Source organism: Poecilia mexicana, unplaced genomic scaffold (genome assembly GCF_051168715.1).
Source record: "Poecilia mexicana isolate PSO_F unplaced genomic scaffold, ASM5116871v1 scaffold_21, whole genome shotgun sequence".
In the NCBI taxonomy this organism is placed as follows: Eukaryota; Metazoa; Chordata; class Actinopteri; order Cyprinodontiformes; family Poeciliidae; genus Poecilia; species Poecilia mexicana.
Genome location: NW_028263390.1, coordinates 22578070 through 22722248, shown reverse-complemented (window position 1 = coordinate 22722248; position 144179 = coordinate 22578070). Strand labels below are relative to the sequence as shown.

Sequence of the window (144179 nt, the reverse complement as noted above, 5' to 3'; positions counted from 1 at the left end):
TAACCAGCAGTCAGTAACTGCCTAGAGCCTGATATCAAACCCAGTGGAGTGAATAAAGTTCAGAAAGGCTGCAGAGGAGCGCTTCAGATTCTTACTCAGGTTTACTTTCTGTTTGTTCAGAGCTGCTGGAGGATCGAGGCTCTGCAACCGGCAGACCAAACTCTGCGGCGCAAAATCGGTTCTGGTAAACGAGCAAATCAATCAGCGGTTTCACGGTCAGTGAGGTTAGATTCAAAAGTCTGAGCAGCTCAGAGAAGTCTCCTGCTGCTGTGAAAAGCATAAACAAAACTAGAAAAAAGATGTTAAAACAATAAAACCACCAGCATTTTACCAGGATGTTCTACGATCTGTTAATGGAAGCCAGAGGGAGGCAAACCACATGCAAGCATTTACTGGTTTGATGTTCGTCTTGAGCCAATTTGAAATTTAAGTCCTGAGATGTTTCAGAGTCGCTTGTTTGTGACGTTCCAGCTTCAGTTGTAAAAACTCAGACTAATATTATTCATGTCTGCTGCCACATCTGTAACAATACCAGCATTTTCCTCAGTGTGCGAGTCAAAACACAAACCGGTGTCCTGCCTGAGACGGGACATCAGATTTCATGCTGAAAGCTGGTAGTTTATTGTTTCCCTGCTCCGGGCCATGAGTCATGCTTTATGGATGCAAACACAACATTTTTTCCATTTCACATCTTGAGATGTTCCTGTCTCCCCTCCTGGCAGCAGTTCAGTCCGCTGAGCAGCCGTCAGCAACGCGGCTTCCTCTCCTATAATTTCCTTTAGTGTTCTGCAGCCTTTATGTGCTTCCATAAACATTCATGCTTTATGCAGCAAGTCAAGGAAATTTGCTTGTGTTGGTTCACATGTATGTCTGCAGAGTAAAAGAGGCAAATCCCAAGTTGAGCTCTGAAACGACGACTGACGATGTTTGGCTTAATTAGTTATGATTAATTGTTATGTTAATTTAGCAAATTATTAATATGTTAGAATTTCATTCGCCTAAAGACGTTCATTCTAGACTATTAATATGGACTATTATTATTATTACTATTAATAATAATAATTGAAGAAACTTTACACCTAAACTTCCAACATGCACTTAAACCACTGAAAACAAACTGATCAGATCAACCAACTAATAAATTATGATAATTGAATAATGGAAAAATATATAATTAACTAATTATTAACAGTCAAACTTTAGAAAAATAACAACAATGCAGCCATATTACAATTCATTATGAATGTTTAAACCTGAGAATAGAATAATCGAAGATGATTTTCATTCCTCCTCTCTCTCTGCATCCAGGAGGTTTCCTCTGTGTGGGGTCAAAGTTCAGGTATTATTTGAGCTTTTGAGATGCTAACTAACCGTTTCCAGCTGTAAAAGCAATACCTTGTTGCCATGGCTACACATTATAATTATCTAAAAGAAACCCCCCCCCGCCCCCCAAAAAATGAGGAGCAAATATTAAATGACAAATAAAAATCCAGAACCAATCAGAGCCAACGTAACAGAGATAATGACAACATGCTAATGACAACATGCTAATTCAGCCTGAGAATTCAACATTTTTGCCTCGCCCCCCAAAAAAACAAACAAACAAACAAACAAACAAACAAAACAAAACAAACAGACAAAAAGAAAAATCGCAGTTTGCAAGTAAATTCTACCAAATACTGAGAAAACAGATGAAAATGTATAAATTTCAAGGAAATAATTTAAATTTGAGCTGTTCTCATTCTGGCCGTTAGCAAACAGATTGATGATCTAAACGGACTGAAACAGGAAACGTTTAGTTTGTTGTTTGACGGCAAAGAAAACTGGTTCTGAAGTAGTTTAACGTTTCTTAGCTCTGCTGTAAATCTGTTACCTATAACAGACTCTGCTTGGCTCCACGGCATTCAGTGATATAAACAGGTGGATCAGCTGCTGATCCGTGTTTGGGCTGGCCAGAACCAGAATCCCCCGCAGCCCAGAGGATTAGGTAACATCTCAGCAGCTATCAGCATGAATAAATGTATTTACCAGAACTCTTCGTCGTGAAGCGGTTTTGTGTTTGCAGTAAAAAAAACAACAAGCCTGGAGGTTGACCTGTGCAAACTCAGGTTTCTTTGGACCTAACAGACGATGCCGAGTCCAACAGGAGGGCCAAGCTAAACTCCTTCCTGGCACATTTTGAAGCCTAAACGTCTCCAGCTTGAACACAGAGAAATACTGGAAGGATCCTGCAGCACAGAGGGGGCAGAGGCTCCAACCGGTCCAACAGCAACAGCCCCCGGTGGGCCGAAGAGGGCAGCTGACCACCAGGAGACCGGATGCTGCAGGAGTCAACTCACACTGACAGAGCCGTTCTACTGTTTAACTGCCATCATTAATCTGGGATTAAACCTTCTCTGTGGGCTTAAATGATGGCTAATATCTACTAATTACAGTGTTTTATAGGATTATTCTCAGAATAACATGTTTGAAATCTGTGAACTGGAGAAAAAATACTAAAGATTCACCTGCTGCATCACAACCAACTAATCTTTCCCTTACAAACTGAATATCAATTCAGGTTGGTCTCTATTTCTGTGGAGGAAGTTTATTTTTTACCTACAAAACATTGGAGATGGACGGAAGAGAGCTGGGTTTGGTTGGAGAACTTCAGAACCTTTTAACGTCTCCACTGATGTCCGCAGGCAGGAGGAAAAACTGGATTTAGGTTTAATTTGGTCCTCATGCAGACCAATGATTAAATTATAAAATAAATTTCAGGTAGAAAATGTCAGCAAAATCATTCAAAAGGGGAAAATTATAAGAACCCTCCCCCCCGCCAAAAAAACCAAAACCTAAATCAGATTATCAAACTTTAACAGCACCGTCTGGATTATTTAACCTGTCAGGGAAAAATATGGGACTTAATTTTTCAGTCATATTTTCACCATCTTATTTATTCAGTTTCAAGCTAAATTTTTAATTAGCAAACTAAATACTAGTTAGAAAACTAAATATTTAGCTCCAAAGCGAACATTATCTTGCAAACTAAATATTCAGTCTGGAGCTAAATATTAGCTTCATAATAAATATTTAGCTTACTAACTAAATATTTGACTCAACATTTAACTTCCTTATACACAGCATACTAACTGTTTAGTTTGAAATTTAGCTTGTAAGCTAAATATCCCCCTCATAAGCTATTTAATTTGGTTATATTTATGAATAAATAACAGAGACTTTTCTTTGACAACTAACACACATAACTGCTGTAACTTTTCAAATTTCTGCCCACAAAATATAATCTTTTAAAGTTTTGAATATGCGACCAATAAAATTATTTTTAATATTCATCTAATTATTAAACACAAACAAATCAACTTCAAATCGGATTTAGAACAAAAGGAGGATAAAGGCTGAAGATGACTCTATCTGCTAATAAAATATCAGGTGCCTTGGGTCTAGCATCCGTTTCTTGCAGAAAGGAGCGGATCCAGAACCGGGCCGGCTCTGCACAGACAGCAGGCAGGTTCTGCTCTGCTTTTTCTTACTCTCCTCCACATCTCGGATGGCAGACAGAGAGGAACACATTAATGTTTCAGATGCCTGCAGAGACAAGCATCTGAAACATTAAGTTGTACTAATTATTCTTTATTCAGGTCTTAAATTTGAAGACTCCAGACCTAAATGAGACTAGATGCAGTTAGGCTGGCCTGAATGTCAGGAAAGAACTAAATGAGACCTGATGTTGGGCCGTTTCAACATGTGTTCATCATATAAAGGCTTTTTATCCATTAACTCTGAATTAATCTAACAAATCTGACCCAGAATATGCAAATTAACTTAAATACACTGCTGCTTACTGGTTAAACTGGTTAAACTGGTTTGGCTGCATTTCAGCCAAACCAGTTTAATGAGGGAAACCTCCAGTCTCAGTATTCATCAATTTATAAATTAAATCATCCATTTAAAGGTTTTCAGAGATTTAAAGTATCTTGCAGAAAAACCTGGAATGTTCTTTGCACAGGTAATCTTGTTGAATAGATTTAGAGGTTTAAATACAAAGATGTTTGTCTGAAGTGTTGCCTTAAAATACATCCACAGGTGTGAATCAACCAATCAGAAGACTACAAAGCAGTGACATCATAATCTGGTCATTTAATTATTGTAGAATTAGAGAAGGTGAACATCTTTTTTACATGGTGAAAAACAATGTAAAATGTTAATACAGAATTTATTAATGTTTTCAATAATTGCATTTTGAATGTGATCAAAACAATCCTGGAATGGTGAAGATTAATTTATTTATCTTAAATGGTAAAAGAAAGAATAATAAAAAAATAGGAAGATGCACAACTAGATAACTTTTGTGCTGTTTTGCATCAGGTTGTTTTACAAAATAAAATAATATTTTATGATGTTAAAAGCTGTTTTTGACAGGAGCTTTAAAGCTTCCAGTCGGTCCAGCAGGTCAGGGAAACGATGAGCTGCAGAGGAAATGGATGCATGACGTTTTCTGCAGCTGTAAAAGAAACTTATGAAGCTGAAATCTGACGTCTCTTTGTCATGACAGACCAGGACGTTCAGGCAGGTGGTCAGAGATTTGTTAAATTTATGACTTCATTTTCTATTTTTACATCGTTATAACATTCAAACTAAACTGAATTAAAGTGGTTCTTGTGAGCTTTTAAGCATCATCAACAGAAGCACTGATATTCTGTATGCAGATTCCTCCTAACAGTCTGAGGTAAACCTAAACCAGGGAGTGGCAGCCAAACTCATAAACTCTAGATTACATACCTTCTCCTACCAATCTCTGGATTTAACAGCATCTATCACTTAGAAAGGATTCATGTGAAATGAGAAAGCTTTGAAAACTAATCCTGGGTCTTTGACTGAGCATGAGATGTACCAGCCTGAGGGGACGTTTTGTTTTCACCACTTACTCTTGCCGTCATAGCAGAACAAGGGTGCAAATTCAATTGTAAATCTAATTTAAAATTAAATTCTGCAGCGCACAAAGAGCTGCCTGTGATCCTTCATGTTTTACCGGCTGGGTTCACGCAGGGGCAGACAGGAACCTGCAGGTAGAGGGCCAGCAGCCCCAGGGTCAAACACATTCCAGGTTTTCCTGTGTGCAGACATGAACCCCCCGTGATGTTTTGCATTACATTCCTCAGGCATTATCCAGCAGGCAGGGAAAGTTTTCCTCACATATTTGGTTTCTTGAAGGCGTTACAAATGTCCTTCTGTCCTGCAGAGCTCATCAGTGCACACAACTGCAAAAAGCATCAATTTACCACAGGGAAATAAAGAATCCATAAATTACCTCTCTGACTGAATAACAGCACACAAACACCCCAAATTTGGGCTGGTCCCACCCTGAGTGATGCTTCTAATTATTATTATCCACCAAAGTCTGTGGATAAGTGTGAAACTGTCAAGGAAGGAGTGACTGCATGTTACCACAAGACAAAAATCTAATGTATTAACACCTTTCAGCCAAATCAGACCAGGCTTTTACACGTTTTTCACAGAAATCTCTTTAAAACACTCGCCTTCAGCTACAACCACTCAGACAAACCTGCCTCAGCTGTGGTGCAAATAAACAGATTCACTTTCTGGAACAAATGAGCAGAGTGTTGCTTTTATTTCACGTTTCACCATCAAACCCGAACGTGTTTTAATTAAAAAAGACAAACTGGGATTTTATCCAGGCTCAAAACTGACCATCAGATTGCAGTTAGCAGAAAAACGTATTTTCTGTCCACACCCAGATTTGATGCTTTCATCCCATTTATTACGTTTTCTCACCTTTGGTCGGTTCCAGCCCTTCAGATTACTCAGCTGCCATTATCCTGTCAAATTCCCTCATCCTCTGCAATGCAGCTGATGTTAAAGACGGGACTTCCAAGAGTAATTATAGAAGAAAAACATGCACTATGTGTCCTCAGTTACCCAGTGACACAGTCCTTTAACCTCATGAGATCACAGAGCTGGAGCTGCCTCACTGTAATGCTGTATGCAGTGAGAAGATGCATATTGAAGCAATTTTAAAGCAAAGTCCTCAGTTTGGTTGGAGACAGAACCTCACCCACATCAACAGTAAGACTAAATCATGAAGTTCAGAACGGGTCTTACCTTGAAACTGATGGATCAGCATCAGAGTCGTGGCGAGAAGCCAGAAGTGAGTGAAGTCCATGCTGCTCTGCAGCCTCCAGGTGAGAAACGAAAGAAGAAAACTCTTTAGTCTCCAACCGGTAAACCCTGCAGAAACGTGGCTGCTGTAGACCTGAACACCTGCGGGTCTGAATGTTAGCGTTGTGTTCGTACGTCCAGACGGATCCGCTCAGGTGGCGCTGAAGGAAAACCCCGGTATGGAGGGGCTCAGAGGCGTCTGCACGCTCCAGCAGCAGAGAGGATAATGAGCTGGGTGATAACAGGCGGAGAGGAAGGAGGAGGAGGAGGATGCAGAGGAGAAGCAGCTCCTGCAATGAGAACCATAAATTAAAGCCTCCTCTGGTTGACCTGTGTCACGCTCTCACTGTGGTCCGCTCTGCTCGGCTCTCCTCCGTAACCTGGAGTTCTCCAGGGATTCCCTCACAAAGCCATCCTCACACACCAAGCTGCCCTGTTTATTTTTAATCTACACACCCGTGAAGAAGGAAAAACATCCATGCTACCCTGTCTGCAATGGTGTGGAAACGTTTTTCCACTTCACAGATTCCTTCTGTTTTTCCTCACTAAGAGTTTCAATCTGGCCATCGGCTGTGATTAACCTCATTTTCTGACCTCATGTCCCTCCATGATCAGGATGAGAATCTCACTGCCTCAGTTAAGGTTTCTACTTCATGACTCAACAATAAGAGAGAGAGACTGGCCAAAAATGGGAGAATCACTTCTGACCCAAAAGAACACAGAGGTCCGATTCACATTTTCCAGAAAAAGTCTTGATGATCTCGAGGACTTTGGGGAAAAACGTCTGTGGACTGAAGAGACAAAGGAAAGCTTTTAGAAAGGTGTGTTTGATTTCACTGGCTGTAAAACTAACAGGATGCTCAGAACCAGAACATCAAAACTACTGTTCAACACGGTGGTGGTAGTATGATGCTCTGGGACCTGAACCATGCATTCAGCTCCATAGAAGGAGGAGAACATCCAGCTGTCCATGGATGGATGGATGGATGGATAAACAAAATGTATGATAGTTTAGATGGATGAGCAATGAATGGACAACAGGAAATGAAGGAATTGAAGGATGATGTATGGATGAACAGATGGATGATGGATGGATGGATGGATGGATGGATGGATGGATGAACAGATGGATGATGGATGGATGGATGGATGGATGGATGGATGAACAAAATGTATGATAGTATAGATGGATGAGCAATGAATGGACAACAGGAAATGAAGGAATTGAAGGATGATGGATGGATGAACAGATTATGGATGGATGGATGGATGGATGGATGGATGGATGGATGGATGGATGGATGGATGGATGGATGGATGGATGAACAGATGCATGAATAAACAGATTATGGATGGATGATGGATGGATGATGGATGGATGATGATGGATGGATGATGGATGGATGAACAGATGGATGAATAAACAGATTATGGATGGATGATGGATGGATGATGGATGGATGATGATGGATGGATGGATGATGGATGGATGAACAGATGGATGAATAAACAGATTATGGATGGATGATGGATGGATGATGGATGGGTGTCTCGTTGAGCTCATCCAGCTTCTCCTCCATTTTGGATCTGATCGCAGGACCCAGAGACACTGTCAGAGACCCAGAGACGCTGTCAGAGACCCAGAGACGCTGTCAGGGACCCAGAGACGCTGTCAGGGACCCAGAGACGCTGTCAGGGACCCAGAGACGCTGTCAGGGACCCAGAGACGCTGTCAGGGACCCAGAGACGCTGTCAGAGACCCAGAGACGCTGTCAGAGACCCAGAGACGCTGTCAGAGACCCAGAGACGCTGTCAGAGACCCAGAGACGCTGTCAGGGACCCAGAGACGCTGTCAGGGACCCAGAGACGCTGTCAGGGACCCAGAGACGCTGTCAGAGACCCAGAGACGCTGTCAGGGACCCAGAGACACTGTCAGGGACCCAGAGACACTGTCAGAGACCCAGAGACGCTGTCAGAGACCCAGAGACGCTGTCAGAGACCCAGAGACGCTGTCAGAGACCCAGAGACGCTGTCAGAGACCCAGAGACGCTGTCAGGGACCCAGAGACACTGTCAGGGACCCAGAGACGCTGTCAGAGACCCAGAGACGCTGTCAGAGACCCAGAGACGCTGTCAGAGACCCAGAGATGCTGTCAGAGACCCAGAGACGCTGTCAGAGACCCAGAGATGCTGTCAGAGACCCAGAGACGCTGTCAGAGACCCAGAGATGCTGTCAGGGACCCAGAGATGCTGTCAGGGACCCAGAGATGCTCTCCCTCCATTATCCGGGGTTCAGACGATCAGAAACACCTTCTGCTGAGTGACAGGCTGAGACTTTGGCCTTATGTTACCAACACATCGGCTTCACGGCTGTTCACCGTCCTCCAGGTGACACTGAGGGAGGGTGAGGTCTGTGTTCACTCATTCAGCCCAACAAGAACACTGATGGAGGATGTTACAAATCCTTTATCATCCATTCATCATTTCAGTCCCAAACGAGCCGTTTTCAGCTTCACTACTACTTTGGCAGATAATATTTCTGCATTTTTGTTAATGGGTCTCTTCCGAGGTCAGCTGGAAAAAAACACCCTCAAAAAGCAGCTCAGTGGCTGTTTTATCTTTTCGGGGGCCAGGTTTAGGGGAAGCTGTCTCGCTGACTTTCTGTCAGTCTAACCGAGGATAAACGTTGTGGTAAACCATCATAAGACGTTCACAGGGACAATCCAAACATCTGGGAAGCAGATCCTGTGGTGAATAGGACTCCAAACAGTCACTTGGTTGGGTTCCCCCAAAAACAGCTCCAAAAGACCTTGTAAACCCCATGAAATGAACAAGCTGTCCCAACATGTGTGATTCACCTCAATAAAAGAGGAAACATAAACAGGCAGGGTCTCATTAGTGGACAACAGAAATAAACCTAGATTCTTTTTTTTTTTTTGCTAAAACCTGAGAGTATCACATGACTTCCACACCGATTAAAGTAAACTGAGTCCACCTGTGTGTAATTTTATCTGGGTATTAAAGCAACTGTTCCGTGAAAATGTCAAAACGTTTACTGCGCACATCAGAGAACAACCAGGATCATGAAGACCGAGGAAACCCAGCAGGTCGAGGCGAATGTTGTGGACCAGTTTAGAGCTGCAGGTTTGGGTTCTGCAGCAACATCCAAAGCTTTGAGCATCTCTCACAGCGCTGATCCCTCCAACCGGACCGACTGCAGGCCTGCAAAGACCTTCACCTAAAATCAGATCAGATCTGTTGGACACTCAGATTCAAAGCACATTGAATTTTCCTTCCCATGAAAATCACAGTGTTAGTTCAACTGAACCAACACAGAGGTGACGGATTTGAATAAGATTATACCAATATTTCTAATACGTATCAAGTTTCCAAAAGCTGTTGCAAGAATTAAGAGCAACTGAACATTTATCAACTCCTAGCCGTTCTGCAGTTTGAGGTTTCAACGGACATTAGACGCAGAGAGCTCTCCATGGTAAAATGTGACGATGGAGAATCAATCAGAGCCAGCGAACAAACACTGGCCACAGCCAGAGAAAACCATCTGGAAGAAGAAACAAACCGCTGGGATACCAAGAAACAGACATCAAGCAGGTAGGCCGAGGAAAACATCAGCGGCTGACGACAGAAATGCGTTGTGAGAACTTTAAAGAAACAGATGTGAAGGAGATCAGCAGCTACTCGAGATTATGCAAATCAGATATTAGCAAAAAGGACAGAAGGATTAGAGTCAGATTTACCACTTTGTTCGCCTACAAACCTGGGCTCGCTTTGGTAAAGTGCACTTTGATATGTAAATGTCAAGCGGACAGGAGACTGCTCTAAATGCATGAAGTGGACGACAGCACAAGGCATTCTGGGTAAATACAAACGGGCTAGTCCAGCGCTAGCAGAAGAAATAGCTGCTTTTTCGCAGTTGTACAACTGCAAAAAAAAAAAAAACTGACACTACTCTAATTTTGTTTACACTTTTTTGTGAAGGAGGAAGTTGTACTTATGTTTTCTTCATTTTTTGTGTTGTTTCCTTCTGTGGTTCTTGGTGCAGCGCCCCCACAGGCGAGGAGGTGAACAGGCTTTTCAATTAGTTTGGTTTTTTTGACAGTCCATATTTTTATGGACCAGGACTGTAGAAATGTGAAGCTGACTCTCTTCCTCACCACTTTACACTCACTCCAGTTGATGGTGGAGGTCACGGTCTGAAGAAGCCAAGAGAACAAAAGTATCTGCAAAAAGCAACGATGCCGTCCCAGGTTTCCAAACCAGACACCGTGATCTCCATCAGATGCTGTTCATGAACAAGATCCACTTATACCAAGAACGTTGACAAGGTTAGGTCCTTAAAAGCCACCTAGATGCCCCAGAGTCCCACAGCACATATCTGTCCTGCTAAATAGCTAATGTGTTATTAAACCAAATAATCAGCCATGAGTCCCTCAGTAGGAGATTACTGCATCTGTCCAGCCCCTTGGATTTTATTTCATCTTGCAGACTCATTTGTGAGTTTTAGCATCGGATTTTTCCCAAAGAAAATGTTTTTTATGTTCACTTTAGAGATAATGTCTGCTCATGGGAACTGTGGCAATGTACATTTTAGGGAGGGATTGTGGTTTTGTCAAATAAACGGTCTGTAGAGTCTGGGTCGGAACCTGAAATGTTTGGTAATCCCTTAACACCTCCAGCTCAAACAGGCCGCTTTGACTTATTCTGTTGGTTTTGTCGTAAAAATGAGCAATGACTTAATGTTTTTCCAGGATTACATAAGAGGTCATCTCATGTGTTAATAATGAACACTATCTTTTAAGTATTGTAAAAACACAGGGGTGCATATTTGGATTTTACAGTTTTAACTTCTTCTTCATGTTCAAAACGACTTTCCCCTAGAATAAAAACCATAGGAATCCCAATTAAAGTAATTTTTTTATGCACCTCTAAATGGTTATTAAATCACACTTTAGCAAATAAATGAAGCAGTTAAACTCTCAAATGAAACTTTGCTATTAAAATGTCTTTATACTACAGAAGAGTCAAATTCTCAATGTCATTAAAATGCCGCAGGAGGCAAAAATACCACAAAACAATATGATAAACTGCCAACATTACACAGAATATTACTGCGAAAAATTGTTTTTTCTGAAAATATGACAGTAGTCAAAGTTATTTTACCTCATGAAAATAGTGACAAATATTTTTCTCAAATCCTGAAATAAAAACTTTTTTAGTGAAATTATATGTTTGCTGATTCGATTTATGAAGCGTTTTATGCAGAGATCAGCATGGTTTCATAAAAATGATTCAAATTCAACGGCCTTGATGGAAATATTTAATGAAATATGTTCCTGAAAAGACAAAATACATTATTTTGTAGATATATTTGTAGATTTAAAAAAGCTTTGGATACCATTGGTCAGTGTGCTGCTGGAAAGTTGAGTAAATATGTTAAATGTTATTTTATAACATATAAAACCGAATTGAAAACTGTTTGAAGAGAAATATTATGCTAGATATGACTTATCTAAAATGTTTTAATATCTCATTGATCTTCTCTCCTGGCAAACGACGCCATGAAAGAGTTAAATTCCTGTTTTACTCTGGATATAAACTGGAAACGATTTTATTTGTATATAAAGTAAAAGACTCACTGAATGATGAAGCATTGTTGATGCAAATTCACCTGTTTCATATTTGACACATTTTGAAGAAGTTTGTGAAAATGTTTGAAAAGCTTTTAACAATTAGAGAGAGAGAGAGAGAGAGAGAGAGAGAGAGAGAGAGAGAGAGAGAGAGAGAGAGAGAGAGAGAGAGAGAGAGAGGAAACTTTTAAAACTGCAATCAATGGGAAAAAGTCAGAAGTAAATAAAAGCAAAATTTTATCCAGCTGTAATTTATGTTTCAGAATAAGAAAGATTAATGATTGTTTTCATGGGTAAAACCAACCAGACAACAACAAAAATGATTGTTAACAGAAGAAAACACAAAATAGAAACATTAATGGAGGGACAGCAGACAGACTCGTGTTTTTTGGAAGACGATCCTGTGAAATACTTCAAAAACCTCTCTGGTAATCTCTGCTTTCACGACAGCATCATAAAATGCTCTGAGCCACATTCCTTTAACCTTTTCTGTTGTTTTTTCATGTCTTCATAGACCCATAAAGAGCAGCAGTGTTGCATTTCAAGACTCGGTGGATTTAGTGAAAGTTGCACAAACTGCTGTGGGACGGTCACGGCTCTGAAACGGGCTGCAGCTTTTCCAAAAGAAAGAACTCAAATGACCTGGCTGGAAGTTTGTCTTCATTAAATCTCAATAATCTTTTAAGTACATCTTAGATTTTATTTTATATTCTACTACTTCAGAAGTTTTGAAAAAAGATTTTAGAAAGATAAGAAAAGTGCAGATGATGATGCTGTGGTTCTTTGAGCTGTTTTACAGATTTTCATTTCAAAGCAGCACATCAAACACGTTGACATGATGGAAAAATCAAAAGAAGCCAGCAGAGACTGCAGAGCTCCTCCAGTCAGGTTCATACATGTTTCTGATTCCCGAGCGCCTGGAGGTGGCATCTGGACCGACTCAAACTGAAAACAGTTCAGGAAGGAGACGGGTCAGAGTCCAGTAGATGGGCAGGTTCAGAGTTAAATATGTGAATAAACTCCAGAACAAAATCAGAAAATGTTAAGTTGATAAGAGAGCATCAGCACCAACATGACTCAAACTCAAAGGATATGTTCCTTTATCGGTCCAAGAGGAACATAAAAAGCCTCATTTCAGTTTGACGTGTCCTGTGGTCAGTGAGGAACTTCCTGTCCTGCAGGGGCAGCTGCTCACTTTCATGAAACAGACCAGAAGGGACTGAAATGGATTTTTACTGAAGTCACCAGAAATTCAAGATGAAAAACTTTTGTTGTAATGCAAAATGAAACCTGCGACAGAACCAGGCCGCCTCCTTTCCTACCTTCACTAAAATCCCACAAATGTTAACATCTGTTTCCCGGTGTGTGGAAGTCACTCAGCACCTGCGGAAAAGCTGTGGAAACTCCCTACTGGGAGTACTGGGAGTGCTGGGGAGGTTGATAAATTCTCTGTACTGATGGCAGCTGGAAAGGGAGAGAAATATGGAGGTTAGGAAGACGAATCCTACAAAGACAACACAAACTGATCTTTGTGTTGTCTTGGCTCTGTGTAGGCACCAGATTTCAAATCCAAACTGAATGATTCTCAGCTGCTTTGGGTTCTTTATCCAGCTGAGCTTCAGACCATCAGGTTTGTCTGAAGGAGGAACCTGTTAGTATTTAATCAGCCAGATTGTTGGAGAAGTCTTCAAGGATTCCAGACATGCCTTCAAATAATGAATTTGCTTCTTAATCAGCAGCGACCAGAAGCTGTGTGACCTGAATGTGAGCTTTTAATCCCAGCCTGCTTGGAAGAAATAACTGAACCAGATGGATCTCATTTCGAAGGTTATTTACAGATTTCTGGAACATCTTAATATGCTTAAAAATTAATAGAAGAAGAAGAAAGCAGAAAAAGGCCCTCAGGGTGCTGCTAAATTAAATTATGCTTTTTAAAACGCGTAGCGACAAAGTCCTTGATCCCTGCCAAACAGAAATGAAGCAGAACGGATGAACTGCTGCGGCTCCTTTACCTCCCAGAGAAATGTTCCCAAACCAGAGACCCAGACTGCAGACGCAGCCACCAGGCTGCAGCTCCAGACCTTTAACCCGCTTCACCAGAGTCCGGCAACGCTGTCGAAGGAAGACTACCTGTCTACGCTCTTCTCCTTCACTGTTGGATGCTTTGGTAACTGCCTGATCATTTCCTACAGCAGCTCCGTCAGATCGATTCATTTCTGCTCCAGTATGATCGGGTCCGGTCCAAGTCGGCCTGGTCGTCCTGGGACCTGATCTGTTTTTGTAAGTTCAGTTTTAATCTTAAGAGAAGGAGAAAGGAGAAGGCTTCAGCTAAGCAGCAGCTTCATAAAATAACAAACACTGTTGGCGAAAGAGAAATTTTTTAAACTTTTTCACAGGTCAAGACATTAATAGATTTATTGTTTTTTCTATGACTTGTTACCTGATTTATTCAACCTGGTCCTGAGTTAATGCTTGCTCTGTTTATTTGGTCCTCAAGGTTCCTGCATGTCATAATCTCTAATGCTAATAATTTTCCGGTAACGCTTTATTTGAAGGGGTTTGAATAAGACTGACATGAGACTGTCATGAACATGAAGAAGTCTTTATGAATGTCTGACTGATGTCATGAGGTAAATAATGACTCTTTTAATGCAAAGTTGCCCTAAAAGTCCATTAAAAGTGCCAACTTTGCATGATTTTGTAAATAATGAAAATTTAATGCAAAGTTGGCATTTTTAATGGACTTTCACATTCATAAAGACTTTGTTGAGTTTAAACCATTTTTAAAGTAAATTTGTCAAAAGTCCTGTGAGTCAGAAATTCACTGCTTCAAAAATAAACCGTACGCTAAGATGAGAATCAATATTTGCATTTGGCTGATGTAATTGTTCATAATTAGGATTAATTTCTGGGATCTTAAGTGAACCTTGTCAGTTTCTTGTGAAGGATTTAATTCAAAACCACGGAACAGAGGAAACATTTCACAAGGATCGATCATTGACGCTTATTTCCAATCAAGTCTGAGAATTTATTAACAAAATATCCCAACTTTACGCTGAATTATTCCATAAAAAACTTATTACTCTAACTACCGACATGTAATCTGGTTACTTATAGGAAGGACACAAAGAATACATAGGGAACGGTAAATGAAGGATAAAATCAAACCTCTGATAAAGTGAAATACTGAAAATCATTTCATCCTTAATCGAATCAGACAAATCTTCACTTTCTCCATATTTACCTAAAATGGTGAAAAAAATCCAGATTTTTCAGTAGGAACTTTGTATAATTATACAACATAAATAAAACAAATTTTAATTAAAACTGTTTTAAAATACTATTGTGTTCCCTTGTTTAAAAAACTGCATGATTTTCTGCTCTTCTACATAAAAATCTAAACACATTTTCAAATATAATTTTGCAGCCAATTCCTGAGACTTTAATGGAGAACTACATGTTGCTTCATAAATGGTATATTTGCTGACTTTAGTGTCATTTCAAGCCAAAAGAACCACAACAGGAATGCTACAATTCAACTTAAATTGAAAACTGGCTTGAATAACAGAAACTGAGGCTGCGAGGTTGAAGATTAAACGTGGCTTGTTGGCATTCATAAGTTAATGCAATCATAAAGTTTGATGGTCTAAAGAAAAGGAAAAGGCTGCTGGATGAACAGAAGAGCAGTCTGGGTATAAAAACAGACATTTGTACTCCTTTAAAAACACTTCTCAGGTTTATTTAGGACATGGATACATGCGTTGGCATGGCGACAGGTCACTGAATCAATTCTTCACTTCTCCTGAAACGTAAATCCATCAGAAGCAGAAATGTATCTGCATGCCTGGAGTACCAGAGGTATTTCCCTCTACAGATTTCTTCAGAGTTCGGAGGCTCAATAAGTAAAACATCATGTGTCTAAACCCAACATCTAACATCAAGAACAGATAAGAACAAAGTCACTGACATCTATCAGACGGTTACAAAGGCTAAATGTAGCACTGATTATGGATCTATAGATGTTATGTAAACTCAGACGGAACGACTACTGGAGCTAACATCAGAAATTATTAAGAAATAGAGGATAATGATTGTTTTTAGTGCCACATATCTGGAGAAATTAAAGGAAACACCACAAAAAATTAAACATACATAGAATAACCCATAAAATAAACAGGAATATGTGCAATACTGCAGCTAACTTTCAAAGTTAATGTGCACAAGGTTTGTTGAAAATGCAAAGAAGACACAAATCAGCAAAGTTACCAAATGACACACATTAAACAAAGACGGTCCATGATTTTATGTATCTGATTTCAGTATCTTTAAACTCCATAAGGTCACCTGGCCAGCATTAAAATTAACAGGACTAGTAAATTATTATCACTGCTAGTTAGAAACTTAACTAGACATTTTTCAATGGTTCTTGTGTTCACATAAATCAGACAAATACATGCAGTTATATTCACAAATGTGTATAATTTGAATATTCCTCACCAATAATTCAAGGTTTTTCACTGGTTTATGTGCCATATTAATATCTCACAGAATGCATTACCTGCCTGAGAGACATTTTCATTTATGATACCAACTTAAATTCAATAAGTTCTTAAAATGGTGAACTATGTTACCATCAGCTGCAAATGCAGCCCAAACCAGTTAGCATTAGCTACCAACACTAGCATGCTAAAACAAACAAACATTTTATTCACAACTCACCAATTGCATTCACAGTTCACTGCATGACAAACTTCATGGCCCAAGTCTCACTGGTAGTTCAGATCTAACTACCAGTTAGAGGAGTGAGCCTTACGGTGCAAAAGGAGCAGAAAGAAATGAAAGAAGAAGTTTGGCAGCACAAACCTGCAGCATCTTTAGCTCTCCCTGAGCTGACTGGGTAAAGCTGGAGCACCAAAACACTCCAACAGCTCCTGACTCACTCTGGAGGCTCCAGCATGCAAGGACCTGCAGGCCTCACGTCCTCAGTAAGGGTCAGAGGTCATGATTCAACAGTAATAAAGATGGGAGAGTTTTAACCAAAAGGTCACAAAGATCCGTCCCCTAAAAAATCTTCTTAATGAAAACTTTTGGAAAAATATTCTGTGAACGGATGAGACAAAAGTCTCTGAGAGAAAAGGAACATGATTCTGTACCTGAAGTCAAACAGGGTGGGGGGGGGGGTCTGATGTTGGACAAAATACATTAATTCTGCAGAAAACCATAAAATATTAAACAATCACCAGACACTCTGCTCTGTCCTTCCTCTTGTGCCTGTTCTCTGTCTCATTCAGTAGGGTAAGAAAGGAGGAGCGTGTTTAACCCTCTGTGGAAAATGCAACTCCAACTCCATCCCCTTTGGTGATGTTAGCGACTTTGACAATAGATTGGTTCCTTTATGGATGTCAGCTCTTCATCTGCTGACTACATGCTGAATGTCATGTCTTTTCTAAACGAAGAATTATGTCCCCAAGCACCAAAACCAGATTGTGAAACTGCTGACATCCCATAGTGAAAGTGACCGTTTCACTTTTAGGCCCTTAAACTGTGAACTGCTGCAGGAGAACAGAATAAAATCTGGATGTTGGAAAATGAAAAACAAGTGAGAAAATGTGTTTCTTTTCTGTGTTTTATCTCCATAAACTAAATCCGATCATCGCTGAGGCCGTTCATCTGATAACATCACATATTAAAGACATTAGGTAAAGTCTACAATAACATGCAGGGAGGCTTTGGCTATATTATGACACCTGAAACGCTGTTTGTTGAACTGAAGAACTGTTTGATTTAGCTTTGAGCTTTTATTGTGCAGTGATCAAAGTTCCCTACTGTAGCTCTTGTCCATTTATCACTTCATTTATCAGAGTCTAGATAAACTCTCCATGCTGTTTTCCCTTCAGGTTCCCATCTGTCCACAGCATGAAGGTATGTTATAAACTGCAGAGCACCGACTGAACGAGTCTGAAGCACGTCTTCAAACCTCAACAGGACCTATTTATGCTGCAGATTACAGTACATTTCTAAAATATTGCATATTTTTGCTCGTTGCAGCATAAATAAAGGCCATACTTTAACAATGTGCATTCTGTGGTTTTAACTGTGACCACTGAAAAGCAGCAGGAGGTTAACAGGAACAGGAGACATCAAATTCCTGCATCGCCAGAAGCTGGAAGCTCCAGAGAAAACCTCCCATTCCTGCATTGATGTTTGTTTTATTTTATGGTAGATATGGTTTATCGATGTGTCTGAGAACAAAAAATAATTGTGTAGTTCAGAAATAATCTAGTACTTTCAGTCAGTCAGTAAAAAGTGGGATCAGCATTTTATCAGAGAAACTTCTGTTTTTAGAGACGAGAAACTCAGTCCGACGCAGAGACGCAAATATGACTAATTGGAAAGTTTCCTGTTATCAGATCCTGGATGAGGTGAGGTAGCATACGTAGCGTTAGCATGCCGTAAGAAGACCTACATTTAAACCTTATGTAAATACTTCATGGTAGGTAGATGAACTTTTCTGTTTTTGTGATTTTTACTTCCTCCCCTCAGAGTTTGATCTGTTTCCTCTCATTTTTTTCTTTTACCATGAAAAATGCAAGCATATGGTCCAGATCAGGGGGAAGTATTGGAGGGATAAATTACTGCTAATTTTTCTTCTCTGATGGATGTCCTGTCTCCATGATGGACTACAGGGAGTTCTCCTTGGAGGCTCAAACAGATGGCTTACTTTGGAATAAAAATAAGTTGTTCTCAGCCACTGAACAGTTTGTGGCGCTCATAAATTCATTTGAATAATTGGAAACACATATTCCCGCGAAGAAACATGTGCCACTGAATGGATCTGTGGTTGTCTGGCCAGGTTGGCTGCTCCATTTTGACTCATAATTATCCCTCGGTGTTTTTTGCTTTGCTTCACTTCAGGAAGTGTTTTTGCATCTCAAACATGCACCGACAGCATTCTGCAGACACCACATCATACGCTCTGAGGGCTGGATGCAGACACTTCTGCTCCAGGGCCACTCTGCATACACATGTCCTGGCTCTGGGATGCCAAACAGCCACCAGCTCTGCAACCACAAGTTACCCAGAACCCCATCTGAAGTAACTCCCTGGGCAAACCGAGGATTAGCTTTAAAAAAGCCCAGCAGACTGCAAGATCATAGAAAATGTTTTAAAATCAGTTACAGTGAAACTCAACACTTCAAAAAGATGACTATAAATCAAGTAATGATTAAATAAACATCATGGCTGTTCCCAGAGAAGGAAGGCAAAAGTCCAGCAGCCTCAGTCGCCTCAACAGCTGGGCAAGAATAAAGATGAAAAATACATTAGAATAAATTCAGTGTAAACTCCATCAACCAAAAATCAAGCCATTCCCCCGAAGGACTTTCAACAAATGCATTAAACATGATGCAGTCGCTAAATAATGACTGTATTTCTTCCTTTATTTGAGATTCTTTGAAGCCTGTCATGCTGCAGAAAAATTGTTTTTTTTTCCCTGAGAGCAAAACATTTTGCAGTTTTCAAATAAGTGAACATCCCAGTAATTTCATCCAAGGATTAGAAAGTGCAAAGTTCAGATAAATGACAACAAATCTAAAACTTAAAGATGATTCAGTGGAACCTATGATGCAGACGATCATCAGAAACATTTTGATATTCACTTTCTAATACTTAGGAAGTGAATATCATTGGAAACACTTCATGCTCTTTCTGAGATCAAAATCTTTGATTAAACTTTGACCCGACTTTGGCCTAATTATAGGCAGAGAACAGATATTTGTTAATATGTTTTTATTTGCACAATGAGGCCGAGTCCATATGTAAAATGATGTAGTGAAGATATTCGTTTCCATAAAATAATCTCATCAACGCCTGATTGGCTTGAGAAAAGTTTTCATCCACACCAATCCACTGAATTACATTACTGAGTTTTGTTTTAAACATGCCAAACCAACAGGGGGCAGTGTAGCACTAAACTAACACCTCTCAGCCAATCACAATCCTTCAAAACAACCAAACTTCCTGTTAGGGATTAAACATGGCGCCAGGAGATTCGCTGTGTGGACAGACAGAGAAGTTGAATTAGTTTAAACGTAAATAAAACTCGAGCAGCTGGGCTTATAAAAAAAACAAGTAAAAAGTGTCTGAACAAACAGTCATCTTTCCTCCACCGCACGGCCGAATGGTAACTATGGTTACAGCCAAACAGTAACTATGGTTACGGCCAAACAGTAACTATGGTTACAGTAACTGTTCGTCAGCATTATTTGTTGCAGTCTGTCTTGCTTTCACCTCCAAATCTCCAGTTTCCAAACACAAACACAAAAAATGAGAATTTGCAAATCTCCACTTAGGCTGCAGTTTTCATTATGAATCATGTTAGTGATATTAAACGGAGGTTATGTGTGGATGAGGCCAGATCACCAGCTACATGCGGACAGTTTCTGCTGAGTGAAATGAATAAACCTCCCAGACGTCATCCAGGCTTTACTGACAGGAAGACAACATCTCATTCATGTTTCTGTAAATATTTCTCATGTTTCCTTCAGCTCTGGTTTCGCAGCATCACTGCAGTGACAGTAAAGACAGTTTTATTTTCAGCGGGATTCCTGCTGACTCCAGCTGTTCCAGGAAATGAACCACATGTATGTGTGCTGATAAAAAAATCCTGATCTCGTTTTGCTCCCATTTTCATGCTCATTCTTATTTTCTTGTGATAAAACAACAAGCAGCCGAACAAAAACAAGGCAAAGTCGTCCTGTAGTGATGGATGTCAATAAAGAAAAGGAATCAAAGCTCTGCAGAGCAAACCGAGCAGCTTCCTGTAAAACAGGGATGAAGGCAGAGAGGGAGGATGAAGAGGAGGATGAGGTTGACCAAGCGTCAGACCTCGTAAACTTATATATGCCCTTTATATAAAGTGTGGTCGGAAGAAAGGAGAGACGGTGGAGCTGGGGGTGGGTTTGGATGAACTCAGGTTAAAATTTAACCTCCGTTTCTTAAATGTAACAAATAATCCCAGTTGGAGAAGAAACAGGAAGCAGGAAACAGGAAGCAGGAACAGTTTAATGCTGAGAAATATTATTTTGAAATCTGCTTATAAGAAAATCCTTCAGAAATCTGAAAAAGGATTTGATGGAACAGAAAAGTCCTGTTTTTCTTTGAACAAACGTCATTTTTATGGATTCAGTTTAAACTGTATTTATGTCATTTCTCCTGATCGTGACCCCAACATGTTTCAGACCATCGCCTCTCTGCTTCTCTCAGCAACATTAACTGAATAAATAAACCAACACCTTTTCCTCCTGTGGTTCAACCAGCAGGTTTAGATTAATCCAGTTCTGCCACCTGGCCGTTCCCAGCAGATCAAAACCAAACTGGAAGCGAATTACCTGGAAACAGCGTCACGTCGGAGACGCATTATTAAGACATAAATTAAGTTTTTTAAGTCTTTTTCTGCTTCTCAGGCGAAGTAGTTCATTCTCTAGTAATCCCATGTCTCATAGAAATAGACAACAGATCATTCGTGTTTGAGAATTGTCCATTTGTGTCGTTGCATTTTAAGAGCATAAAGTTGATCCAGAAGTCCAGTTTGCTTTGATATTTTCATTCTAGTGTCAAAGGAAACCGGATCAGAGCCACTGATGCCACCAGCAGCAATGGTCATATTTCATTAAACATGATTTTCTTTCTGCTGGTTGCTATACATTAATGACTTTGCAACATCTGCATAGCGATTTCCTGATTGAAAACTCCAAACATTGGAAAATAAAACTTGGCAGGAAAGTGATGAGCAATAACATTGCTTCATGGAAGAAAACCAAATAAAAATCAGATTAACCCCGACCCTCTTCGTGGATCAACGCCCTGCTGTCCTGACAGAGCCGTCTCTTTGGGGATACATCCACTCTTATTTTCCGACTTTATGCTTCACTGTCTTGTCTCTTGGTTCTGCAGTCCTCCTGTGGATTAATCACAGTGAAACGTAGAGATGGATGTCTCAAATGCACCGAGAAGAACCCAGAACCAGAACTCGCAGGTGTGATCGAATACCTTTAAGACGGGATTTCTGGCTGTTGACTGCAGATTTCTTGATGTATAAATCACATCACTGCGCTGGGAAGGAAAGTTCACTTAGTTCGTTAAGATCTTGAAGGATTGATGCTGAGCTTCGGGGTCATGTTGTTGCCAGATAAAGGTTAGATCAGGCCTGATTTGGTGAACAAACTAGAAACTTTCTTTCTACAATAAAAGAATCCTCCACTGATTACTGATGGAAAATTCAGTTTTCTGGGAGACATTAAAGAGCAGGGAGGGAACTGAATGTTTTCTTCCTAAATCTCCAACACAGCCCAGTTCAATAGAGAATGGCATGTTGTTATAACTAAAAGACAGAAAGTTTCTGCTAACCTTGAACCTCTAATCATAATGTTCCTCTAATGGTGTTATACCAATTTATGCTAAAGTGCAAAAAGGCTAATTTCAACCATGTTTAAGATGCACTGTGTCAATGACATGATTTATATCTTGTATGTTTGCAAATTGTTCAATAAAATCACCTTTTTAAACTGAAACTTTTTTAAATGTGGCTCTAAGTACTGAGGAAATGGAGCATAAAACTTCAAAGTAAGAGCATGAATATTAAATGTCTAACTACTTGAAGAATATTTATCTAAAACTTCAATGCAAACATTATTCAACTAAAATGTATTGGAAGCTAAATGGGCTGAATGTTTTCAAAGTTAGCAGCAGAGCTAACCAAATTATTATCTCTGCTAATGCATTAGCAAGTTAGCAGAGCTGGATCCTAAAGTCAGGCTCAACAAAGATTCATCTGCCTGTTTTACTGCCTTTTCTTCATCCTGACGGATCAAAGTTTTGCTTTGTGTCGTTTCATGTGTTGAGCAGCTGCAGATCAACCTCCCAGTACTGGATTTTATTTTTAAGTCGTTTACGGTCCACAAGTTCAACTCACACAACTCACACAACTCACACACACGTCTCACAGTTTTTTCCCAAAGTAGAGAACAGTAAGTCTGAGTGGACCTCAGGTCACTCAGGTGGCAGTAATCCCTGCTGCTTGAACATAAAACAGATGGATTTATTTTGCAGCATATGAAGAATTTGAAGAATTTTATATTACTTTGACCTGGAGAGCAGACATTTATGCAACTGACAGCCTTTCCTTTTTACCTGTAAGTTATTATTGCACTATAATACATCTACCATCATAACCTTTAGAGTAAGGGTCTTATATCTTAGAGATTTCTGAAAATCCTCCTCCGACCTCAGAACAAGGCGGCTCGTCGTCTCCAAGCCACTCGCTGTAATCTGCATTCTGTGGCAGCAGAGTCTCTGTCAGCAGTGAGGAGAGTGAAACCAATGAAACCTGAGCGTTCCTGGGTTTGTTCTCGCTGAGTGTGTGTCAACCACCTCATCTCCATACACCAGATGATAAATGATCTCTGGGCTCTTGTGTTTTCTCTCCTTGGACTTCTGGCACATGGAGCAGTGACAGGGTTCGCACATTTTCTGCATTTGTGACCTGACCGCATGTTTGATAAATCCCAGCGCTGAGAGTTAGCAGAGAGGTGAACATGAGGTGGAGAGAAAACAGAAAATGTTACCGAACATTCGAGTCTGGGGATCAGTTTTTCACCCCTGGTTCGTGGTGCAGGACGAGTTTCTCTGCTGTGGATGGAGGAAAGAGGCTGCAGCTGATCAACCTGAGTAATAACTGACATTATTTACTCTTTTAAATCAGACTGAAGCATCTGGGACCTTTTAATGTTTTTTTTTTCCAAAAATTGCAGCATAAGTTGGTTGATTTTTGAAGATTGTGCCACAGAATATCCAGCTTAGGGTGTGATGATGTTTAATAATTTGCTCAGTTCAGGGACTTTTTTCAATGCCTTACAAGTTAAACAAATAGGTGGACATCGTTATAGCAACCAGTGACTCGGCATTTTATTACTCAGCAAAATCATGAAGAGTTTCAATTTCTTGACAGGAAAGAGGTTCCTATAAGCTGGACTTTGGGCAGAAGTTGCAATATTTGTTGAATCCTAAAAAAAAAAACTGTATCCATGAAACAGCAGAAAAAAAGAGAAGAAATATTTTTACAAACAGCTGTGAAACTGAAACACTGTATGGAACTTCATTAGTGCTAAAATGTAAATAAGAGTATTGTATGTTTGAAGAAATTTGATCTAATAACTATCATAAAAAAACTTTAAAAAGTTTTATATTTTAAGTATCTTTTAGGATTTAAGATTTTAGATTGCTTTATATAAATGTCTTTAAATTTTATGATGTAATCATGTGAACTGAGCTTCAAACATGCTCCTTGCTTACATCAACTGTTTTGTTCATTCTGAATATTAACATAAACCATCTGATTTAACAGCATTCAGCTTCTATGCAACACAAATCTGGAACAAACTACCAGAAAACTGCAAAACAGCCAAAACACTGACCTCCTTTAGAAAAACTCACCTGGTTAGAGCTGCTTTTGAACTTTAATATACAAAACATTGATGCTTGATGATGTTTGTGTTTTATGATGTAAAGCTCTTTGAGCTGCTTTGTTGCTAAAATGCGCATTATAAATAAACTTGATTGGTTGATAAACCATAAATAAAAATCCTCTTTGTGATTTTCGGATGCAGTCGGCTGAAGATGAGACACAAACTGCTTTTAGCTCTAAGAACACCACTTATGGTTTTCTAAACCCTATTTTTAAAAGATAATCAATAAAGTTTCCTTTAATACTCCTTTCTATTTTAAAATGGAAGGTAATATTTAAGTCTCACTTATTCATAATGAAGTGTTTTGGCCCAGTTTGGTTGTATTTTGGTCAACAAGAGAAAACGTATGATCATTTTTCCTCTAACAGGACGTCCGCTCTCCCAGCCTGAGTCTCTCTGGCTTTTATTTGGTGAGCTGATGAATAAATTCCTTCGCCATGCTGGGAAAAGGAAAGAAAGAGCGACCCGTGGTTTCTGGTGGTCGGTGAAATGCTTCCTTGACCACGCACTGGACCTCATGCTGAACTCTGCTGCTGCCAGAACCGGTGGGTCGAGATCCAAAAAGACGATTGTGTGGTTAACCACGGGAGACAAACGGTGTATTCAACAAAAAGTATTAAAAAAGTTCAATTCAGGTTAAATAAATGAGAGAAATAATGAGAACTCTGAGTCCAGACTGGTCAGACGTTGCCACAGAGGAACCGTCAACCGTCTAAACGGGTCACAGAAAGGTGGATTTTACCAAACCGAATCTGGAAATTTAACTGGAACGGAAGAGTCTTAAAAATATCATATCGAACATAAAACGCTGTAAATGCATCAAAGATTACACGTGGGTCCACCAGAGGATGGTGACACTTACAGTCCAAGATTTCTTTCAATTCAACTTACAGTTTTAACAGCGTCTGATTGTTTGAAGCTTCTTGGTTTCTGCCTGATGGAAAGATGGATGCTGTGGCCTCCAACAAGGGAAACACAAATCACCAGTGAGTCACAATCATCTTATTCTCTAGTTTGTTAACTCATAATTCTACTAATTAGTCGTACCATAATGCATGAATCTGCTCTAAAAATGTCTATAACTGCATATTTTAGCAGTTAAAATATGCACAGTGGAGCCTGTCAGCGTTACAGAGGATAATATCTATGGTCTTCATTGTAGCCAATGCAGCCAATCAGCACCAAGGAAAATAAATTAGACTTCTGGATTGGCTGGTTTTCAAATGCTGGTCAAGCATTGTGCTTAGCTATTTTATTTTTTAGAATATATTTTAAATGCTCTACAAAAAACATTCAGTAAACAGACAAAAAACCCGAACCTGAACTAGTCGGGGTCCACTGTAGCGTCATTAAATATCCAAAATCTTTATTTTTAATGTTGTTTTTGCAGCCAAAGCTGCAGGGGCGATGTTATCCTGTTTCCAGTTATCAGACTTCAGGAAAGGGTTTTCGATGTGAATATTTGGCTTATTTGGTGAAAGTCATAGAAAAGCAGAACATGACCCTTTAAAGGTACCACTAGCTTAAACCGGTGCCAACACACAGAGGGACCGGGATGGGATTTCACTTGTGCTGCTAAACCTTTTACAGTTTTCCCCAAAAACAATGTTCTTGGGTTTCCTCACTCTTCCAGTGGGAAATATCATAAAACTGGCTCACTGAGATGGGCGAAATGAACCTTTAATTCTAAGAGACTGTGGTCAATGTTTAAGCCAGACACAAAACAGGTTCCTGATTCTAAGATTGATTGAGTTTATTTATTCCTTCTGCTTCATAGACATTGAAAATTACAAGAAAATGAGTTTTTATGTGCAGCTCTGTGGAAAACTCCCCACTGATTCCTCATTTTTCATTCTTTTTGCAGAGACATCACTGTTTTTCACCCTAAAACATTTCTTTCCACGTTCAAGCTGCCAGATTTAAAACTAACCTGGCAGGAGAAGCAAAGACTGACTGAGCCTCCGTTTGCGTTTGGTCGGGCTTTCTTTTTGTATTTCTCAAATGTAAAATGAAGCAGCATAAAGGTGGAAAAAGTCTGCTTATGTAACAATAAAGTGTATTTATTTAATCTTCACCCAAACAGCTGCAGAGAGAAATCAAAGATCAGTTTCCTAACAACACAGAAGTCTAATCTGGACCAAGTCCGTTTGGTCTTTCCCGTCTCATCCGTTCTGCACTCGGAGCTTCACAACGATCCGGACTGCAGCTTCCTGCATCCACACACAGAATGAGGCACATCGAACAGAGAGATCACTATTTACAGAGGATATGGCTCCACAAACAAACATCACAGTATTAAAAAAGACAACAGAACATAACAGCCCATTTCTCTCCGGCTCTTTCCCTTTTTACAGTCCGGCGGTTACATGATACAGTAGGATCGCATCAGCGTCTCTGACCACCCTGGAGCTCCAAACTGAAGCACCTCGTCATCCTGGAGACGCGTGGATGTGGAAAACTGGGAGGTTTTATGGGTCGTTTCTAACTTAGGGTTTGTTCCTGTGACTTGACGTGTCTCAAACTGATTCCAGGAGGGTTTCTGTGCTCTGCAGAGTTTGCAAAAGATCATTTGGTTCTAGTGAACACTCAGGAAGCAAAATTCACCCAAAGTATTCTGTCTTTGGTGAGGCTGAAGCTACATCAGAGTGAAAACTGCTGCCATATTTTGCGCTTCTTAGCTTATTCTGTGTGTATAAACAGATTATTAAAGTGATGATTAACATTCCTCTCTTTGAGTTTAACTGGAAAAGGTTTTTGTCTGCATGAGCAGCGGAGCTTCAGTCCTGAATGAATCCAGGAGGCATCATGTGGTCACTGCCAGATGTTTCCATAACACTTAAAGACATACTTACTGCCAGAAAATAATTTATACAATACAGAAATATGTCACCATATTAACCACCATTTAGCTCTCAACCACTCAGGAAATACAGAAAAGATTTTTGTATTACAGCTGCAATAGTAAATAAAACACATGCAGTCAAAAATGACCAGCAGTAGTTTGGGTTATTTAGCCGGTAAATAATTTCATCATGTTATGCATTTATTTATAAATGTCACAGCTTCAAATCAAATACACTGAGCTACATATTCAGCTTAACAACTACATATTTAACTAAATATTTAGCTTACAGGTGGCTTCATGTTTAGCCGTCTAAAATCAAGCATTTACCTGGCTAACCAAATGCTTAGCTTGAAGCTAAATACTCAGCTTGCTGAACATTTTGTTTGGAGCTAAATATTTAGTTGGTTGACTAAATGTTAAATATTTAGTTTTAAGCAGTGAATAAATGACTGAACAACATGGTGAACCTGTGAGTGAAATAATGTTTTTCTCCAGTTTGGCTTTATAAACCAAACTGTTGCTGTTCAGTTTTGACAGTGTGACTTTACAAACGGCACCATAACACCATGTCGCCCACATTTACAGTATTGGTGGTTTGACGACTGTTTAAACGATTTATAGTCTTTTATTGAGCTGATTTTGTGTGGAATATATAAGAGAAGAAAGTCTAAACGTTCATGGCGAAATGAGGTCCAGATATTTATTTCTAATTCATGATCTCAGCCTCATCTCAGTTAGATTTATGTAAATATTTATTATAATGAAAGCCCACCAGGAAAGACCCTCCATGCAGAGAGCAGGAGCCCTCAGCTGTGGACTCCCACCAAGCATTTTGAAAAATAATTTTTTTGCTTCTCACGGTTTGCAGCTGTTATATTTTTAATAATTTATTTTGCAACAGCCAGTTGTTTCTCTGGCCAGGAGACACTTTGTTCATTTGGTCATCAGAAAATCTTCTGTGTTGCATTAAAGCTGGTTTGGGGAATTATTGATTCTGTCATAATTTATAGAAATCTTGAGGACAGGATTAGATTTTAATGTCACTGATTCTGTTTTAATGAGCTGAACTTGAACAAATTTCTCAATCTAAATGATTTCCACATTGTAAAACTCCTACTACTTATACAATACCAAACAAACACATATAACACAAGAAAACAATAAAATAAAACATGTTCCTTAAGATTGTAGGTGCGTAATAGGACGGCGGAAAGGCTGATCCATTTTCCCGGGCGGAAAAGGAAACGTTCCAGAAGACGTTCCCGGTCAGATCTGCAAAGATTCCCCAAGCTCCTTTAGATTCAGAACAATCTCCTCTGGCAACAACAGAGGAACCTTAAACGCCTGAAGATGTTCCAGAACGAGGTGCATCCCAGGCTGAAAGCGAGTCGTGAATATTTACAAAGAGAAAAGGTCTTCCAGAAGCTGGAGCTGCAGCTCTAGAGCCGGGTGCAGTTGGCGAAACTGTCGGACATGATGATGTTTTTGTAGAAGTTGTCGGTGCGCGTGGAGCAGTAATCTCTCACCTTGTCAATCATCTGACTGACAGGAAGGATGGAGGAGGAGGAGGAGGAGGAAGAGGAGCTAGGCTCCACATCCGAGGAGGAAGAGGATGAGGAGACACACTTGGGGCTGGTCTGGTTGGAGAAACATTTGTCTGCAGAGAAAGACGGAAACAAGAGTTAGGAAGCAAATGTAAAAGCAGGGCAACGAGAATCACAAACCTGAAATAATATAATAATATAATAATAATAATATAATTTAAAGACTTATTCCACTAAAAAAAACACATCACGGTCTAAATTATGATAAAATCTATGCTTTCAAAATCAACCAGCAGTAAAGAAAGATCAGGACTGTGACTGAGGTCAGGATGTGTGACAGAAACAGAACAGATGAGCAGAGATGCTGGGCTTCACCCATGAAGCAGGAAGTAACATTCCCACTGGGAACGTTTCCACTGTTATGCAAGAAAATATGAAAAACCGCAAATCAGATCATGGCTCTCATTTAGGAGTCGTCAGAAAGACAACCTCTGGTTCTCACGGGTTTCGTGTTTTTTGCCTGCTTTCTGATGCTGAGGGTCTCAGACTCATGCAATACCTCAGACCACCACCAGGTGAAGAAAGAAACCGAAGGGTAATGAAGAACCACAAGTTAGTCTAAAATACTTGTTTCTGGAAACTGTGATAACATGCTGACCTCTAAGAGAAACTCTGTGGATCAGACCAGGAGGCAGTGAACAAATGATCAGCAATATTAGATCTGCATGTTGAAAGTGAAATAATCAGTCAGTGGAACCAGTGCTTTTAATCCATTTGGCTAAAAACAAGCCCATGCATCTTGCTGAAAACATATTTAAGCTACTTTTGAGTCATTTAAGTATGCTAAGATATTTGCACTAAAAACTAAACCAAAATACTGCCATTTAAAAACTGGCCTAGTAAAAGCTGACTGCTTACCACAAACCAGTTTGGTTGTTGCCTTTCTTTTAGAAAAATTCCCTCCTAAATGTGGCTTGTTGGTTTGAAGCCTTTGTTCTTCCAGAAGGGTCCAGTCCTGGAAGGTTTTGGATCCAGCAGATGAAACAGCCGAGCCAAGGGAAGCAGGCCTGCGTCGTGTCAAAGCTCAACAACAGCAGCCATCCTCATATTTGCTTTTCATTTTCCAGCTCCCAGAGCCGGTGCATGTACGGAGACAGAGGGATTACACCTCAGCCCCTCCGGGCTGGATGGGAAGCAGGGGATGGGTGTACACCATCAACAAGGAGTGTCAGAGGAATAAATTCTCTCTGCTGAACAGTTCTGATCAAACCGCCAGTAAAAACACGAGGAAAATGTCTTGGAACAGACTCTTTAACTCTTGTGAAAACCTTAAGAGCTTCTTTTTGTCTGAAGGAATGTTCTCGGCTCCACACGACACAGCTGGGGTCAGAGTTCACGCATGAAGCTAACAGACCGTTTCTACCGTCAAACAGAAATGGAAATGATGTGCTGCTGAAGGTGTAGGGGGTTCGTCCGGTAACCAGGAGGTTGACATCTTGGTCACGTTGCTGATGTGTAATTGGGCAAAACGCTTCATGTGCTGTCTGAACCTTAACTGGAGTCATAATCATGACCAAGAGGACAGGATTTCAGACAGAAGACAGGTCAGGAAGCAGACTGGGTGCCGTCATTTGAGTTATTAGGGGTCATTTTTATGAGTCCAAAAACCCTCAATGCATCTTTTCTGGTCTGGGATTCCCTGGGATGAGTTACAGCATAACTCATTAGGTCACTGAATTAAACTAACCACCGAAAGAGTCAGACTCATCTATCGATTCTCATCTAGTTAGGAAATAAACTCTTTAATTTAAAATATGCCCCACGTTTTATTTGATTCAAACAAAATTAAAACTGGCTTAAGAAGAATTACATGAAACTGGAATTGACAAGTTTTTGCACACAAAACTTATTTTTAATCAGCAGAGTGTCTACAAGTTTTATTTTCACAGTAGAAAGGAATCAGGTTCTTAGATTGAGAAGTTGATTTTTTTGTTTTATTTTAATAAAAAAGCGTTTGTGGTTCTTCCCTGTCACGTGGCCTGACAGGCAACGTTTAGCTCTAAAGGATTTCACCGCAGTGAGATCGTCCGTATTAAGGGTTTATGTGCTTTTGTTCTTTAACTATTAGAACCGTATTAGAGGATCTAACAGTTGATAGATTTTAATAGTTCTTGTGGTCTGAGTCCATCGAAAACATCCTGTGAAGCCAATCAAGACATTTTGGTTGGATACATGCATAAACAGGAGACCAGGTGCCAAAGTCAACATGATTATTGGGTGAATTTCAGCAGAAAACTCATTAGCATTCTCCATCTGTTTGCGTCTGTCTGAATTCGTACTAATAATGCTAAGTGAATGCATACCGGATCAACACCAGCTGCCTTTTCAGGTTTACATTTCTTGGGAATTTGTTGTGCAACAGGTGCCAAAGCAGTCAAGCTTAACAGACGCATCTCCGGCCAAACCAAGCACATTTAGTGTTCGCTGGGCCTCCTCCACTGCCAGCGTGATGCTGTCATACAGGCAGGGACTCAGTCAGAATCCTGCTGTGCAGAGAAGGAGATCTGCTGAACAAAGTCTTTACATTTACCTCAGAGGCCCGAATGTCACAGCCAGTTCAACGGGTTAAAGGCCTGAATCAGAACATTTGTAGCAGTTTTTATTGGATTAGGAAATTGTGGCTTGTGAAAAAATGGTGTGATACTGGAAAAAAGCAGATTTTATGAAATTAGGAAGGTCTAATAAATACTGTTTATTTGCTGCAGTTTGCACAAACTGACCCAGATTACAAAATGTGACCAACAGGTTCAGCTTCAGCATCAGAATTTGACAAACATGAAAACGTGGATCCATGCTGGGACATTTCATCAGAACTCGTAAAAACTGAGCGATATTTAACAGCTCCAGCCATGTGAGCGTCGTTGTAGAAAACATCCATCCGTCTGTTCATCTGTTTCCCTTTAATGATCACAGCGTACCAGCGCTGCAGCGACATCAACATTTACTGGACTCTGATCAGCTGAAGCTCCTCAGATATAGCAGGGAAACGACATGTGTGCAGATCTGATCATGTAGCAGAACGTGTTTTTAATCAGAACCATCAGGACATCAGATCAGACTGTCCTTCCTGCCTCAAATGTGACAAACTGCACAAAGAAGGATAACCTGGTTCTGTTTTACTGTCGGATCAGCCAAAAAGCTGACATGAGAACAGGAAGGCAGCACGCTACAGAGTTTGATTAAAATGATTTGAAAAGCATTAAATGAGCAATGTTTTTCAGTCTGTGTCCCCGGACTGCTGATCTGCAAGACTTCTGGAGACATTTTTTCGTTCCCATCGCTGCCAACAAAACGACAGAGGCGGCGGTTGGAAAGTTTTTCTGGTCGTGCTTGGAAGTTAATCAGGTGTTACTTCCAAAATTGTTGAGTGCTATTCCAGTGTGCTCATCTGTGGTTTATGAGGTTTAATCTGCGAAGTGGCTGAACGTTGACAGGTCTCCCATCCATGTGGAAACGGTAACAGGCCTCTGTGAATGTCCGACCGTAGATCAGCCAACAGATCTATACGTTACAACTCTGGTCAAACGGGACGAGTGACTCCGTCATAAATGGGTTTTAATGTGAGTTTTTCCTCCCAGGCGACCCAAAATGAGACAAACAGCAGCTAATTTGGCTACAAGAGGAACTTCTTCCTCATGACATGGATTGATCCAGCCTTAGGATTCCCAACAAACTCATCCTCAGAGATGCAAAGGAGTTTTCAGAGCAGATTTGGTATCTGCTCTATTTGGAAAATTGTGGGAAAATGTCCAAAAACTGCATACCTGAACTATGGTAATGGTATTTACGTCAAAGTGCATTGAGAATCACATTAATACATCTTTTCAGGTTTGGAAACTCCTTTGGATCCCCTAGAATGAGCTGCAGCGTTTCGGTGGGAGAGGAAAGTCTGCAGAACCCAATCAGAGAAACGCAGAGCTGCAAATGAAGAACGAGGGGCAACGAGGGATGGGAAATGTAAAAATCTTGATCTCACTTATCGATTCTCATTGAGTTAGGAAATAAGCTCTTTAATTTGAAACATGGACAAAATCAAAGCAGGTTTAAAAAATGAGAATAAAATAAGAATTCCTCATAAACGGTTTTTGTGCAGACAGATTTGCATGTTTGTCTTTTCAGGGTGTCTCCACCTGTGGATAAAGTCCCTCTCTAATTGTATTTATTGTCATTTAGTTCACATTTCACCGTTTTTTTGTGGTTCTGGGTCTCAGCATTACACTTTTACCCAAAACCATTCAGGTACATTTAAAATGTAGGGAAGAGGAAACTGACTGCACACAAAAAACGGTGCATCCTGTTATTTACACGTCAGAACACAGTTAATACATGTAGTATTTTTGGTACGAATTGCTTGCCGTATAGTTTCTCGCCACCTGACACCCTCCAAGGATAACGGATTATTTAGTGAGGCGGAAACTTCAAGGTGTTCAGGTTCTTCCAAGTGAAAGTCATCAGGTTGATGGAGCTGCGGTGTGGAAATGAAGATGTTCCGCGCTGGAAGAGAAGCTTCCTGAGACACTGACTACGAGAAAACATCGCTTAGCTCCAGAGGACCAGGAAGGTGCTGACCCGGTCTCCATGTTCTCCTACTTCAACCCAACTGTGTATTTGTGGAATGTGTTGGACAAACAAGCCTCTTCCAGCCCACCTGGTGATAAAAATCAGAGGCTCGGGTGTTAATCTGTTATTTCTGACTGTTGTGTGGCGATGCAGTGAAAAGGAAGCCCACCGTGTGAGCTGCCAAACCAGCGGCGAGCCGAGCTGGACTCGCTTCCTGTGCTGTAAAAATGCCAAACTAAAGACAAAACAGGAATTAAATCCTTCCCAGCTGTACAAACCGAAGAATTGTTCAAAACTGTCAGAAATTAAATCTTCTTACTTCACTCACGTCCACGATTAGCCAATAAAAGTGTTCTGGAAAGGCACACAGAGCCAAACGAAGTTTAGTGAAATTTATCACTGATAAATTACACCCATTGTGGGTGAAACAAAAATTATATGTTCATTTACATGAGGAAGCTGTTTAGAGAAAATTAGATAATGATAAAAACTTAATGCAAAGAAATACAACCATCTGTGCTCACTTAAAGTCCAGCTGAACTCACAAGCGGCCGCGAATTTCAGCTGTCAGACATGAAGTGGGAAAGATTTTAGAAGAGGTTAGAAACTCATCCACAGGTTTAATGGTCTGTAAAAACAGATGGACACGTTTTGAAGTTAAAGCACACATTACTTTCTGCTTGAAACACTTTGCTCCTGTCAACTGAGTGGATTTGGTGATTATTCCTTAGGTTGTGCCAATAAAACCCAAAGTACAAAGAGGTGGTGCAAAGTGTACCAGAAAGGAACTCAAATAGCAAAAATAACCTCCATTAAATCAATAAATATCAGAAAATTAGGAAATTACACCGCTTGGTTTTGGTCCTACTAGTACCCCACAATATTTATCCCAAATTAAACATCCTCATTATCTAACTTTAAATTGACTGAAAGGTTTTAATAAACTCCCAAATCTCTGTTTGTCTTCAGTAAAACCAGGAAAGGCAGGCAGGCTGAATATGTGTAGGCAGCAACCAACGACTTAAAGAAGATTTTTGTTTTGTTCTCATTGTAAGAGAATCCGATTTGATGACTTCATGAAATCATTTCTACCAGCAAGATGTCAGTTAGAGCCTTATTTTGCAGTAATACATCATGTTTCATTACTGGTCCAAATGCAAACAAATAAAAGTGAACACAGTTTAATTAAAGTTTTATGATAATAACTTATGGATCATAATCTTCGTTTTAGGCTCGTTTGTCAGATTAACAGCAACTTTGGAAAATTCTCAGTTAAAAGAACTTTTGGGTCACAACAATTAAAATTAAACATTTTAATTTAAATAATGACAGATGTTTGTTAAAGAAATAAGTTGTGAATCATTTTAGAGTCAAAACACAAAATTGGTCCCAGATCTGTCCTTCTTAAAGAAATGTTTACAGTTTCCTATATTTTGTCGTGAGAAATGATTTGGTCTGTTCTGATGGACCCGTCTGGATGTTTGTCCTACTTTATGTAAAAATACTAAAGTACCAAAGACAAAAAAATTAATATTTATTGTAAAAAAGATTTTTTAACCTTTAAAGTTAGAATGAAGTCATCTGCAGCAACATTTCAGACTAAAGTTTAGTTGTTTATCTGCAGATTAAGCTGCGTTACGGTTTGGCGGCTCATGAAAGAATCGCAGAAATGATTGAAATGCTGCAGCTTTGGTGGAGTTTGGAGAACAGATGTTTCATGTGATTCCAGCCAATGAGAGCCAGATCAATTCACTCCCACTGGAGTTTATTTCATCCCAACATGTAAACAATGTTTGACGTCTTTCACATTTGGTGTTAATTCTAAACAGCAAACCCACATGATCAGTGACTGACTGATACGAAGCACATTAGGCTGTTATTAAGAATCCATAACAGCAAACTATTGAGAGAAAACCAAAGCACACCACACATGTTAGCAGAGATGCAGACTGGCAGTGGGCGTTTGTTTCTGCATCCCGGGACGCTCTGAGCGGGTGGAGTTTGGTTTTCAAACCCTTCAAAGCGTCTCGGGTTGGAAACAGTGTGACATCACAGCGAGCAGCCAATCACAACACACTCAGCGGGCGGCATTTTCCCAAAACGTCTGATTCAGGACTTTTCATCCTGTGTAAAGGTGAATCTGAGGATTTGCATAATTCAGATTCACTCAGAGGCGTTTTGGGAAACCTGAAGCGGATCACATGACATCATCTTTACCTCTGCAGGTGGTTTCCTCCTGTTAATGCTTTGATGAGCTTTCTACACACCAGACACAGACACACACACATGAGAACTTGCAACAAAATGAACAGAACAATGACTGTTTGCACACACAGTCTGGAAACAGGGACTCAGGCGGCCTGGTTCCGATTTGATTGTTCTTAACAATCATCTACTTACAAAGGAACAACTGCTGTGATTTTTCCACTAATTCTAGCGAGGTACAACGAACGAACTAGAGGAAATAAAAGGCTTAATTTATCATTAGCAAAGTTTACTAGTTAACAGCGTTAATGGACGTCCACAGAGGCTGTTTGTCTTAGAACAATGAGATGCGGGTGTTGGTATTCTGCCTCAGCAGACAAAAGACCTCTTATAGTTAGGACTTTCCAGATGGCACCTTAGAAACAGGAAAACGGCGAGGATTGATATTTACAGTGGAGAAACAAAAGGATGATGTGCTGGATCAGACTAAACTGGACTGAGAACAAGACTGTGTGGAAATGGTTTTAATCGGATTAATAATTCATTGCTAGGAGGATGGGGAGAATAAATGGGACTAATAGAGGGAAGCAGTGTGACGACTGCTGAGGAAGATGAGTGGGATGAAAACAGAGCCAAGAATAATGAAGAGGATGAGTGGGATAAAACAGATGAAGAATAGAAACCAGAAAACATTGGATGAAAGAGGGATTATATAAAATATGATGGGAGGGATGATTGGGATGAAACAGGTTGAAAAAACATTAAGGAATACGATCAAGTTGGGTCACAGAGGATAACAGAGGATGAGTGGGATGAAGCATTTTAAGGAGAAGAGAGAAAGGTGACATAAGGTGACAGAACGAATCTGAGTCCTTAAGGATGATGAAGAGGATGAGTGGGATGAAAAGAATGATGAGCGGGTCCAACATGCAAAGAACGGAAAGAAAAATCTGTCAATGACAAATATGACGATGATAAAAATGACAAGGAGGATAAAAGGGTTGAAAAATATGTTGTGATTAATGATGAGAAAAATGAGGTAAAGAATAATGAGGAATAATGAGGAGGATGAGTGGGATGATTCACTGCCGGAACTTATTCCCTGGCCTTTTTCCTTCTGATACAGTTTCTGATCGACTTTGGTTGAAGCCCCCATGCATCGTGTGTAAAATTATTTTTCTTACAAGGTTTAATTTTCTGTTTCTGACATTTTATTTTTGTAAAACTCGATCGGTTATAAAGACTAGACAGAAAAGCAGAAACGTCCCCCCAATAGGACTCTACAAAGGTTGGTAAACTATTGTTCACTGTAGCTTTAAAGACCAAAGTCCGACTGTGTGAACTTTGATTCCTTCCCTTGTTTCCAGACCTTAAGGTTGAAGGAAAAACTTTTATATCTGAGCTCATTTTCTCACAGCAAGACGTTCATTTAGTAAACTACTGTGTTCAGAGTTGTTCCAGGTTCTTACAGTCCTGTTTGATCTGTCAGGCATGAAAACACTTTCATGTGGGGTTCTCATTAGCCAGGCGTCTCACCTGTGTTCCTGTTTCGCTTGGAGAACGGTGTCAGTGTGGCTTTAGCCTTGGAGGTCCAGTTGATGGTGCTGGAGCCGAAGGAGCTGGAGGACAGCGACTTGGCCAGGTTGTCTGAGCTCACCTTCTTCGTGTTGTTGGTGGCCGTTTTACTCCAGTCTGCAGGAGCGAAACAGAACCAGTAAGCCACCATCACTTCCACATTAGTTCTCATCAGATGATTACCTGGAGTAGAAATTATTTTTCCAGGCACATGGAGCCAATTTATAGCATGATCAAGTAACTGTGTTACCTTCAGTTGTTCTAAAAGTGATATGTATGTCAAATATGACTTCCTGATTTCACAAATTGAAAGTGGGGCTCTGTCTCTTTAAAAACTCCAGGAAGTCATCACAACTTGGCTCCTCTATTTACCCTTTAGCAATGTTTTCACCAGCGTTTCACTGAGAATCAGCTCCTATAATGAGCTCAGTTCCACCTGGTGTTTGCTAATTGCTGCTGGCTAGTCTGAAGGAGCTGAGTGGGGAGGGCAGATGGACGCTGCAGCTCTGAGGAGGAGCTGCTGTGTCCACTCAGGCATTTTGGACAGGAATTAAGGTAAAACTTCAGGTATGTTGGTGATGAGTGAATTGATTTATAACATGATGTAAAGCTCAAAAAAGTAGATTTTTCACAATGCTGTCCCTTTAAGGGTGTTGACTTTGGGGTTGTGTGCAAAATGAAACATTTCTGTGTAAATGTGTCTGATTCTTGGACCGGTCCTCTTTCTCTGGTTACAGTACAGGTCGGTTGGCGTCTACGTCGTTCAGATCCCCGATCGACAAACACAACAAATATCGAGGCTCCGCCCACTTTAGTGGAAGCTTCAGTTCGTCTTTTGTTTCCAGATTTTTGTCAACCATCTAATTCTGTTGGTCTGCAGACTGAATGCTTCCTGACCACATTAATCATCAATTACCCTATTCAAACAGATCAATATCCAGGTGGTTAGGTACGGTGGGAGATGTGTGATGCTTTGGGTCTGTTTCTCCTCCAAAAGAGAGAACATTGTTACAGTCCATGAAACCTGCACACTGCAGCATATATTCAATAAAAACCAGACAGAATCTGAAATTTGAAGATAGAAACATAAGTCTCCAGACCCAAATCCTCAAAGAAAAGAGTGGAGAGAAGAGAAGAAGAGAGAGCAGGACTCTCCAGAGACGTCCTGAAGGAGTTTGTCCTGAAGTTGTTGGTTTGGTCCCGCTCCTTGGGCAAGGCGTTTCATCTGCACCGGCGGCGCCCGGCAGCCAGGCTTCTGTCAGGCAGCTGTAGCTACTATCCAGTAGCTCACCCCCAGCACCATGTGAATGAGACGTAGAGTGAAGTACTTTGGGGTCATGTTCAAGTACAGGCCGTTTACCGTTTACCATGATCAAAGATCAAAGATCCCTCTCTCTGTGTGCTCCAGTTTTGGACAAATTGAGTCAATGAGTGGAAAGTTTCGGTAATGTGGAAACAGCTTTTGTTTTACGTCCAGCTGAGACGCCCAACAGGTCGTTGTTAACTTCGCTGTGTTCATCCCACACACAGGCAGGACAGGAACACGACCGTGATCCTGGCTGAAGGAGGAATTCCTCATTTCTAAGGCGATGACACACAAAGTTCATAAGGAATTTTTTCAGTATGAAGTCAAACTTCATGTTGGATGTTCACAGTGTTGTTGAGTACAGCGTCCTCAGATTGACTGCACCTGGAGGACATTCCTCTCCCTGAGAGACGGCTGCGTTTTATCTGCTTTTATTAGCTGCAGAGCCGAGGTGACTTAGGTTTTATTAAACTGTCCTTCCTTTGTTTTTCTCACAGCTCTGTGAACCTGGCAGCAGCCAGGCAGACAAATCCGAAGGGCTTCCTGTGGGGAAGAGAGGCAGGTAGACGGACGGATACCTGAGTTTTCTGAGAGCCTGTAGGGGCCACAGCAGAGGTATCTTCTCCACTGCTTCTGCACGTTTTCCTTCAGAGCGCAGTGGAAGATAAATATGAAGAGACCTGAGAGGAAATGAGATCAGACAAGAACATTTCAGGTTGAAACTTTTACTGAAGCGACTTTTTATCATGTCTACTGAACATTAAGCAAATTTTAGCCTGAATAAATGAGGAGGAGCTGCAGTACAATCTGAACAACCAGATTATAAAAATAAGATATTTTTTCACATGAGACCAAAGAGCCAAAAGATATGGATGGATGGATGATGGATGGATGGATGATGGATGGATGGATGGATGATGGATGGATGGATGATGGATGGATGGATGGATGATGGATGGATGGATGGATGATGGATGGATGGATGGATGTATGGATGGATGGACGGATGGATGGATGGATGGATGATGGATGGATGGATGGATGATGGATGGATGGATGGATGATGGATGGATGGATGGATGATGGATGGATGGATGTATGGATGGATGGATGGATGGATGATGGATGGATGGATGATGGATGGATGGATGGATGATGGATGGATGGATGGATGATGGATGGATGGATGATGGATGGATGGATGGATGATGGATGGATGGATGGATGATGGATGGATGGATGGATGTATGGATGGATGGACGGATGGATGGATGGATGGATGATGGATGGATGGATGGATGATGGATGGATGGATGATGGATGGATGGATGGATGATGGATGGATGGATGGATGTATGGATGGATGGACGGATGGATGGATGGATGGATGATGGATGGATGGATGGATGATGGATGGATGGATGATGGATGGATGGATGGATGATGGATGGATGGATGATGGATGGATGGACGGATGGATGGATGGATGGATGGATGGATGGACGGATGGATGGATGGATGGATGATGGATGGATGGATGGATGATGGATGGATGGATGATGGATGGATGGATGGATGATGGATGGATGGATGATGGATGGATGGATGGATGATGGATGGATGGATGATGGATGGATGGATGGATGGATGGATGGATGGATGATCAAACTTGAGCCACTGAAATCCCCTCAGGTTAAAATAATTTTTTCCTCCCTCATTTGAACCCTGAATGTTTAGATGCTCTAAAGTCATGAGCCGTCGGTTCGGTTCGGTTCGGAAACGGCCGTCTGGACTCAGGACCTTGCAGGGAGTTGAAGATGGTGAACAGGTAGGTGAAGGTCAGGTAGACGGGTCCCCAGGCGAACAGAGCGAAGCCCCAGGTCATCCCGAGCAGGAAGGTGAGGCTCACCACGCTCCGCAGGTTCCGAAGAATCTGGACCACAGTGGAGGATTTAACAATTTAAACATTTCAAATGAAACCTTCAAACACATCCTGGACACATTAATCTCATCACCAAAAGCTGATTTGACTGAAAGATGTTCAGTTTTATGTATTGAGCACGGACCTCTTCTCGCAGAGTGCGGTTGCTGCGCTTGCCGTTGCGGCCGCAGATCTGCATCATCACCACGATGAACATGGCCACGTTGAGCAGGAACATCAGGCAGAAATAACCAACGCAGGTTGTGTAGAAAACGCTCTTCTCCTTGATCCAACACCTGAGAGGAAACATGCAGTACAGGAAACATCTGCTAAGTCTGTGGCTGCTGCAGTGAAGTCCCACCGTGGTTTACCTTCAGTAAAATTCAAGTTTAGAGGAAACAATAACTTCTACAGCAATAAAAACTTCATTTAAATGTTCATTTACAACACACTCTGGATTTTACCAGACAGGTTACAGCTCCAAATATGGTGGTCTTACATCATTGCTGAATCATCGGTGTGGTTATTCAAGACGCCGTAATAGTCTTTATTCGCCGTGACAACGATTCCCACCAGCACTGCAGGTAAACCTGGAAGAAAGCGCAGAGGAAAACTTTTACTGTTTAGGATCTCTGGATGCGTTTCTGACGCCGGCCTGATTGATGCATCGCCTCCATCCTAAACTCTGTTTTTCTTCCATCGTCTTCTGGATGTTTTTGGAGTAGCTCAAAGTGAACAAATCCTTCCTCCCTGATGTTTTGGTGAATGCAAATAACTCAGAGCCTAAAAGCTTTCAGTTGACATTTGGGCTCCTCCATCCACTCTGTGCTGGTCCATCCATCTATCTCTGCTTTTCAGCTTGCAGTGCATCCCATAAAAGGCCTTCCCCAGTTTCTAATGTTTCCAGTTGTTCTTCCAACTTTTAGACATTCCTGCATTGATGAGATGGAGCCATGAAAAGATCCAGGTGTCATTAGTCCCAATCTTCCTGCAAAACGTCTCAGCTGTCCAGCAGAACAGGTTCCTGTTGCAGATCAGATTCTGAACTCTGCAGTGCAGAAGACATCTCCTCTTCTTCGCTGTTGGAATGCCAGGTTTTAAACTCATATTTTTAGATTTATCAATTAATTTTTTAAATGCAAAGCAAAAGTTTTTCTATTTATGAATTTATAGGAGAAAATGGGAAATGAAAAACGCAGACGGATGTTTATCAGTGATGTCCAAAGTCGGTCCTCAGAGGCCGAAATCCTGCATGTTTCAGGTCTTTTCCTGATTCACCTGCAACAGGTGATGGTTCAGAAACAGGCCTGGAGGAACCAGGACTGGACCGGGGCACTCAGGGATCAGGTCAAAGCTGAACTGGCCTCTTCATCCAAGAGTTTAGAAACAGTTTAAATGGCACTGCAGCAAATGGAGTTTTGTGTTTTTCTTTGTTGAGACTTTCAGTGACAAATTTATACCTTTAACAGAAAATTTCAGGTTAGAAATAAATGTTTTTCTTTTATCAGCTTGTGATTTTTTGCTGTCATTTTAATGTCAGTAGAACAACACATCTTTACCAACTCTACTGAAAAACAGACAGTCACACTCAGTTAAATGGGATAAATATAGTTCACAGTTTTTAAGGCAGTTCTGGAAAGAAAACCACTAATAGCTGCGTTTCCATTAACCACATAGTTATACTAATATGAAATATAAAATACATTCGGTTAACAAAAATACATCAGTTTAGAAAACAAAGCAGTTTCTTGCTAAGTTTTTGCACTAGCATGAGGGGGACAAAAGGTTTGGACGTCATATAACTCCAAGAATCAGCACCGGTTGGTCATATCTCAACTTTCAATGAGTTGTAAATGAACCATAATCCTATAAAACACAAAGCGCTCACCCCATCCCACGATGCAGAACTTGAGGATGTATCTGCGTATGTAGGTGTTGAAGACTTTGACCAGAGCGATGTACATGTGCACCGACTCCAGGCCCATCCAGGTGAAGGACGTCAGCAGGAAGTAGTGCAACAGGACGGCTGCAGAGATGCACAGCCCCTCGCTGTAGACCATACTGGCGAGCCAACCGTCCAACAGGAACACGATGTTGAGGAACAACAGCGACGTGCTCAGGTTCATCAGGATCTTTGACGGATAATCCCGTCGCAGTTTCCTGGGAGGATGGAAAAAAGAACGTTTAGTTGATTCTCTGAATGGTGGATATAACTCCAACCACTGAATCACAGCGACTGGACTCACTCGAAGGCGATGTAGGTGAGCAGCGTGGCAGCCGAGCAGATGGCCGAGATGCCGCAGCCAATGTAGGACAGGAACGTCAGGACCTTCTTGTTCTCTGGATCGATTCTAAAGGAAGTCTGGGAAATGTCCTGCAGGGAATCAGAGACACAGAAAACTCTTCAGGATTTCTTTTCACTGCTGGTTTATTTTCCAGGCTCGACTTGGAACACAAACAGAACCTGATCTGCCTTTGTGAGTTTAGTTGTTTTGCTCATTATTTTTAGAAACATTTCTTAGCTAAATCACTTTCATGGTAGGTTTGGACATTGAGATGTTTTTCCACCTTTGCTTGAACCAAAACACTGAGTTTGAGACATTAAATGACCTCCAGAATCCACTTGAATGTTCTCAAACGTCATCACTGGCCAGGAAAATGAAAGATGTGATTTTGTTTTCAGAATGAAGTCTGAGGTTAGCCGAAGATAAGATTTATATGCTCACAACGTTAACTCTGACCTCTGGCTGCAGCATCCCAGCAGGACTTTTCTTTTTGTTTGTTATGTTCATGTTTGTTTGAGGAAACAGATGTGAATGTGAACAGCGACGTCTGATGGATCCCAGTCTGTGAGGCGTCTCACCATCAGGATGCCGAAGTGGGTCAGGTGGTTGCAGAGGCAGATGGTCCTGCTGGAGGTCGATTCTTTAGAAACGCTGCAGCCGCGGTTATTCCAGCCTCCATCGCCCCCTGGTGGCGGTCAAACAGATTAAAGCTGCTGATTAATTTATCATTATTAAATAAAATTATATACATATATTTGAATATTTCAGAACAACCTTGTGACCTGAAGCAGAAAAGAAACTGCAGGATAAAACTGAAGTGACTCACTGTTCATGCTGAAGTCCCAGAAAACACATTTCCTACGCGACGACCCCTGATAGGAAACAGGGAAGAAACAGCTCAAAAATAGAACAACATTTTCATTTATGCTCCAAACCTGAAGGGAAAAATATCTGAAAAACACACTGAGAGAGAATATTGATAAATAAAAAAAGAGTTGAATTTAAATTAAAAAAGAGAAAATCATAATTTTAAAAATTAGATGAGACATTAAAATCAAACCAAATAAATTACTGAAGAAATAAAAGAAAATATATTTTAGGAATTTAGCTTGAAAATATTCACAATGATTAAATCAATCACCTGAAATATAAAACTGAACAAAAAAATCCCAGTAAAATTATAAATTCTGATTGAATGAAATAAAAACCAAAACTGATCCATTATTAATTAAAATAAACAATTAGAGCATCAAATTAAAACTAGACAAAAAGAATACACATTCAGCTCTAATAACATAAATAAAGTGTAGAAAAGCAAAACAAACAAAAACAATATCTGAGAATAAAATAAAGGCAACTAGCATGAACATAATTAAAACACTAACAATGGAATAAAATACAAATTAAAATTAATTCTAATAACTCAAATTTTGTAGCCAACTGGTTCAGAATATAATATTTGTAAAAAAGAAAAAAAATCACAAGAAATATTTAAAATGATAAAAGTATAAACAGGGTAAAAAATAAAGAAGCATAAAAATAATTGCAGTAAGTAAATGACATTTAAATGCACCTGATCAGACAGATGTGCGATCTCGATCTTCACCGGATCCTGCAGGTCCGTGATGGAAATGTTCCCGACGCTGCTGGCCACCACGTAGCTGTTCAGAGACAAACCTTTCTGCTCTTTCTGGGGACGAAACACAGAGACACGTGACCTGCTGCTCCCCTCATCCTCACCGATGAAGCTCAGCCCTGCCATCCTACCATGAAGAGGCTGGGGCTGCTGAAGAACATGAAGTTGATCCTGGACAGAGACGAGCGGCTGAAAACGTCCGCAGAGACTCCGGAGAGCAGCGAGGCGGGAAGCGTGACCTGAGCCAACGGGTTGGCTGTCCGGTCGAACTCGATCTGACACAGGAAGGACTCAGTTCAGCTGATTGGTTTCATTTAAAAGGGACAGAAATACAATAAAAACAACATATAAACCTATTTTAAGAGGCTTTTCTCATTATGTTGGTTTAGAAGAAAGAAAACAAAACAGCACTTTGCTAATTAAAAAAAGAAATCAGCACTTTGGAAGAGGATTGATGAGGAGAAGGTGCTCTTCCTGCGGGGACTGGCCCAGTTACCTGGGGGTCGGTGGAGTTTGGAGGGAAGAAGGCGCTGAATGACGTCCCGTTGAACGATCTGGAGTCGAGCGCCAGGACGCCCAGAGCCAGGTTTTTAGAGTTGATGTGCACCGACGCACCATCAAACTCCACCTTCTTAGCCAGTTCGTCCACAGCTTTCAGAGCTCTGGAGGAGAAAAGGTCAAATCTGAGTTTCCTCAGCAGAGGCGTGTGGATCTGGTCCAGCAGCCCGGATGATACGATCAGGAAGACGTACATGTTGGACGCTTTCTCTGAGCTGACCATGACGTTAGAGATGATATGGACGACTGATTCGGCCACCGCCGTGTCGATCTTGGCGACGCTGACCAGTTCCTGGACCTTCGTCACGACCTGAGAGACCTGCAGCCCAAAAGGAAGGAAAACAAACAGCTGGTTGGGTTTATTCTCATTATGATCCTGATGAGTTTTCAGTCTGAATCCCACCTCCTCCGTGGACAGAGTGTTCTTGGTGAAGTTTGCCAGCTGCTCTGCCACGCCTGCTGCATTTTCTACAAAAACACACAGTAGGTTAAATTCATGGTCTTTAAGGGTTAATGTGGAAACTTATAAAAAATTAGGCAAACATGATTAAATCTAAACCTAAGTTTAATTTACAATCAGTTTAATTTAAGCTGCCAGATGAGACTTTTTTTGTTCAATTACTTTTAATATAAATTAAATGAATGTATAAATTAAGACTTAATACAATTTTGTATCAAAATCATTTTCTGGATTTTATTCTTCATTTAATCCTAAACTCTTCAGAAAATGTATTTATCCCACATTTTTTAAATTTGTGTAAATTTTAGATAAACTCAGCTAATGAAAGCTTTTATTAACTTTGGACAGTTACATTTTTATTTCTAAATGTGCTTTCAGCTGGTTTGTACCTGCAGTGACTGAGCAGTTGGTGAGGTTTGCAGTCGACCAGACAGACTGGAAGGTTTCTGGGTTTATCAAACTGGGAAAAGAGACAAAAACTGGTTAAATGTGTCAAAATATGTCCGACTCTGTCATAATCATTCAGCAGATGAACAAAACAAACATCTAATTCATATATATTTATTATATAATCTGCTATAACACAGGTTCTTTAAAGTGAACCAATAACAGAAAACAATTATAAGCAGAAGCAGAAATTAGATCAAGCGGTTATGTTTGTCTGCATTAATTACATACAAACACTATTAGCTGCATATTATCTCTGCATTAGAAACAATAATGAACAGAGTTTGTCGTCACCAGGAGTTTAATCACTAAGAGTCTATCTATATCGGCTCATGGCTTTTTAAGTGAATCTACTGATAATCAGAGCTGAGCGTCTTTGTTCAGCCAGCAGTGATTAATGAAACGTCTCAAAGTGAAGCTAATCAGATTTAAATGTTCTCCAGCGACCCGGTTCTGCTTAAACACCATTTAAAATTCAGCTTAAACTTCAGAGAAGATAAATTAATGAGATTAGGGTTCCTTAAGATTTACGAGGTTTCGTGCTTTCTTGTGAAGTTTCAGGGCGATTAGATAAACTGTGACCAACAGAAGCTAATCAGTGACAAATGGAGAAAACATGGCAGCACAGAAACGATACCAAGAACTGGACATCGCTCCAAAAGTGACTAAAAACTTCCAGAAGGAAAAACACAGCAGTGATAAAACTGAACATCTGACATCCGTTTATTTTATTCTTTATGTTTCTGGGCTTTTGTGTCAAGACAAAAGTTTTTTACTCTTTATATAAAGAAAAACATCAGAATTCGGCAAAATTGGGGGAAAAAAAAAAACGCGCTGATGAAGCTTCCTAATAGAATGTGAAACATGGGGGTGGTGGTATTATGCTGTGGGACTGTTCAACATTTCCAAATATCGGCTAATTTTAGATTACAACAAGCAGAAGGAGGTGAGATTTTTAAAAATCTGATCAGACGAAGGTTGAGCAAAGGAAATACCCCCAAAATACCACATGCTGAAACAAAGTTTGACTTTGGCCTAACTGCAGTATTTTTTGTTACCAGGTTCTGGAGGCGCTCTGGTCCTTGTTGGGGAAGCAGGGCAGGAAGTGAGTGACTCTGGGTTTGGTCTCAGGCCACAGGTAGTGGAGGTTGTTGTCCTCTGGGCAGTTCTCTGTGAGGAAGGAGGCAAACAGACCAACATGTTACAGACACAGACCGTTCATGACAAACAGAACAAAGAGAAGAGGACTGCAACGCCCAATTATGATGTAATAAAATAAGGCTTTAAATGGTAACATCATTAATCATTATTATATAATAATCTATAAAGAATGTAAGAAAATCCCTGAATGTATTTTGAACTCTTTGCCTTATTAAACATATGAGATTTAAAACTCAAATAAATGACCAAAATTTGGTATTTATTAACCAAGGTTTAAATTTAAATAATCTACATGATAGATTATAATTAAATGAACACAAACAGTTTAAGATTGTTTATTTCATAATGTGCCACATCAGTACATTATCATTTCTAATAAAAAAATGTGTTCCAGGATGTCATTACATTATTATATAATGTGGTTTAATGATGCTTTATTACGTTATTACATATTGTGGCGTTATAAGGAGTTCGATGAAGAAAACTAAAGTGATAATTCACAGAAGGAGAGAAGATAAGTTTTTATTTTTAGCAGCATTCTGGGTTTTTTTTCTACAAATATCTAAACTCAGAGTTTCCAGTTGGACAGATCTCTGCAGCTGAACTCGTTCCTGACCGATCTGGCGAACGTTGATGTTGGCAGCCTGGCCCAGCAGGCTGGTGCCGGCCGGGTTGTTGTTCAGCTGGTCCAACACGTCGGCTTCACCCAGGCTCTCGTTGGTGATCATCAGCAGCACCTGGCAGGTGAAACTGAGACCAAACAGCAGCTCAGATTTAAGCTGATCATCACCTGAAGCTCAGCTCTGAAGCTTAAAAACACTCACCTGTTCAAGGCTGCGTTCTGCTGAACTCTGGAAAACAGATACAAATAAAGAAACAGCAGAAACACATTACTTCAAGGAGACATGATAAAATGTAATAAAGTACAAATAAAAACATTTAGTCTTTTAGTAATAAACAGTGTTTGAATCTAAATTGTTTTACAATATTTCTCTTTCCAACATTTTTTGATTTTAGATTTTTTTTAAAGATCGTTCTATAATTATTCATTCTTTTGACGCTCAACTGTAGTTTTAGTGAACGTCCACTAGATGGCAGCAGTAGCAACAGACAGAGAATCCTGGCGCAATTAGAAACAGAAAAATAGAAACATTTTCCTTTTTATTATCCCTTTAGTTGGGATACTTAATAGTTTACTTCAAGCTGGTGAAGTATACAGTTTTATTTAAGGACACTGGATGTTACCATGGAGATGATAGTACACTTGTGAATAAAATGTTTTAAAACATCCTGAAGGCCTCATATATGATCTTTTTAACAGAATAAAATACAAAACTGCACCAATAAAATCAGCTTGTGTTGGATTGTAAGACAAAAAAAGTTTGCAGAATCACCTGATGTAATCCAAAGAATGGGTCCAGTTCTGAAAAGTTTGATTAATCTGCAAGAAGAAACACATTGATCACTCAGCAGCAGCCAGAGATTACAAACAGATGAGCACTGATGTTCAGAAGAGGAAAAAATAAAAAAATCTGACTTCAAACTTCTGAGGTCAAAAGTCACAATTCTGAGAAAAAAGACAGAATCCTGAAATTAAAGTCAGAATTAAAAGAAAAGCTAAAAATCTAAGCAAAAAAAATAAACTGAATTCTGAGAAATGTTAAAAATTGTGATTAAAGTTTGAATTCTGAGAAAAGAGTGTGAATTTTGCTTAAAGTGAAAATTTTGAGATAAAAGTCAGAATATTAAGAATAATGTCAGAATTCAGAGACTTTGAGAGGAAGTCATATTTTTTTAACGTTTGGCCCTAATCCTGTCCCGTACTGATGAAGCTTCAGATCAGCTCTTTCTGCTGTTTCCAGGGTCAACTGTGGGAACTTTTCTCCCATCTTACCCAAAGCGCTGTGGCTCGCTGCACCTCCTGCTGGCTGAGCTCAGACTCCACCGTGAAGGAAACCCGGTAGAACAAACCGTCTGCAAAAAAACCAGGAAAACGTCCCAGTCAGAGCTTTTCATTCAAGTTTCATTCTTCCTGTTTCTGCGCCTCACAGCAGGAGATGAATCAAGCACTCAGAGCCAGCAGAGGCACGTTAACCTCCAGTGAACTGCTGAGCAGGAAAAGTGCTGCTCAGCAGATAACAGCCAACAAAACAACAGGTTTCTTCTCTCTCAACTGCAACGTTTTCATCAGTGATGCTGCTAGATTCCTAAATCTTTTACAAGGTTTTCAACCTTTCAGCCCAATTTCCCCCAGTCTTGATCGTTTGCATTCAAACTGAGCATAAAATAGAGAATGTATTCAGCAACACGTGAATGGAGGGAGATTAGTTCATTTGGGTGAATAAACTCACATCACTGTGATGCAAATAACCTTCTGATTGCCTGAACGATTATCTAACCATCTGCGGAAAGCTAAAGATTTTTAACCAAAATCTGAGGTTTATCACTGCCCTTATTTTCATCTCTCTGGTAACACCAGTGGGATTTGACTGAGCTGCTGCAGCTGAGCCCAGATTTCCGGGTATGTACAGATAAAACCTGCAAATTTAGGCGAGAATCTGCTGATTGATGAGATGGAAAATAATCTGATCAGCTAATTTGTGCAGTTTTGTCGCTAGAGGGAAACGGGAAGTTGAGCAGATTAAGATGATGTTTTGCAGACAGACTGAATTACCAGCAGTAGATGGAGTTTGACAGTAACTCAATTGAGTTTAACTGAGGAGTAGAAGGAAAATCGTTCCCCAATCTAACATTTTTATTCAAAATAAATACCTAAAATGAGTTCTTTATTAATATTCTTCTGACAGGTTTGCACGTTTAGAAACTGAATAATTTTTTGCCACTTTTCTTTGGAACACAACTCAAGATGAATACATAAAAAAAAAAAAATCTAAATATGAATCCAAAAAGAGAATGTCCTTCAATAAAAGGTATTTTAGCAACAGTTACATTAGCTTTACTCTAAATATTTTTGCATATTTTTATCAGGAGTATTCCTGATTTGATGAACTGAAATAAATATTCAGAGATATTTCATCTTATTAACAGTATTTATCGTTTTCTCATGGCGTTGAGCCCCAGCGGGTTTAGTGCGTCGCTCCATCTCCTGCTATGCTTCACAGCAGCCACTAGGTGTCTCTCTTACATCTACAGTTGTTAGTTTGAGGCCCTAACAGAAGACATTGTTTCTGGTCGGAGAGCCTGCAAACTGCACAGGGATTTCTTTTTTTTTTTTTTTTTGCTTGTTCAAACATCTCAAGTAGATTTCTGATAAGGACTCAGAATCCGAGCAGCTGAGCAGGAAGGTCTCCCCCAGAGAGCAGGATGGACTTCGCTAAAAGTCGAGGACTGAAACTGTTGAGGAAAAGTGTCAGGAAATCAAAAAAACGTCGGATACCTGCATTTAAACTAGAACTACCAATACAGCAGGCTGATTGGACAGCTCAGGCCTTAGAATGGACCCAGAATCACACCAAAGCAATCAGCAAAACTCCAAACGGTGCCGTTTGTTACACAGTCAAAGATGAACAGCAGTAATTCAGATTATTTAGCTATAAGACAAAAACAAGTTGTTAATTTTTCAGTCATAATTTCACCATTTATAAACGTCAGTTTCAATATAAATAAAAAACAAACTCGGCTACAAACTGAATATTTATCTTTGAGGTAAATATTTTGTTACAAAGAAACTGTTTAACTCAAAATTAAATACTCCAAGCACACAAAATATCTAGTTCATAAACTAAATATTTAGTTTGAAAATATTTAGTCTAAAAACTAGATATGTAGCTAAATGTTAGAGCCAGCTAAATATTTAAGCTAAATGAATAGCTAAATAAACTAAATAATCAGCATGTTAATTATTTACTGAACTGAATACTGAGTCTGCTAATTAAATATTTAGTTTGAAACTGTGACATTTGTAAATGAATTAATGATGTTGAAAATATGGCTGTAAAATTGACGCCCATTTATTTTTTCATGATTTTGATTTTTGACTGTGTAACTTTACAAACAACACTCTGTATGATCAAGAAGATCGAACTGATTTACATGATTAAAGGTTCGTTGTTCTACAGAAAAGCCCAACCACCTTAAAAAGAAATCTAACGTATCCCTTGTATCACACTGAGCGAAAACTCCCAGATTTTAAGACTTAATACAATCAGAAGGAGGTTTCTACACGTGATTGTTTTCTCCGACGGTCTACAGCTACGGTTTGAACATACTGTTCCCTGATGACTCTCTGCACAGACACGGAAAGTCAAATGTCAGTTTGCAGTGGCAGGAACCAGCGCTCAGAGCGGGACGCAGCGTGGTCGGACTCGGGTCTCTGAGTGGAGCAGCTGAGGAGGAGGAAGTAGTTGTAGCTGCAGATGGTTTTAGGAAAACTCCGTGGTTCCACAGGTTCGGATCTGAAGCCGGGTTTGGCTTTGCAACAGCTGGTTCTTCTAAAACATTTGAATCTTCAGAAGCATTTTTGGGCCGTGTGGAGTTTGTCACTTCGGCTGGCTCCAGAGGGGCGTCTTTGAGCATCAGAATGATGTCTTTATTCATGATGGAGGTGTTTTTTGTGTCTGCGATAGCGGAAAGCTCTTTTAGCCCAGACATGACGTCTTGATTTGGGGCATGGATGGAAGAGCTGGTGGGGGACCTGGAAGCTGCTGGATTGGGGTCGGAAGATGGCAGGGGTGTTGGGGTAACAGCAGAAGTGATTTGCTGAGATGCATCCATCATGCTTGGATTGTTTGTGTGTTTAGAAGCAGCAATCAAACGACCTGTTGCAGCTTCCTGTAACCCGTCTCTCCTGCTCTCAGCCGTAGAACTCACTCCGACTTCAGAGACTCGCTCTTCAGCAGGAAGCATCTTCGGAGCGACATCTGCAAGATCAAATATGGAATCAATTCTGGAGGCGTCTGCTTTCAGGGAGCCGTTTGCAGGATGAGAGTCAACTTCATCACTGACAGCGTCTCTGGCAGGAAGCGAAGGCTGCGAGGGAATGGCTTCCCATTCATCTCCAGAGAGTGTGGAAGATTGTTTCCCAGAGAGGGAGAAAAAGAGCTCAAAAGGCTGCATGTCGGCTCGGTGTGGGGTCTGGAAGTGTTTGTTCAGGAACGCCGCTGCGGGTCGAGTGGGTGACAGAAAGCCAATTTCTGCTTCTGTCACGCTGACGGTTGCTAATGTCGCCCTGCTGGAGGCAAGAGTGGGGGGAGAGGGGAAGGATGCAGGGGGAGGAATGTGAGGAACAGAGGGAGAAAGAGGCTGATGTGTGTGTGCTAAGTTTGGAATCCGGTGTGAGTTATTTGGCAGAGGAGCCGGGATTCCCAGCTGTGCTCCGGCGGTTCTGAGATGTGTTGTCAGTGGAACGGCAGGCGAGGGTAAAGAAGACTGAATAAATGGGTGATCGCGATCCACCTGAGAGGGAGCTGCTGATGTTTGGGCCAGAAAAAGAGCAGGATTCCCTATGATTTGTTTTGAGTTCCCTACAGAAGGAGGAGACGTCTCAGACGACGTCCTCAGGCTGTCACTTAAGACAGGAGGGAAAATATCTGAAAGCGAAGAGGACAAGGAAGCAGGAAGCCGAGCTGGGGTGGATAGGTGACCCAGATGAGACTGATCTGGAAACAGATTTACATCCTTTAAATCTCTCAGATCAGGCTGGAGTAAGAACGGATGCAGTGACGGAGTGATTGGCCTCAAAACCTCAGACAAATTCTCCGAAGGTGAACTGGAAACTGGATTATTCGCTCTTAAGAATTTGTTCAATGGAGTTCCGTCTGAGACACTTAATGGGTCTGATTTAGAGTCAGTTACTGTTACACTGGATAGTCTTTCCTCAGAAGACAGGGAGGACTCAGGGAAGAGTGCACCAACACCAGAGGGGATCTGGGATTCAGAGATGGAATCAGAAAGGAGAGGATGTGATAACGCAGATGGATTTCTGGGGTCAAATCCCATCTGGAGGGTTGAGGTTGGAGACGGAAGCGGTACACCAGAAGGATGGGAGGTTCCTGACACCCAAGGAGAGGCATGAAGCTGGAGAAGAGGAGGGAAGCTGCTGGAGGAGACAGAGGGTGGCTCAGTGGGACCCAAAAGGGACGGTGGGGAAGATGGAGGATGAAGAGAGGCGGGGAAGAGAGAGAGAAAAACAGGGGAGGGATGAATTTCGGCAGATGAAGTTATTTGAAGATACCCAGTTTGTTCCACAGAAAGAGAGGAATCAGGAGTCCTGTTGGGTTTCTGCTGTGAGACAGAAACAGCAACAAGTTGTTTCAGGGGAACCTCCAGAGAAACACCAGGAGAGGGTGAGGCTGCAGTTTCAGTTAAAGACACCGACGGTTCATCAAACTCTGGTTCAATCAGACTCGTGTTATTTGGAGAGATTTCTTTAGCATCGCCTTCCTTCAGAGTGTCACTGACTCTTGTTACAGAGCTGGCAGGAAGTGCTTCCTGGGAGGAAACAGCATCGTACTCATACATGTCACCCAAATCATACATGAACATGTCAGACCCTGAAGAGTACTCCAGAGGATCCGTCCAGTTCCTCGTTAGGAAATCCCCACCGCTGACGCTCAGAGGGAACCAAGGGGGCGCTACAGGTTTGCTCTTTCTGTTACTCAGCCCTGACGATGATGACACCTCACCTTTATGTTGCCGTGGAGACGAGCCCCGTGATGGTATGGGTGCAAGAAGAGTTTCAGAGTCTCGACTGGTTGTGGGGGTCTTGACTGTTGTGGTATTATGGGTGGAAGATGAAGACTTTGCTGTGGAAATCAAACTGTTTAGCTGATTTCCCAACATGGGAGACGTGTTCCTAGAGGAAGGGCTGGCTGTCGACTTCAGTCCGGGTTTTAGAGGGGAAGGTTTTGTCACACGAACCTCCACCCTGCTGGGGGTTGCTCGGGTGGCAGCTGGTCGCCTTCCTCCGCTCGGCCTTTTCCTCAGGGGGGTTGAGATGAACCCCAGGGAGTGTTTGGGGCTGTGATAGAAAGCTGAACCCCGGAAGGCAGCGGGGGGTCGTGGGCGTGATGGATCCACTGGGGAGGCTGGACCTGTGGCTGAAGCAATAACTCTGGGCTGATGCTGTGACTTAGGAGGCCTGGAGTCTTGACCTGTAGGACTGAACTGACTGGACGTTAGAGAACGGGGGTTGGACGATAACGCACGCCGGGTTCTTCTGATCGATTGAAAAAGTCCAAAGTTTCTTCCAGGAGTTAATCCTCCAACTAGAGTTTTATGTTTGGGCCTTGGAGAATTGGGGTATGTTGCAGAAGTCCTCTCCACTGTTGGGTTGCAGCATCAAAGGAGGAAGCATTGCAGTGAAAAAGCAGGTTAGATTAAATAAATAAATGCATTTCCAAGCAAAAGAAATACCTGCAAAGTACATTAAAACCAATGACATAAACCAAGACCATCTGACACCAGAAATTCAGCCGATTGATCCACGAATCCCATGCATGATTTAAAGTTTATTAAATCTTAGAGCAATAAAGAACACAGAAGGTGTGAAGACTGGATAGAAATTCAGAACCTGAGGAGTTTAGATGCTAACAGGACATGCAGTTGGTTTGTTACCCAGAGAAGAAACATCGGCTTTGTTAGTCGACGGACGGTTGGTGGTTAGAAACGGCAGCTGGAGAGTCGTCCCTGGAAGAGGTTCAGGTGAAGAAACGAAGGAAGAAACTAGAGAAAAGAGGGTGGTTCAAAGATAAAGAAGAGCAGGAAGATGAAATTATTAAATATGTGATTGAAAATTAAGTCACTAAATTTACAGAAACTGGGCAACATGTCTGAAAAACACAAGGTTCCTATGACATCTGGAGGAATTTGAAAGATGCTTTAAGGTTTCAGTTACTATGTGTTTCTCAAATGAATCTTGATAAAATGATCAAAAATAAGTTTATAAAACATTGACATTTTATCTTGTGTGTTGATGAAAACAATTGAAAGTAGCTGCTTCACCCATCCATCTCTATAAGAATCTGCTGAGCAGGGAAAATGTAGGTATTTTAACAGGAAAACAGGAACTCATATTTAAAGAAAATATTTCATTACCTAACGCTAAATGTGTATTTGTTGGTTTGAATGATTAAATCTTGAATCAAAATAAGTAAAAATCAAGTTTGATGTCATTTTAGGTGTAATTAAGTCATGCACGTTGTTAGTGGAATCAAACAAGTTTTGCTAAAGTATTAAGAAGTAAAAATAACAAATGCATAAATGTTATTGTTTCCAATGCAAACTGGACACTAATCCATGCAAGTCTGTCCAATCTGCCCTGTTTAGCTTCATTAGATGTTACTTTTCCACCAAACCAGAGTTGGTGCTCAGGTTTGTGTAACTTCCTCCAGAATAAAAATGATTTCCTGTTCAATAAACAGAATAATGATGCATTTCAAAGCAGAGGGGGGACAGAGCCATTGTCCTGCAAGTCACACAGGTCTGAAATATTTCCAGGTCCCAAGAACAACCTGAGTCAAAATCTCCCCGCATCACTAAACTCTAGTATTTATTAGCACAGATGTTTTAGTGAGAGTAGAGACTGAAAAGTGTCTTTACAGGATGTGGAAACTTCTTTAGAAGCAACACCAGCCCTGTTCTGGTACCAGAACCGCCTTGGTGGAAAACACCAACCGTTTACAGCTCTCTACTGATTCTGTTTCTTTTGTCACACCTTCATGGTTCAGGTCAGACTAATCTTTATGTTAGACAGACTAAACACAAAATGCATTTATTGAAATGAAGTAATTGTCTATCTGGACCAACCTGGTCATGTGTGAAAAAGTAATTTTTGTTCTACAGTTGATGACCACAGCTGTCATCAAAAGATTTGGGAGCAGGAAAAGAGTTTGCTGCATCACTGTGCAAAGATTTTGGATTACATTTGAGGAATTCTGTCTCAGGACTTTGATTAGGCCACTTTTTAAACTACTGAGATGCATTTTGAATCATTGTAATAATGCAAAATATAAGTTTAATTTCACAACCTAACGATCAAAATTCATGATTCGATTAGTTACAAGCAGCAATTTATCCCCAGATCACCATGCTACTACCACCATGTTTTACTGTTAGCATGATCTTTATCGGGTAGATAAAATGTTAGTTTTCTGTTGTATTAAACCAGCTGCTGATGTTTTTGGTAAATGTGAGACGGGTTTCAGGTCTACCAACTGTGACGACTGCAGAAAACCCAAATGCAGCTCAGCATTTCCACAGACAGACTTTTCCCTCAAAGGCATTACAAAATGGAACAAACTCCCAGAAAGTCTAAAACTTTCCACTAACCTGAAAGACTTTTCTTGTAAAGTCAGGAAATGACCAGCAGAGTAATCGTGACATTAATGATTACAGAGCAGAAGTCTGGCATTTAGCACCATTTATAATGAAATTTTATGACCTTGTGATCGTATGTAGGGAATGTAGAGACTTAATGTATGTTTTATGGTATTTGACTGTTTTATTGACTCAACTGCTTGCTAAGCTAAATCTGGTGAAAAGCATATTTTATTCATGTTTTTTGCACATTGTCCCTGTTTTAAAGAAACTAATAAAATTAAAATAAAGTTCTGGCCTACTCTCTGCAGTCAGAAAGGTCATATTTTAGTGATTTCCGATCAGGTTGTGAAAATAGAAAACAATCAAATAGATTCTCTCATAGGTTCAGGTTGGCTTGGAAAATTTTAAATCCAAAAAACTGTTCATGTTATTGTGCATAATTTCTGCAGACAGTTTGGCGTTAATGTTGCTCTTACCAAGCGCTGTGCTGTTAGTGTCTGCATGGTTAGTGCTAGCAGATGAAACGGCTGCAGTGATGCTGGTTGTCTGTTCAGCTACAGGGAAGTAAAACCATCACAGCAGGTTAGTCTCCTTCACCCCACAGCTGCTATAAACTGTAAGAAAACAATCTGCTTGTTCATGTTAGTCAGGTTTTAATGGTTCTGTTTTCATGTTGCAGTCAGTCAGTGTGTTTTACTGATGGATGCTGCTGATGAGGCTATCTGCCTTACCATGTGTGCTGCTGGTTGAAGCAATGGGAGCAGTGGTGGATGGAGGCGAAGTAGTGGTGGTGTTGATGGAGGCAGAAGCTGATTAGCAACAATATGGCGGCATGTCAGTGACAGAAATCACAGAACCAGACTGGGTTAAAGCAACAGCCTGTTGGGTCAAAGCAGCAGGAGCCTTTCTGAACTCTGATGGAGTTTCACACCAGAAACCAATTAGTTCTTTTAGGTTTTGTACCAGGACATAAAATGATCTGATGTTTAGAAAGGACATTTTGAAATAAAACATACATTAAGTGAAAAGAAACTTGTATGTGTTTTGGTTTCCTCCAGGTCTTTCTCTACATCTCTGATGTTTTCTCATGAAATGTCACTATTTCAAAAAACGTGAATTCAGATGTGGCAACGCTCAGAGCCATGTTATCTACATTTTGATTTAGTTTCTATAGATACTTGGTATGGGGTGTAAAGTTACGAAGTCCAAAAATAAACTAATAATTTGGGTTATTTAGCCTGCAAAGAAAAAAATGTGGGTTCAAGTTTTACTAATTTTTTCACCACGTTGTTAATTTATTTATATAACAGTTTTGAATAAAGTTTCAAAAATATTTAATTAGCAAGCAAAACACTTAAATGTGAGTTGGTTAAATAAATGTTCAGTTAGTTTGAGGTTGAATATTTAGCCAGTAAGCTAAATATAAAATATATGTCTAGTCAGCTACATACATGAAGAAGAACATTAAGCTAAATATTCAGTTTGAAGTTGAGTATTTCACAGCAGGTTAGTATATTTAGCTAAATATTTATCTTCAACTAAATATATGAGTATGGTGATCTGAAGCTAGCAAGCTAACTCGTTTGAAGCTAAATATTTAGCAAGTTAAATATTTAGTTGGTAAACCAAATATTTTTCTTGCTAATTAAATGTTTAGTTTATAAATGAAACACGTTACATTTAAAACTGGATGAACAACATGGTAAGCAGAGTCATTTTTAACTGTGTAGCTTTACAAACGACTCCATAAATGAGAAGTAATAATCATGTCCTGATACAAAACATCCAATAAGCAAAGACTGTCCTGGCAAACAACGAGGCAGCAAAGCAGATGAAGGCTTACCAGAGGAAGAGGAGGAGCTGGAAGTGCTGCTGCTGCTAAAGCTGGTGCTGAAGGCTGAGGTTAGAGGCATGCTAGGGGCGGAGGTGGAGGGGATGGGAGGGGGGGAGGCTGGAGATGACAAATGATGCTGGTGTTAACATCCTCACTGTTCTCACTACAGGGTTAGAAAGGGACCGTTTCTCTGAACCAACTGAAGGAGAGCAACTCTAAAACATCAAGGATATAAAAAACCTGAGAACCAAGAATGAAAGGACAGGAATGGATGACTGGGAAGGCAGAATGAGGGAGGATGAGGTTTGCTTACCGTGGGAGATGGCGTTAATAGCATGGCTGGTGTTAGTGGAGTCAGTGGATGAGTTGGTGGGAGAGGAAGCAGCTGGTGGAAGTACAGATGTTTGGATAAAACAGAGAAAGATGCAGTGGATGATAAATATGATGCAAAAGGAGATAAACAACGTCCCAAAAACGGAGCAAGTCGTTACCGTCCTCAGAAGCCAAATCCTCCTGAAACTTACAAAAAGTTTCTTTAAATACGATTACTGCTCTTCTGTTTTTATGAAACTTTAGAAACCATAAGAAGACAGCAGAAAGAAAAGAGGAGCAGTCAGCAGCGTCATCCTGGGGGTTTTATTTTGGTGCTTGGAGGCACTGAAGGTGGCGCCGTTTCCCAACTGAAAACGTCAAAAATGCAACAACCAGAACTGCAAAGGTACAAAATGATGAAGAGGCAAAAATAACAAGCGACTGCAGTGAAAACAGCAGGAGAAAACTTAAATTATAGAACAAACAGATATAAACCCCTGCTGATGTCTGCATCACCCAAAACAACAAATCCATCCAGCCGTCAAACTTACAAACGGTTTTTCTGCCACAGTCAAACACTATCATCACGCCAGAAGCTCATTGGTTCCTGCAAAATGCTTGTTTTTGTAAAGCAAATATTGGAAGTGAAAGTACAGTTCAGCTCAAACCCCTTAATTCCTCCTGGTATTACGCTGATTTTAATATTTTTTGACAGACTTGTGATCCTTTTCCAATAAGAAACAAACTTCAGTATCAGCAGGGGTCTGAATATTTTGGGCTGAACTGCATTTCCTCCCACTCAGAGGAGCATGAATGCAGTTGTAAAGCTCAGAGGCCAGAAAAAGTTTGTGATTTGGGAAAAGCAGAAGCTCAACATGAAAGCTGAGGTTAGAAAGGTTCGTCCAGAATCCAGTCAGCAGCTTCCTGGATGATCACATTCCTGACAAAAAGGTTCATCTGAGGTTTATGTTTCACAGATTTCAGGCTGAGGGATTTTTCTCAGGCAGTGGAAAGTTCAACAATTTCAAGCTGCTTGGGTTGAGGGTTTGAATCCCTCAGATTCTCTTTGCAGATGAACATGGTACCAAAGACCATCTCAAAAATACAGGATGTTCTTGGAAAAATGTCAAGAGATCCACTTCCTGTATAATTCCCAAATATAAACACAGCTACAGTTGAATCTGAACAAACAGTGAACTCATAAAAACTTTAAAACTCCTTGAATATTAAGAAAAAAATGTGTCTTTCTAATAACCTGAAATTACAATGAAAACACATGTTGCACATGTGAAACAATGGAAACTCTTGGAAAACTTTCACATACACAGTGTTTGACGTTATTAGATGATGAAATTTTCACATGTGAGCCATAAAAATGTCAAATGAATACTGTTGACCATGATATTTATTAAATATTTGCCACATTAACTAATTTATCAAGCCATTTATTTATTTTTACTTCTTTTGGACAAGTTGGTTCATGTGAAACATGTGAGGAAAAAGTTTCCCATTAAGTCAGAATCTAGCAAACATTTTAATTAAACCCTTTTGATTAAACAAATGAAGGAATAAATAGTATAAAATATATTTCCCATGTAAAATAAAATTAGAAAAAATGTTATATAAAGATTTAAGATTCTTAATTCCAGCACAGGCATTGGAGGTGTGTTTACTTTTCCTACCTGAGCAGCCCAGTCCGCCCGAGTCGCAGCCTGTAGCCGGGTTGGAACCTGATGGGGACAAACGGCTCAGAATAAGTTGGTGACTGTTCCACACCTGAGCTGAAGTTAAAGAATGGATAAATAAAGTTGATATAAAAGTTTACAAAGCCCTGTCCGCCTTTAACTGTGCACCTCCACTGAAGAACAGACATCGCTAAGCTAACGCAAAATACAAATGACAAGCAAATAGAAATAAACCTTGGTTGTTCATATCAGCCCAGTTTCAGTTATTGGCCCAGTATGTTAGAAAAACTGTGATCAAATATCAGTACTGATTTTATCAAGCATCAGTCCCTCCTAGAGCTTTTTGTGGTGGCGTCAAGTTTATCTGAACATGCAGGAGGGCAGATCAGGGAATATCTGAGCAAATACTATGAAACTCTTCACCACTTTTAAAGTTTGTGGCAAAGAACAAACTCAAACTTTTTTCTTGTCTCACAGGAGCAGCATGGAGACCAAACTCTGGGCTCCTCTTGTTCTTTAGCTTTCTGAATTTTAATGAAGCTGCAGCCCACACATCGGGCACTACATCCACAGAAACCTCAGTAGGAGGACAGGCAGCCGCACAGAGTTGAGACTTTTTCAGAGGTAGACAGTTTCGTCATTGGATGGTTGTCAAAGCAAGTTGTTATGAGCACAAAACTATCCTGCCTGCTGATTTTTTAATAAAAAAAGAGAGACAAGACCTGTTTTCTTGGAATTACAGTTGTACATAAAATGATCCAACCCACAACCAATTATACCAGCCTTATATAAATCACATTTATATAAACTGTAAAACTGAGGCACATTTCAACAAATGAAATCCCATCCAATAAGCAGCTCTACAGTTTCTAATGTAAGAAAAAAAAAGTGAAAATCTATTAAAGGTTCTTATTCAGTTACTCTTTAGTTCCTGATTCTGGTCAAAACAAATCAGAGGAGACACTAAGGCTGTTTACACATGATGGTTCCATTGTGGTTCGTTTCGCTTTGCTCTGAGTCAAACCAACCAGGCTAGATCAAAAACCTGTTCACCTTCTCTCCTGTGGGGGCGCTGCACCAACAACCACTGAAGCAAACGACATGAAAACCTCTGAAGAAGACACACATGTAAACACAAATGGAGTAGTATCAGATTTTAGAGGCTGTAGGATTTCTCTTTTGTCTTTGGTAAAATATCACAATCCATTTCTCCTGCTAGTGCTAGACTCACACGTTTCTATTTACCCAGAATGCCCTGCGCTATAGTCTGCTTCCTGCTTTCTCCGGTCCACTTGGCGTTCACATGTGCATTCAGAGTTCACTTCAAACTGAACCGACACCTAGATTTATAGGCGGACCAGAGGTTGCTGTTTTGGTCCTCAAAGTTTGGTTACATATTCACACCCACAGCTTGGCTGCCTAGAATTCAAGTTCTAGGCAACTCTAGTTCTAGTCTAGATCTGCAACTAGAGTTGCGTAGAACTTGAATTAGAACTAAAGTTTGATTAAAGCAGACTAAACATATATAAACCTAAAACACACCTGGAACAAAATAAGATGAACGATAAGGATTTTAATGACTGTAATAAATGCCTACAGAGTCAAACTGCTTCCTACAGGCGTTTAAATTAAAACAGTTTTGACATTTTATGGTAAAATTTAAATATTGTTGCATTTCTGCATTTCAAGTGCCCATATAGACATGACTGGGGCATTTCATGAATTTTAGTGAAACTATTTGGATGTTATAATCCTGTAATTTTGGTGATGATATTAAATCTAAATTTATTTTAACGTTGCAGCAGATCCTCACATATTCATGTAGTTTTCTGTTGAAAATGATTTGCAGAACATTTACATCTTTGCAGATTCCTTTGGCTGACTTGCCAAAGCAACTTGATGCTATTGGCTGGCGTTTGGAAAGCAGCATCTTATGGTACCTTTTATTTTCCTTGGTGCTGATTGGCTGTAACCCCAAAGGAGGAGATAAGGGGGAATGTTGATATTAACATTAATGGCGTTGGTTTACACAGTGAGTATTAAAGCATATTAAAGTGTATTAAGTGTCTGAACTACTAAGAAAAGCAGTTTTAAATGTTTTCAGAGGGAGTATCAAGCATTTGCAGATGTTTGTGGTCCATAAACCCTGGTGTACTGGGGGCTGCTGTATTTCAATATAGATAATTGGGAGTACAATTAGATTTAAATGCACCATGAAGTTGAAACAACCATAAAAACCTGTGTAGAAGTGCAGGCAGGGAGGAAATGCATCTTTACAGGACCCCGCGTTCAACACAAGCCATGAAAATTGGTTCTGATTGGACCCGGCCATTTTTAATAAGCTCCACAGACCTGAACTGAAGGCCAAAAAAGCCAAGATTCCTCAACCATGAGACTGCAGCGGTCATGAAAAGTGGCATTTTGTGTTAAACTCAGAGGAATCACTCGAAATGTTAGTTATGCAGCGGTAATTAATAACAATAATTGATAAAACTTGTCACTGATCAACAGCATTTATCCTTGTTTTGTGTTAATATTGAGGTATGGCGGGTTTGAGGTTTGTTAGTGTAACAACAACATCAGCAAAGAGTCACAGCTGCTTTTATTTAATACAGTTGATGACCTCAGAGCTCAGAGTTGGAGAAAAACAGGAGGCCGGCCAGCAGCAGCAGCTATAAAACCTCCATCACAGCCAAACTGAAAATGACAGAGTTATAAAGTCTGACGCTGGGAGATTACCTGGCTAACACCACCAGCTTCAAAGCGGACCGTAACTCTCCGCTCTGATCCTGTCTGAGATGACCAAACAATCCATTTACAGGGACTCCAGATGAAAACAGAGGATCTGACTTTGATTTTCACAAACTCTCCTTGTCCAGGGAGCCGTTTCACAGCTCCGGGGTCTATGCAGGGGATGATTTACAACAGCTGAGAAATATCAGAGGAACAATAGCAGAGGCTTAAAAAAGGGGACAGAATGCAAGCAGGATGAAACTGCAATCATTTTGGGGATTTTAATCACATATACAAAGATAAAGTAACAGTATTTTTTTGTCAATGTTCTAATTATCAATTTATTTTATTTTCTAAGCATTTTAACAGCAGTAACAGCTGTTATCTGCTTTAGTTCAGGTCCGTCAGGATATGAACAAATATTCACATTCGTTAAATAACATTAAAATGCTAAACTCTTTTTAGAGGCTTTTCTTTCCTTTTTCATGTTCACATTATTCCATCTAGATCCTCAGTGTAGCTTAGACTTGCTTTATAAAACTAATAGTTAATTTTCTCATTTCACGCTTTAGCTAACTTTGAAAACATTAAGTGCCCCTAGCTTCCCTAATTAATTTCTCTGCTTACGTTCTAAAGTGCTAATTCACCTGGATGTTTTGTAAACTTTTAGTTGTGTTGAAGTTTTATCGACTGTTAAGAATTCTTCTAGAAGTTAGATGTTTATATCCATGCTTTTATTTTGAAAACGAAGCTCCATTTCCTCTCCTCATGTCTTGAAGTGAAATTGTTCAGGTAGGTGAGTAATGACAAATCTGTAGCACTTATTGCATTATTGATGTGGTTAAAGTTAGCGCTGTTAGTGCTTTAGAATTAGCTTCTGCTAAATACCGAGCTGGTTTAGCATTAGGGGAACTAATGTATATGATTAGTGCTTTAGGGTTAGCAGTGCTAACATTTTTTAGCAAATGTTTGCACAAAACTCCTATAATTTTGTCCCAGTGGTCACATTTTCAGGCCACGGGTTTCACTGTGAATTATGACTCTCCTACCACCTTTATTTACAAAAATAAATTAGTTTTACAAAATAAAATTGTCATAAATTAAACAATTATGATATTAATAAGTAAAAGATTATATAATCCAGAAATAATCAGTAAATCTTGAAATAAATGACGTTGAAAAAATAAGCTTCCCATTATATCTATTTTGCTTTTATTTCATGTGGACATTTATTAAATATTCATCAACAATTATTATTTTTTGAATAAAATGGCTCTCCATGCCAGTTACTCTAAGATTGTCTTATTAATTAGGATTTCTGCTCATCCTCTCATTATAGTTCTCTATAATAATGGAGGTTTTCATCTGAATTGTGTTCCAGTAAAACTCGGGATTTAAATGATTCAAGTCAGTCGAACGTCGATGGAAAGAAAGCAGAGAGTTCTCACTGCTGATGTGAACTAAAGCTGATTGTATCTTTGTAAAAAATCAAACAGTGAACTAGTTGCTCCTTCTGTGGCTACCTCATAAATATCCAATGAGCACAGCTCCACCTCTGCTCAGAGATGACCTTCAGATTTCCATCAGATATGGAGATCAGGAACCGTCTTGAAGGGCCTGACAGCAGCAGAGCGGCTGACTGGCAGCCTCCTGGTGCTGCCGTGACAACCGCAGGGTGGATGTACCGAGGCTGTGCGTCAGCCTGACGCTCTGACTGACACTGTAAACAGGGAGCTGCAGCAAACGCAGCCTGACAGGTGCTCGTCAAATCATCTGAAGCTGTTCAGAGGAGGCTTTTCTGCTGAGCCAGGCTAAAGGAGAGTCTGTATCAAAAAGGCAGAAAGTCCTCTGAAGACGCAGAGGCCTCTGACTGACTGTCCACAACCCGAGTAAACGGAAAAATCTGATTTAAGATGATAATCTGTCCTAAGCAACCTGGTGGTCCAAAGTGAAATGTTAAATTATGAATTATTACACATTAACCAGATCTGTCAGAAAACTTTCATCAGGCTTTCATCAACTCAAATTTAAGACTTTTTAAGTCCATCATGAGTAAAGACCAGAAACGAAGAACAGAATGTTTTACATTTTTTCAGGGGAACAAAACTGTCTGTGTTTCTGAGGAAGCAGGTTTGTGTTTCTCTACATTTTCCATCTCTACACTGCAAAAACACAAAATCTTACCAAGTGCTTTGGTCAAATATCTTATACTTGAAATAAGACAAATCTAACTCACAAGTAAACTATTCAGCAAAATATTGGATTTTGTTTTAAGCAAATAAATCCTTAATATTGACTTTAAAAAAGTAAGAATTTTACTGGAAGTTTATTTCACTAATAAGATATTTAAACATTTTCTCCATGTCTTTATTTTTTTACGAAGGTGGTAAATTCAGTCTGTACGTTTAATACAGAGACATGCAGACTCTCCAAAGCAATGGACCAGGGAATGAATAGTAACACATGCCACACTTTTCAGATTTGAAACAATATGTGAAAAACATTTAATTTTAATTATCATTCCACCTTCCCGTTATGTAGCAACTTGTGATGATCTATTAAATTAAACTCTGATACTAATTTTGTCCGTTTGTTCGCCTCTCAGTGATCCGGACCCGGCTTCATGTTCATATGGTTCTGGAACTGCTCTCAGTTTGACCTGGATGTGTTAAAGTAAAACTATTTTCCTGCATCTTAACGTCGTTTCCCCCCAGCAGCTCCAAGAAGAGTTTTATTAATTGCCATAATCTGAGACTCCCACAGCTAAAAGCGAAAGGTTTAATCTCAGCACATGATGTTAGTGAATGAGTTTTGTATTATTGCTGGTAACAAACATTTTCAGACTGACATTTTCAGGACTAAAATCACTGGTTCCTCCATTCTTCTCCATGCATTAAAGCTCTGTTAGCACAAGCTTTGCATATTAGAAGCGTGTTAGCAGCACTCACCACTAGTGGGCGCAGCAGCAGTTAAATGAATGCAATGAGGGTAGCAGACTGTGAAAAGAAGAAAAGGTTAGTGGGCATCAGGTAAAACAATCAACATCATAATAAATTCAATAATGAACCTCATTTAAAGAGTACTAATATTTATTTTCATTCTAAAACCAAAGCAGAACTTCACAGAATATCTATTTTTACTTGTTTTTCTAGAAAGTTATAGCAGCTACTTTTTTTTTTTTTTTACAGTAATCAAGTTTTTTTTAGATCTATGCTGGAAATAGCTGAAAAACCACCAGAACTGTGATCTAAACAAGACAACTGGGATCAAATTATCGTCCATTTCACCAGTTAGTTGATGGTGCAAAACCACAGGGTTGGATGTGTTGGTAGTGGTTGGTGTCATCAGTTAATCCTGCATCCAAAGCCTCATTAAGTCCTTAATAACTGGTGCAAAGATCATTTCATTTCAACCTGAAGGACCAGAACTTTGCTTAGGCAGCAGAACTGAAGGACCCGGTTCTGCTGCAGTCGTTTTAGGGACAAACCATGGAAAACATTTCACTCAGTTGCTGTAATTTATTTCTATAAGAAGAAAAATACTTTTACTTTGTTTCCTTTACAAATGTCCAGACCCAAAGACAGAAAATGACAATTTTCTGATATGGAATTAAAGATGTAAGAAAGAAAGGAAATAATGAAGAAAGCAGAGAAATAAGAAATAAAAAATGGGAAGAAATAAGGGAAACAAAGACAAAAGGTAAAAAAAATAGGCAATTACCTCAACAGGCAATGAGGCAAGAAAGAAATGTACAGAAGAAAGTTAGAAATGAGCAAAGTAGGAGAGAAATGAAGGAAGAAAGGAAACTAGCAAGAAAGGAGAGAAGCGAGCAGGGAAGGAAGGAAAACTAGAAAATGAAAAAAGTAAGCAAACAAGGAAGGAGGGAGGGAAAGAAGGAAACAATCAATCAGAACAACTGATTGTGGCAAATTTTAAGACCTGATACGACGTCTGGAGTCAAGATCAGAGGCGTGTCCGCAAGTAGAAAACATAAAAACTTGCCTGGACAACAACCTGTGCTCCCTATTAACTAACAGCATGGACAGGTCAAACATGAAGAGTTAAATCAGATGCTAGCAGAGCTTTAACAGCTCAAACAAGCTAGCTGGGTGGAGGGCACGAGGAAAACCAAAACAAGCAGAGGGTGATTTGGGAACCCCAGGAATGAAGCTCTGTCAGCACCTTGTGAAATTACAAACATGTGGAAGTTAGGAGAAAATTACCTTCAAGTTTGCTGGTATATTCTGGTGTTTTCCTGTATTTAAATGAAAGTTAAAGGGTGTGCAGGACAATGTAGAATCTCACGATGGAGACGTCCAGAACTGCTCCATAAACACGGAGCCCCGTTCTTTCCTGCATACACAGCTGGCTGGAGAAAAAGCCCGCTGAGGCTCCACACTCATTCACAGTTCTCTATAAACCCACACCTTGGCTTGTACAAGTGCTTCTCTGGATGTGTCTGTGTGCATAATGCATTTTACTGCTACTGTGGGTACAGAATACAGTGAAAGAGTGAATAAATCAGCACACCGTGTCCCCCTTGAACCGCTTCATGGTTCATGTTGGGAACTGTGGGAGAACTTCTCCAACTGAGCCAAACAAACCCAGACTCAAAGTGAAGTCTGGTCCTCAGCCAGCCAGCTTACTGGAAACCATTAACTCACCATCTGAAGGCAGAATGTAGCAGGATTTGGCAGAAATATCCAACAGCCTGAATAGTTTAACACTTTGAGTTCCTGTTTGATACAATCCAATGTTCTGCATTTGGACCTGGTGATTGACCTGATACCACATCGCTTTGGATCCTGCCTCAAGGTTGGACCATTACTTCCATGTTGTCTCCTGTTTGGCTCACAGTCCATTTTCTCTTGCTTATTATTCTATAAGACATTCTGCATGTAAAGGTCCACTGCTCCTCTCACTGCATTGGGGAGTCTTAAATACTGTGCTCCAGTTTCTCTGTGTTAAGAAAATCATCAAATGGAAGAAACTGTGAAAATATGTTGATAGACTATATGATTTTGTTTACAAGGCCTGATAATTTGTGCAGCTCCATGGCTCAGAGGAAGTTGGACTTTGCCTGAAGGAATTGGCATTTGACCCCTTCAGCCGTTTATTTTTGGTCAAGGAATCCAAACATAGTGCAAAAGTAGCTCTGGAGGACCAAACTTGGGCATCTATGTTCTGCATAAAAAAACAGCAGATGCACAAAAATATGGAGCCATTAGAAGGTTCTGCCACTCAAAGGTCAATATTGTTTTCAATACAACATAGTTTTTACAGAGCAACTCTCCATGTGGTGGGCTCCCCATCACCAGAGATGTTTGCAAGTCATTTCTCCAAAGTACAAGTTAACATACAATTATTTTAGGGCCCAGTTCAGATCGAGGTCAAATCAAGTCTTTTATTGCACAAGTCCACTTTAACAGTTTAGTTGTAGTTATACTGAGCAATCCCTACCAGCTATTGTTGATATTTATATTTAAAAATGAATGTGATTTACTTCAAACCTAACACACAGCTCTTGACATTCATCTTTAGCTACTTTTCAGCGTTGTCATGCCCACCATCCAAAACCAGATGAAGATTATAAAGTTTACTCACTGCAGCTAAGTGTGTTGTCAGTCTGAGCAAGAGAGGACGAGATGGTCCACTGGCTGTTGTCCCAGTCGATGACATTCCCCACCATGTCGCAGGTCAAGCTGCTCAGCTCCTGTACCGTCATGGCTCGGTTCCACAGGCGCAGGTTGTACACGTTCCCTTTGAAACTCTGCACCCCTAAGCCTGGACCGAATGCACACAGCTCAAAGTGAACATCATGTTTGCTTTACAACTTTCTACGTTTTTAAATGATCATCAGCCTGGATGGTTTTTACACCAAGAACTGTCAGAAAGTCTCCAAAATGAGAAGGAGAACATGGACCGGGTATGTGTTCACCCTAGTAAATAAAATATATTCAAAACAACATTAAAACTGCTTGTTTAAGAGCTGTGGCAGGAAATCTTTGTCTGCCCTACCATCACAAACATGGACATCAGGTTTTATATTAGAAACTCGTCCATTGTGGAAATTAAACCAAGATTAAGCTTTTCCTTAGCAACATTCAAGGAGTGAACCAAAGGATGAATAGACATTAAAGCACCTCATGCTTACATTGGAGAATCTGTCATGTGGCTGGTTTCTCTTCCTAAGGATCTAGTGACATCATTAACAGGACATAGCTGAAAATGGGCCATTTTTGGATCTTAGCAAAGCAATGAGCCAACAAATTACCACAAAAATGGTTCATTGACGCAAAGTTTGTGTGTAATTACCTACCCTATCTTCATGTGGGGAATTCAAACAATGCATGGAGCCAGTTTATCAGTCTTTTCTAATTGAATCATCTGGAATCTTTTACAAGGATTTTGATTTTATTAACTTTTTCATCAGATTTATCAAGTGTTACTACAGACTCTGTCATTTTGACCAAGAAGTCCACCATGCTAATTACTGCATAGAGACTGTTAGATTAACAAGTAAAGGCCCCTTACCTCCTAATTTGAAGACTCCTCCAGCTGGCACAGAGTGGCCACTAGATGGCGAGCAGGTCTTCCCATAGTAGCGCCTATTGAAGTAAACAGCCACACGACTGTTGGAGGACATCCAGAGGACACAGAAGAACTTCATGGAAGAGGTGAACTCAGCCACAGAGATGATCGACTCTACTGGGCAGACCACTCCGTCAATAACCATTTCCATGCCCGTCTGATTGTAGCCAAAGCTTAACGCCACGTTGTTGTTGATGTCATAGTAGGTGAAGAGCCATTCTTTCTGTTCAGGAACCAGAAGAACTGGGAGTAAGTTGAAAGCAACACAGGAATAAGACAGTTTAAAAGCACAACTTGACAAAGGTCTCCTTTCATGATGTCTTGCCCATTTAATCAGCTGTTGATGAATAATGATTCCCAAGAAAGAACCAGCTTAGGGATTCTGTAATATTACTGGAAGCCTTGGTTGTTATAACCACAGCAAATGGGAATTTTGAATAGACAAACCACTGGATACAAGATGTACCTCATGTCTCCTGAGCCACATCTGCCCTAAATGTCACTGACTTCATCTACCCATATGGCAGGAAATGATTGAGCAAAGGCTCTGCCTTACTTCATCTGAAGTGTCAGAATTGTCTTTCATTGATGTAGACACGACAAAAATTAGTTTCATCTTGGTAAAAGAGGAATTATATACATTTGTGCAATTCTTTGCAAAACATGTAGAGATGCTAAAAACGACTGGATGGAAATCATAAAGTTGTCGTCCAAGCAGGAGTCTGTCTGCAGAGGCATGGTGCTCTCTTTATGACATCTGGCTACAGCAGAGCAGGAGACACAGGGATGGAGGTTTGACGTTGATGTATCCCCACACACTTAAAACATCAAAATGGTGAAAATGCAGGAAAAAACCTTTAAACCAGCACCTGACTGGAGCCTGTTCTTTCCACCTCAAAGCATATGGTCAATTCATTGAGCGCCGGTATGGAAACGGAGTTGATGACCTCTGCGATTTGTCCGTTACCATTTGGGATTTTCACCTTTTGGTTCCTCAAAGCCACGGCGACTGGAGGGAGAGATGGAAGAAGCAGAGACAGAAAGCAAAGACAGTAAAATGCTGATTGTTTTAAACGTATTCAAACATGCATAAAAATGGGATCAATAAACAACTAAAGACTTAACACATCAACCTCAACAAAGTACATCATAATCTGGCTATATCAGTTGATGAACATTTTTATGTGGTTATCTGCCAGTCAACTCTTATGATAGTGTCTGAAAACAAACCTCCAATGAGGCATCTTAAAGAAATCAGCATATCAACCAATCCTACAGCTCCTGTCTGATGCATGAGGGGCTTTTCCACCTGGATTAGTTTGCAAGTCATAGCTAGAACCTACCGTGTTGGAAGCTAACCGTGAAGCCCTTCTTCTGTATGCTGAAGTCAGAGATGAAAGAAACCTCCATCACGTTCCTTGTTGAGTTTAGTGTCAAACCTCGGGCCGTCAGACCACAAAACTTTGACTCAGTGCTACCGGTGTTCACCACGACCCGGTCATACATGCAGTCCTGTGCCTCTTCCAATTCAAAGTCCAAGAAGGAGAGTTGGATGATGAAGCCGGTCGGCGCTTGCATGGTCCACTTACAGGTGTGAGAGTTGGGGTATTTCTGGGGGTAGCAGGGTGACGTGAAGTCGCCCTGGGCCTCAGTCAGCACCACGTTACAGTTTATGGAGCCGCAGCCCAGAACTGGAGCAGATGGTGGGATAAAGCCAGTGAGTCAAACCTCCAGTTACATGACTGATAACAATAGGACAGGACAAAGGAAGACGGGACGGAGAGGAGACCAGAACAACAACGAGAGACGAGGCAAACACCGACTTCAGTTAGGTAAAGTTATCAGGCTGGATCAGCAGCAAAGGGAGTGAATGAAGAAAAGTTTCCAAGAAGGACTTCATAGATCCATGCAACAAACGAAGGATTTTCTCAAGAGTTGAGCAAGAAACTCAAGAAAGATTGTTTAGAAGTTTTTTCCTAAAATCAGGAGAAAACGCGCCCACACTGGGAGATGTTGTTCTGTTAAAAAAAGTTCAGCAGCCAAAGAGAAGTTATATAATCAATCGATAGAAGATTGATTACACAGATCAACAGCCAAAAAATGTCTGGGGTTTTTCAACTGTTTTAGGGTAATTTTGATGAGCTGAATCCAAAAACCACATTGGTTTTCCTCCATCAGGTCAACTTTCTGAGCTATGGAGAAACATAAGCATCAAAATGCAGGACTTGTTCTCACGTTGGTTCAGTTTCCTGACAATCTGATCAATGAGTGACGAGCAGGAGGAGAGACTCCATCCGGACAGGAAAGAGACGGGGGATTTTCACAATGAAGTCGTAATGTTCAATTCACATGTACCAGTATCAGTGTTTATTATTCAATTTACAGAAATAACATTTAATTAATATAGTTTGCCAGAAAATATCTTTTTTCTCCTAAAACCTTTTTTGGATGAGAAATATTAACGGAAATGAACTGATAATACAAAAATGTAATAAATTTACTCAGAAGATTAGATTTCTCCAAATCAAATTAGAATAAAAACCTGACCTGACTGAAAAAATGGATGTCATTTTTGGATTCAGTGGTGCAAAATAGTCATAATACAGATAAAAAATAAAACATAGACAACTTCCAAAAATATTTGTTGTTCCCCAGTGTTATAATCTCTGAACAGAGAAGAGCAACAAAAATAATCCAGGGGGATTGGATTTGGGATAGAAGCAGAAGTCTTTGTTATTTCCATTTGCCATGACGCCACATATTTACTGCAGTTAATAGACATGCAGACGTTTCTCAACAGGGAAAAGACTGAGATGGTTTCCACTGTGTGAATAAAGGCAAATTATAAAGGCAAAACTAACTATTTAGATAATATACAAATTCACATGTCAATAAATGGAAGAGGACAACCAAGACAGAAACTGGTGAGGAGTCTCTCTGGTCAGACAGGATTTCTCAGCAGCTGCACTTTAATGAAGCTCACAGGTTCATCTGGTAACTTGGATTATGTCAAAGCAACAGCCAACCATTTTAAGACTTTTTCACTCACAAATGGAGCTAATAGTGAAAGTTCAAGCTAGAAGACTCCGCCCCCTCCGTTCGCCCATCGGCGCCAAAGAACTGTTACTCATTCCTGTCGTTAAATCTTTTAATTGTTCCTTTTTCTCCGTCTGAGTCTTTCCAGATTGAAATGTCTGCAGTCTTTATTAATCAACAAATCCTGATCAACAACATGTTCAATGTAAATATAATGATGTTTATTCTAACCATCCGTCCGTTGGCTACACCCACCAATCCGTCATTAATTAAAGAAAATTAATCCAGTTAGTTTAGTTTTATAGTGTCCAATGTTAATTTATTGAAGCGAACCAAACCCTGCTTTTTATGTTAGGTTACACCCCTATAATTAACAATAATGTAGAAACAGCTTTAGTCATTAATCAAAAATAACAGTTACTACTCTCGGATGTTTAGTGCTCTCTAAACAGTGGAGTTTTACTCCCAGTGAAACCAACACCAACCCACCAATGGCTGGTTTCTCAAGAACACTAATGAAAAACATGTTGGCCTTTATGGTTTTCTAAAACTGCTGGAAAAAAGGGGAGAGCTCCCCAACATGAAACAAAAAAATAGAGACACAAGAGCTGAAATGGAAAGTGGAAAGAATGGTTTGCCTTTCTCATGGGGAGCAACAATGGAGTCTGTTCATCGGAGGCCCGACCCTGGATGCAGCCAAACCACAGCCAACGCACTAAAAACGTCAGAAACGGCACGGAGTGTGTGTCATTTCTCTCTCTGCACGTCTGAACCCACAACCAACCTTGAACAAGACAATCTGTCTGGGGCCACATGTTCAGAAACATTCTCGCTGCACAGCTTCACTTCAGGAAAACGGGTTCAAATCCTGCTGACAGACGCTCCGCTGGAGAGCTTCACATCTTCACAGCTGCTGTTCCTCACAGTGAGGCATGTTGGGTCATCTGGACAATCAGTCACCTCAAACTTTCACAATTATTAGCTTTTAACGTCTGTTAGGCTGAATGTCCAGGTAAAGGTGCATCAAACTACAACAAGCATTGCATCAACTAACTTTTGGCCAAGACATAAAAATGCATCACAATAAATGAACTTTCCAAAAAAAGTTTCCAAATCAAAACAGTCCTCAGAGCTGAACACTGAAAACAAACTCTGCCTTTTAACGGGGAAATGTTATGTCACAAGGATCACTGGAGACTTTTCCGTTCTCTTCCAGAGAGTCACTGACACCTGCAGTCACAACAGGTTACAGCTGAAGAAGCTGCGTCTGCGTCTAACAACAGAAAGTTGAGTGGAAGGAGAAGTATTGAAGAAAGGGAGAGATTCACAAGGTGTGGACAGCAGGTTGGGTTGGTGCTTTAGGCTCCATCAGAACATGAGCTCTGACTGTCATGCATGATGCCACCACCACTGTGTTCATGTGCGAGGAGTTCATGGTAATTTGCCATGTTATTGTGTGGCATTTTTATCGCTTTAACAATGTGGTTTCTGTGGAAACAAAATGTTCCTGTGGGGGGTTTGGTTTCATAGCTGGTTTTATGTTTTGCTTAAAAAATATAATGGAGGAATTTCTTCCAAAACCAATGGTGTAAATAGTGGGGGGGCAAAAACAGATGCTCCCAATTTAACAACACATCCAGAGGAGAAGCGTCTGGATCACTAAAACGTAGCACTAGGTGGCGCTATGAGCACTAACATTAAACATCTGACTCACTAATGTTTGAGCAACAGAAACCTGCAGAGCCACAACCAGAGCCTTCAGCTCACCTGAAACTGATTCACTCTTTTCTTACAGTAACAAACTCAGAGGAGCAACGATTCACATTCCTGTTTCTCCGTTCCCAGTTCAGCCTCTCTGTGGGGGGTAAGGTTTGTTCAGAAGCAACACGATTCACCCAGACTGGACTCTAAAAGCTGCTTCTCTTGTTTCCTCCTGGACAAATCCGACTGCCAGACAAGGAGAACTGCTTTCATTCCCACAACAACGCAGTTTCAGGACTGACTTTTTTTATTTTCAATACAACCAACAGAAATATCCCTGCAGAGTGATGCAGAAATGCAGAGTGATACAGAAATGCAGAGTGATACAGAAATGCAGAGTGATACAGAAATGCCCTCCTATGATCCCCTCTTAATTTCAGGCCCAGTGCAGAGAAAGTTCAAAGTTGCGGCGATGATGCGATCTCTGAATCAGACCCAGATCTGTAAATCTGACCTGCTCTCCATTTCCGCTCCGTTCTTCTGACACCGATGACATTTTTCTTTCCACAGCTGATAAAAGCTGACAGACAAACCTGACCGACCGCACAGGTGCGGGCCTGTCGACCAATCAGGGAGCAGTACCTGCACAGAGGAAGTCCATCCATGCAAACATGGCGACTGATAAGCAAATGCTGGAATTAGGGAGAGAAGTGGTTCCCAATGAAGAATTACTCAGACTTAATGAAGTGAGGAGGTTTCCTCACAGTAAACACACGGGCAGCAGAAAGAGCTGGAACAGACCAAATACTGCAGCATCATCAGGTTTACTGAAACAAACACAGGCGCTCTGTGTCTTTAGGAATGTCTTTCTGTGGCTGATGCTCCTTGTGAAGAATAATAAAGAATCTGTACGACACAGCATGACCAGAACAACTGAAGTCTGTATCCAGACTCTGGATGCTTCTAACATCTCTGATTCAGGAATGACTAGAAACACAAGGATGCAACAGTTGGACTTTTTTCTTCCACTTCACTTTCCTTCAATACGTTCTGATTTTTTTATTGGTTTGATGTGTTATCGTAAAAATAAACAGGAATAAATGCTTTAAATAAGCTCCCTTTGTAATTAATCCTCAACTCAATGCAAAGAAACGACTCTTCACATCCACCTGCAGCTCATCTTCCTAACTAGCAGGACGATTCGCCTCAATTTTTAAATGAATTGAAAAAAGTAGACATTTTTTGGGACCGTTCCTCACCTGGAGGAGCCTGCTGTTACCTTGACAACAGCACATCATCAGCACCAGCTTCAGTTCAGTCGATTCAGCTCTTCTGTCCACAGCCGTCAATACTGAGGGAACGTAATGGCTGCTGGATTACTGCTGGAGCCAAATTTACATTTAGATGTGTGGCTGTTTCTGGCAGCTCACTCAGTGTTCCCAATAATTCAATTAATTGGCTTAAATAATTGGGCTTTTATGGTCCTTACATTAAGTGTTTCTCTACCGATGTCTTTAAATTACAGTGGGTGTGATGTAAGTGGATTATATTAAAAATAACAGGATGCAAATAGATCGGCTGTATTATCAGAAAATGGGGCGAAGCCTCCAATTACCAGCAGATTGGATAATTACTTCTATGAGGTTATTTATACTCTAAAGGCCACATTCTGGGTCAGAGAAGACGAGAGAAAATAAAAAAAGATAGGAACAGCAGATGAATCTGACAGGAAAACGAAATGAGAAAATGTAAACTCAGCTTTATTTTTTGACCCTTTTGGAACTTGACACCAATTTAATTAGCTGATGACAGAGACAAGCTCTTATTTTGAAGTTTTTTCCTAATCAGATGTGGGGTTGTTTCAGATGCTATAAATAGTTTATGAGGGCAGCCATTATGGAATTTTATCCCTGAATAGAAGAGGCAGAAAATGCTGAGTCACTGGTTGCCATGGTGATTCCCTCCTTTTCCAGGAAGCAGGGGAAGCCCATACAACTTTTTTTTATCTTTTTAAATTTTAACAGACCAGAATTTAACAAACAGCTGCTGCTTGGAAACTTTAAACCGTATTTAAAAGAACCTTGACCTGTTTGGAGGCAGAACCTTCTGGTCGTCATGTCATTTTTATGTGCATAATTTAGGAGGCCTGACATGTCAGAGTGTTTTGGGTTTAGGACTTTATGAACGGGAGGCTGGCCGAGTGATTTCTGGGCCGACTGGACAACAAACTGTCAGACCTTCAGAAGTGAGAGACACACTGGGTCAACGTTCAGAAATACCAAGATTCTGATGTATAAACTGTGACGGAGGAGATCAAACTGTGGATATTAAAGGCATTCAAATACAAAACGTTTCTGAGTGTTGCAACATCATAACTTTATGCTGAAGATCCTGAGGGAAAATAAGGAAATCATGAAGTTAATCTATGACTAGGCTGATATACAAGCAGACGGTCGGATCTGGAGCAGGATTTGTATTTTCAGACCATTTTTCCTGTTTTCTCCTTTTATTTTAATCCAATCCAGTGAATTTCTTCAACCCAACGCAGCTGAGTAAATCATTTAGAAACTAACGGACCCGACGGAGGCGACCCCTCAGGGCTCAGATGTTAGCGGCTCCTCCGCCTCATTCAGGGACTCAACCTGCAGCTCAGACGCTTCCTTCAACCTGACCTTCTCTGTTTTCACCTCTCTGTCCTCTCAAGCATTTCTCTCACATTCCTTTCCTGCAGCAGCATTCCTCTCCTCCCTCCTTTTCACCTCAGTCTCTCTCATCCAGTCCCACAAAGATGTCCGTGGAAACAAGAAATCAATTCTGTTTTCAAATTTTTATTCACTTTTGAATTTCTTTGTTCATCTAAACTCAAGTTCACCTTCAAAACTTGAAGCAGATAAAAACAAACTGATGGAAATCTAAAAACTAATAATCAACCAGTTTTCTTACATTTTCCTTTCCTGGGTTTCCCAGATGTGGGTCAGTAACCTGTATTTCTAATAACATGAAAGCAGCATCTTTAGTTTAGAGGAAAAAATATTAAATTATAGTTATTTTTTTATATCCAACTGTGTAATATTTGTGTTTTTAAACTGTGGGAGGAAGCAGGAGTACCCAGGAAGAATCCACACATTCAGAAGGATAAAATAAAAACTTAATGCAGAAAAACCCAAAACCAGGATTGGAACTGAAAACTTTCATGCTGGAAAACTCAGCTGTACAACTGCAGTTTAAATCAGTTAATTCATGAAAAGTAATTATAATCAAATGCATAAATACATTTCTATAGTTTCTAATCACATAATCAGATTCAGATCCAATTAAAGGTTTCAAGCCCAGACAAACGGAACCAAAGCAAAGCTTCATCACCAATAGAAACTTTAAGTTTCATTTCTTAAACAGAAATCTGCAAATGTCTGATCAGCGTGTCATCAGAAGAAAAAATGTCTGTTAACAACATGAGGTGAGTTTCCAACAAATGACTAAAGATGAATAAGTCTGTAGTTACAGAGTAAAAGTTGAAGGAAAACCAAGACCAGAACTTTCCTACTCAAATGATCCTGAATCTGATTATAGAGAGCAGAAAACAACATAGATGGTGATTCTAGAGCGAGCAGATATGATCATTCCTGTCATGCAAAATAAAAGCAGAAAACTGAGGAACAAAACAAACTTCAGGTTAAACTGAGAAGAATCAGCACCACTGATCTGGACAGCAACATTTCCCATCAACCTGCAGCAAATCTTTAACTCAGAAATGTGACGGAAATGATTGAGAACATCAAATTATGTCATAAAAACGTGGAATCCAAAAATATACCAAGTATTTTCATTCTAGTTTCAAGTGAAAATATCTTAATACAATGAAATAAGACAAAACCAACTTTACAAGTAAATGTCCTGCAACATGTAGAAGCTTGTTTTAAGTTTTTAATTCCTCAGTATTGATGATAAAAACTGATTAGTTCCACTGGCAGATTTTTTCCCTCATAAAATGGGAGAAATGTCTTATTATAACGGAAATAATCAGCCAGGGGAAGACGTATTATTTTAATAAATATTAAATAACTGACTTAAAACAAGTTCTTATAAACTGTTGAAGAGAAACTGGTTTTGTCTCATTTCAAGTGCAAAGATATTTGCACAACAAAATAGACCAAAACTACAAGATTTTGTGTTTTTGCTGTACTAATAAAGGTTTAATAAAAGGTGTAAGCTGCAGCTCTTCAGTCCAGTTTGTGCATCTTAAGCCCATATAATGTAACAAAGCTCATAAAATGTTTATTAAATGCTAATTTAAGACGTGATTCTGTTGTTTTAAAGAGAAAACGGTCGTTGCAGCTCCCGTTCCTCCGGGTTCTCTGCGGGTCAGCCTGGGTTCTGACCGGCCCGGCAGCAGCGCCTGCGCGTCACGGTTCAGTTCTGCTGGGAACTTTACGAGGCGGCGTGAAGCAGCTCGGTTTGGCCCGAGGCTGCTGCAGCCGCTGCTGCAGCTCTGGTTCTGGAAAACACATAAAGCGCAGCGCAGTTCTGCTCTCTGGCTCATCGGCTCCTCGGTTCTTAGCTTTTAGTTTCCCGTCTAATGAGTGAAACTGGCACTAACAATCAGCCTGAGGTCCAGATTCCCTCCAACATGTTTGGGAAAATGTGACGCAGGAATCAAAAAGTCACACATCAAATCTCTATGTTTTCATTCCTGCAGCTACATGATCACTGAAAACTGGTGACAGACGCTCTGACTGCAGGCCGGCTACCTGAGCAGATAGCCTGACTAACTACCAAGCTTCTGATAAATACTGGGTTAGCGCTTTAGCGCTAGCAGAACTAATGTTTATGACTAATGCTTCAGAAACAGAGTTAGTTAGACGACTACAGATATGGTTAAGACAATACAACACTGTGGCTTAAACAATTAATCATACTGATCGAGTAATTTAGTAATCAATTCATCATTAAGTGGATTATAAAGACTCATAAAAACCAAATTCTGAAACATCAACATCCTCAGAGCAGCAATTAGGTCAAAACTGTTCAAAAAATAAACATTTTGCATTCAATGTACACTTTTATTTTCTTATTTAAAAAATAGTTGAATATTTTATTTACATATTTTAATATATTTCTAATCGGCTTAAGTGATTAAATAAAAATCTGCAGCGTTGTTCATCCGATCAGAATCATTGATAAATTGACCAATTCCTAAAATGATCATTAGTTGCATCCCCATACAATATAATAATATTAGATAAAGAAAGATGATCAATTCATATTGACTGTATTTTTCAGAATTAATGTTAAGGCCAAAAGAAGCAATGCGACTTTAAATATGCCTGTTTTTCTGTAACACCGATCAGCTGGTTTTAACAGAATGTAGGAAAAAGGAAACTTCAAACATCTCACATCAAATCTACTCCAAACATTTGGTTTCTTCTCCTAAATCTCACTTTGTCTGCAAATCTAGACCCAAACCGTCTCACAGCCATGAGAAAAGATCCATTTCTGGCTAAAACTGCGATGAATGAATCAAAGCGTAGAGAGCGTGGCTCCGGTGGAGACCTGCATGGGTTTCAGGACTGCAGACGGTTCCAAAACGAAAAAGCTCTAGGCTGTGATCAAAGTATCAGCCAGATGGAAAAGAGATCCATCCGCAGGTTTCACGAAGGAGAGCGTCTCTGATGCATGAAAAGTGGGTTTTGTTAATGGAGCTGTGAGGGAAAACGCAGCATGCTGGAGCACAGAGGGACGGAAAATATGAGGAAACAACAGCGTGGGATGAAGCGTGGCAGAAACAAGCAGGATGATGGAAACATGGCAGGACACAGATCAATTAAAACGGCTGCTGTCAGAATAAAGGCTGCATCTCTGAGGAAACCGCTTCACAGGGAGGCTCCGCTTTTCTCAATGGGTCATTTTCACAATGCCAAATATTTCATTTATCCTCAAGTCAAGTATGCAGCGTTTTTCCCACAGCAGAAAAAACATAAATGAGACGAAAAGTAACTCATAAAACAACAATGAGATGGTAAAATGTGCTGCAGTGGCGACTGCTTCTCTGGAGCAAATTAAAACCCATCATGTAGAAAATAGTTTGCTGAAATCTGCTATAATGTGATGCTAATTATAATTTCAAACCATAAGTGTAACGTTTTGTTTTATAATAACCATCATCTATTCTCGGATCCATTTTAGAGTTAAAAAGCCATAAAACTAAGCCATAAAGTTTAGAACTGAGTGTACTATCAAAATATATGGTATTTTAGAAACATAAATCTGTCAAAATATGGAAGAACGTTAATAAAACTGCTTAATACTGTTTGCAGACCCTTTAAACTGGAATGTCTTGCATTAAAAGGTTCTGATGTAAGTGGGCCGGGTCCAACACCAACCACAGTTAGAACAAGTCACTTTGTTTCAAATTTGGAATAATCTTTGTGAAACTGAACAATGTGTCCCAGATTTTTACATCCACTGTGAGACAATCGTTCTGCTGACATTAAATGGCAACGAAGCTTTTATGTTTCAGGATTAAACAAGTTCTTTCTGTTTGCTGAATATCAGAATAATGACAGAAAACTTTAAATTCAGATGTTTCCATCCGTCTCCTCAGTATTTAGTTTCGTTGTCTTTGAACTGGATGACTCGGGTCAAACCTTATGGTTTTCCTTCCACAAGCTTTTCCAACTGGCCTCTTCCTCCTGACAGGACTGGTGGAAGTGGGTTGTTGTTCTTCAGCCTCAGTCGGTTGGTTTCAGGTCATTTTGAAAACCCATTTAAGCTTTAACTTCCCAGCAGATGTCTGGAGATGTTGCTTAAATAGCTTTTTTTCTCTTTATGTTGTGAAGCGCACCACTCCCTCCTGGAGCAAAGCAAGAAGCAAGAAGCTGCTAATACCGCACTTCAAAACACCAAAGGAAACAATAATAAATTATCCGTGATAATTGTGACCTATTGTGTTTCCTTAAACAAGTTACGATGAGTTTATAGGCCATACTGAACATGGTCATTACAGTTTTTGCACAAAATCATTCTTAGATGAGATTTTAATCTGCTCAGTTTTGCCTGTTTTGAACTGTTTTAGGGCTCTGTCACTTTAAATCTAAGTAAGCTCCTGGTGGCCACGCCCCACAACTCAACATTTACACTCATGTGAAAATGGCTGCAAACAGATTCACAATTATACAACCATACATCTTTGAAAAGCAGAAGTGTGGCCTCCTGCACAACCAACAGGAACACAATCAGTGGTTTCTGCAACAAAACAGTTGTCTTGTCCAGCAGCCATTGTACAGCCTACAGCAGTGAAACCAGCTGGCCAAACGTGCTGAAGCTCAGCTCGGGTTGCTAGGTGACGCCCTAGGCTTCACTGCGGTTGCTAGGTAACAACGCAGTGCAAGTCCAATGTGACTCAACATTTGGGAGGTTTTTGAAATGGCTGATTTCCAGACACTAAAAAGCTTTAACTCATTGCCAAAAACTGTTGACTGGAGTTTTTAAGTGCTTGGGCTGTTTTTAGAAGCAGTGCAAACACAAACTGAAGTTTAAAAACTTTAAAAAATAAAGGGCTTTGTAGCCTGAGTGCATTTGCAGGTTGTAATGTTGCTTTTTTATGCTGATTGTGGAGAAACGGCGTCTTCCTGTCAGCCCATGTCGGCTCAAGACTCTGTTCTCTTCAGCAGCCTCTATAAAACATCATCTGCTTTGGTTCTGGGGTTGATTCACACATTTAACATCCAAACCAGAAAGAGTCTCCTTCCTGATCCATCCGGCAGCTGGACGCTCCCATGGTGTCTATATGTGGAACTGTTTGAACAGATGGCACCTCCAGTTGGAACAGACAACCAACCAAACCAGCGGCGGTTCTCGGCTCTTTAAACGTTTCCATGACGACACACAAGGAAACATCATGTTTATGGTGTTTCTTTAAAATGCATCCTCTGCTGTGTCTCAGTGTAACCAGAACAAACTTATGCATCATTCTGCTGTTCAGCAAATAGAAACAATAATTAATTTTAGATATAATACGATAAATCTGTGGAATCAGTCCTGGCCCATTTGTAGTTGGTGACCTAAAATCCTAATAAAACCTGTTTGAAACATTCTCTGCAGTTCTGCTGGGAGAAATAGTTTGTTTTCCAGTGGATTTGCTCTCAGCTGATTCCACAACATCTGAATAAATTCTGATTAATTTCTGTGGCTGTTTGGTCATTTGTAGCTCCGAGTCTGCAGGGTGGTAATTACTGAGGAAGATGATGGTTTCTGCGTGTTGTGGGCTGTTTTCCCTCCGTAGCGTCCCACCCTTCATCTTACGCAACAACTCTCCTCTACACACATGCAGGGTGATTTTATGCTAAGAGGAAAACTAATCTCTTCGCTTTTGTTTGGATGTTTAAACTTTCCTCTGATTTATAATGAAGGCTGACCTTACTGTTACTGTTTGTGAGTGTAAAATCCATGAAAACATTGATTTTTCTCTTTTTTTTCTTTCTTTCAGCAAAAGAAAATATCCAATACTGTTTAGAAATATCGACTCTCGTCAGCTCAGTAAGCTATGAGAGCAACGCCACTTTCATTTTCCACCCGGAATGCGGCCAAGTAAAGACAATCAATGTTGACACTTTATAAACAAACAAGATAAAAAACCAGAGAGAACGTGAGAGGGCGAGTCGGGTCCTACCGGTCCGGTGCAGAAACATCCACAGCAAAACAAACAGGACGACGTGCCGCAGCCTCCACCTTCCACCTCCCCGACGAGGCAAGAACCCCCTGAGGAAGCAAAACATCATCAGTCCAGGCCTTCAGCAGCAACATTTCATAGATTTGTTTTTTAATTTAATATAAGCATCTCCCTGAAATAATGGAACGCAAACATGTAGTTTTGAAAAAAGGTTTCAGTACTTTGAAGCTGTGATGAAATCATCACTTTCTGGGAGCCAGAAACAAAACTAAATGCTTTTATGGTTAAATCATGAAGAGAAAGGAGGAGTTTTCCTTCCTGATTTCATTTAAATTACTTTAGAAAGAGAAGAAATATGAAAATCTGTCTGTTATTGCACTTTTGGACAAATAGCTGTGTGTCAAAGTCAGACTGCAGCAGTTAGTCAGTTTAATGGCAGCAGAGCTTCTCTTTTAGCTAAACGTCGCTGTGAAACGCAGGGAAGCAAAATCAGCAGAAATTTATTACAAAAATGTCTTGTACTTGTACAGATAGTTCTGGAGCAAATAAAATGCCTAATTGAAATCAGAATTCAACACTTAACAGATGTGTGACTTTTCCAAAAGCTATCTTGCTTCACTTCATTTTCCTAATTGAACATGTGAATGTAGTTTAAATAGAAGCTGCAGGAGAAAATAATGACCCTGATACAAAAAGTTAAATTCAAAACACACTTTAAAATGCAAAAAATAACTTTCTTCTTAGATTCTCATGTGTTTTCTAGGTTAAGGAGTGGAAAGTCGACCCAGATACGACTCTGGGTCGACTTGTTTTATTATTATTATTCAATCTGTCTGGTTTGGTTTTATATGATGATCTTCTTAAATGTTACTTAAAAACATAGACAAATTATTCTGAAAACAGAGAGAATATGACAAACACGGTTTGTGTTCAACATTATCAACATTACATCCATTCCTGATGTTGTTTCTGCAGTTTGAAAATATTTACGTTCTGGTGAGAAGTTAGCTGGAAATTAAAACTAAAATGACTTGACAGAAATAGGAATTATCGGAACTTTAAACTAAATTTATTTTAATCTAGAGTAAAAACACACACCTACACACACAAAATAGAAAATTATGCAATCACATAAATCAGAAGTAAAAGTGGAATTTGCTGCGAATAGCAGAAACAGCAGCAGGTATAAAATGCTTCAAACTCTCTCCAGAGCGGAAATCCTCCAGGCCACCAGGGGGAGTCGAACACTAAATCACAGATGACCAAACGGTGACGGGACGTCATGATTTATTGAAGAAAGTTGGAGGAAGAAAGAAAGAAGTGTGATGGACTTTATCCCTTTTTCAAACATGAAGTGTTTTACAGTTATTACTGCAGCAAGTTTACACAAGTAATATTACCGGCACCTGACTCCCCCTAGTGGTCTGGAGCACTCCTGTTTCTATGCAGAGAATTTGCAGCATTTTATGCTTGTTGCTGTTGCAGCATTTTCCCTTTTGCATCATTCATGTTGTAGAACAACTGAAACCTGCCGTTTTCCTCAACCAACTCAAACAGTTACTGACAGCAGACAGAGATAAGCAGCATGAATCTGGCTGCAGATAAAAACATTTCCTCTCCACACAGATGTTCCCATACTCAAACGTTGTTTGTTTTGCCCATCGGTCACTGAATAAACGAGTGACCAGGGATCTCAGAGAACCACCTACGCCTTTATGTAACGTATACGTGTTCCTCATGGCCCCCGGGAGCCAATCAAAACGCTCCCACAGGTCATCATAATGTTTCAGGCCGCTGGCTGTTCCAGCTGCTAATCAGACGAGCTGCGAGGAACATTTTTATGCTTCAACTGGAAAAAAAACACCTTTAAAATACATTTCTCTTATTTTTTCAAGTTTAAATGTCCATGTTAGAATTGAAAGGAGAGATCTTTCCAGATGAAGGAATAAAACCATGATGAACATTATAAATGTTTAATGGGAAGGTGAAAACTTCAACTGGGTAGTTATGATTTAACAGTCTGAGTCACTGAAGCTTTTAAGGCAATAAAAGCCTAAATATGCTGCCAGTTTTTATGTCAGAGGTAAATATACTTCAAAATAAGAGCATGAATATAAAATATAACCACTTCAAGAATGCTTGACAGTTAATCAAAACTTCAACACGGAAGTTTATTCAACTTAAAGTTTACAAAACAACATTTATCTGAAGAAATTGATTTAGGGGAGCAAAGTGCACTAAATGTTTTCAAAGTTAAAAAAAATGCTAAAGCACTAAATAAAAAATTTGTTCCAATATTAGATCATGATTGATCAAAACCCAATCAGTTCATTATGAGTTAGATCTTAATGTTACCTCAAATCCAGCTTCAGTGGTTTGAATGTTCCTGTGTTGAAGCTCAGAAACCAGAAAAGTTTCTTATCCAAATCTATGGATTTAATATTTCACGTGTGAAAAAGCAAAACAAAACAAACAAACAAAAAAAAACCTCAGACCTCTCGATTCTAGCCTTGATTTGTTTTATCCTACACTAAATCAGCCTGTCGCCATCTAAAACATCAAGATCTAAAAATAAGATTAACAGTCCTTAAATAAGGTAATTTCAGTGGACTCTACAACTTTTTCAAGGCTTTAAGCAACAATTTCAATATTTTGCTTTTAAATGTTTTCAATGTTAATTAGATTTTCCATCTTACTGGACAAAGAATCTGAGAAGATCTAATCAGAGGGAAAAAACCCTAGAAAGCCCAAACTTCTGGGTCTTCAAAGATTTTTCCTCCTCAGCTCACAGGTTTCCTGATTTAAGTGACTGAGAAAATTAACAAAGATCAACTTTGTATCTGGGTAAAAATATCTGTGTTGATTTGATGCTTTGGGTCTTCATCCTGTACAAAGATTAAATGATGACCCATTTTGAGCCAAAAGTTAACTGAAAACTTTCCCAGCTTTCCTGTCATTATAAAAGCTCAACCATGCAGAGAACAACCAGGCCTTTAAATGAGGAACCCACAGCATCACAGGTTGTCCACCGTGCTTCATACAGAGTGTTTTTGTTTTCCACAGATTTGTTGTTTGTTTAAACCACCTGAAGTTTTTCTTGCTGAAAAACTCCATCCTACCTTTTCATGTCTGGATGATTCACAGGTCAGATTTTAGCAGCTTAAAGAAAAATCCTCTGAAAACATTCAGGTTCTGGACCCAAACTAGGAGAAAATTGCTACTCTGTTGCTCAGGAACACGCCAAAAGGATCATTAATATGTACAGCGTAGCGAACAGGCTCCAGTTTTAATTCCAGCATCCACTTCTGAAAATTCATGCAGCTGCTGACATTAAAGAAAACTCGCCTCTTTGTCAAGTCATGCGTCTCGTTTCCTCGTCTCCCCGCCTCCTCCGGTATGGAAATGACGAGCGGAGCGAGGTCAGCGAACAAGGCTGCATACAGACGGAGGTTTTTGTGTGTGCAGGGCTGGATGGCAGCCTGCAAGCCCTCCGCCTCCAGGCAGACATTTTGGGGCCCACGGCTCCTGGTTTCACACCAGGAGAGCAGAGAAATTAAACGGTTCTGAATTTAAACGTTTCCAGAGCCGATCATCTCCAGTGTTTAAAGCGCGTCTGGTATCCGTCACTTATAAAAGTTTGAATGTTCCTTTTCTTCAAAATGTCCCCTGATATTTTATTTGAATGAAACCCCCACACTGCACTGCATAAGGCTGAGACATTTATCGTGTCAAAATGATTATCCTACATTGTGTCAAACAGTCAAAGTGGAATCTTCATCCAACAGCCAGAGGAGAAAAAAACCAAACAAAACAACTAAGTTCAAGTAAAATCCTTTGTGTTTTGTACAGTGTACTGGAGCTGCAAACAGGCAGCAAACACATGAATGATGCAAAAGAATAAAAGCAGCAGAGAAATGCTGCAAACAACAAAACGCTGTCATCACAGGGAAGAGATGCAAAATGGAAAACGCTGAAACAGAAACAAGTATAAAACCTGCAAACTTGCTCCACAAAATGGGAGTCCTCCAGGCCACTAGGGGCATTTGACCACCAAATCATATGGAACTACAACCTCAGCAAAGTCCAGGAGAAAGTTGGGTTAAGAAAAAAAAGATAGGTTATACTTTTTAGAACAACATATTTATAAAGGTTATATTACCTACTCCAGGCTCCCCCTAGTGGCCTGGAGGACATCTGTTTTACTTGAGGTTTATGCCTTGTGCAGCATTTTACTGTTTGCTTCTATTTCTTATGATTGCAGCATTTTATTTTACATGCATTTGATTCATCTTTTTGTTTTGCAGCGAGTTTCACTGTTTACTGCACGTTTGCACCTGTTGGCCACCGCAGCACAAATATGTTTAAAAAAACCATTTATGAATGTTGAAGGATAAACACTTTACATATTTTCACTACCGTCAGTTACTCTGCAGACTGAGAGGCTGAGACTCAGAAAATGCTGAGTCGGCGGTTGCTAATGCGATTCCCTCCTTTTCGGCAGAGAAAAACATGAGAATTTAAGCTTTAAACAAAACAGTTAATTTGTGAAAACAATAAAATATAGCAAGAAAATCCTGAACTCCAGGTGGCAGAACCATCTGGTGGCAGAAAGCATCCATTCTCATGTGTCTGCAGTGTTTTATGCAAGAGATATGATTATTTTGTCCGGGTTTGGACATCAGAAAGATGGGAGGAAAAAAGGGAGACTAAAGTCCTCAAGTTAATAAAAATCCAAGTGTAAATTTAGCCCTCTGCTAACTTAAATATTTAGCAAAACGAGCTTGTGAAGCTGTTTGCATATACTTTGAAAACTAAGATTTCTGGAGAAAGATTGAGAAGCTCAGTGAAAGCTCAGAGAAACATTTCCAGACTCAGAAACTCTGGAAAACTGCAGATCAAGACGACTTTCAGGAGATTAGAACTAGATCTGGCTGCTTGACAGAAAAACACAACAAATTGAGACCAAATGAAGAGAAGTGTTGATAGCTTCACTGGCTGCACCGAGCAGCAGACAAACAAAAACGGCCTGATGGAGCAAATCGGCTGGACCTGAGATGTTTCCACTGGTGTCAGCAAAACCGGAGCGAAGAGCCGGGCAGAGCAAAGAACTGACTGGTCAGAGCTGCATCCATCCATCTGTTATCAGGCCATCCATCCGTTCAGTCAGCATCACCGTAAAGGTCGCTTCCAGACTCCAAACAGCTGAGATTCCCTCAGAGCTGCATATTCACTACATTACACAGATGTTATGCAGCTGGAATGCTTGTTGGTTAAACTCCCACTCAAACTACATGCAAACAGAAAAACATGCAAACCCGTTCAAAGACACATTCAAAGCAGAATATGTGATAATCTTACATGGTGATGAGAAAATGCACATTTTTAGAAAACATTTTGGGCCTTTATGTGATGGAGGTTATGAAATGGAAAAGTTTTTGGGTCTTAATGACATTATGGCAAACTCTGTTTCTTCATTAAATCTGTAAGAACTGGACTTTCCAAATAAAATCTAATGACAAATTCACAGGTCAAACTTTCAAATAACTGTACTTGAGCCTCATTTGTAAATGAGGAACAGATCGGCTTATTAACTTGTGAAAATAAATGATATTCATAACACATGAAAATGACAGGGTGGACACGTCATTAAAGGGCCTCATAAATGCAGGGTGGACAAATTTCTGCTAATTTTAGCATTAAATGAGCACATGGTGAACCTCCTGTTAAAATAACTGATTCACCAATTTGGTACTTTAGCAAATCTATTTCAGATTTCTGTGAGGTGTTTGTATTTATTGATAAAACATGAGAGCGGTCGCTAACTGGCCATGCTAAGCTGGAAAACACCCAATTACATGCAATACTATAAAAATGACTAAAAATAAGCAGAAATATTTACTTACTTTCATACTAGTCACTGTTTCAGCCTAATTTTAAGAGACCAAATGCAGATAGTAATGTCTCTAAAAATACCAGAGGATCCGTTTCATCGATCCGCTTATCAATCAGCAATCAACCTGTTTTTCATTCATTCATTAGTTTCATATTCAAAGTGACCAAACCAGATACCAAGCATGCATTATATTTATCAAACCATCTTCAAGCATCAGCAAACGGAAAACTACAAAATACTCAACAGAAAAGGTGATGCAATCAGAGCAATAAATATAAAACTGGAGAAAATCCAAATCCTGTTGAAAGACAAAACAATCAAACACAGCAGCGAATCATCTCTGACTCTAAACTACAGCCGGTTTAAAACCATGAACTGTTTTTTCCTGAAGCTTCATCTGAAGCAGCAGTCAGGATGGAGCCATCTTTATTCACCTGATTCCACCTGAAGCTTCTTCTTCTTCTGCTCTGAATGTCAGCAGGATCAAAGCTGCAGGTGGAGGGATCAGACTTTCCCCCTGCAGTTTAATTAAATCACATTCCGGCTCCATCTTCCAGGAACGGATCAGCTGTGTTTCCACCTGGACCTGCTAACTGCCCCCCGTCCCGTCAACAGGCTGTTATTCAACACGCTTCGCCTCGTTAGCAGCGGCTTCAGGCCGTATCGCCTTCACAGGTTGAGTAACAGCTGGCAGCAGCAGATCCTCCTTAAACAACACCTTCTTTGATAAAGTCTAAATAAAGTGGAGTCGAATTTCTGGAGAACCTCGACTCACCCAACATCCCTGCAGTCACGTTTTGTACTAAAATCATTTATCTTGATCTTCAGCAGAAAGTTGTGAAAGTCCTTCTAGAAGAAATTCAAAGCAACAAAAGAAGAGCCAAACATTCCTCTTCAGATAAAAGGAAACTGTTTTCAAACTGAGGAACCACAAAGCTGAAGTCCACCATGATCATCTCTCCTTTAAAAAACAGTTCAGTAAAGTTTCATTCAGTGTTCAGGCTGAACTGAAGCTTCATCAGCAGTTTGATTTCTATCTGTAGCACAAACTGACTTAGAGAAGTTTTAACTTCCTTTAGTTCGCAGGCGTGACGATCAGTCAGCAGCTACAGCCGATTAAAAACGGCAGAAAACAAGCAAAACATTTAAAGCTGCTTCACATCCAGAGTCGAGCCTGACGTCCCAAATAAGACTGACAATAAACTTTAACCTAGAAAAAGTTTTCTGCTTCATCTCAAACCATCATCTGCCATCTGACCGCCATGGAAAGAAAAAAAACTTTCACAGAACGTCCAGGACTTTCTGAGAGTTTATGAGTTGAAATCCAATCAGTCACCTGAGTTTCACGTATAAGCAACAGAACCGGAGACGGTTCTCGGGTTTTACATTTCCAGAAACTGATTTTCAGCCCAGCAGAACCCAAAAATGTTTTTGGATAAACAACAGAACTCAGAGAAGTGACTCTTTATTTTTAGATTTCCAAACATAGACAGAAACAGTTTTTTTGTTTCAGTATTGAAGGGAAATGCTGAATATTTTGTTTCAACTGATGACATCGCCTTGAAAAAGCATGAATGTTCCTCAAAGCTATTTTCCATTTTGTCACGCTACAACCAGAAACACTCTGTTGGGACTTTACATAAAAGACTGACACAAAGTAGAGCGAGGAAGACAATGCAAGGCTTTCACTTTTATTCTACGTCTAAATAAAATCAAACTAAATCCTTTACATGTAAACTAATCAGCAAATAGAGTCCAGATGTTTCCATTTTAATCTCTCAGAGAAAACAAACAGCATTTTGAAGAAGTGACTAAATGCTACCTTAACAATCTTAACACACCGTCCCCACAGGGAAACATGGTGGTGGCAGCATCATGCTGTGGGGAAGAGAGTCAGGGTTGATGGGGGGAGAATGAAGCTCAATCCTGACAATCAATCAGCTCCTTCTGTTGTGTTTTACAAACATTTTCCTTTATTAAAATCATGATGAATCTTCATTATTTTCCCTCTTTTCCTCTGATGCCAGTAAAAATACAACATAAAGAGATTTTAATGAGACGAAATGAAACGTTCAGTTCGGCGTATTTCTGCACAATCTGCTCATAAATCCTGGACCGTCAATCAGGGTCTTTTCTTTAGATAAATAAAGAAAAGTTTTTCTTGAAATTTTTCATAAATTTGATAGTTTCATAATTCCAGTTAAAATAAGTAAATGGGAAAAGCTTCATAAAACATTCAGAGCTGTGATAAAATATGAATTTTTCTCATTTCTGGTAACTGATTTGATCTAGTTTGTTTAAATTTCAAAACAAGTTTACCTTTTAGTATTTTTTATTTACTCACATCATAATCAGCCTTAAAACGTCACTGGAGGTAATTTCTTCAAGTCTTAAGTTAAAAGTGAGTTTCAGATGGGATTTATTTCTATTTACTTTACAATAAGTGACTAAAATAAATCGATAAATCAATAAAGAATCTTTAAGACTTTGTTACTTTCACCACCTCAGGTCTCCTGGACATGAAATGCTCCTTTTCCCAGACCGGGGGAGGAAAACCGCAGAACTGATCCTGATTGGTTTTCTGTTTCAGTCGTTCAAATAAACACCAAAAAGTTTGTTTCCCTCCCAGATTAAAGTACAGAAACAGAAATAAAACCGAATTTTAACGGGATTTCAACCACAGGAAATACAAATTACAGGTCAATCATTATTTAGTTTCACTGATAATAGTAATAACATATGAAAATTGGTGAAACTGTATATAATTTGCATCAAAAACGTTTCGTAGAAATTAATTTACCATAAAAACTGACCAGATTAGTTTTTTTCCGTATCAGCAGCAGAATCTCCTGATTCTCATGTCAAACTGAAAACTCAGCAGATCCATGAAAAACATTTTCCACCGCAGAGCTGAAGAGAAAAGATTTTCTCCTCTGCTCCAGACCAGCATCACGTCTGAGGAGCGGCTGGAAGTTTCATTCAATTAAGGAGCCGAAACTCCCAACAGTCCTGAAAACTAAACTGAGAGGAGCCACCAGAGCATCTTCAGGTCCAAAGGCTGGAAATAAAGTTTAAAGACTCACATGTTCTCACTGCAGCGGCGGCTGATCCCCCCGCAGGGTCATTCTGTCTCTCTGCAAACTCTCAGGAAAAATGGATTTTTCTTTTTCTTAATGAAGAAATTCACAAAGACTCCAAACCAGCTAAATCCCAAACGCGTCTCCGCGGAGGCGCAACAAGTCTCCAAAGTTTGAGAGGAGAGAGGGCGGAGAGAGGAGGAGGAGGAGGAGGAGGAGGAGGAAAAAGAGGAGGAGGAGGAGGAAAAAGAGGAGGAGGAGGAGGGGGGCGCTGGTGCGGCTCTGGCGGAGTGCGTTCGCTTCTTTGACCCGGATTCACAGGCGGGGCGGAGTTACAGGGGAAAGTTGTGTCATCTGAATAAATGATTTTTTTAAATGACCTCCTTTCTTCTTATGTCTGATTTTACTGGATGTTATATTTTCATCCTATATCTTTAGGTGACTGACTTTTAATTAAAATATTATATGAAAATATCTCATCTTGCATACAAATTATAAAAAAAAATAAAAAATAAAAATAAAAAAGAATTCATTAAAGTGAGAATCATTTTGGCTAAAATATAAAAAGTTTAAAAATCAGCTAATGGTTTTAAATGTAGTTATAAACTTTTAACATTTTTCATTTAATTACTGCAATATTTGATTGAATTTCCAGAAATAAAAGCACCAGTGATGGTTTCAGATCTGATTTTGTCATGAGGGTAAAATTTTCCATCCCACAGAAAAAATGATCCATGCATGTTTATCTTAAATCCTGAAAATAGAAATTTATGTTTTTTTTTAATAAATGTTGCTGCTACATAAAGTTGATTGTGAACGAATGAAGAAACTGAAATGACTCCATGAAAGAAAAGCTGATCACTGTTATTTAAGTGAAATGGGCTGAAATGGGTCCCTGGTTTTATTTCTTTATTTTTTATGTCAGGAATGTTTATTGGAAAGTTTTGTTTGTTTATAATTCTCACTTAAATAGTTCCAAATAAAAAAGTGGGATGGAAAAATGTGTTTTTTATTTTGTAGCATTATAATCCTGCACATATATTCTAGGAAGTGAAAACCTCACGTTTATTTCCTTAAACATTTATGTTTGAGGTTTCTTAACATTTCAGATGAACGGAGACGCTTCAACTGGTGAAACAACTAATGATAATAATTATTCTCACACAGTTCTGGAGCAAAGGACATAAAATAAAAGCATCTTTTAAAACCTACAGAGGTTCATTTCCCTCGGTTTGACACATCCTGGTAACTCTGGTCATCCAGTTTCTGGTTTCTGCCTCCATCTGGTCAGAATCAGCAGGTTTGGATCATAAACTCGTCTGTTCAGCCTCATGCAGACACAAAGCGATGTCACGCCTCCGTCTCAGAGCAGATGAATGTGCAGCCTGAGGTGAGCTGCTCTGATGCGTCTCATTTGCCTCTGAACGGAGCTTCCTGCCTGATAACAGCTTCAGGATGCTGCACAGATTTGCATGGTTGTGAAAGGCGCCTCAGAGAAACTGCAGCTGCAGCAGAATCACCATGTGGAGGGGAAGACATGGCTGACGTCACAGAGACGGAGAGCAGCCTGGGATTAAAAGTGACCAGGGAACAGGTAGAGATTAAACCCAGTTCAACCTGACGGAGCAAAGAGAACCATCCAATCAGCACTGGACGCTGCAACCGTTTGACTCTGTGATTAAATATGTCCAAAAATGAATAAAACCTAGAAATTATCAAGTCGAGGCACCAACTGAAAATAAAAGCCAAATTATTTCCTGCCTGATAAAGTTTAAAATTAGACAAACAGCAAAACATTAAATATGGAACAAACAATAAACTTCTGTCCAATATACAGGAGATTATTATCAAAATGATTCAACCAGTTAAAATACTTTAAATGGACAAACTTCCAAATATACAAGTAAAAATGCATAAATAAGAACAGAGCCACAAAAAAAGAAACGATGATGTCACGAGCTGCAAAACTTCAATATTCCACTAATGTCGAAAAAAAATCACAATTTCACAAATGCATTGTTTTCATTAAATAAGAAACACAATTAAAACCACATGAATAAGTTTGTTTATGTGATAAGTCATTCAAAATTATGCAAAGCCAAAATCTTCCTGTTTCTTCTTCGTGGTTTGCGTCAGCAGCAACATCCGGTTGTTGATCATGTGACTCTTGTGATCTGAAGTGTTTCTGCTGCAGTTTTGTGAAATAAACTTATTTTAATACGACCAGAACTTTTCATCAACAAACCAGAGCTTTTTGTAAGTTTCCATAAAGAGAATTTATTTTCAAAATGCCAAACTGCACAATGACATGTTCAATAGAAATGCATGAAATTATGAGAATTAAGAAACCAGGTTTATTCAGGAGCATTTTGGGAATGAGGACTAATTAATTATTTCCAAATTATTCAGATTAGTTTACAGCAAAATATACTGTGAATTCTCACAGCAATACCAAAATATGTGAAGCTAAAACAATAATTACATGTAGTGAAGCCACAACGCATTTCAAACATTTAAAGACTTTTGGAAATAAGAACAACGTAGCTTTAAAACAAAGATATTTGTGACACCTTTAACTTGATCGAGGTCTGCAGTGAGCTCAGTCTTGGAAAGAAAAAGATGAGGGATGAAAGGATAGAAGAGTAACTAAGACTGGTGCTGAGGTTTTGGAAATCCTAATCCTGAAGGAGAAATGCTGTGAAGGGGGCAGCCGATGCTAAAATAGAAATATTTGTGTGTGGTTGCTATGGCGCTATTGATTAACTTTGGGGGTTTGTTTAAAATCAGAGGATCAGTTGTGCTTCAAGCGTTTGGAAGTATCCGTCTGAAACTTTGAGGTCACGCATAGTAACTGTTCCATGACATCTCCAGCGCCGGCGCGGAGCCGCTACCTTTAAAGATCTGAGCATGACATCATCCCGGTTCCTGTAACTCTGCTCTCCGCTCTCCTGGAGGTTTCATACGCGAGCAGAACAGAAGGTGTCGTTTTCTGCTTCAGGCTGCAGAGTTTACCTTCAATTAGGAGGAAAACAAGGTGAGAAGTGTCCCTAAAAAGAAACAGATGGAGAGAAACGGCTGGGGGTGAAAGAAAACACAAAACTGTTTTACTCCACCTGGAAAGATATAAAAGGAGAATATCGATCTTATATTCTTGTGTTAGATTATAGGAAACCAGAGAACCTTCAGATAATTCACTCAAACATGTGAACGGTATCAAAGAAAACTTTTTCTTTTTATTGCCCAAAAATGAACTTTTACTGAAACTCATTCACTGAGATCCACCTGAACACACACGACTCAAAAAGTTACAGTTCAGGCTGCAGCTGAAACACTCTGCAGGTGCACATAATGGGAACTTTTGTCTAAAACTTTGTCTGCCTTTTCTATGTCTCTGCACCAACTTGCTGTTCTTAATGAGAAGCTTAACAAAATTCAAAACTGGATTTTGATGCTTAAATCGACTTAAATGTCCTGATTTAGTCAGAATTAGTGTTTGAACATCGTTTTTATTCTGACAGCACGACGACAGCTGTTCGACACGACCTCATCATGATTCCTCACATTCGTTTTGGTTGCATTTACCCAGAATGCCGTGCGCTGTACTCCGGTTTCTGCTTTTGGAGCGCTTGGGGTTCACATGTGCATTCGAACCGGACCAGAATTCACTTCAACCGAACCAAGACCGAGGTTTGTAGAGTTCGCTCTACACTTTCTAGACAAATGAAGTAGAGTTTGATTAGAGCGAACCAAACAGTGAAAACATCCCAGGTCTGCCTGGGAGCAGCAGGAAACTTTGTCAAATATAAATGATATTCAAGATCACATGAAACGTTACTGAGAAACTGACATTTCTTCTTGTGGCATCTGAGACGAGGACATCAGCGTTGCTGCTGCCTGTTTCATAATATTACAGTATGAACTTTGTATCATTTCCATAAAATCCAGCCGAAAGCCAGCTACCCCTACGTTTTTGTGAGTGCTGTATGAAAGGCCCAGACCCGTTTCTGAAACCTCGACACTGATTCAGATCTGACCACTGAGGCTGAGGTCAGAGCTGCAGAGTCTCACTGCAGATTTGTGGTTTCCTGTTGGACTGCCTGGCCACCGGGGGCCGATTCCTTCAAATTGAAACCACCTCTTTAAATACATGAGCTACATTACGCGGTGAATATGCATTCCTTGTTCATTAACGTAAAGAGAGAAAACTCTGCTCAGTATCACCAGTTTTAAACAAATCTCAGTTAGGAAACCCGTGAGGCTTTGAGTTTTATTTTCTATGAGCTTTAATAAGTTTAAGGGAGGACAGGTTTCCCTGATCTCAGATCTGTTTGTTCAGACAGGAGGCTGAATCTGGAGGAACATCTGGTCTCATCGCTTTGCAGCTTTTATGGTTCTACTGGAGTCTTAAAGCTGTGACCTTCAGCCTGCACTGCAGACATTTATGAGGGTCAGAGGTCACAGATTTCACCTGGAGACGAAGCAGGATTCAGATATATGGGCAGCTTTTTGTAGCTGCCTGTCATTTATGCAGGTCTTCAACTTCTCCAGCACTTTGAAGTGACTCAACTTTCTGCAATGCAAAAATTCTCCAATACGTTGCTGTCAGAAGGTTTGTCTAAAAAACGACGTCACTAATCAAAAGGAACAAATTCCAATCTTATTAACAGATATTCAACAGTTAAACTTAAGTCAGTGGTTTGCATCCATATCAATAACTATAAACCTGGAAAGTGTTTCAAAGAACCTCTTCCTGAACAGTGAACCATGCAGGCAGGTGTGCAGTAAATTTATAGCAATATGGTTCAATTTAACACTTTAGCTTTTGCAAAATACCATGTTGGTATAGAAGTGGAGCCTTGTACTGTAACCTGCATGAGTAAACCTACATTAGTGAAACACAGACATTCTGCTGCTCGTCTTTAAAAGCTGGACTTGGTTCCTGATCGAACTGTTGCGGGTCGCCATCTGGACCGAATGACGTCTGAATCAGAACTTTGTTTGAACTGATGATTGTAATGTCCTTTTCACAAATCCAGCTCTGATCATTCAGACGATTTCAGATGTTTCACAATCAGTTACTCCAAAAGGTGAAAGTTTGCCTAGAGCTACACAAACAGGCAGGTTGAACTGATACCAACTGATTAGGAATAATTTCAGCTCAGCTTCAACTGTGAGTCGCCTCAGAAAAACAGCAATTTATATAATAAGCAAAAATAAATCAAACCCTCGTCAGTAACATTTGAAGTCTAAAGTTTTTCCTCGTTTAACAGCCTTTATAAGACCAACATTCAGAAAATCATGTTAAACTGATTCAGAAGTTTAACATTCTTAAACTTCTGAATCAGTAATCTGAATGCAGATTATATCTCGCTCAAACTCTTAAATGTCCAGATTCTTCAGATGTGACAAATATTCACACAATTAATCATTTCATATATTTAATTCAAACTGCAGTGATGATTTGTGCAAACTTTGTGAAAACCTTGAGTCACTAAATCAGCTGATAAAGATTAGATTCAAATTAACATGCAGGAAAAAGATTTAAAGCTCAGACTGCAGCGCTGCGTCTCGGTCGGCTAACAGATATGTAAACATCAGAAACTAAAAGGTTTAGCTGGTTCTCCACTCTGCAGACCTCTGGCTGCGTCGTCCTCTACGGTTTCTTCCATGTCGACGGTCCAAACAGGATCAACAATGAGACTGAATCCACTCTGGGGTTTAGCTGGACAGAAAGCAGCAGTTTGTCGTTGGTTCAGTCTCAGTCTGATGAGTCCAGTTCCACTTAATGAATCCAACTCAGGTGAGAAAAATTCACAAAATGTTTAATCTGCAGCCAAAGCCTCAGTCAAGAAATAGTAAAAATCAGTTTCCACCCATTTGTAGGTGTTGTGTTCAGGTAACATAAAGCATTTGGCTCCTGCTTCAACCCAGGAAGCATCCAGACCTTCAACAGATGAAGAATGTGGAGCTTATCACAGGTTAAAGGTCAAGTCTGGATCTCAGGTTGTAGAGTAACAAACAGCAGGTAGAACGCTTTGATTTTACTCACAGTGAAGAACACAACAGGTGGCGATAGCTTGGCTTATTAGCAACTTATCTTCACTATAACAAAGCTAACATGCTAATGTTAGCATGGATTAGCTTGTTGTGCCTCGTTAGATGTAACATTAAAATCACAGTTAACTGGCTGTAGTGTGTTTGGTCAAATCTGACCAGTTTAGTGCCTTTAATTAACTCCTGTTCTGTACGTCTTACTGCAGGAAGTGTAAACTATAAACTGTGACATTTTTAATACACTTTATGGAAAATTAGTGGACAATAAGAACAGTTGTTCTATTTCTTCAAAAAGTTAAAAGGATAAAGTTGGGAAAATGTTCATAAGCATGATAGTATGCTTAGAACATGCTACTGTGAAGCTAGTTTAGCATGCTGCTGTTAGCGTTATCTTAGCAGAAATTATGTCAAATCATAAATTTTTAATGTGTATTTATTAGCCATTAAAAAACAGCTGTGGGTTTTCTTCATTTTGTGTTAATTTTAAAGCAACGTTAGCTAAGATGTCCATTAGTGAGTTAGCATTAGCATGTAAAAATAAAGTTTGAATGACAAAGCTCATTTAGCATGCTAATGTTCAAAGTAGGAAACTTCATTTGATCAACCTCTCTACTGTAACTCAGTCAAATTATTAACCTCTGGTGCACTTTGTAATAAATGAGTGAATATTAGAAACAAAACTGTAGATAAACTTCACAGTTAGAATTTTACACTGTGGTATAAAATTGCTAAAAATCATGTTAGCATGTCTATAACTAACAACTTTCTACAGCTAATTTTACTATGCTAATGGGAAATGATTAGTTACCAAATAATTCAGAACAACCTCTAAACCTTTATTGTACAAATTTCTAGTGGTGAATGAGACATTTAGAGCAAAGCTGTGGATGTTTTCATTGTCATATGAACAGATTGTAAAGAACGGATAAAATCTACCAAGATGTTTATTAGCAGGAAAGGACTAATGTTACAGTAGCATGCTAATGGTTTGAGTCAGCATGTTAAATCAACATACAGCTGTAAAAGAACCAAACTATTACTACCTGTGAACTAACATTCAACAATGAGGCCATTATCAGGTGTTTCAGTTCAGCATTGAACATTCAAATAAGAGTAGAACGATTTCTTAAAACCTGAGAAACATTGGCTGCACAGTTGGTGCATCTATGTTGGGCTTAAAACGTTTTGTGTTGTCACACTCCATTAGTTTGCAAATGTAAGCACTGAGTCTCTGCCTTCATACTGAGAAATCAAGCAAACACAGGTGCCAACAGTCAGCTTGGTAAAGGTTCCCAAAAAGGAAACTAGCATAAATTTAACAGCACTAAGAGAAAAATGTCTTTAAATTAATTAAATGTGCATCAGCCAAACATTCCAGCAGTAAAAGGATTATCCTAAGGTTTTACAATCAGATCCCATCACCTGTTAAACTTTGAAATACTGTGTGAAAATAAACAGGAATTTAAAACTAAGTCACAATTATCATTAAGTGTTGAAAGTCATTTGATTAAATTCAGGTAAATAACTTCAGCCAAAATAAGGGTTTTGTTATGTTGAAATAATTTGAGTTTATGATCCAGCTGTGAAACGTTTTATTGACAGGAATTACAAGATTTATTTATCCAAACTGGTATCTGTAGGTTTATATTTGTAATAAAGCTTCCTGGACCAAACCGAAGCTCTGAAAGCACAAAGTCCTCCTGGCAGTGAATTCATTTCTGGGCAGATTGACTGACATCAGCTCTACAACAAAAAGCTTGAGTTGATAAAATGACACAAACTCAGGTTGGAACTTTGGACCTACAGATGTTTTCTCTCGTCTTTATTTTGAGCCTGCTGTGAAATACGAACCACGGCGAGGAGGATGAGCTCGTTACCAGCTGGAGGGAGTCACTAACGAGGCTTTGAGTCCACATGTCCTGCAGTCGGTTGGTCAGTTATCCCGTCAATTGGAGCGGCGGTGGACACAGGCCACCATTGTTCCGTCTGATTTCCATCGTCTGACGCTCGAGAGTCGCCATTGGCTCACTTTGGGCCAGATTGGAGACAGATAGAGGGGAGAAGAAGTGGTGGAGGGTTGAGATGGAAGAAAAGGAGAGGAGGAAGGAGGAGTCAGACTGCAGAGGGACAAAGAGTTCATTCTTTGCCGGTGGTGAGGAGTTTCAGGGCTTTCTGGAGGTTCTGGATGGCTGTGTTGACGTCCTCATACTGCAGAGCGCTGCCGGCGTACTTGCAGAACTTCTGCGCCTTGGTGAAGTCTTCGGGGGAGAGCTGAACGCCACCTGAGGAAGGGAGGGGAGGAAGGATCAGAGGAGGAGGCAGAAGTCAGGGAGATCAGACGTTAATGTGAGCCAATTAGAGGCGAAAAGAGGAGCAATCAGTCCTGATTACTGACTCAACAAAGGCTGCACACGGAAATACAAAGCAGACCAGGATCACTTTACAGTCAATACATGGCAGACAGAGAGGACGACAAATCTAAGTGCTGTCGGGAACTTTCAGGAAACAGTAAAAAAGGGCAGATATTTAACTGTGTTTTTAAAGGCAAACGGTCGACTAATTCATTCAGTTCATTTGAAGGAGAGACGTCAGACGTGTTAAATCAGCACCAGAGTTCATTCAACCGAACATGGATCTAAGTTTGTAGGTGAATCAGAGTTTGATTGCGAACCAAAGTTCAGTTCCCCAAATGAACTGAACTTTCAAGGCAGTGAACTAGAGTTCAGTTAAAATGAACAGGGCTGGTGTGACTTTACCCTCATTTTAAATGCCTGATTAAGGATAAATTCACCCATTTTCTGCTTAGATATGATTATGTCTTCATAATAATGGTCATTCCCCCCAGGCAAACATCCAGTTAGTCCTGATGGTCTTCAGGATGTTCCCACGTCAGATGGAGATAAACGGTCCTGGTGGAGAGTTCTGAGTCTGTCTTTGGGTCTTCCCCCTTTAAGATGTGTCCAGAAGGCAATGAGACCTCATTGTTTGAACTGTCCCAGTGAACTCCAAGAGGAAGGGCAGCAGATCTTAAATTGGATGCAAAAGGAGAAGCGGAAATGTACCATAAAAATGAGACCTTTAAACCTGAATCTATTCACAAGATGGTTGGAGGAGAAAAAACAAAACCAACCTGGAGAGATGCCAAGGCCTTTTCACTCCCCATTAGTCCTTGTACCGGCCATTGTATTTGTAAATCCACCCAACTCCCTCTTACGAATAATTTAGTGATAAAAGTCTCTAAATCGCTTGATAAGAGGAACAGAAAGTGTGAGAGATCAAACAGTTTTATAGGCAGTTTCAGTAAATACTGTCACCAGCCGTAACATTACCGTACTTATCTTTCCTCCACAACAAGCCGTCTAATCTGACCTGAATTATTTTATAACAAAGTCAGCATGGAGCGAATTCAGACTCTGAACGTTTCGTTTTATTTTACACCAGGCGTCTATAACTCTGGTCCTTAAGAGCTGCCGCCTGCAGCTGCATCCTTGTTATAAGATATCGAACGACTTCCCACCAGGCCTCTGCTGAACCTGATGCTGAAGATTTAATTCAACTATCTGATTCTGGGGTGTCAAGTCTCAAAGCAGAACCACATATCTGATTTGGTTCTAGCCAGTTGGGTGTGTCTCCATCAGCAGAGTGTTCACACTAAGTGGGTGTGAATACTGGCAGGAATGTGGGGGGGGGGGGGGGCTGGGAACATGGTGGGCAGTGAGACGCTGTGGTCAACACTCTGATTGACATTTTGTGTTTATCTTTGGGCAGCCAGTTTATACAAAATCTCTCTGCATATTTGTTTGTTGTGGGTTGCCCCATCCAGTCGATGCCACCACTGATAAAAAGGTTTGGACCTCAAACCTTTGACTACGGAAATATCGCCAATCTCCATGGTCTCACTGCAAACTGAAAATGGCGGCTGAGATGTTGTTGATGATGTAAATCTATGGGCCAGTCCATGAATGCAGTCTGCTGCCAATCAATCGCTGGGCTCATCTTATGGCACCCCTTAGATCGTTCCACAAAAAGGAAGAAGCACACAGGCTCTTCAAACGGAGACGAATCCGGTGGAGTTGGACTGGGAAGAACTGGTCAAAGTCCAGACTTTACCAGTAGAGAAGGAGCTTAAAGCTGCTGATGACTGGAGTTGGAGCCCCTGTTTGTTCTCATGTGGTCCTTGTGGAAAAGTATTTTAGTATATCTCAGGTCTATTTAAGAGTTGGGGACGGAAGAAATGTTCAAGCTTTTAATCCTTATGCCGTTGTACGAAAAGGTGTGAAGCCCTGTCATCCATCCATCCATCCATCCATCCATCCATCCATCCATCCATCCATCCATCCATCCATCCATCCATCCATCCATCCATCCATCCATCCATCCATCCATCCATCCATCCATCCATCCATCCATCCATCCATCCATCCATCCATCCATCCATCCATCCATCCATCCATCCATCCATCCATCCATCCATCCATCCATCCATCCATCCATCCATCCATCCATCCATCCATCCATCCATCCATCCAGTTTGTCAAACCTGACTGTAGAAGCATCACATATAGATTCATAGTGACTTTTAGTACTTAAAAACTGGCAAATAAACGTTGAGATTTATGGACAACATGGAAAATGTGTAAAGAATCCAGTCTACAAACTTTTTAAGGTGAACTTTTGCTTTAAATAAAAGCCAGGTCAGAACCTGGAGGCAAAATGAGAGTCTTACTTTTTGTATATGTTGTGTGTCTGTATCTTATTAAGCTCCTCACCCTCCACCCTTTAGGTTCCCTCTCGAGGTTTACGGCTCGGCCTGATGGAGGGCGGAACGCTATCCAGCACGAACGCCTTCCTTCCCAATGCAGGAATCCAGAAAAGTTGGAAAACTAGGCAGTAAAGTTTCGTCTAAATCTTGCAGTAATAACTGAAATGCACTGAATAAAATAAGTTATAGATTATTTAGATAACCAGCTTGGTAGCAGTTGCTGCCCCCCAACATTGACTTATGGTGTGTGACTAAATAACACATTGAGTAGGGAACGGTGCTGTATGAGCAGGGGGTGTAAATGAAGCATGTTTATATTTTTATTGGTCATATTTGATAGAGAAGTCTTCATAAAAATTATTATGGACTAATCTATAAAAAGGAGACGGGAGTTAATTTAATTGCTTAGAGAAATAGCCTCCAGGCCCTAAAATCTGTTTAATGATCAGGACATTCTCAGCCATAACAAACTGTCTCCTGATCCATTTTTATGACACTTCAGCAACAACTAAATACCTAATAATGCATGAGTGTTTAATGGCAAATGTAAAAATCGGGCATTAGGACTGATCCAATATCCTTCTCAACCTTGTCGTATTTTCTGTCTGCCGATTTCTCTAAGTGTGTCAAATATGTTTCATCCAAGTATTAAACACAAAAGCTAAACCCAGGAAATTAAAACTATGGATGAAATACGTGCTGCACATTTCATCAGGTCTATTCAGACGTCTCCCGGGGATTTCAACAGCACACAACAAATGTTTTACAAAACCTTAATTCCTTCAGTACATTTCTCGTGTCCCTTCCTCCATCTGTCTTTGCCTCCCCAGAGGAAACTCCTAACTCGAACCATGCCTCCGCGCCTCGCTCGCCCCTCGGCGCGGCGCCGTCCAAACAGAACACGAGACGCCGCGCGGGACGGCTCTCGCTCCGCACATCGAGCAGAACCATCTGCACAGCTGCACGTCTCCAAGCCATAAAATGAGTGACGGCGCAAAATGAAAACATATTAATGCGTCGTGAGGAATAACGTTTAATAAGCCAGCCTGGCACTTTACAAATCGGAGGAGAAAGTTCTGAGTGTTAGAGAAGTACTGAGTGGGAAAAAAACTCCCAGTTTAAGTCAACTTACACAGAGTAATGTTTTACTTTGTAATCCTTTCACTGATTCAGAAAAGAAAATGTGATTCCTATTAATATTTGTCATGTTTAAAAAAATCCTCAATGAACCTTTATTTGTTTTTATGATTTTCTCCCTTTACTTTATCCAAAGCATCTTAATCTTACAGAAACACTTTATTCAAACGTTATTTAGTCTGCAATTCTCTCTAAACATTTACCTTGAGTAAATATTGAAAGCATTTTTATTTAATGGGTTCAGCCAATCAGCTCTAAGGAAACTGAACGGCACTCCTGGATTGGCTGCCTAGCAGATACCATGTTAAGGTATTTAGGCTCTAAAGTTGTATTTTCATTTGAATATTTAAATGTATACCTAAAAAAGAAAAAAAAAGTTGTAATCTGCACCATCAAGCTTCTGCAAAAGATAAAGTACTTTTTAGTTTTCAGGGAATTAAAATGTTCATTTTTACAGGGGACAAAAAAAAAACAAAAAACAAAATCTTGAAGTAAACCTTAGATCCTGAGAGTGATTTCCAAGAAAGCAGAAATGTTAGTTCCTTAAAGTTAATCACCGAGTTCCAAGAACAAATATTCAAAAGTTCCTTGGAACCTCAGATATTCAGGCAAGTAACTTAAGTTTAAGTAAAGTAACCAGTTAGTTTCTAGAAAGTAACTAAGTGAACAACAAATTATTAATTAGTACTAAATTAACATCTGAAGTTCAAAAAAGTAACTCAAAGGGATCCTGTGTAATCTAATAAAATAACCTGAAATGTGAGAAAGCACCAGGTAATTCCAGTCATGGTTAAAAAAGTAAAGTGATTTCCTGGAAAGTCTGTAAATTCTGGAAAAGTAAACTATTTAAGACATGAGAACGTCATGTGTAAGCTGAATATTCTGTCAGTTCTGGGAAAGAACAGCTTCAGGTTGCCATTCATCACTGCCTCCGATAATCATCGTCTGTATTGTTTGACAGAAAAAGGCTCTGATTTTTGTAACCTGACAGAAAGTTGGACGTGACGGTTTGTGCATACGCTGGTATGGAAGTGGACAGAAGGGCTGTGGGTGTGCGCTGGAAAATGGACAAGAGCAAAGCCTCACTGACGCACAAACACGAATACATTAAAAGTACGAGAAGAGAAGTTTAGAAAACTGGCATACTGACGAGAAGGACGCAGGACAAGACGTCTTCATCGTGTCTTCATCGCCTGGTGGGGTGGTTTAATGTCTGCAACCCATCATTTAGGCTCCCATAGTGAGCCTCACTTTATTTAAATTAAATCAACTTCATGGAAACAGAGAGCTGCAGTCAGTGATGGTTTACATGTCGGGGGGTTTTGGTGAAATGATATTTTGTCCTCTTTGGTTAAAAATGGTTTCAGTTTCCATTGAAACCTGAAAATGGAGCCGTAAATGACTGAGGCATTGCTTCCTGTTTGAGTGGTCTCTTAGGTAGAAAGAAAGCATGAAGTTCAGGGGGTTCAGGAACTTTAACTGGAGTGATTATGAGCTTAGGTTTGCTGGTTTAAAAAGTGAGCTCAGCAGTATATTATGGGGTGTAGAAACCACAGCAAGCAGGAACTTCAACACTTCCTCTAAATCCACAGATGGGAACAATTTCTCACCCAGAGTTAATATGCATTAAATGAAATAATATTACCAAATTATTCTTCTACTTAAAGGTGAGATTAGTGGAGCCTTTAGAGACCGAGAAGAAGGTCTCTGGGTGATATTTCTAAAAAGCAGAGCAGAGCGACAGATAATATCTCTTGGTTAAACAGCGCTCAGAAAATATGGCCTTCTGCTCTCTTACAAAGTTAACGAGGGAAATCACATTGAACCATAAGTCTCTAATCCCTCGTCTGATTATCCTGCAAAATATGCTGACTGTATATTCCCAAGGATGGGAATCGTTTGAGACAGAGAAGGAAAAAAATGGAAAAGTTAATAGAAAAAGTCTGCAAAGCAATGGGCCAGAAACCAGAGGTGGTGAGGAGAAGACGGTTTCAGGGAATAATGAATCAGCAGAACGAATGGATGGATGATAAAACCAGGACGCAGTTTCAGCTGGCTTCTGTCTAAATGTTGGACTTTTTACAAAAATGTTTGACTATCATTTCAGTTTATTGTCACATTAATTCCCATGAGTTAGAACTATGTGGTATATATTTTCAAGTTGAATTTCAGAAGGGGAAACCAAAAATATTATAAAGATAAAAACAAAGCAAACAAAAATTAATCAAACCTCAAATTAGGGAAATTTTCACCAGCTTTTCCCCTCAGGAGGAGCAGCTTGCATCACTCACCACTTTTTAATTCTGGTGTTAAATTATGTAAATCCTACCAGCCTTAAAGGATGCTGATTTAAACACCCAGTGGGAGTTGAAGAACCTCCAGCAGAACCATTACAACATCGCTGGGCTTTTCCAGCCTAAACAATGGCTGCTTGGTCTTCATTTTAATTAAGTTTTAGTGGTTGTGGGATTTCTCTTTTGTCGCTGGACAAAGATCATGAGCCATTTCTCCAGCTACCTCTAGACTTGTGCACTTCTTTTGGTTGTATTTACCCAGAATGCCCTGCGCTATAGTGCACTTCCTGCTTTTGGAGTGATCTCCGATCTACTTGGCGTTCACATGTACATTCAAACTGCACCAGAGTTCACTTCAACCAAACAGAGACCGGGGTTTGTAGGCGGACTAGAGCTCAATTTTTGGTCCACAGTTTGATTACGCATTCACACCTCCCAAAATGAACCGACTTTCTAAGATAAACTAGAATTTGATTAAACGGGGCTCAGAAATAAAAACTATTTAAAACTGTTCTATACCTACAAGAATCAAATATGGAAGTTCAGTTCCTTTGATTTACGAATGATCAGTGATGTGGACCGGCGTCCGTGGTAATGATACAGAGAAAAACATAACATTAAAGAAAAGAGTTATTTAAGAAATCAATTTTAACATAATTTCAAGTTTTGTAGACCAGAGCAGAAGCAACAAAAGTCACTTTAAGAAAAACCTTCTAATTAAATAAAAGTTTTTGTTTTCCTGCCGTAAAGAGCAGAGAGTCCACACTGGGCTGCTGAACAGAAAACACATCCGTACCGTTTAATTGGCTTCTTCTCCCCAGTCTGTTAGACACATTTAAATTGGATTCAATGAGCCCCATTTTTCTTCATTTAAAAATCTTGGACCGGGGCTTAATGTGCTCCTCACCCAGGCAGATTCTTTTTAATTGTACCAGCAGTCAGGCTAAAGGGCAACAGCCTGGGTCGCTTACGCCTAACGTCACTCTGCAAGGAAAAAGCTAAAGATGCAAACTGAGTTTCTTCTTTTAGCTTCTCAGCAGGTAACTCTGGGTTTTAACAAAACAGTGTAAATTAATCCTAGCACCTCTCTATGCAGGAAATGATTCTGCTGAGCAGGTGAAACTAAACTTTTCAGAGAAATACATTGTGTCATTAAGACGGCTTCAAACTGTGTCACCTCTGGTTATTTTAGGCTAAAGAAGTGAGCGAGACCGACCGACCTCCAGACGGCTCAGCAAGGAGCAGAACTACCGGAAAACCAAACGTCATTAGCATCAAACATTCAAACAGCTAAAAGTTGAGCAAAAAATTTATAAAAATTGGATTTCTATAGAATTTTACAAAAAAGTAAATCTGGTGCAACAAAAATTAAAAGCTTGAACAATCATCTTTTTTTGCTACATATATTTTTGTAAAAAAAAAAAAAAAAACGAGAATTGAATTGATTGCTCAAGTAATACAAAACTAAAACATTTCTACGAGCTAGTATTTAGGACGATCACGGTTGCTAGGTAACAGGACATATGCCAAAGTATTGATGGAAATAAATATAAAACCATTTAATTTCATAGTCAATCACTTCCGAAACGATGCACCTCCTGGACAAACCCACAGAAAATATCGGCAGAAAATGAAGGAAAACCAATGAAAAAAAGTGAGAGTTACTGGTTACTATGGTGACTTCCCTCCTTTTGGGAGGAAAACGTTGGGCACACCGACAGACGCAGCCTGAAAAAAGGCTTCAATGTGTGAAAACTGAGAGTTTAATTCAAAAAATGATTGAACCGTGAATGTGGGAACCTTCTATTGGCCACACAAGTAAAACTTTATGGGTCTGCCGTGTTTCATGTAGAAGATATGACAGGTTAAGGAGACACTTCGATTCCATTTGGAAAGAAAATGTCAGAGACAAAATATAATGGGAATTAATATGTTTGGGTGTGTGCTGGTGTGGCTTGACAGAAAAGTCACTGTAAGTGCATAAAACTGTCGATTCAGTCGTGTAAATTAGATTTTTCTGGAAGCAGTTTAAACTCTGACTGGTGTTTCTGCTTCACATTCTGCTTCCTCAGTGGTTCCACCAACATGCTGCAACATTTCCTGCAATCCTGAGCCAGTTTTGTAAACATGCTGTTATCCTGTTGTTCCTGATCAAACCCCATGTCTTAAAGTACTTTATTCATGGCTTTTTCCAACTCTTCTGGAAGAGCAGAAAACCACAAATTGTGCAGGAAACTAAAGATTAATGAGGCGATTTAAAACTTCTGAGCTGGGATCATTAATTATATTTAGGGTTAGTTTTCAACAATGACTAAAACTGTTATTGTAAATTATTCCCAGTGACAGGAGTTTCCCCTGCTGCATGGAGCATAGCCTTAGACTCCCCCTCTCCCACCTGTTGCTTAATGCTGCATTAACATTTTTGAAGACTATATTCTTATTCAGGTAAAACTGTTTGAACCCTCCTGAGAAAAACTTTGAAGGTTTTATTACAATCATTTTGCTGTTTTTATGTATTCTGGAGTGAATTTTTATCCATAATGTTTTTCTGATTTCTCTTAAACCAAATAAAATGATCTCTGTCCCTTCAGTTTGTTCTGTGGCAGATTTTCATTAAAAGGCGTTTTTGGATCTGCTACTGCAATTTGATTTCTATTTTTATGCAGTTTTTCTAATCATTCCCTGGTGCAAAATATACTTGTCTGTTTTTCCAATGAGCTATTTTTCATCTGTTGTAATTATGTTCATTTCCATGTTTGGAATAGAAAAGTATGTAATTTTCAATGACGTTTTTGACTTTGAATCAAAAAGAAAGATTGATCAGAACCAGAGTTGCTGCCAGTTTTTGACACCGGAGAAGGTTTGGATTATACTCCAACATGCATATTTACATTTGCATATTTATGTAGAAAAATTATAACAAAAATGTTCTTTTTTTTTGACATGTTGAAATTCTATATAATTCAGAAAAGACTTGCTGTTGCATTTTCTTTCAATGAAAATCTTGTTTTATTATTTATAAATATGCACTGCAAAATGTTTTAGAAAGCCAAAGCAAAATCTATTTTAAAATTGTAAAACAAAAGAAAAAAAACAATTTGGTAGAATACGGCAAGCCGTTTCTACAAATATGGAAAATAAAGTAAACTAGGAAGCAAAGTTTAAAGCTGCTTGCTTTTAAAACACTGTTGCAGATGCTACATGCAGATTTTGCAGAAAATCTTACAGAAAAACCCCTAAAACAATCTTTTCTTACTGGGTTCAACCATTTCCTTTTTGGTTTTGTAAGAGCAAAAGTGGCCACAGGGAGCAGACCGCTGCTCTATAAGGAGCTAAGTGACAATTTAAAAAAAAAGCCTAAAATCTTTAATAACCACCAGTTTTAGAAATTATTGACTTAACTCCTGCAGGATTAAACAAATATCTGACAGGAGCCAAACTGGAATCTGATTCTTTTTCTTGTGGTCACATTTTATGAAGGCTTAAGAGAAAAGCTTTGCTTTTATACGGATCTAAAAACAAACATTGGTAAATTAGCACCTTTTGAAAGAGCTTCGCTCTACAGTCTGTAAATTACAGAAAACCTATGCCTGGTGTTCAGAGCATCAGCTCGTCTCCACTCTAACCACTAACCCTCAGTGTGGCTCGCCACCAGCTGCTAATCACAGTCTAGACAGCGACGAAGAGGCGGTGGTGTGGTTGGAATGATACGTTCAGACGGCCGACCCTCACCACCTCCTTCTACGTTCAGGAGAGAGAATCGGCTTTTTATGGAAACCCACCATCGTCCGAACATCTCACCAAACCCCCTGCTGGTGGAGGAGGCAGCCGCTGCCTTCGCCTCCGCAACATTCAGTCACAACTTTATCAGAGTTTCTGATTCTGTCTCCAACTTAAAGGATTTTGGTTCTTTTGCTGGTTCTGACTTTGTTTTTACCTTTAATTTGTTTACACATTTGTATGGGAACCCATTTCTGCCATGAATAAAGAAGCCCAACAGGAAGTTGGAATTACAAGTTACAATTGTGAAAATAAGTCAATAAATATGACAATTATTGTCAATTAGGGTAGTAGAACTTATGGCAGAGTTTTAATTTAATAATTTCAAGTTTTAAAGTTATAATTTCGTTTCAAAGTCAATCATGAAACTGTCAAACTGGTACTGCAGTGAATTATAAGAAAAAAAGTCATAATTGTGAAAATAAAAATTTTGAGTTGAGAGCATTGAGAAGTGATAATTATGAATTTTTAAGTTTGACATGAATTACAAGAATAAAAGTCATAACTGTGAGAAGAGGTCAGAATTTTGAGATTTAGTCATAATTACGAGAATAAGACGTAGTCACGTTGTAATTTCAAATTGTGCTGGTGCTTTACGTGAAACTAAATTTATCACTGCGACTTCCTGTGAGGCTTTTATCCTTCTTTCATGGCAGAAATAGTCTTCCATACACTTCTATGTTTTGTTTTAAAAAGCAGATAAGCAAAAAACCAGATTATAAATGATTATCGATTTAGTTTTTTATGTGACCTGTTTTTGGCATTTCAGGCGTTCCATACAGATATGGTTGTCTTCATGTGTCAGGGCAGACTCGCTGTATAAAGTGGATGACTGTCTAATGTAAAGGCAGCGACTGGGCCAGTAAAGTCTATAAACTATGACACAGTTTGTACACCACTCTAAACTCTTGTATGAACTGTATTATTCAGTTTCTCTCAAATTCCCACTTTGACCTTATTTTTGAAGTCAGATTTAAGATACAGAACATCTTAAAATCTAATTACTGTAAGGAAGCACTGATGGATGGTTAGACTGTCCTGTCTCTACTTCCTGTGCAGCAGTTTACCAACAGTCAGTGGCTTTAAGGTGATTTAGTCAATGAAACTAAATCTCTCCACTAAGACTTTGATGTCACAGGTAAAATCTTAATTCTTTGAAGTTACGGCAAAACTTTAAAGTCAGTAAATGTCATCTAAAAATGAGTCTGAGGTTAAAGGTCCCCCTGCTGTTTGACCAGGTTTTACTGGGATAAAGCTGTGAGGACGCATATTAAAAAACAAATTAACCTCAGATCAACTATTTCTGTGTTTTAGTTTTTTTATTTTTGTTTCCTGTTCTGGTGACGGTCAAATCCTCCGTGTGAATAAAAACCTTATCCAGTTTGAAATGGAAATGTTTCAGGGCCACAATTGTAAAAAAAATGAAATGAATCATTCAGGATGTAACAAACCAACAAACATCTCCAGGTTTGAACCATTGGAGACATTTTTAGATTATTAGGACCTTTTTAAACCAACACAATCAGTGTGTTTCATCCTTACCCTGCTGCTGGGCGTTGAGCAGAGATGGGTCAACGGCAGGAACCGACCGGGCAGCAGGGAGTGGTTTACCAGCTTCTCCTGGACAACAGCAACAAAGACAAACACTAAGTGATCACGAAGTAACCGATTAAGAGAAATAAAAAGGTTTTCAAAGAGTTGGGCAATAACACTGCTCCTCCTACATGTCATTAGACGGTAAATTTCCACCCCAGTCTCGGGTCTTTTGAAGGCCCATCAGGTTTTCTATCAACTCTGACCATCCTGCCAGCTCCTGCTGAAGAAACCCCCACAGCATGATGATGCCACCACCAGGTTTCACCATGACAACTGTGTTCAAATTGATCTGCATGTTCAGTTTTCCATGTCAGCCAAACAGTTTGTGTTGGTCCTGTTTGCTGTTTCTCTGTCTTCCGGATGCTTTTGTTCTGAAATCTTGCAGACTCTGTTTACTATTAGCTAATAACGACCAGAGGAATCAAAATAAACGGGACTGGAACAAAAACAGGGCATTTTGTAAAAATTTGTAAACATCACAAAATCCGTAATTTTTCTTGCACTTCAAAATTTCTGGAACAATTGGTCTAACTTATAAAATCACCAGAAATTACACTGAAGTTTGTGGTAGTTCAAACTTAAAAACTCTAAAAGGTGTTAATACTTTTAAAGGCTCTGAGCGGTTTCCTGCGCCTGTCGGTTGGTAGGACGTGTTTTGAGCTAATATGCCCTAAATACATCCACACTTTGATCTTATCAGTCTAACTAACATTTCTCCTCAAGTTTTGTAGCTATTTAAGATACAATTTTACCACATTTTGCTGGGAGAGAAGACACATTCTCCTTTAACACCTCCAAACAAGCTACACTTGTTTCACCTTTAACTTGCCAACACCTGAAATCCGGGAAAACTTTAGAACCTCTATAAAAACACTTAACTTTTCTTTAGAATATTTTAGATATGAATTATGACAAAAATCTAAAATGTTCCATGAATAACTAGAAGTCACGTTCCACAGAGAATCTGCAAATAGGCGGTGATACCTTTCCCCTCTGGCATTGTGATACTGTAAACCTGAATGCTGTGAAAAACAACAAATCTATGAAAAACCTGGGTAATCTTTTTCTGGAACTGCATTTTCTAAATTAATGCACAAAAAGACACGCCGTCCTTTTTGAGGCCCTCAGGGGACACATAGCAGTTCTTCAGCATCCGTCTCATTTCCAGGGGAAAAAACACCTTGTCTGTCAGCACTTAGCGCGATTGGACGAGCTCCACGTTTACCTTTGACACTCTTTAATCTTAATCAACACTTTTTCTCTGCAGACATGTTTGACGAGATGCCAGCCAGACAATAACTCAACAAAGTGAGTGTTTGCACTTCTTGTGCCAGCTCACTGTGCAGAAAACTGTTCTCTTTAGCTAAACCGATGTCAAATGTTGCCTAATGGGAAGATGAATTAAGCTTCTTTCACACATGTGTTGCAGCAGATCTTCAGGAATCTTTCTCTTGTCTTCAGAAACCAAATTGCATCTTCAGATATGTTGCTTTATGTCTTTATGTCAACCTGGAAATAATGCAATGAGTATTTAGCAAACAACTTTCACTGCAGAGCCACTTCTTCAACTTCAGAAAAACACACACTTGTTTGTTGAAAAGTCTCTGTGGAGGGAATATTAACTTTAATGCCAGAAAACGGAAAACAGATTAAACTCATTAATTTACAATGCAGTTTCTTTTGCTGGTACATGAAAAACCTGGAAATACTGCCTCATTATCCTGCTTTTATTCTGAGGTCAAGTGAATCAATTCCAGCTTGAGATGAGGCAATACCTGACATCTGAACTCACATAAACACTGAAGCCAGAGTTATGAAATCAAAATATTGTTTGTGAAAATCTGCACACATAAGTATGTTGAGCAGATCCTTAAAAAAACATTAAACTGAGCAAATCGAAGAAAAAAGATGAGTCAGGGGTAAAAGAAACCTTCAGCTGATGAACAGGAACCAAACGTTCTGTCTCTAAGAAACCGTAAAAAAATAATCCAGCAGAGACTGGACACAGGTCAAGCAGATATTCAGGAACCCAAGGAGAGAACCTTGGGGGATCTCTAAGAAATCTGATTCATCAGCTGTGAATAAACCAAAGCAGCCCCAGCTTTACAACTAAAGACACTATTTTAATGAGTTCCCATTAAAATAACCTCTGGCATCCACAGAGGTTAGGACCACAGCCGCCTGCTGGTAGCTGAAATCCATGAATACTCCAGTATTTTCTAAATACGCTCGTTATACCAATGCAAACAAACGCCAGTCAGGAGAACGGCGACACTCCGTCTTTGTATTTTCAGCTTCAAAAACTGCATTTCTTTGAATGTTTTAGACATAATCTGCGAATAGGCAAATTTTCAACAACTAATCACTTCATGTTTCAAATAAACAGATGAACAGATGAATCCATGAACACACAAACAGGCTGTAAATCTCACTGTAAAAAATAAAATAAATCTAAAACGCATGAAATCAAATTTTGTTTTAAAAACATTTTCTGCTTTAATTCACTCCATCAGCATTTGATGCTGGGGTACCTCAGGGTTGTGTTTCTATACTGTTTTTGATTAAAATATGAATAAATGATTATAGAGGGGTGTATAATTTTCTTGTGTATGTATAAGATCTTGTAAAATTTGTTTCATGAGATTCTAATCTCTTAATCATGTGGTTTTAGTTTCATTAATCCTAAACCAAGCATCTGTATTTAGTCTTTGTGGGTTTTAAACACTTGTCTGGTTGTCTATCGAAAACATTTCCTGTTATGTTTCTACCTCAGATATCAGGATAATAGGAAGGAAATGTTAAGCATAATTTTGGGGTAGATTAGAGAAACTAACTGCGTATGGTTCATGTGTTGGAGTGTAAAGATGTTCAGCGCCGTACCTGAAGGAGGCGGCAGCTCTGCCGGAGTGTTGGCTGGTGCGTGGGCCCCTGGTGGGATCTGGATGTTGTTGTAGTTCGATGCAGGGGGGCCCGTTGGACCTGATCCCGGATCCTGTGCGAAGCCGATTCCTGGAGCTGGACCTTGATCCTGATTCTGGTTTTGTGAAGGAAGATCTGCCCTGAAGGAGCCTCCATGTGAGAAACTCTGTCCTGAGAAACCTTCCGCTCCAAACTCTGAGAGGCAGAAAGAAAACACATTTGGCTTGTTTAAACAGCCTTCATAATTTATACCATGTTTGTAGACTTTCCCATCTTTGCCAGCAGCTCTAATATTAATCTGCTTTGACTTTTCACTGCTCAGAATTGCTTCTTTTACGTTTTTTCAGCCTCAGTGGCTCTCTGTGCATTTTAAAGCAGGAACTGAGCCCTGTTTCTATAGGATTCAGTGTAAGTGGGTTAATTAACCTCTGGAGAGCAGTACACTGTGTTTAACACACATTCTGGCTCCCACTCCCTCCACCACACAAATATACCAGTGGTGGTTACAGAAAGACCATTGTCTCCCCGCAGCTCCGCTCTGACTTTCCATTGGCTGGGAAAGGGACGTGTTGAGCAAGAGGAAAGGAATGGATGGAGGGTGGAGGTAGGGGGACCGAAGAAAGGAAACAAGTTCCACCGCCAGGCTGCAGAAACAGAAACGAGGTGTTGTCGGTTCTGTTACCACAGGAACATTTGTGTTCGAGCAACATGTTGCATTTCCAGCAGTCTGTCTACAAGTTTCCTTCTGGCTGTCCAGCAGATAAGCGTTGTCGTCATGATGCTATTTTTGGTGAGAAGTCATCATATGGTGAGAAGCATGGGAGCATGTATACAGCATTCGTCCCCAACCAGAAATAAACTGGGGAAAAGGTATAAAAACTCAAAAATCTCATTGTTTATCAATTATGGTGATAAATTTTGATTCATCACATAAGTTCCAGTTAATGAAGTTTAAAACTCCCAAAAACTGTCAAGTGATTCCAAGTGTGTAGGATGATTTAAAAGATTGTTTGATCATAAACATCAGTGCCAGTTTCCCAGAGAGCTTGTCCTTAAAACCAAGACGAGTCACTGAGTCAAAGAAATGAGCGGACCTCCTGCAGAGCCCGTCTGTCTGCAGACTGAAACTCCTCGTCCTCACTCAATCCAAACAGATTAGTTCTTTTCCAAAACCCATCAGGAGGCAGGAAAGTAAAAATGGCTTCTGGTGAAATAGTTTGAATATATTGAATTCAGTCAAACTGTTTAAATTCAATTCATGGCATCATAACCAGAAATACGTTTTAGAAGAGGAATGGGCCTGGAGCCGAAGCGTCGCTGATGAGAATTTATGACATTCATAATTAATCTGAAAACACCTCAAATATCTCCATGTTAAAGCTGTAAGTGAACTGGCAAGTGAAGCTCAGTTGGGACGTTAAAGAACCGTTCTGAGACCAAACATTCCCCCAGGTGAAATTATCCCAACGTAATAAAGAACTGTAACATAAAAAATGTGCATTTAGGTGAGAAAGACCATAATGCTGATGACTAAAAAGACATTTTATGAGATATATCCTGCTTTTTGAAGAGGGCTGAGAATTCAGCAGAAAAATGATTTGGGTCACACTTGCTTGCTGTGTGAAAGTAGCCATGAAACTTTTCATTAATATGTATATTTTCCTCAACAAATACAAACATATTTGGTGTTTTAACTACTAAAATTAGCTGTAAGTGTTTTAAAAGGAGTTATTCCTCTTAAAAATGGACAGTTGTAGACACTGTCCAATGAAATCAGATGCAACCTTCAGTAAAATGCTCAGACGAGGGCGAGGCAGACAGCAGCAGCTATACATTAGTGGGGATAAACTACCATGACGTCAGAGAGACAACAGAGCATTCTGGGAAGAGAAAAACACACAAGCTGTTAAAGTGAGACGGCAACACCAGCAGACGTTGGGGTGTTTTCTGACAAGTCGATGTCATGGTAAAGCGGCCATGTTTTGGGGTCAAACAAACCCAAATGCATGTGGCCTGAGTGGGTGTGGGCAGCAGATGGGTTTCGTTTCAGGGAGGAATTTCTCAAAGTAATTTCACTGACTTGAGAAGCATGTTGCAAGTTTCCTCTTCCAAGGAGGGAAACAGGTTTCAGTCCAAACGTGCTTATGTCAAAACAAATGTCTGGTTCTGTTCCCAAGAGGCTTTTTATAGAATATCAAACTTTTATAATGAACTAAGAAAGTCAGAACAGATGTTGCAGATTCCCGAGGGTTGAAGGAAAAGCTCAGCGTAGGGTTGAAGTCATCTGGGTCTGGGATGATTCAGTGATTACAATGATTCACAGTCGCAATGAAAACACAGAGAACTAATCCATTCACACTTAACCCGTCCCAGAAGGTCTGAACTCCTGAATCACTCTGATCCATCTAGGTCTCTAACATCCCATGTCAAACAATCCGCCATCCTCCGTGATACAATCTCAACTCTTTGACATGTTTTCTGTGATAACACACAAATCCATCTGGGCTGTTTTAAAGTGAGACTGTCACAGCTGTTAGAGAAACACAAGACTAACCCAAAAAAGGTCTGAGGGATTTCCATCAAAAACAGCAGAGGAAGAATCCAGGATAACAGAAGAAACCCAAACTGGACCGAGCGGGTCAGAAACATGTTTGCCTTTCAGTCTGACAGTGTAGAAAGAAAGGGTGTAGAAGATTGATGCAATGATAACACAGTCTCCTTTTAGATCAACTCTGGTTGGTTTGGGTTTAGTTTGTCAGGTTTGGTTGGAGCTGCGTTAGTGATGTTGGCTGGACGGTTGGGTCCAGTTGCTCACTGGATCTCTTGGTTGCTTGGTCGATTAGTGGATTGGGTTGCTTGCTTAGTTTGTGTTTGGTTTCCTGGTTGGTCTCGGATAGCTCTGCCAGCTTAAAAGCTGATGCTGTTTCCTTACATGACCTGTCTGCTGAAAGAATAGTGAAACTGATGTACATTTCTGTGCCTAGATGTGATTTAAAATGTTGAATAGGTTAAAAGTCTCACAGTGGGCCATCGGTAGCATCGTTGCCTCACAGCAAAAGGTGAAAGGACCTCTGATTTACCCTAAATAAAGTTTTTTCACTGACATTTTACTTTGAAATGCCTCAGAGGGATCTGACTGATAAAAGGTAACAGTCAGGATAAGGATACAAAACAACAAAAACACAAAGAAATAAACTGAAGACAGTCATCAGCAAAGGATGAGTATATAATGCAACAGTGACATTACCAAACGTAGAATTTCCTACAAAGTTTATGAAAAGGACAAGAAAAAAAAATCTGGAAAATCTCGTGTCTCTGTCTCATATCTGGGCTGCAGTGTAGGACAGAAAAACAAACCTTTTGGGAAATTGTGCTGTGGTCAAAGCTGTTTTTTTGTCTTTTGTCTTTTTAACAAGAAATTTAGTCCACTGTGTGTGGGTAGAGGTCACAGTGAGTCTCTTATCTTTTGAATTACTTTCTGCAGAACCAGGAACAATCAACCACAGTTTCCAGTCCATTTTCCCCCAACAAATAGTTGCCCAAACAGTAGCTTTAAAGGTTGTCCCTGGGCATATCTTGTCGTATGAGCTCAAACAAAGGGGTTTTCCAAGGCTTTCTTTCTTTAAAAGGTTAAGTTTTATGGTGTAAACCTGCATAAAAGTTCATTGATTTTCAAGGCAGCAAAGGTCAGAGTCTTTAGGTTGATCTGAAGCTGATATTTCTTTTTTCTTTTAAGTCATAGCTTATTCACGCAATAAAAAAAGACTTCCAAGGCTAAAACATTTAGATCCAATTCTAAAAGAATAAAAAAAAGGAGTTGTTTATATAAAAGGCAGAAACTTGTTGCCTGTGAGAACGTATTACATGACTAATCTACCCCTGACACTCTCCTAATCTTTCAGAGGCTACACCTTTGACTGCAGGCCTTTCCAGCTCCTGAGAGCTGATAACCAGAACAATGCCACGCCAGACTGAACACACACCGTCACACACAGATTAAAGCCCGCCATCTGAGGAAGTGTTCCTTAAAGAAGTGGGGCTGGGTGTTTGCCTTGTGGAGGAACAGACTGTATCAGAGGATCTCACCTGCTTCCTCATCCTCATCCATGCCGATGGGGCCGGACTGCGGCGTCTCGCCGTTCTTCAGACAGTTGTGGATGTAGGTGGCCTTCCAGCGGGCGTACTTCCGGTGCTGGATGTTCTGGAAAAGATTAAAACATCCAATATTTTACAAGTAGGAGGTCAGTCTTGGAACAAAGTGTGACGAAGGAATAAATATTAATTGCTGAAGGATAATCACAGAGTCTTGAGTTCAAACTTTATTGCAGTTATCATTCTTATTAACTGTAAATGAAAGGCTTTGTCTTATAAAGACAGAGCCGGTGTCTGGGTGTTTGGTCGATCGTTGTAAGGTTTTACCAACTCTTCATGTCTCTGAGTTACACTAGGCCTTTTACTATGCTAAGATGGGTCTTAATGTAAGGATGTCTTCCATCATACCAACTTTGAGGCACATTTTCACCATAAAAAGCCTTAAATAGTTGCTTTCTGTGTCACTCCTATAAGAAAATGAATTTTCTGGATAACAGGCGATATAAAACTGGAGTCCTGTGGGTCTACAATAATCACAGTTGCTGTTTTTTAGTTTTGGTGGCAGGATGTTTGGAATGTGGGAAAAAAGAGCAGAAGGGGTAAAAAGGACCAAGACGGACACATTCACACTGACGTGATGCTGATAAGAGCGGCTGTAGAAAGACCTGCTTCTTCCAGATAAGTGCCATGTTTTTCAGAAACAATGGCGTTTCGGACGAGAGCTGTGTTTGTTTGGCCTTGGCCTGTCTAAAGGTTGAAGTTGGTCATTTCCAGCAGGGAAAGAAACACCGATGTGATATGAAACTAAAAAAGCGAAGGAGGGCGACTTTTCATGTGAACATTTCAAATAACAGGTGACTAACGGAGAAGATATTCCTAAAAACAAATGTCTCTTCTGCTTGGGAAGCGACAGGGTAATGTCCAGCACGTCTCTCCCTCCATAGCCACCAGCAAAGCTGGCTAGCACCTAGCTTTAAAGTCCAAATGCTTTTAGCTGCCTACTTTAATCATTTAAAACACCAAATATACCTTAATCATTAACCGTTTGAAACGGTTTTATCACTACTGCATAAGTTAATATCTTGTCTTCCTCATCGCGTCTCTTGAAGGTAAAACAAATCAGCAACAAGAGAAATGAATGCCGCTCCTGAATTGGCAGTTTGGCAAATGCCAATAATATTAAGTAACATTATGGCCCTGTGAGCTTCCCAAGCTGAGATACATTTTCTAAAAAAAATGCAGCTTGGATAGCCTGGTAGAGCTTCATATGCTCTATGAAGAAATCTGAAAATTTCCCACCAATAATGTGGAAGTTTTGCCATTTGTAGAGACAGAAGTGAATACAATTATTATCATTATTTTTTATTTATTTAATGTTTTTAATTGGAAAGGCAAAATACAATTATTTGTACAATCCAGCTTCCACCACAATGGAAGGAAGAGAAGGAAAAACATAAGCCAATCCAGGGTTTTTGTATGAATACAATTATTTTAACTGTTAAAAATCCTTTTTTGCATCAAACGAACCTGTTAAAATTCTGATTTTCATGCTGAAAGAGTAGCACTGTGGGCTCCTGCAGCTCCACAGACAGGAAGAGACTCACAAAATCACTGAAAACATAAACAACACCTGAATCTTTATAATAATCTTCATAATCCTGCCTTGCTGCTGAAATGTGCTATACAAATAAAATTTGATTGATTGATTGATAATCCTTGTTAATTATGTAAGTCCTGGCCAGGCGGAGACATGCTCACAGTAACTCACACCTCATTTCACACTCTGGTCAGGATGAAATCTGTCCAACATGCAGCGTCAGGATTGGAATCAGAAAATCAGAGACATGAAGCTCTGCTGAAAAAGCCGAACCAGAACCAGAACCACCTCCGTGCAGGACCAGCGTCTGCCGGCCAAGTCACAGAGCGTTCCTGTCTGAGTCGAACGGTGAGAACAAAACTGGAGTTCAGCTGATGTTTTCATGACTCAGGAGGAGAGACTACAGCTTTGTTTTCTTCAGCCACACTATTGACGGACTGATCCATCCGTTAAGCCACTGACTAACGGAAAATTTGAATATGAACGTAATCGGAGGGGTTTTCACTTTGTTTTACCTCAAATAAAACTACCAATATAACAGACTGCAGGCCTCATGAACACAGAAGCACATAATTATTGGAAACATTTAAAAAAATATCCTCTTAAATTAAGAAAAACAACAAAAAAAGCCCAACAAAAACATCCCTGAGACCCAATTTATGACCCAAAGTCTCTAAAACATCAGAATTTGCACATTTATTTTGTTTCTGTCTGGTTACATCATTCTTTTAAATATTCCACCAGACATTACCAATGCACTGTATCTCATTCACATTTTTATAAGTGTTGGCTGATGCAATATTGGCTTCACTGGGGACAGTTTATGATAACTGTTTCAGGTTTCATCTGAAATATTCAGCAGGAAGCCGAGGAATGGAGAAACACTTTAGATTCAAATGGAAACTTTACTGTTCAGGTTGAACAGGGAGAATTGAAATTCCTCATCTGCACTTTTTAACCTGATCAATTCAGTTTTGAAATGATGCTAAATGTGACGTGAAAGATCGTTTGACTTTGCACTCCTTATTTAGGATTTGTGCTACTTTAAATGTAATTATAAGATAAGCTGGATAAAGTTTAAAATATATAATCTGTAGAAATCCATTCGATCCTCTAATATGTAGGAACGTGAAGAAATTACTCATTTGCTCTTCTTTAGCCATTAAAAGTTAGCAGAAAAAAAATGTTAAAGTTCTGATTTGTGCGTCGGGTGTCTGAAGATCTGAAGCTGCTGCTGTTCCCGACATGAATGAGGACAGAGCAGCATTTCCTCCAGCAGCTCCCCTTCAATCAGCCTCTCTGTGCTTTGTGACGATTGCTCCTTTTGATTTAATGTCCAACACCTTTGCCCACCACTTATCCCAGAATGCAGCGGGACACGCCAGGATCTTTGAACGCGTTTGGCTCTGATCACGTTGGGTAGTTTGGCTGAGCAGCAGGAGTTTGGTAATTGCTTACCACTCTGCACATATTAATGGGAGGATGAATGAAAATGATCCTGGGAAGTTAGGTTGTCACAGCAAACAGCTGAGATGGTATCAGATAATGTGTTTACCATCAACTGCAACAATAATGGTAATACTGCACAGTCTGAGAGCGTTTTAAGTGATGAATGGAGCTGGGCTTTGTTTGAGCCTTTACTCTGTTTTATCCATAACTGTACTATAAACCCAACAGGGTGGGGGGAAATTATTTTGATAACTTAAAGCAGAATGAAATGACGCAGGTCGTTTTGTTCGTCGTTGCTGTCCGTTCTCACCCACCTCGTCTGAAAGCTCCCCAAAAACAGACAAAACGTCCATCAACAAGCTGGAGGTGTAGAAGGACTTGATCATGTTCCTGCAGAAAGAAACAGACGACACATCATTTTATTCATGTTTCTTCTGGGGTTTCACTTATTCAGGTACAAATCTTTACGGTTTATACGGCCTCCTTCCCTTTACTCTAACGTTCACCCTAAACTTTTAACTCCTGTCATAAAATACATGGATAACAAGCTTAACACAACACATTTTAAAATATTTTATTTCTTTTCTACTGGACTTGGAGAATAAGAAATCCAAAAATCATGAAAGAAACAGAAGAGCTAAAACGAACTACGTTGTATATTGTCCTTCGGTGTGTTTGTTTGAGAAGCTGTTAGACTGGCCGATGTGTTTATTGGATAAATAAATTCTTTATTTAGAAGCTGCTTTGAAAAGAAACATCTGCTAAATGATGTGGAAATACAGACAAATTACTCTGGCCCAGCGGCAGACGCCACAGCTGGAACTGAAATAGTTTGAGGGTTTTAAATAAAAAAAGACAAACAAAAAAGAAAGACCTCAAAGATTGCTGCTGTTCCCACTTCAGAAAAAGCAGACAAATGCCTAAAATGCAACATTTTGGCTCAAAAACATTCTCTTAAGTATGAAGATGCTTCAGGTTTGGACTTTGCAGCCACGTTTTGTGACGCAACAAGTTGATCTGAGCCTCAGCAATCTGTGGACAGAGACGCTGCATTTCTAGTGATCTACAGATCAGTATAGAAACTCTCAGCTTTCTTAGCATCTCATATCCCATTAAGCATAAAAAATGGCTTCATAAACTGGAAGCTAATAAAAATCTCTTGTCAAACTTCACAAGCTTTTAGGTTTCGACCCATTTCAGTCAGTTTTTCTGTCATGTTTTCTGTCAGGGAGCCGCCTGCTGCATCACAGCCGTTCAACGCCAAGAGGTTTTCTGGGTTTTAGTGGAAAACTGCTCTCATTTACATGACTTCAAAGTGTTGGTCGGGGGTTCAATGTGACGGATGCTCCGACTCCAGGCTGCAGGGAGACATTCAGACATGACGATCCCATTAGCCACGCTGGGTGCCAAGACCCAACATAGTGCAGAAGCATGCATAAAAATGTCGGAGATGTTTTTGGTTAGATATTTTACTGTTTATATAAAGAGATTTTATGTCCGTCTGAAGAGTAAAAGAAGCTATGTTTAACTGATAAAGATCTTATTGTGAGACTAGTTGGTGAGAGATGGCCTGCATAACGTGTCCCGTTAACATAGCTGTAGAGTTAAAACATGTTAAGTTAAACTTTCATTGTTTCACATTAAACTGCTCAGTATCAAACGGATTTTCAGTCCACACGGTTCCACTGAGGAAAATCCTCCCGTTGGCCGACTTTACTCATTAATGAACCAATTTGGATTTGTTTGTTCCCATTGTTTGTTGAAACAAAAGCAATGAAACAGACCCACCATGCTGCCACCACCGTGCTTTACAGTTGGTACACCAGTGCTTCCTGACATGTGACCAATTCCCTTTACAGCTTGAAATGAACACAAAATGTGCAACTGCAAAAAAGAATAAAACTAAGACACAAAAAAATATGAATTCAGCATGAAATATATGCATGGAGGAGCTGAATGATGCCTCTGACTTTAGCAGCACACAGTGGGTTTGTTAGACTGAACTTGGGCACATTTCAGTGCTCCAACAGGACAATGATGCCAATAAGAGACCAACATTAAGTTTTTGGAATAGCTTTCCCAAAGCCCTGACTGATACTTTGTCATGTCTCTTCCACAGAGCAAACTCTGCCAACAAGAGCAACCAAATATCCACCCAAAATGATGCCAGAAGCTTGGAGGTTCATGTTGAATTATCATCTCCAACGTGGAAAAAGACCAGCGCAAACAAAACATTGAAATGTCGCCACGTAGATGATGTTCATGGCGGTTAAAAGTGGATGCAAACGTCTGAGTTTGTCCCATCATGGAGGCAGAATGAAGGTGAGAAGATGAATAAACTCCATCAGAGGTTGGTTGGGTTTCTACCAACTCACCTCTGAGCTTCAGATTGAATATAATTCTGTTTATTCATGACTGATTATTTGTGCCTTTGTGTAAACGCACTGCAGACGCCTGCTGCTTCTCATTAAACTGCAGGCTGTTTGCGTTCAGCGGAGCAGAAATGTGACTTGATCTTGTTAAACACAGCTGCAGGAAACAGAACGGTTCTGACTGCCTGTTGACACTGAACATCTCTGCTGTTATTCATCCTTTACAACCTGCTGCTTGCTCCTCACACCTACCGCTACCATTAGGAGGGAAATCCAACCCACCTGGCCTGACTTTCATTAATGTTTCAGGTGTGTTGGTAACAAGAGAGAGGCTGATCTGTTTTAGGGATGGAAGTACCAATCTATACGATCTTATAGAGGTTTTACTGAAGTTTCCATAAACAATTTATTAGATTTAGGAAAGTTTTGGGAGATTTTTACAATTATTTTCTTTTATTCAAGAGCTGAAATGTAAATTAAGCTGCACGTTTTAAACAGCAAAGCTTTACTGGAGAGTGATCACAGAATTAATTAATAAAATAAGCAATAAAGCACATTTTGAGGTAGCAACCTGGACTCATTTGCTAAACATTTAAAAGGTTTCCTGGTTGGTAATGAATGAAAGCATGGTGGTGGCAGTGTTATAATGTGGAAATAGTTGTGATCTCTCTTGAGGGAGCTGCACAGGGTCCTGATGTGATGGAGTCTCTCTTTTAGGGGTAGGGATTATGTTTAAAGGTATGATATTTATGGTTAGCAATATACTAGCTATGCTAGAGGGTAGTGTTTGGGTTGGGCATAAATGCAGTTACTAAAATGAATGGAAGTCAATAAAAAGTAGAAACACAAACTTGTGTGTTTTTGTGTTCTGTTTTATTTGCTTCATTTTCCTCTTTTGCCTTTTTTAATGTAAAAAGGGTGACTGTTCTTTTTTACATCATGTACAGATCATTTGTAAGAATAAGCTCAATTTAATGTGGACACAATCTTCTTTCTTTTGGCATCATCCGTACAAAAGACATTAGCTGCATTTCCATTATAAAAGTCCATAAACTTTTGTCTATTTTATGCTAATGTTGAAAAAACACAATTTTCCAGTTGTGGTGTTTTCATTAAATAAGAAAGTCAACTGAAATCACATGAATAAGTTTGTTCACACGATAAATCATTAAAAATCTGGCCATCACCCTACGACCACTTCCTGTTGTCTTCGTCTCTCCTGCCAGTAACAACGTCTGGTTGTTGGTCACAACTCGGGTGATGCAGAAAAGGGATTTCCTCGCACAAAAACGTTTTAGTGAAAAATTTGACTTTTCTTTTTCAAAATTGCTGCGTTTCCATTAAACAAATTTATTTTTGCAATTCCAATTTGTGCAACTACACGGTCAATGGACACACAGCTGCAGTCCTGGAAGTATTGTGATTTAGAGCTGTTGAAGGCGCCCTGTAATCAACTGTTTTGTTTTGTGAAGGAAAAAGGAAGTAAAAGTCTCCAGACTGCTGCACTGAGGCTCACGTATAAACTACAGTAACCTAACACGGCTGTTTACATGTAGACCTGAACATGTGGTCTGAAGTGAAAAGTCTTCGCATGAGTCACCGCCTGTTGCTAGGAAACACAAGGTTCAAAAGACGTGAAACATGAAGTCATGCTGCGCGAGAGCGTGTTGTGTCTGAAAGCCGTGAGGATAAAACGCAGCCAGATGTGGCGGCGGTTGGTGGCGTAAACAGCTGGACAACAAACAGACATCTGATACAGAAGCAAACTGTGCTGCTCTGACAGCCAACGCATCATAATCAAAGTGTTGACATCGAGGAGCAGCCCGGCCTGCGTCGTCTCGTACCGACCAATCGTCTTCTCTGTCAGTTCCTTACTTGTGGAACCGTTCTGCTCTGTCCTCGTTGTCGGCGTACAGGAACAGCTTTAAGGCGTAGTTTTCGATGTGAGCGTTGCCGACCACCTCCTGAGTGATGGAGTCGTTTTCGCTCAGCTCCTTCTTCATCTGCAAAACAAACGTCACACAGTCGGTGGAAAAACTTGGCAGAAACTCTGAGCTTAGCTTCCTGTTGGCTGATTTGTTGTAATCTGGTGTTTAACTCGCAGATTAAAACCATTTGGTGCCAAAACTGAATTCTGGACGTAATCTGGTCCATATGCCAATCAGTTTGGAGGATAGAAGTTTTTACATATTGTAGTCAAGATTAAAAGAAAAAAATCCAGAACCTTTAAGAACTGCTTTCTCCAAAGTGAGCGCCACCTAGTGTTACCTCACACTCATGTTTTCTGCAGTCCTTTCAGCTCCATTCTTTCTCTCTGTTACTGTGTCCAACAGGGCTTCAGGTTTCTAGTAAAAGCACTAAAGAAACCACTCTGGTTTCCCCCGGTAGGTGGACCCTGAGAGGCCTGAATAGATACTCTGTTCTCTGGTTTGATCAGTGGATGTGTTAAGCAGCACAGGAATGTAAAACCATGGAGGACAACTGGTCAGGGAACATAAAGAACCTGGGATCAAAGGAATCTCATAAGCTCTGGATTCCATGTTAAGCTAATGTTTCATCTGAAAAAAACACCTTCACTCTGGAAATGCAACAACAGTCAGATATTTTTAAATGTTATTTAGGATGCCTATTTCAATAAACATGTAAAGTGGTGGAAGGTAAAGGTCACTTCTTCCAAACAAAGACTGGTTCTGAATCACAGAACCATCAACATCAAGAACTTTAGCTATTACAAACTCCTTGGACATGCCTGCTCTGTTTTTTTTATATATATTTCAGGTCATCAAAACAAATTAGAAATAGATGTTTTGAACAAATAAAAGGCAGTTTTGGTCACCAAGTTTCTGAGCTCAGTTAGCAGGATGTTAAAGCTCAAAGAAACTGATATTGCACATTTTTGACAATAGACTGTGCAGTGGTCGTGTTGAGGTCATTATGATGATTGAATAATCATCTTGACAATATTTACCAATAATATCCCAATGTAATGTTTTACAGCTGTAGGTGGAATATTAATGATAAACATTAAAGAGAAGAAAATGTCGTCTTCAGATTTTCCTCCTAATCGGTTAACTATCGTTTGATTAACTGATTAATAATTGGATATCAAAAGGTGTTTTTTTTTCCTTGTGTCACTTGAGGAGTTCTGGGTAGAAAAATGTGTCAGAAAAAAAAGGTTTTTAATCTTAAATGCACAATGTATATATATATTTTATATACATTATGCATTTATATGCACAATTACTTGATTTGGTAATGAACTAATTACCAAATTAGTTATTGAAATAATCAACAAATAATCAACAAGAAAAGATTGAAAACTAACAATGATATAAAGTTGTGTGAGATGAATTTACGTGGACTGAGAACGGAACCTTGAGGAACTCCACAAGTCATATATTGTAGTTCATATTAATAAAAATGACAGTAGTGTACCCAATGCATCACTAAGAACAATAAATCATGAGACAGAATGGTCCTTTATCATTTCATGAATGTATTGAGATGAATTCACCTGTAAATCAGAGTCAAACAGACGTCAGTGACTGACAGCAGCCTGCGCCCTGGAGTGAAATCAGCTATTAAACAAATGATTTCTTCCTCCCCGGGGAGAGCGAACGCTCCGAGACCAGAGCCGACGATGACAGAGCAAAACAGATTTAATGAGTCCAGCTGGGCCAGTCAGCAGGGAGAAACCTGTGATGGCTAATGCGCCAGTTCATTTATTCTCTAGGGCAGAGGTTCCCAAACTGTGGGGCGCGCCCCCTAGGGGAGGCGCCGTGTCATTGCAGGGGGGGGCGCAGGAAGCCGTCTGGATGAAAACAAAAAAAACATGAACACTGTATGCGCTGGGTTTTTACCTTAGAATGGCCAACTCTCTGTTATTCCTATGTCAATTTGATACAGTAGAGGCTTCCACACTTCCCATATCTGTGTCCTCTGTCACTTTTATCAGCAGTTAAAACTGTTTAATCCGTTGTTAACATGTTGTAACCTGTTTTTCCGAGCCGCCTTTAAACGCAACATGAGCGCTACGACGCTCGCGCTGGGTTTCCACCTGTGAAGGAGACCTGCTGCTGCTGGGCGGAGCTACGTAGGTTTGTGTTAGAATCACGGCAACAAACCAGCAAAACGCAAAGAACTTTTCACAGTTTTTCCCTCCAAACTAACCGACTGAGTTGAGTAAAGCTGCTGGATGCAGGTAATGTTAGCTAAACGATGACTAGCTAATGTTAGCTAAAAGATGACTAGCTAATGTTAGCTAAAAGATGACTAGCTAATGTTAGCTAAAAGATGACTAGCTAATGTTAGCTAAAAGATGACTAGCTAATATCAATACAGAACCTTAAGCTTAACAAGCACCTTGTCGGCTACCGATGTTGGTGTCTATTTTCAGCTACGTACATTCATTTTGCCCCCAAAAAAGTCGATCTCCCCCCCCCCCCCCCCCCCCCGTCACACACGTCGTTTCAACCAGACAGCCATTTGTAATCCATAGGGGGGCGGGGGGCAGAAAAAGTTTGGGAACCACTGCTCTAGGCAGATCCCAGCAGACAGCTTGTATTTGTAAAACTCTTTCAATGGCAGGAAAAAGACAAGAAGTCAACTTCAACTTTGATGAGATGGAAACATGTCGGATGTGTCTCACTTCTTCTATTCAACCCAGATGTTCTTAGTCCTAATTTTAAAAGGAGTCCATCATAGCTTAGTGATTCATTGTGAAACTTAAGACCATGCTGGACAGCTGAGGACGGTTAATGAATCTGAAAACTGAAGAACTGCATCACAGCTGAGGATGTGATTCTGCATCCAGACTGTGACGTTATAAAGATCTCCAGAGCTTCTGTAAAGCTGCCTCCAGGGTAAACTGGGTCTGCTGTAATTGGCTCTGAGTGATTAATAAGGAAAGTCCTGCAGCTCTTCTTCTCTCTTCTGCTGCTGCACAGGCCAGGTTTATGTACGGTTTAAAGATCTGCCAAAAGTTTCTGCACAGAAACTCTAGAAATGTGGAAACGTTTGAGTTGATGCTTGTTTAAAGTGATGAAATTCTTCTTTCCTGCACCGTCTGTGACGTGTGCATCATTAAGGCAGCCGGTCTCATCGTTTCTCCAAATATCTTTTACAAAATCTGATATGAAGGCTCTGAACAAGCATTTTAAATAATCACGATTACTTAAAACAACAAGTTTGGAACTATGGATGCATTAATTGCACATGAAGAGCAGCATGAATATTTTACCTGAATCTTCCCTTAAAATAACATTTTATTCAAATGAAGTCAACACTCTCTATTCAAATATAAAAACTAAATGATTCTGAAAGGCTGGTTTTATGTCTTTTAATCGTAGCATTACTCAGTCATATCTGTAAGGTGGTCACAGATCATACATGACAGCTGTATAGTTTGCTACAACTACTGGTAAATTATTTGCCAAGTCTGAATATTAGGAAAACAGGCGATAAAATTATTCAATGTTGTGATGAATAATAAAAGTGTTTCATAGCAAACATAAACCTCAGATAAAGTTTATTCATTTCTAGAAAAATAAAAATTGTTTGTCTTAATGTTTTAGTGACTTCACCACTTCTTTACATTTTAATTATTCCTCATCTAAAAACAATCATAAACTGGATCTCAAGCACAGAGAACCTGAATGCACCGTACTCCAATAATCAGGTGACATTTACTGCCGTCCACTTAGTTCTTTGCAAAATGCATATTGCAAGAGCAAATTGTCGACATATTCTTAGCTCTATTATTTGTGGACAAATATAATCTCCTCTTTTCTTATCTTTTTTTGACTTTTCTTCTTTCTTTCCTTATTTTTTCCTTCTTAATTTTCCTTTTCCCGTTTTTCATTTTTCTTTTTTCTTACCCGTTTATTTTTTCAGTTTTTTTTCCATTTTCCCCTCTTCTTCACCCCTTCTTTCTTTTTTGAAAAGAAAACATTTCCCCTAAATCGTGTGTTTCTGTTATTTCGACCAGGTGTGGAGTGAAATGGACTCTCTGTGACTCTCTGTGATCTTTCTGAAAGAGCTGGCAGTCTGGCCCCAGTCGGTGTTTCATGTTGCTCAAACCAGCGCCCTGACTCCATGACTTCTCAACTGAAGAAACTTAGGATTTTAAATTGAAATGATCAGAAAAAGGCACAACATACTGTAAAGTGGAAGGATTGCATTAACATGTATAATATACAACATAAGTGACGCAAAACACTAAAAGGGATGATTATATTGGTTCTCTCTGTGGAGAGGAGATGGAGATGAAGGAAGACACAGCCTCCTGCAGAGCGTAACAGCCTGCATGCCACCATGAAGCTCTGATCTTCAGCTAAAGTGCAGCTAATGGCAGGAATTACCTGCACTTTGCCAAACTACCCGTCCCTGGAAGCCTAGATGGGATCGCACACAGAAAGGAGGAAGAGGAGGAGGAGGAAGACTCACCGTCTCCAGCTGGTCCATCAGCTTCATCAGGAACTTCCTGCACTCCGGAGTTTTGCTGTCCAGCTTCATTCCGGTCTGCATGGCGTAGAGCCGACCTGCAGGAGGACGGACATGTTCATAAAACTTTAAAAAACTCGGCTTTATCCTTCATTAATGGCTTCAAAAGCCAGGAGAGAGAATTACAACTTCATTAACGAGTTTTCAATGCAACGTGTTTAACCACTTTATTTCACGATCAAACATTCATTTCAGATAAATTATCTTCTAAAGGTGAATGATTATCTACTTTCTGAAGAACAATTAATTCAATTGAAAGTTTTTTTTTTGTTCTTTTAGAAACATTTTTTTATTCCTGTAATTTCTGAGGAAACTTTAATTGATTTTTTTAAAATAATTATTATTACAAAAGTAAATTAACATAATTTTGAAGAGTTTTTTATTATTTCAAGGTCTTTGAAGAATTAAAATTTTGGAATAAATTTTGCTTTTAAAAATATCAATAAGTTTTCAGAGGAAATTTGTTTTCTTAGACCTTAATTATTTCAAAGTATTTTCTTTTAAGTCACATCTTTTATAAGACTTTCTAGACAAATATTTTAGAGGACTTTTACTTTTAGAAAATCACACTGACTTCATGACCTTTATTTTCTAAAGCCATTTACTTTCCATTGTTTTCTTCAAGGAAAACTCTTTAAAATGTAATCTTTTAAAATCACATAATTTTATGGCACAATTCCTTATACTTTTTCTTTCAATTTCTAAATCTGCATTACTTTATTTTCAGTAGCATTTTTTCAAGGTAAATGTAATAATTTCAGTGATTTTCTTTTTTGTTTTTAAATCCAGATTTTAGCTGCATTAATCTATTCACTGGATTTTGAAGTTTCACACCAAAAGATCCTTTTACACTAAAATAAAAATGTATTTTTCAACATTTACTAACAGTAAAGTACTTTTATTTCTGACTGAAAAATGTTTTGACAGAGATTTCATTCCCAAAAGTCCCATTAATGTCACAGATCTCCTATTTGCTGATGCTCTGGTTCAGAGGATTTTCACCGTTTTTAGCCGTTAATTCTGCATTTATTATATTCATTAACTAAAGTTTTTCCTGCCTGCAGGTCATCTGATGTTAACCAGATGCAGTTTGGTGGACAGAGACGTTTGACTGGTCAGTTAAATGTCTCTGTCGTGTTTTGGGTCGTCTCGTTGCCGTCGGCAGCTCTTTGTTTTCAGCGCCATCGTCCCGCACAGCAACCAGCAGAACAAAGTCCCGTTTCACAGAGGCAGCGTGGAGACGGGCCGGTCAGCAGGACCTGCGCTGCTCACAGCTTCCAGAACATGGATGCTGCCTTGCAGCGCAGGAAGCCACGCACAAACAAAGGCTTCTTCTGTCGCAGCAGCTGGACGGCCTCCCACTCGTCCCATTCCTCCCAGTCTGCCCAGTTCAGCCCTCTGCTGGTCAGCTTACAGGAATCTCTCTTAACTTGCAGTTTAAAAACCAGCTGATTTTTGTGTTTTCTGGTTTTCTCTGAGATGATGGAGTCTCAGCATCATTTCTTCCTGTCCTGCTGTTTGCTACTTCCTGCTGCTGCTGACTACAGCTCAGATAAAAATGGAAACCGCTTTAAAGCTGTGTGAGAAAGGCTAAAAACTTTTTTTTCTCCCACAGCAGGTGTGAGACGCAGCATTGCAGAGGCAGGACAGAACCTGTCTTCATTCTGAGAAATATCCAACCAGAAATAGAAACGCTCTGCTGATCAGCTCTGGTGACTTCAGCCTCGTTCTGCTGCCGTTTCCTCCTCACTGACGTCCAAAGGAGTTCAGAACATTTTAACATTTTAATGTCAAAACTACAAACTTCTCCAGGATACATTTTCCATTTCTTGAAGCTTGAATAGAAAAGCTTAATCTTTTAAATTTATCACAAATATTTCTGCAAAGATCAGAATCAGAACAACTAATTATGTATGTATGAATGTATGGATGGACAAATGAAAGGACAGACAGATGGATGAAATGATGAACGGATGGATGAAACACTAAATAAAGTTTGGATTATTTTTCCATTTCTCTTTTCTTCCCTCCTCCTTTCACATGGAAAACACTTCAGCGATATTCCAGAGTTTTCCAGGCTGTTTCCAGATTCTGCTGATGCTCTAGTTAAAAGATGGATATGAGGAAACGGATCGAGTCCTTCCTGACTCTGGAACGGTTTCCAGAGGTCCATTAGCTCTAAAGAACAGCCTGGACGGTTCTGACCCGCATCTTTAAACCCATCAAAATGTTAAATCGGGTCACACCATGAAAGCTCATAGACTGCACATTAAATCAGCCCAGAAGCTGCTTCCACAAGCATCCAGTCGCTCTAAATGGGGCTAATATTTGCAGAGCAGGAAAATATTTACATTAACGCTGCCAAAGTAAAACCTGACCAGAAATCACACTATCAGAGCATCAGAACAAGTCATAATTCACAAATACTGGCAGCAAAATCAGAGCTGGAGTCATTAACAACGTCAGCGACCCAATCAGTGTGAAACGGTGTCTGTAACGCAGCCAAACAGCGGAGCTGCAGGTGAGTTCTGCAGAATCATTACAGCTGAATGAATCATGGTTCTGACTGCAGCTGAAAGCGATCGGACCGCTCCGAGCATCAGCTGGGTTATCAGCAGGCTGACACGCTGATTAAAGGGACGGATAAAAGCCTCAGGACTCTGATGAGAGTTCTGATCAAACACATTCCAATCGGACGGGTTTTTCTTTCTGCGTTTATGAAAATGTCTCAATCACTTCTCCAGTTCTTCCTGAACCAGATCCAGCTGCCTCATTTTAACTGGTGCTGCATTTACTGTCTGGGAAATGTAGGAAATCCAAACTGCTTGCACATCATGAGCTGATCTGAGTGGAAACTAGACTGGAGCTCATCCCTGAAGCTGCTTCTGTCGTAAAGCCTGACCGTCTGCAGAGAGGCGGCTCAGAACCCAACGAGTCCCAGCTGGCCCAGCGGCCCAAACACGTGGTGCTGCTGACCTCCAGTGGCCTGGCGCCATCACTGGGCCACGTCTGACCTACATCCAACCCAAACCCGAGTCCTCTACTGGACAACATTGTGGCACAGGAAGGGAATTTAACTTTGGTTGTCAGAGTAACAGATCAAAGTATAAATATGTAACCTTTACAGGAAACGCATAAACAACATAACAGAGGCATTTGCATTTATTTTAATACAGACAGAAAAAGATGGTTTCATGTGACAGAGCAGAGTCAGGGGGGGAAATCCATCTCTGCCGCGCCACCTGAAGGTAAAAGTTTAAAGAGTTTGCGTCCAGGATGTGTGGGGTCTGCAGAGAATGTATTCAAAGGGTGAGTTGTGGGAAAATATATTGATAAACTACAAGTTAAACTGTTAAAATATGAATAAATTAGTGTATCTGCATTCAACGAGAACTTCTAAAACTAAAATAATACTGACCGCTTTAAAACTGCTTTAAAACAATCTTTAGTCATGCAAATGTTTTTTTGAAGCCTGGTTCTGTCAGGAGGGATGGACCAGAACTCCAGCTAACTAATGTGAGGATTGTGTGGACGAAAACCCAAAACATTTAACTCAGGTCAGACAGTTTAAAAGACAATCATCCCTGATACTGAAATAAGTTTGATGAAAATTACTAAAAAAGTCTAAAAAATGTTCTTGCTAAGTTTTTTGGCTTTTAGCATATAGAAAATAATTCTAGTAATTCTGACCCAGGTTAAACTGATTTAACTTCAGATTGAAAAATATGTGTGCAATTTTTTTTTGTAAAATTCTGATTTCAACTGGATATAGAAAAGGCCGACGGAAAAATAAATTGGATGCTTTTAGAAAATTACCAATCAAACTTGAAAGTTTTTCCATTTATGAGAAGCAATTTTTCCAATAATGACAACAATCACCAAGCATTTCAAAGCCTTCAAAGCTTCAATCGCATCTGCTCAAGAGTGGAGCATCAAACATGGAGTCCTCTGTCTGAGAGCACTCACAAAAAATTACTAAATTAATTTCCTTTTGATCCTAGGATGCAGCTCGGTGAGTCAGAACCTGAGGAAGTGGAAACATATGCGAGGTCACAGCTGCTGATTCAGGATGGTTCAACGCTGAGTGATTCAACGTTCCGGAGAAATCTAAAGGTTTCTTCAAATGTTACACAAAGCATGAAGAACCTCTTCTTTATTATTGCAATTATGTTTAAAGGGAAGTTTAAATTCGCCAGAAACTTGAGTCGATCCTTCAGTCCAACCTGTTTGTGGTGCAGGCTGTTGGTCGAATCAGCTTTGATAATATTCCAATTAAATCTGGACAACATTCTATTCAGTAACTTCCTTTAATGTTTCATCTGTGCAAACAGGACCTAGCCTTAAAACTCACTACTGCACATCAGATTAACAACGTTACTCAGTCCCAGGGTGTGTCCAAACTCAGTCACTGTATCTTTTAAATGACCCGGCTGACCAGATCCTTCAAAAGATGCAGCCTCTGAATTTACACACACCTTTAATGACCGCCAGCTCCTGTAAATTTCTTTGTCACAACTTTATTGTCACTTCATTCCTCTTATAAATTTAGCTAATAATTATGAGCATGGACATCTGGAATAAATAAAATTTGTCAAAATTTATTTTGAGTCTTTACTTTGGATTTGTTCCGATTCAGAGGTAATTTTCTATTATCTACTCATAGTTTATTTCAAATAAATGTTGTTTTGTAACTTAAGTAGTTATTAGAAAACAGCAGGAACTTAACTTCAAGTTATTATGCTTTGATCAGGGGTCATAATCTGTCATATTTCATAAGAGGCTACTGGAGCAAACAGGAATTGGATCCACTTTCAATGAAATATGAGTTCATTACAGAACCTTCAGAAAGTAAATTGTGATTAATTGAATTAAACCTGTGATTTCAGCATTTTTATTTAACTTTAGATCTTTTAAGTTTATGCATCAATTTTGAAGAAATGTTCAGCTTTTGTCACAACTTTCCCACCTTTTTTTCATAAATACTTATTTTTTTCCAAAACAAATTGTTTTTCAGATGAATTGTACAGGAGAAATGTCAAATTAAACACAGTAAATGACTTATGACGATCAGACTGGGTCCTGGACAGCCTCCTTTAGAGATCCACTGAATATAAATAGAAACTGTGAGCCGTTTATGTATTGTTTTGTTGAGGCTTTAAAGCACCACTGTAGAGGGGTTCGGTACATTCCTGCAAGTTGAGCCATCTGTCATCCTGTGGACAACCTGAACCTGCTGGACAGGAACTTTAACCTGCTGCGTCACTCTGACACAATGATCACCTGTGAAATGTCTGACAGACTTACAGACACTTGCTCATGCTAACAGAAACTTCACAGAATATATAGTCATTTATAAAAGTCAGAATTCAGCCTAAAGTTAAGAATATCATGAGAAACCTTCCACCTTAAACAGTAGTCAGTATTATGCTACGGAAGCGTTAGCCTTCTCCTAAAGTTTGAACTGCTCAAACGATAACCTATCACTAACAATTAACTATTTTTATCCCGCCAGTGTTTATCACTAAGGAAATTTCGCTCTAAAACACTTTGAATAAAAGTTAAAGCCAAAGCTGCCGCCCTGTTTCCAAGTAAACAAAGCCGAGGAGCTAACAGCTAGCGTTAGCTGAGAACTTACAGTAATAAGTCACCACCGGGTCCCGTTTCTCATGCTCCTGAGCGGTCCGCAGATGGTGCTGGATGGCTCTGAGTTGGGCTGGTAAAGCCATGAGGGTCCAAAACTCCTCCACAAGACACAAACTCAGGAGAAACGGTCAGTGCTGTTGTTAGCAGAGTGTTTGTGTCGCTTCCGCATCTCCGTCCAATAGGAGGCGGCCGTCCAATCGGCAGGGATGACGTAAACCCGTAAAGAGGGGAAGATCACGTGATCACATCTCGCGGGTCACTATGTTATGAACTTAAAACTTTAATTTTAAATGATTACCTCAGTAGATAGACTTTTTTTTAAATATATATTTTAGAACCGGACTAGGATTTTTTCAGCTTTTTCACATTTTCATGAGAAAAAAGATGCAAAAAAAGAAAAAAAGAAAAACAAAACAAAACAAACAAAAATATCTAAGTAGCACAGAAATTTCACATAAGGTAGCAATGCAGAGATGAAGCTTCACTTCACAACACTTTTCACCCAACCTCAGTCCAAAATGAGGCCCTACATCCTTCGAAGAACCAGGTAGGTTGGATCATTCGAAGGATCCCAGTTTGAATCTCCTGTTAGCCCTGGAATGAATCATGGGATGAAGGATACACCAGTCCTTCAAATCCATGAAAAACAGAATGCATTTGTAGACCACATTTGGAGGAGCCTTGAAACTTAGCTGTCTTTTGAATGATGCTGCCTCTCAGTTTGGACACACCTATAGAGAACAGGTTTCCATCACTGTTTAGAAAAAATATGGGGAAGCCTAGAATTTAATTTATGTATTTTCAGGAAAATACATAAATTTATTATTTTCTTTTCTTGTTTTTTTTTCTTCTTTGAAATTTTCCTTGGTTTTTTCAACCTAAAGAAGTTGTTTTTTTTAAGCTTCATGGGGGTGTATCCAACTAGTTTTCATGTATTTTAACTTGGGGAAGGCTTGACTGTCAGTCTTTCATCTTTATTAAGGATCATTCATTCCCTGAAAACAAATGTGATTTGCGTTGTGACTAATTAGACTCATTTTCAGATTTCTAGGTCGATCAACCAAGGAGTCTGATTGTTTTCAGTTTAAGATATTTTTAACTTCATCTCTGTTTTTTGCAGATCTGGAGTCCACTTAAGCCCGGTTCACACAACAAAGCCAGGCCAGTGAAACGGAAATGTTTTATGGGTTTTGTGCCTTGCATTTCAAAACCTTTGGTTGCATACAGGTAGCTTCAAGACATAGACAGAAATACAGCTTTAAGATCCACAAATCCTGCTTTAAACTTTTAAAATCTAGTATCAATTTTGGACTCAGATGTGAGCAAGTAAGGCAAAAATTCAATCACCTTCTGAGCCAATAAAATGTTTTATTCAAGAGATTCTGTAGTCTGTGGAAACCAATACATATTTACCAACAAGATACACTGAAGAAAACAAATCTAATCAAGCATTAAAAAGCTCAGAGGAAATTAGATTTCAATGGCAGCAGAAGGATTTGTAGAGGGGAGTTTGTCTGTCACAGTTAAATGACTTTATGGTCTGTGGAAGAAAAGAAACTTTGATTTAATCGATCTGGCTTGTGGTTGGATGAACCTATGACCTGATGTTCTTCTTCATAAATCCTACTGCTTTTAGTAATAAATATTCATCTGATGCCAGTTTTCTTTGGTCCAAACCACAGAAGGGAATCCTGTTTTTCTGTGTTCCAATTACAGACTTGGAAATAAAAGTAAAATGAGATTTGGAGAGCGGCCATGACCGGGGGCGATTCAGCGTAGTCCGGGCCTTCATGTTCACTTCTATAATTCATTTTTACACTCATTGTCTTCAGCCTCAGATCTGATCTTTGTTTCCCTGACAAGATCAGGAGGCTGAATTGGTTTGGTACTGAGAACTGTTACAGGTAAAAATAGATGGCATCGAAAGACAAGTACATGAGGATAAACCCCCGGAGGCGCATAAAATGTTCCATCAACACTCTAATTGGCTGATTTTATGTTTTGAATGCAGATGATTAAACTATGGTTCCATTTCTTAAATAGCTAAGTGATTTTTATGTTCCTGCATTAACATAAATGTCAAAGCTTCCCTTCTCCTTTACACCTTTATTTATAGCTTCCACAGCTACTGGCACTTCTTTAAAGGTACATAAAGAGAAAAATGTGTCCTTGGTTACATCGAATGCTGAAAATATTTGAAAACCATCATTTGAGGCCATCCAGTTGATGACCAGCAACCGTCAAACAGTTGTTATAGAAACTTGATGGCCAAACGTGACAATCTTTCCTGAGGTTTACAGTGAAACTTGAACCTCCTTTTTGTATCTTGACCAGAAAAAATGGGTCCTTATCCATCCTTGTTGTTTTAATTTTCCAGTCTGATATGTCTGCAAAGACGGTGACAAGTTTAGACCAGTGTCTGTTTTTAATTATCCATATATGATTGCTCTGTGTAAACTAAAAACAGCATCAGCACAATTTAAAAATACCAACAAGTGTTGGTATGAAAGCTGCCAAACTAAATTGTTTTAATAAAATAAATTAAAAAAAACAAAACTAATGTGAGAACATTTTCTTTAATAATATCATAACAAAACAAATATCAAAATTACAATATCAGTCAGACAGACAGTTTTAATGTGCATACATTGGTCATGAGGTGTGCCTTCCTGTAGCTAAGATACTGAAAACATATTTGAGGGGTGAAATTATGTCAGTACAAAGACAGAGATGTGGGAAATGGATGTAGAAAGCATTTACCGTTTCTTTACACTTAGCAAAATGAGTACAAACTAGAGTATGAATAGGAATTAAAGCAGAAAACATGCAGTAGTGGAAATTTCATACACATGATCACATGTTTAAACCTTTAACATGTGCCACATGAGAAAACATCCCCTCATTTTTTACAGTTTTAAATATGCTGGTTAGCATGCTAGCAACCACCCACAGTTAGCATGCTAATCTGGACTAGCTGCTACCAGCTAACCTCCTGAAATTCCTGCAATTAGACTGGGAAGTATGCAATGGATTTTCAAATGCATGGGGTTTAAAATACTAATGGATGAAATCAATCACTGGTAGCATGCAGGGTGGGTCATGAAAGAAGCCCTGAAGAGGAACCGTACAGTGATTAGTTTACTCTGTATTGGGTGTGATCCACTTTTGTCTTGTTATACAATCCTGTACCTGAGATGATAAACAGATTGCTAAAAACTTCATAACAAAAGTTGGATGGATGTCTGAGTAAAAAATAATAAAATAGTACAGAAGATTAAATCATACATCCAAGGACAGACACTGACATCAAAAGGAAAAATGCATTAAGTAGCTTAAATCAAATAAGTGGGTATGTAGAGGACATTATGTTAAATTCAGTGGTTAAGGACTAAAAGACCAGAATCAGATGTGAACAAAGATTAAGGGCAGCTGCTGTAAACAAACTGAGGATCATCATAACAGAAGCAACTTCAAATTTCCATCTAGTTTTGCTCACATCCATTAAAATTATTATTAACTGTTTGTTGTATTGGGGAGGGGAGCATCTATCTGTGCTCATTGAAAAATATTCTCAATGAGCACAGATAGATTTTTGACATATTCTCAAAAAAAAATCAACACAACCAAGTTTTCTATTGCTTCTTTTTCTTACTTTGTTATACTAAAGTTACACTGAGCTTGTATCTCTTTTAGTGACGAGGTCTGGGTCAAGACATTTTGATTGCTTTGAATTTCATGGAGATTAATTCAATCTGTTGGCCTTTCTGGGGCACTGGGTTGGTGGGAGACTTTGGGCTTCTTTCAGGACCACCGACTTTTTGTTTTAGCTTTATCATACAATAACTGTCAGCAGTAATCTGAGTTCAAGAGAAGATGCACTAGATTACTCAAAAATCAATGTATATGGTGAAAAGAAGATCATATAATGTGAACATCTCAACTCTACAAACTTTTGTTCAGCATAATATTAGATCTGAGGTTCATCTCCAAGAAATGTTCAGATCTCTGTGAACCTTCAGTTAAAAAAAATCTTCAAGTTTGGGTCAAAATGAGCTTTCCTTCTCCACTAATCAGAAGAAATGCATGGGATCTTAGCAGCTTTAAGAAGCTGACACTTTCTGGCCATCCAGTCCAATCATTCAACACTTTTCGACCAAACCAGTACAGAACCGTCTTCTGAAATACACCAATGGATGGTCATTCTATACATAAGGGCAGCAAACAAAAGAACAGCTGGTTCTGGCCAGCTCTGACATGCCTGCACCTTCCCAGATTTCCTGGTGCTGCTTACTGACGTACCACAGGTGAGGTCCGACTCTAGCACCAACGTTCTGCTTCATGAAAGTCCCATTGACAATGAGCCCAACATGAACAGTTTGAAAATATGACAGATATTTTCACTCACTGTGTTTGTGCATAAACCTTTCTGTCATTGATTGCTGAGATAACCAAGTCTCCGGCAGAGTATTTCGAATATCTCAGCAATGCAGAGAAGAATGGTGATCACAGTGAAAGTGTACATAGCACTGAGGAAGATGGTTTTTTCAAAGTGTTCAGGCACCATGCACTTAGTCACATTGAAGGCCTTCTCCAAGGAGCTGGCATCACAGACGTACACCGGGTGAACCTGAGGACAGCAGAGAGGTGTGAGGCAGTGGGTACGTTGGGTTTGGTTTATTCCACAAGGACCTGCAGTTCATCCAGACACCAACCTTCGAAATCTAAGTCAAGCTGTTGCATTCTTATCAAAGACAAGTAACTTTCTGCACCAGCTCTACAAAACAAGCCACACATGTTCATGTATTGAACATTGAGCTAAAAGTCGTCAGAAATGGACAAACCTGAAAACCAAAGAGGTGGCTCTGTAGCCAGAAGGCGATGATTTCTAGAATGATGCGGAGCAGAACGGAGATAATGTAGAAGACGGTGTAGATGGGCCGTTCAAGGATTTCCTCTTGCTCTATATTCTTACAGGCGGCGTACAGGTGGAACCACGCTCCAGGAACCAGGACAGTTACCAGCTGCAGCGCCCAGAAGACCTGCAGAGAGCAGAAACATATAAACAGGAAACACTGGGTGTTAGGGATAAAGGTTCTCCCACCATGGTGTAAAAGCTAGCTGTGTCAACTCCCTGCAAACTACTAAGTACTTGAAGAATTCAGTAGTTAGTAGAAAACAGTCGATAACCAAAACTTCACAAATATCAAGTAAATTAATGCTTTAGAATTTATTTGGAAACATTGAATTAGTGGAAACTAGGTGTGCAAATGCTTTCAAGGTTAGCAAGGCGCTAAAGCACTAAGCTAGAAATTAGCTCCGCTACTAGCGCATTAGCAAAAGTGCGCTGCCTGCATCCTGCATGCAGGAAAAAAAAGTCGCCTTGAACCGTTCTGCTTTAAGAAATTATAGCAGTTGAATGTTGTATAATCATTCCACCCTGGAAAGTAACTTAGGCCTGTAAGATGAGGTTAATGTTGAGTGAGTTGAAACATCTGACCAGTACTGTGTTTGAGGTTTGTGCTGAGATGTTTTCTCTGGTTCTGACTCGTAGTGTTGCTTGGTCCCACCTGAGGTGTTATGGGTCTGAACTGGTTGTAGCAGAACAGGTTGAGCTCTCGTCGATCCGGGTCGCAGCTGAAGTGCAGAGCTTCATTCCCGTAGACCGCGAAGCCAAGAACACCCAGAAAGAACATCCGAACCGAGCCGAAGAACAGCGTGTGGAACTGGCCGATGACAGTAGGAGGCCTGAGCTGGAGCACAACCACAGACAGACACACAAAGATCACTCAGAGGCAGAGTTAAAATTGGTCATACTTGGAAGGGACCGGTTACTCTTTTTTTTTTTTTCACAAGGTTCTGGTTACAGAACTGTAGAGATTATCTTTCATATCTCTCCTCTGTCTTAAAGTCCTTTTACAGATGACTGTGCATGGTTTTAGAGTAATCCCCCTCCAGTCATGCTCATGTACTGCAAGTCAGCTACCTGAAAGAAAGCCATGCTTTCCCAGAAAGAAAGAAAAATAAATGTAAGTTAGCTACTTTATTCACAACCAACTAACTTTCCACAGATCACTTTTAAAGTAATAACCGCTCTTCAGCTGACCAATCTGCCTGTGAAACCACAACCATTGAAGGACGTTGCATCACGTCACCATCAACTCAAAATAACTTTTTATGTTTGCTTCAGGTGTTTTTTATCTTTTATAGAAAAAGAGTTAGTGCGCTAAAGGGGAAACGGAAATACATTTCTTTAATAAGTTCTGATGTAATAAACACCCTTTCCACTGGTAGGTCTCTGCCTTACCAGAGGTATGAATTTAAATTCCAAGCCTCTGGCACGTAGTGGAGGACTCTGGCTATGTGTGCTTCATGCTAGCTTGCAACTTCTACATTCTGTTTATTACAGCCGTGTGTAACTTCAGCGATGGTCAAAATTAGGCCAGCCTGGTTGATTCGCTTCAAAACAGTAGATGGAAAAATGTGTAATTAGCATTTTTCACTTTTCTAAAAGTTAACTCAAAATTCAAATGACAGTTGGATGGAAACATGGCTAACATCTGACATGATCCAGCTGAAATCTGACTGTCTGTGTTTTAACTTCTCTTCAATCCACCATGTGGTGAATTCATTCGCAGAGACTCTCAGGTCGAAAAAACATAATGTGAGGAAATTTGAATAAGGTTTTGCATCAGGTTTAGCTATAACAAGCTAAACAGACATTTTAACATCAGCTTGAATTTTTGTGTTTATAATTTTTCACTGTGGTGATTTAAAGGCAGACCAAAGCGAGCTTCAAAGTCCCTCTGCAGGGTGCTGGTTTGTTGGGTCTCCAATCTGCTCTTCTTACCCATCATTTAACGTGAATTTCTCCTCACTAGATAATATGGCTTACAAACCTCTTTGAAGTCAGCTGCTATGGTGTCTCACTTTGATACCTGAGTATTTGGTGACGTGTTCTGTAACTTCTGACTTTAGTACCTGGTTACATATTCTTCTGTTTGCTACATGCAGTTGGGTGAAAGCCGTAGATAAAAGCAGTTGGATCACGGTCTGATTAACATTGAGGCATTTTCACTCAGCTGTTAGAAAGAAGGAGAACCTGCTTTTGTCTGCCAGATAATCAGAGTCCCTGAGCTCTGATGGCTGAAAACAAAAAGCCATTCAGAGGAAACATTTCTCATCTCTTCAGCTGCTCCGCTCTGATACAACCACCATCTACCAGAAAACAGCAAACATGATGTCAACAGCAGCAGACTGATTTCAGCAGGATAATGGCTCCTGACTCATCTACTCACACATCCTTCGTAGAAGTTCTTGATGTAGTTTAAAGACATGATTTGCTCTCTGACGTCCCCTGTGTGACTCCGGGTGGCTCCGGGCCCTCGCGGCCAGGACTCCACAAACCTGCAGCTGAACTCTTCCACCTCTCTTTCTCTCTCCTGAAATCATGTAGCCTTTTATCTCCCCCTAAACACACTGACCCACTCAGTGGAAAAAACACAACAGGGACCAGGGGGCCAACAAAGAGCCAGGGGCGGGGGGCCTGGGTCGCCCGCGTTTTAATCCCTACTGGACCCTGTCAGCAAAAAAGCCCTCCTGTGGAGCACAATGCAGAGGAAACACCTGGTTAGGTGAAACAACTGATGGGTTTATTCTTTATTTCTGTTAATCTGGAGCTTCACTCACTGAAAACAAGTTCAGATTTCAATAAATGATCTAAAAACTAAAAGCTTCCTGCACTTTATTTCAGAGGTTTTGTTGAAGTGGAAACATGAGTCCATCAGCAGTCAAACACACACACACACACACTCCTACTGCACACAGATCTGAGATCCCAAAGATAGAGAGAAGAACCAGAACCAGATCAGAACCAGAACCAGTAGAAGAAGTTAGTCACACACCAACCGGAATCCTGGCGGCGTGCTGTTCATTCCCTCTCTTTTTTCCCAAACACAGATCCCAGTTTCATCCCAGCTGTTGGACAGTACAGGTCAGACGAGCCTCAGTCAAGTTACATGGAGGTGAGGTGAGCCACTTCCTGGCACGACTTTCAAAATAAAACAGAAGCAGAAATCTGCAGCTACTGAGTCTTTCTGCTCCGTTTAAACAGGAAGTAAGAGCTAAAACTGACCTCCAGGTTCTAGACTCTGGTGAATCACAGGGAGAGAAAAACCTGCAGATGATCTGAACTGAGTGTAAACAGGAACAGCAACATAAACGCCTCTGAGCAGCAGGGCTGTGTGATATGTTTACATGCATAGTG

General features: G+C 39.8%; 4 protein-coding genes across 9 annotated transcripts in view; all 4 read right to left on the bottom strand.

Moving 5' to 3' along the window:
* The window catches only part of LOC106903463 (endothelin-2), a 20607-nt gene extending 14006 nt beyond the window's left edge, over positions 1-6601 (bottom strand). Inside the window, exon 1 of the mRNA XM_088002182.1 lies at positions 6121-6601. Within this exon, the coding sequence (XP_087858308.1) occupies positions 6121-6181 (61 nt within the window). The 5' untranslated portion in view covers positions 6182-6601. The remainder of the gene's footprint in view (positions 1-6120) is intronic.
* Positions 6602-26083: 19482 nt separating this feature from the next.
* Positions 26084-91892, bottom strand: adgrg6 (adhesion G protein-coupled receptor G6). 6 transcript variants are annotated; one of them, XM_088002295.1, is made up of 35 exons: positions 91727-91892; positions 82751-82839; positions 70689-71036; positions 70215-70354; positions 69289-69568; positions 68359-68538; positions 65703-65750; positions 60019-60066; positions 58338-58409; positions 58034-58141; positions 56922-56999; positions 56667-56744; positions 54487-54594; positions 48806-48885; positions 48306-48352; positions 47736-47762; positions 47528-47661; positions 46809-46920; positions 45693-45763; positions 45247-45311; positions 45038-45162; positions 44782-44947; positions 44417-44560; positions 44223-44339; positions 43476-43521; positions 43228-43334; positions 42611-42738; positions 42253-42524; positions 40864-40954; positions 40510-40660; positions 40244-40376; positions 39022-39123; positions 37099-37254; positions 35575-35616; positions 28676-28850 (listed from the first exon to the last, which is right to left on the bottom strand). In XM_088002295.1, coding segments are annotated over exons 1-34 (3873 nt in total). In that variant the 5' UTR covers positions 91729-91892; the 3' UTR covers positions 28676-28850; positions 35575-35596. The 6 variants fall into 6 exon arrangements, with proteins under 6 accessions (XP_087858419.1, XP_087858420.1, XP_087858422.1 ...); XM_088002293.1 differs by lacking the exon at positions 35575-35616 and having other exon boundaries at positions 26084-28850; XM_088002294.1 differs by lacking the exons at positions 35575-35616; positions 65703-65750 and having other exon boundaries at positions 26084-28850.
* Positions 91893-98589: 6697 nt separating this feature from the next.
* Positions 98590-136112, bottom strand: vta1 (vesicle (multivesicular body) trafficking 1). The gene is made up of 8 exons (XM_014968037.2): positions 135909-136112; positions 130217-130311; positions 125648-125775; positions 121715-121790; positions 118349-118463; positions 114224-114457; positions 111290-111367; positions 98590-100056 (listed from the first exon to the last, which is right to left on the bottom strand). The coding sequence occupies exons 1-8, from the start codon at positions 135997-135999 to the stop codon at positions 99911-99913; spliced, it is 963 nt and encodes a 320-aa protein (XP_014823523.1). The 5' UTR covers positions 136000-136112; the 3' UTR covers positions 98590-99910.
* A 2361-nt stretch (positions 136113-138473) lies between these two features.
* On the bottom strand, positions 138474-143936 carry LOC106903768 (gap junction epsilon-1 protein-like). The gene is made up of 4 exons (XM_014967754.2): positions 143818-143936; positions 141484-141666; positions 140758-140955; positions 138474-140543 (listed from the first exon to the last, which is right to left on the bottom strand). The coding sequence occupies exons 1-4, from the start codon at positions 143845-143847 to the stop codon at positions 140346-140348; spliced, it is 609 nt and encodes a 202-aa protein (XP_014823240.1). The 5' UTR covers positions 143848-143936; the 3' UTR covers positions 138474-140345.
* Between the last annotated feature and the right edge of the window lie 243 nt (positions 143937-144179).

Coding starts and splice junctions, on each gene's coding strand:
- adgrg6 (XM_088002293.1), bottom strand. Junction 54,595..56,666: donor CACTAACAGCACAGCGCTTG/GTAAGAGCAACA, acceptor TCTTTTCTCTAG/TTTCTTCCTTCGTTTCTTCA. Junction 44,561..44,781: donor CAAACTCCACCGACCCCCAG/GTAACTGGGCCA, acceptor TTCCTGTGTCAG/ATCGAGTTCGACCGGACAGC.
- LOC106903768 (XM_014967754.2), bottom strand. CDS start 143,847: ATGAACAGCACGCCGCCAGGATTCCGGTTG. Junction 140,956..141,483: donor TCAGACCCATAACACCTCAG/GTGGGACCAAGC, acceptor TGCTCTCTGCAG/GTCTTCTGGGCGCTGCAGCT. Junction 140,544..140,757: donor GCCACCTCTTTGGTTTTCAG/GTTTGTCCATTT, acceptor TGCTGTCCTCAG/GTTCACCCGGTGTACGTCTG.
- vta1 (XM_014968037.2), bottom strand. CDS start 135,999: ATGGCTTTACCAGCCCAACTCAGAGCCATCCAGCACCATCTGCGGACC. Junction 125,776..130,216: donor TGATGGACCAGCTGGAGACG/GTGAGTCTTCCT, acceptor TTTGTTTTGCAG/ATGAAGAAGGAGCTGAGCGA. Junction 111,368..114,223: donor AGAGCTGCCGCCTCCTTCAG/GTACGGCGCTGA, acceptor GCTGTTGTCCAG/GAGAAGCTGGTAAACCACTC.